At 47.0% G+C, this 144,179-nt stretch overlaps 3 protein-coding genes across 3 annotated transcripts; 1 reads left to right on the plus strand and 2 right to left on the minus strand.

The window, feature by feature from the left end:
• Nucleotides 1-6,590: 6,590 nt before the first annotated feature.
• Nucleotides 6,591-11,687, minus strand: MRPS7 (mitochondrial ribosomal protein S7). The gene is made up of 5 exons (XM_044295991.1): nucleotides 11,530-11,687; nucleotides 9,345-9,536; nucleotides 8,343-8,406; nucleotides 7,028-7,195; nucleotides 6,591-6,940 (listed from the first exon to the last, which is right to left on the minus strand). The coding sequence occupies exons 1-5, from the start codon at nucleotides 11,583-11,585 to the stop codon at nucleotides 6,719-6,721; spliced, it is 702 nt and encodes a 233-aa protein (XP_044151926.1). The 5' UTR covers nucleotides 11,586-11,687; the 3' UTR covers nucleotides 6,591-6,718.
• Nucleotides 11,600-39,881, plus strand: GGA3 (golgi associated, gamma adaptin ear containing, ARF binding protein 3). The gene is made up of 17 exons (XM_044295990.1): nucleotides 11,600-11,745; nucleotides 13,107-13,191; nucleotides 15,641-15,716; nucleotides 16,886-16,984; nucleotides 17,106-17,229; nucleotides 18,062-18,165; nucleotides 18,248-18,328; nucleotides 19,317-19,454; nucleotides 20,395-20,476; nucleotides 22,136-22,252; nucleotides 25,249-25,503; nucleotides 25,766-25,833; nucleotides 26,463-26,713; nucleotides 26,824-27,032; nucleotides 27,544-27,713; nucleotides 27,941-28,051; nucleotides 37,564-39,881. Exons 1-17 carry the CDS (start codon nucleotides 11,706-11,708, stop codon nucleotides 37,672-37,674), a joined length of 2,121 nt encoding a protein of 706 aa, XP_044151925.1. The 5' UTR covers nucleotides 11,600-11,705; the 3' UTR covers nucleotides 37,675-39,881.
• Nucleotides 39,882-58,445: 18,564 nt separating this feature from the next.
• On the minus strand, nucleotides 58,446-95,877 carry NUP85 (nucleoporin 85). Its single transcript, XM_044298363.1, has 19 exons — nucleotides 95,625-95,877; nucleotides 94,821-94,914; nucleotides 91,918-92,080; nucleotides 87,646-87,716; nucleotides 84,593-84,636; nucleotides 80,787-80,856; nucleotides 79,954-80,075; nucleotides 74,473-74,607; nucleotides 74,146-74,259; nucleotides 72,394-72,525; nucleotides 71,870-71,976; nucleotides 71,694-71,777; nucleotides 70,486-70,551; nucleotides 70,209-70,360; nucleotides 69,336-69,453; nucleotides 60,666-60,766; nucleotides 60,423-60,574; nucleotides 58,703-58,807; nucleotides 58,446-58,611 (listed from the first exon to the last, which is right to left on the minus strand). Exons 1-19 carry the CDS (start codon nucleotides 95,655-95,657, stop codon nucleotides 58,513-58,515), a joined length of 1,962 nt encoding a protein of 653 aa, XP_044154298.1. The 5' UTR covers nucleotides 95,658-95,877; the 3' UTR covers nucleotides 58,446-58,512.
• Between the last annotated feature and the right edge of the window lie 48,302 nt (nucleotides 95,878-144,179).

The raw sequence follows: 144,179 nt of genomic DNA on the forward strand, positions 1-144,179 counted from the left end.
TAAAAAGGGGTATTCCAGTAAGAAAAAGTTATGTCCTATCCAATGGAGGTAAACCAAGAGCAGGACCACAGCGTTCAAGATGAAAAACCATGGCAGACATTACAACAGTTTTGGCTGTGGGATAGGTGGCGGATTTGAACGCGGTCAAACTCTGTCAATGTGAACCTACACTTGGATAGTCTGACCACTGGGACTTCCACCACTCACAAGAACAGGGGATCTGCTTCCCCCAGTATAAATGGAGTGGTGGTCAAGCATGCACACTCCTGCTCCATTCAAACTCTATAGACCTGCTGAAGATAGCAGAATGTGAATGGAGTGGCAGCTGTTGGATCCAGACATGGGATCCTGCTCTTGTTAGCTGTGGGGGTCCCAGCAGTCAGACACTGGAAAGAGCTATACTACAAGTTCCTCTAGAACAGGCATGGCCAACCTGCGGCTCTCCAGCTGTTGTAAAACTACAATTCCCACCATGCCCTGCTGTAGGCTGATAGCTGTTAGCAGTCTGGGTATGCTGGGAGTTGTAGTTTTGCAACATCTGGAGAGCCTCAGGTTGGCCATCCCTGCTCTAGAAGGAAGTCCCAGACAAACCAGTCAAGTTTCACCTATAAATACAATTTTCTCGCCCATTTTCCTTGGGGGACACAGACCTTGGTATAGCTCAGCTCCCTAGGAGGCGTGACACTAAGTAAAACTGTTAAGCCCCTCCTCCATCAGCTATACCCTCAGCCTGGAGATAGAGGCTACCAGTTTTAGCTTAGTGTCCAAGGAGGCAAGACACCCCCTGCTACTGCAGGGCTGTTTTCTCCTTGTTTTAATTTTTTCTCTAATTTTGTTATTTTATTTTTGTTTTTTCCTAGGGATACCAGAGACGCATTGGACCTCTCTGTTCTCCCGGGGTTGAGCTGCACCAGTGCCAACGTATTTGCGCTGCTGCCTCCCCCACTGAAGCAATAGGAGGATCTGGGCAGCACCGGCTCCCCTACATCCCGCCAGCTAGGGGGTCGCCCGCACGCCAAGCCCCTCTTCCAGCTTCCTGCCACTGCGGTGCCAGGGGCTGAAGGGGCGACCCTGCTGGAAGGAAATGAGGGTGAAGACAGGTAAGATGGCTTTTCCAGCCCATTCCCTGTCCCTGTTGCACTGGGTTCGGGGGGGGGCACCCGTGGTCGGCCGTTTCCTGCGCTTCTCAGAGCGCTCTGTGGGATCTCCCCATCTGCCTGCTTTTCATGTACCTCCCGATCTTACACATCCCGCCGCCGCCCGCTGCTTAACAGATAGCCCCTGCTTCTTACTACCTCCCCGCCGCCGCCCGCTCCGTACCGTGATCGAGGGGGCGGGGCTTAGGCCCGGCATCGGCGGTTCGGTTCGGCGGGACGGGGGTCAGGTGACCACCTTACCTTCCGACGTCCGGTTATACCGCCGCGCTTTTGGGGCCTGCGGGCCCTTCTTTGACAACATATGCCTGGGAATCTCGGGCAGCACGGGGTGCGGGTGTTTTTTCGCGCGCGCGCGCGTCATGGGGGCGGAGTTTCGTTATGAAACATTCAAGCGTGGAGGGGGCGGAGCTTGTTCCCGCGTCTCTGCTCAAGCTTGCCGCGCTTCCTCACTCCGGACTGAAGTGGAGACACCGGTGCATCGCTGGGGACGCACGCTGGTTTTCTGGCTGCCTCGCGGCTGCTGATCTGGACCTTCGCTCCTAGGGATCTGACCTGACGTTCTTCTGAGGCACTGGTAGGGCTGTTAACCCTCTCCTAACCCCACTGGTCATAGCCGCTGCAATCCCTTGTCCCTGTATCAAGGTACGACCACTTGTCAGCATGTCTGATCCCACGGGTGCCCCCAAACCCTGGTACCACGCCTGTACCGCCTGCAAGGCACTTTTTCCAAGTGGGCAATCTGAGCCGCATTGCCTTGCATGTCAGGCCCCGGTGCAGGGCCCGCTTTCTGCTGTGCCCCCTGTTGTTTCTGAACCCCCTGACTGGGCTAGGTCTCTGTCTCTGGCGGTGGAGAGCCTTACACACGTGGTGGGCCGTCTCGTGGATAGACCGCCTCTCCCGCAGACTGCCGAAATCCCTGTCGCACCTGCTGGGAATGCCGTTTCTGCCGCCCCCACTGATTCCCTGCCTCCCAGTGAATCTTCCAGGGCCCGGCGTACTCAGAAACGTTCAAGGGTTGAGCGCACATCTTCTCCTGATGTTTCGCTCTCTCCGCCATGCGTGCGAGCTCAGTCAAGCCTATCCTCTCAAAGGGATACGCCTTCTGAGGGAGAACTGGCGGATTCGGATGTGGACATGGACTCAGAGCTTCCGTCAAAATTGTCATCCGCGGTGGGGCATCTTATCACTAGTATCCGCGATACCTTTCAGATACACGATGACCCCCCCAGCTCTGAACAGGCCGGCGTGTCCTTTCTCCGACCCAGACAGGCCTCCAAGGTCTTTCCCATACATGCAGATTTTTCTTCTGTGGTATCCAAGGCTTGGACTCGGCCAAACGTCCGCTTTGTTACACCAAAAAAGCTGGACATTTGTTATCCCTTTCCGGCGGAGTCTGTGACCACCTGGACATCTCCGCCCAAGGTGGATCCTCCTGTGGCTCGCCTGTCCAAAAGCACTGCTATTCCTGTACAGGACGGATCTTCCCTCCAGTCCGCTGAGGACCGTCGGACGGAATCCCTTTCCAAGGCAATATTTTCTGCCTCTGGTTCAGCCCTTAGACCGGTTTTTGCCTCCGCCTGGGTTGGCAAAGCGGTCTCTGAATGGGGTTTGCAGCTGGAGCAGGAGTTGGGGTCGGACGTTCCTGTTCAGGACCTCCGTTCCTTAGCCCAGCTAATTATCCAGGCTGGAAAATTTATTTGTGAGGCCTCCCTGGATGCGGGGGCCCTCATTGCCCGTTCCTCTGCCCTGGCGGTTTCTGTCAGGAGGGAACTCTGGCTGAAGGTTTGGGCGGCGGACGCCGCTTCCAAACGCTCCTTGGCCGGTCTACCGTTCACGGGTTCCCGCTTGTTCGGGACCCGCCTGGACGAGCTTATATCAGAGGCCACGGGTGGGAAAAGTACTCTCCTTCCCCAGTCCAGGCCAAAGGGCGCCCCACGGGGTCGCGCGGGTTCGTCCCGTTTTCGGTCCTTTCATAAGCCCTCCGGATCTAGACCCGGGGCCGGTTCTTCTTCCTCTGGCCCAACCCAGGATAGACGCAAGAAGCCGTTTTTTCGGGCGCAACCTACCTGGCGCAAGACCCAGCCTGCACGGGCTACCACAGGCCAGCAGCCCTCTGCCTGAAGGTGCGCCCCCACCCACCCGGGTGGGGGGCCACCTTCTCCTTTTCAGGAACGTTTGGCGGAACCACATCTCAGATGCATGGGCGCTCGAGATTGTATCTTGCGGGTACAAGATCGAATTTGCGGCCATTCCGCCAGACCGTTTCTTCCGGTCCCGTCCTCCGCGGGACCCCGTACGAGCGGCCTCTTTCTTCGCGGCCGTTCGCTCACTCATGGACAAGGGTGTCATCGCCCCGGTGCCTCCGACGGAAAGGTTCAGGGGGTTCTACTCGAACCTCTTCGTGATCCCCAAAAAGGAAGGCTCGGTGCGACCGATCTTGGACCTGAAGCGCCTGAACCGCTTCCTCCGCCTGCAGAGATTCCGGATGGAGTCTCTCCGGTCCGCAGTGGCCTCCCTGGAAAAGGGGGATTTCATGGCCTCCATCGACGTTCAGGATGCATACCTCCACGTTCCGGTTGCTCCATGTCATCACCGCTTCCTACGCTTCGCGGTGGGGGACGATCACTTCCAGTTCGTTGCCCTTCCCTTTGGTCTAGCAACGGCTCCTCGGGTGTTCACCAAGGTCCTGGCCCCTGTCTTGGCCCTTCTACGTTCAAGAAGTGTTTTTCTTCTTCCGTACTTGGACGACATCTTGGTCAAGGCACCCTCCCTTTCACAGGCATCCGGCAGTGTGGATCTCACTCTGGAGACCCTGACGCGGTTTGGTTGGATTATCAACCACCCCAAGTCTTCCCTTACCCCCTCCAGACGGCTGATCTTCCTGGGGATGCTCCTGGATACGGAACTGGCAGAGGTCCGTCTTCCGTCGGACAAGCGTCTGGCCCTTCGCGGGTCGGTTCGCAGCCTTCTCCGTCATCACCGGTCTTCCCTCAGATCCGGCATGCGGTTGCTGGGGAAGATGGTTGCCTGTTTCGAGGCAGTGCCGTTCGCACAATTCCATTCCCGCACCTTTCAGAGGGCGATTCTGTCGGCCTGGGACAAATCACCGAGGAGTCTGGACAGGACCTTCCTTCTGCCTCCCCTGGCTCGGGCTTCCCTCAACTGGTGGTTGCATCTCCCTCTGAGGGGGAGGTCCTTCCTTCCACTGAACTGGCTGGTGATTACCACCGACGCCAGCTTACGGGGGTGGGGGGGGGTTTTCCCTCCCCGATCCGTCCAGGGCGTTTGGTCTCTATCGGAGTCCAGACTTCCGATCAACATTCTGGAGCTGAGGGCAGTTCTTTTGTCCCTCAGACACTGGACCCATCTACTGAGGGGCCGCCCTGTTCGGATCCAATCGGACAATGCCACGGCGGTGGCGTACATAAACCATCAGGGAGGCACCCGCAGCGCTGCGGCGATGCAAGAGGTGTCCCTCATTCTCCTCTGGGCGGAGACGCACGTGCCAGCCTTGTCTGCGATTTACATCCCGGGGGTAGACAACTGGGCGGCAGATTTCCTCAGCCGGTCCACCATCGATCCGGGAGAATGGTCCCTGCACCCAGAGGTGTTCGAGGCCCTTTGTCTTCGCTGGGGTCGCCCCGACGTGGACCTCATGGCCTCCAAATTCAACCGCAAGGTTCCCCTATACGTATCCAGGGCACGGGACCCGGAGGCTTACGGCGCCGACGCGCTTGTCCTTCCGTGGTGCCAATTCTCCCTTCTGTACATCTTTCCTCCTCTTCCCCTCCTGCCACGGGTTCATCGGAGGATCGCGGCAGAGGGCGTTCCCGCGATTCTGATCGCCCCGGATTGGCCCCGTCGGTCCTGGTACGCCGACCTAATGTTGCTGTTGGCAGACGTTCCGTGGCCACTGCCCTCCAGGGAGGACCTTCTCTCTCAAGGTCCGATCTTCCACGAGCATTTAGGCTCGCTACGTTTGACGGCGTGGCTGTTGAGACCGCCGTCTTAACGCGACGGGGTTTCTCCGCGGACGTTGTCCGCACCATGATCCGTGCTCGTAAACCCGTATCTTCGAGGATCTACTATCGGGTTGGAGGTCCTATCTGGGGTTCTGTGAGTCCCGGAGCGTCCCACCTCTCCGGTTTTCTCTTCCCACGATCCTGTCCTTCCTCCAGTCGGGCCTGGACCTGGGGCTGGGCCTCAGTTCTCTGAAGGGACAGATTTCGGCGCTGTCTATTCTTCTCCAGCGTCCCCTGGCCCCTCTGGGGCCGATTAAGACCTTTTTGCAAGGGGTGGCTCACTCTGTTCCACCGTATCGCCCTCCGGTTCCTTCCTGGGACCTGAATGTGGTGCTCTCGGCGCTTCAATCTGCCCCCTTCGAGCCCTTGCGGGAGGTCTCCCTTCGCCTTCTGTCCTGCAAGGTCATCTTTCTTGTGGCCATCACGTCTCTCCGGCGGGTGTCTGAGTTGGCGGCTCTTTCTTGTTCCGAACCTTTCCTGATCTTCCACCAGGATAAGGTTGTGCTCCGACCAGTCCCGGCTTTCCTGCCAAAGGTGGTCTCCGCCTTTCACATCAATGAGGACATCGTCCTTCCGTCGCTCTGTCCCTCTCCTTCCCACTCCAGAGAACGGGAACTGCACCGTCTGGATGTGGTCAGGGCATTGAGGATTTACTTGGAGGTCACCGGATCCTTCCGGCGCACGGATTCCCTGTTTGTGGTCCCGGAGGGTTCGCGCAAGGGTTTGGCGGTCTCCAAGGTGGCCATTGCCCGGTTCATTAAACTGGCGGTGTCTGAGGCTTATCGAGCCAAGGGTAGGGCTCCGCCTTTCGGCGTCACTGCTCATTCCACCAGAGCAGTCGGGGCTTCCTGGGCGCAGAGGCATCGAGCCTCGGCTGAGCAGTTGTGCAAAGCGGCCACTTGGTCCTCTTTGCACACTTTCACCAGATTCTATAGGGTGCATACGCACGCGTCGGCGGATGCTGCTTTGGGCCGCCTGGTCTTGCAGGCTGCGGTTTCCTGATGCTCCGGTGGTCCGCCTTGGGTTATGGTCCCTCCCTTCTTGGACTGCTCTTGAACGTCCCAAGGTCTGTGTCCCCCAAGGAAAATGGGCGAGAAAAGGAGATTTTTGTATAACTTACCAGTTAAATCTCTTTCTCGCTCTTCCTTGGGGGACACAGCACCCACCCTTCTGTGTTTGGTTCTAGGGTTTTGGCTGGCGCCCCGTTGGGTTGTTGGCTGTTGTTTGCATTGTTGGTTGTTTCCTTTCACTACTTGGACACGCAACTGGTAGCCTCTATCTCCAGGCTGAGGGTATAGCTGATGGAGGAGGGGCTTAACAGTTTTACTTAGTGTCACGCCTCCTAGGGAGCTGAGCTATACCAAGGTCTGTGTCCCCCAAGGAAGAGCGAGAAAGAGATTTAACTGGTAAGTTATACAAAAATCTCCTTTTACCTCTTTAATAATGAAAACATATTTACACTGCACACTTCAATGACTATTTATATACATCAAGCTCCTCCTGGAGTATCAGTCCTCTGCTGTCATACAGGTTCCATGTCTACCACCACCGGAAGTGAGCAAAGGCTCGGTTTGCCTCTGCCATTTTATGGAGGTCATGCTTCCTTTTAACAATATTGCCCTCCCCACGCCAGGCTTCCAGCAGTATATCTGCAAGCCTGTCATACATAAAGGTGCGGCGAGCTTTCTTCTCTCTGCCTTCAGTGATGATCCACTTCATTGCCATAAATCGACGCTTTTGGTCAGTGAGCGGTACGGGGACCTGCACCAAAAAGAAAAGAAAAGAATTTACTATAAAATAAAGAGCATCATACACAGCCCTCATCCCTAGGTTCACATCTTTTAATACCTGATAGGATTTCCCTCCCTTCAGGATACTCGTGAGGCCAATGATGGGTGTGCACTGCTCCACAGCCTGATTGAATATGACGTAAGGGTTGCACTGGATGTTCTCCCTCTCCTCTGGGCTGGCCTTGTAATACTTCTCCAACTGTATTCTCTTTATTTTCTCCAATGTCTGTAACAAATATGCAAAAGTAAGAAAACCTTATTTTATTGAGTCAGCAACAAAGGGGATTTCAGAAATTCATCAGACTCTGAAAAGTCAATCTATATGGATAACAGATATTAAAGGGGGCTCCGAACCTAAAGGGAATCTCACTAGTGACCTCCCTATCCAACTGTTTGCATAGACATATAGCTGTGGTTCACATGATTAAGGCCCCCTGCACACAAACGTGTGCGTCCCGTTGCCGTATTGCGGACCCGCAATACACAGGTGCCGTTCCGTGGGCATTCCGCATCACGGATGCGGACCCATTCACTTGAATGGGTCCGCAAATCCGGAGATGCGGAATGGTACGGAACGGAACCCTACGGAGTGCTTCCGTGGGGTTTCGTCCCGTACTTCCGTTCCTCAAAAAGATAGAACATGTCGTATCTTTTTGCGGAACGGACAGATTGCGGACCCATTCAAGTAAATGGGTCCGCGATCTACTGCGGCTGTCCCACGGACTGTGCTCGTGCATTACGGCCCGCATTTTGAGGGCCGCACACGTTCGTGTGCAGGGGGCCTAAAACAATTTTTCTTTTGCTGGTTGGAGACTCCGTTCCCGGGTTATGATGCTTTTTTTCTTAATATGCAAATTTTGGTGCAATCACCGTTGCTCTCGGTACACCCAAGCTCCACTCCTTTCTGTGACCAGAACCTCCCTCGCTGCTTTGCCACTGTCTGGCCCTGTCTATCAAAGCACTAGGGACGGGCTGAACACAAATGAGTAAAGGTGGCTGCAACACGAGCAATGGTGACGAGCTCATGGCAACAAATCCCTTATTTGTATATTAAGAAAAAGTATAATTGGGAATGGAGCCTCCAACCAACAAAAGAAAAGCGGCATCAGGTGAACCACAGCTATGAGTCTATGCAAACAGCTTGATAGGGAGGTCGATGCTGACAAATCCTGTGCATGGGCCAGAATCTATCTGAAATGATTGATAGGTGTGGGTCCTGCATATGTGTGGAGAATGGGGGTCTCCTGACCAGGCTCAGAGTAATTGGAAAGGTTGCGCGGTGAATGTGCGCATGTTCTTTCCATACCACTCTATGGGAGTTCTGGAAACAGACCCGTTGTGTAATGTGTAGGAACACGCACAGTATCACTCACCTTGTTCATGATTTGTCGTGCCAAAATCTTCTCACCGCCCTTCATCATCATGTTGGTGAATTTACTGTCAACAACAGAGACAGTCACGTAAGAAAATACAGGATAGGGCTACATGCACACGACCGCGTTGTGTTTCGTGGTCCGCAAAACACGGATGCCGCCCGTACGTGTTCTGCAACTTGAGCAATAGAATGGGCCGCCCATTATAGAAATGCAGACAAGAATAGTACATGTTTTAGTTTTTTTGCGGGGCCACAGAACATCACACGCAGTGCCGTCCGTATCTTTTGTGGCCTCATTGAAGTGAAAGGGTCAGCATCTAAACTATAAAAAAACGCGGCTCAATTGCGCACCAAACAACGGTCGTGTGAATGAGGCCTAAAAAGGACAAATTGCAAACTGTTCGCCTTCTATAAGGGATTGCATTATAAGCAATTCTCCAATATACTTACATTACACCTATTAAAAAAAAAAAAAAAAGGGATCGGGCCTATTGGATTTTAGGATGCCTGATTCTTTATTCTCAAGAGTTGCAATACAGAAGCTTATTCCCCTCCCCCCAGCGAGAACACATGCACCTTAAAATTCAAATGACAAAATAATAGCTTAGACCAGGGGCCGGCACACCAGCTGGTGAAACTACAACTCTCAGCGTGCGCTGTTTACTTTAATGGACATTCCAAGAACAGCTGAGTAAATGCGTATGTTGGAAGTGGTAGTTTCACAACAGCTGGAGCGCCGGAGGTTGCCGATCCCTGGCTTTAGGGCTGTATTATACAGATTATCTGACCAATATCTGTCCAATCAGACCAATAGTTGGTGTGTATAACGAGATCTCTGTGTGTAAATGGCCATCTCACCAATGATTGGTCAGATAATCTGTCGGTGTAATACACCGGTGTAATAATGTCAGTCCCACTGACATTAGGAGAATGAAATATCCCAGTGAAGATAAAGCCCACGCATCATTTCTCCCAAGACACAAGCCCTACCGGTAAGTACCTTATGGCCGGGTCACTGAAGACGGAGCTGCTCACTCCGGGTGGACATGCCTTGATGGGCCTGACAGCCTTAAGTTCCCATTCCTCCCGCTCTTCTTTGCTGAGCTCCTCTATGGGAAGCCTATACTTCTCCTTATCAGGGACAGGGTCCAAGAACTGAGGGTTGTACCGGCTCCATCGCACCTGGATAAAACTAAACAGGCAAAGATCTCAATTGCTGCTATTTTTTGCCACTCCCATAGAAATGAATGGAGGGTGGTGCGCTATGTTTTAGAGATAGGTGCAGGTCACCTATCTGACATTGGTCCTTGCAATATGCCACCTCAGGTGAGACAACCCCCTTTTTAAGGGAATGTGCCATCAGAAATTTACCTGTTTAAATCACATTTAACAAATTGCTAAAGACTTTTTGATCTTTTTAACTTTCCATGTCAATATCTATATTTAATCAAAACCCATATAATCCCGCAGTTTTAGCCCCTGGCCACTAAGCCTAAGAATAGGCGCCACTTCATGGTCTGTACAGATCACTTTACTGCAGTTATCTGCTTATCTGTCATTCTAATCCTGCTCGTAATGATATCTCCTCTATGCATAGATAAGACAGGATCCACCATTCACAATAGCTGATTGTCAGAGCTTATCTATCCTTTCCTTGTCCAATGACCTCTGCACAGGTCACAGAGCATGCCCAGAAAACTGTCCCATAGAAGTCAGTGAGGTCCCCTCCAGACCACTGTGTCTATGTAGTATGTGGCCATAGAGCAATTTTCTTAATGCTGTTCAGAACAGCTCAGGCAAGACGGCCGTCCCCATAATCATGTTCGGGAAACAGAATAAATACATCTGTAATCAATTAGAAAAAAGGAGATGTGCCGCTATCTGGACCGGCAGATTACATTTTTGGGGACAATTCCTTTAATGCAAAAAACCCTGCTTTAATAAAAAGCCCTGGACACTGTTCACACTCGTGTTGTTTCCATTTATAACAAAAGGCTAATAATTTATAAATTGCTCCATAAAAATGTTCTCCAAATGTTTTAATTTTTTTATATTTAGTTCATTATTACCAACCTTATTACTTCTTAAAGATTTTTTTTTTAATTACATTTACATGGTGGGGGCTTCAAAGTGACATACAGTGGCAATGTGGCACCACTACATCGTGCCCAATATGAAGGTTGTGCTGCCAATCGACAGGCGGCCTTAAATCTGACCTCATGTAGCCAGAGACTAGGAGCCATCACATGCACCAAATCCATTGGTCAAGACTAGTGTTGAGCAAACTTGTGTTTTAAGTTCGGCGTCTAAAGTTCGGGTTATCGAAGAATCGCGTTATGGATTCCGCTACCACAGACTATAACGGAATTTAGAATCCAAAACGCGATTCTTCGATAACCCAAACTTTAGATGCAGAACTCAATTATCCCTTATTTACAGACTAGGGAATAAGAGTCTGATGGGTGGGGTGTGACTGCTGGGGGCCCCACCAATGCCAACAACAGGGGCCCCATGTGAATGGAGCAGCAGTCACATGCAGCTTCTGTTTAACTCTATGGGAAGGTCAGAGATAGCCAAACGCTTGCAGTCTATCCCCAGCAGTCCTATTGACAGGCAGTGTGAACGTGTGACCGCTACTCCAGTCAAATGGCGGAACCCGGGGCCACTGATCTTGTGATCAGCAGGGGCCCCACCAGTCAGACCACTTATGCTCCCACCAGATTTGCATTCTGGGTGGTCTTTTTGCCAAACCAACTGCCCAGGAAGCACTGAGCATGGACCCGTGCACAACACCGGCTGGGTGCCCTAGGGTTGCCTTGGCAACATGACCGCCAGAGTGCAGCTGCGCCCCTCCATGCTCGGTGTCAGGTGAGGCATCCCAGGACAACCCCTTTAAGGAAACCCCTGCCAGCTGCACCAGCCTCACTTTGCACTATTTCCCACAATTTATGGATGTTATGGAGCTACCCCCACGGGGTACATATTGGGCATCCAAATCACCATTGCACTTATGACTGACATGACACAGGAGAAGTGCACGTACACACTGCTGTCTCCTGCCCTTCAGCCAGTGTCCTCTGCCCGTCCACCCACTTCTTTCACCCACAGCCCTGGCCACGAAACCAGTCCCTGTTCTGCCCTCCTCCCTCACATCCACCACCCGGCTGGGCCTCTACAGCACCCACCTCGGTAAGCCGGCCTTTATCCGCTGCACGAGCAGCTTGCAGCTGGGAGCCGCCATCTTGGATGGAGCCGTCACGAGATCCCGGCCCCTTCCGCAGGCGGAATCTCGCGAGAACTGTGATCAGTACAGGGTCCCTGGAAGTCTCCGCGGGAGAGGGGCGGGGTCTCCGCTGGCATCATGGCGGACAGTGACGGGGAGACCCTGGAGTCCTGGCTGAGTGAGTGACAGACAAGCGACACCCGCCGGGTCACCACCTGTCAGCCTTCATAGCTGACGCGCCTTAGTCGCTGCATTCCCGCCGCGCACGCGCACTGGGTGGGGAGGGACCCTGCCGGGCGTGCCAGTGCAAGGGGGCGTCTCATCTACATGACCGGGTGACTGCAGCCTGGGACCGTGTTACACTGCATACACTGGCATCAGCCTGCCACATTACACATGCATGCTCCAACCATCCATCATGTGAAAATTAAAAGAACAAAACTGATACATTGTGTTGTGGGTGGTGCAGGACCTCAGGGGGTGGAGCATGACACTGGGGACCTTTCTTGGAATCCCATTCCGTGTCATGCTCCGCCCACTTGTGGCTGCACTACAGAACTACTCACCTTATCAGTGCGAGATGCTCCGGTCAGCTTTTGCCAGCGATGACCAGTTGCCAGGCCGGCATCACCGGGTGGTCAGCGGTCACCTGGCAACTTGAGGAACTGCCAGAGCATCTGCACTGGATTGGCTGGGGATTGAAGAGGGCAGAGTTTTTATAGAATTTTTTGTCATTGTGCCTTTTTTATTATAAAGAAAATGGACAGTCCCTTTAAAGGGCGTCTGTCCACAGACTTGTGCCTATAACACTATCTGACCTGTTGGCAGCTGAAGGCATCTGTGTTGGTCCCATGTTTATATGTGTCCGCATTGCTGAGAAAAATGATGGTTTAATATGTGCAAATGAGCCTCTAGGAGCAACGGGGGCGTTACCATTACAGGCCAGGCAGCCTAAACGTCATCAAAATGTTTTCAATTTTTTTTATTCTACTATATAAAAAATCTTTATATGTTCCAGTTTTTACATTGGGCACAAGATCAGTCAGAATAGGCAGAGGATTCCAGTTCTCTATAGGCCACTTGTCAGCTTTGCTGTACGTCCTGGGACAGAATGAGCAGAGTCATGTCATCATTAGAGGGGGGCCATAGAAATGATGCCTCTGCTGGAGGCCTGGATAAAGCAAGATCACAACACTGTATACTCAGATAAAGCTTTGTATACAGCTCCCTTGGTCTCTGGAGGATGGGGGCTGTACTCCATCATTTCCTGGAGGCTAAGGCTGGGGCTACACAGTAAAGCATTGTTAGATTTTTTTTTTTGTGATTCTTAGGTCATGGTTACTTGTGATTCTCGCTGCGGCCCTTTTCAGTTCAGTGGCTGCATTGCTCTGCAGAGAGCTCTAGTCGTGTGATGGATGTCATGGCCAAGATGGCCGTGTAGCCTTCATAAACAGGCCTGATGGCACTTGGTCAGCGCCTTTCAGCTGTGTATTTGCCTGTAAATGAATGGATCCCATAGATTTACTTTTCTTGCCGCAGATAAAGCCACAAATCCCTGTAACCGTCAGGAGGACTGGGAGTATATTATTAGCTTCTGCGACCAGATCAACAAGGAGCTCGAAGGGTAAGTCGGGGGGAAATGTTATTATTGGGAGCGTCATGTATAACTTGTTTTCTGAGACATTTGCAAAATGCTTAAAGGGGTGGTCTAGGATTAGAAAAACATGGCCAATGTCTCTCCTTCAGCTGGCTGTGATCTCAGCCAGCCTGGAGAAGGGGGAGCTGACAGCCTGCAGTATAGGAGAGAAATATGTAAAATAAATATATATATATATATATATATATATATATATATATATACAGTACAGACCAAAAGTTTGGACACACCTTCTCATTCAAAGAGTTTTCTTTATTTTCATGACTATGAAAATTGTAGATTCACACTAAAGGCATCAAAACTATGAAATAACACATGTGGAAAAAAGTGTGAAACAACTGAAAATATGTCATATTCTAGGTTCTTCAAAGTAGCCACCTTTTGCTTTGATTACTGCTTTGCACACTCTTGGCATTCTCTTGATGAGCTTCAAGAGGTAGTCACCTGAAATGGTTTTCACTTCACAGGTGTGCCCTGTCAGGTTTAATAAGTGGGATTTCTTGCCTTATAAATGGGGTTGAGACCATCAGTTGCGTTGAGGAGAAGTCAGGAGGATACACAGCTGATAGTCCTACTGAATAGACTGTTAGAATTTGTATTATGGCAAGAAAAAAAGCAGCTAAGTAAAGAAAAAACGAGTGGCCATCATTACTTTAAGAAATGGAGGTCAGTCAGTCCGAAAAATTGGGAAAACTTTGAAAGTAAGGGCTATTTGACCATGAAGGAGAGTGATGCTGTGCTGCGCCAGATGACCTGGCCTCCACAGTCACCGGATCTGAACCCAATCTAGATGGTTTGGGGTGAGCTGGACCGCAGAGTGAAGGCAAAAGGGCCAGCAAGTGCTAAGCATCTCTGGGAACTCCTTCAAGACTGTTGGAAGACCATTTCAGGGGACTACCTCTTGAAGCTCATCAAGAGAATGCCAAGAGTGTGCAAAGCAGTAATCAAAGCAAAAGGTGGCTACTTTGAAACACCTAGAATATGACATATTTTCAGTTGTTTCACACTTTTTTGTTATGTATATAATTCCACATGTGTTAATTCATAGTTTTGATGCCTTCAGTGTGAATCTACAATTTCCATAGTCATGAAAATAAAGAAAACTCTTTGAATGAGAAGGTGTGTCCAAACTTTTGGTCTGTACTGTATATATATATATATATATATATATATATATATAAAAATTTGTCAACATCATAATCGTACTGACCCAGATTGAAGTTATCATGTTATTTATACCACACAGTGAACACCCTAAAAATATATCTTACAAAATAATGTTCAATTTGCATTTTTTTTATCTTCCCCCCTAAAAATTAAATAATAAAAGTTATTTAATACACTACAACTTGTCTCACAAAATTCAAGGTCTGATAAAGCTAAACTGAATAAAAAATAAAGAAGTTAGGAACGCTGGAACACAGAAATGTTCTTGGTTCTTAAGGCTTAACTTAGTCATGTCACTAAGGGGTTAAAACGCACTTGTGCCCCCTGAGTTGTGCGCCAACTAGATTTACTCAGACATAAATTCAAAGTCTACAATAAAAAAAGTGATATTTTCGGGAGGGTTTTTCCAATATTAATGAGACTGTTGAGGGGTTAAAGGGGTTTTCCAGGAGTAGAATATTGATGACCTTTTCTCAGGATAGGTGTTTGGTATCTGATAGCATATACTGCTGAGGCCAGTGAGTGGCTGCTGCAGTCATGTGGGTATTCAGACACATCATTGCTGCCGCCAAGATGATGACATCACATCTGGAGCAGTGAGGAGGATCACAGTGCTGGCGCTGGAATGGAAGGAGTTCATTCTTCGGTTATCTTAACACTTTCCCTGCCTTTCACCATATTCATTTTTAAGGCCTCGTCCACAAATCTGTGTCAGTTACACGTCCGTGAAAAAAAGCGTACGTGTTTCATCAGTGAAGCTGTCCGTGTGTCCGTTTTTACCATCCGTGTGTCACCTGTAATTCACTGATGTTGCTCAGCTGAAAATAAATTTCCAAAGAATCACCTATGAGTCTTTAGTGAAAAACGGACGCACCATAGATACCATCCGTGGTGTGTCCGTGATTTTCACAGACCCATAGACTTCTATGGGCGTGCTTGGTCTGCATCATAGATCAAAGTAGTACATGTGTTCATGATTCTTTTTTTTTTACTGACCCACGGTCAGTAAAAAAATACTGAAATGTGAACAGACACATTTAAATCAATGGGTCCGTGCGCTGTCCGTGGAAAATGCGGACAGCACACGTCAGTGAAAAATGGAAATGTGGATGAGGCCTAACTCTGACAACCCAGTTAACCAGGGCAGTGTTTTGACTCCTGCCCCTGGGAATGTCCAGCCACGCATTAGCTGGTGCTTTCCTTCTTTCCTCACGGATGACGTCTCGTCATATTTCTGTTGTCTTCTCAGTCCACAGATCTCAGTCAGACTCTTGGCTCATAAGATCCAGTCCCCGCAGGAATGGGAAGCACTGCAGGCCCTCACCGTGAGTACCTCACCCTCCCTGGTCCCAGTCTTCTGGGGTGCAGCTTACCAGCAGATTCAAATTCTTCATCAGAAAAAGTGATGAACAAGACAAACATGTTTTCTCGTAATTATCTTGTAGGCGTGACCCGTGCAGAGGTCAGGAGGGAGTAGAAAAGCTATGATATCACCCATTGTGCATGTTGGATCCTGTGTTATCTATACAGATGTGTTGCTTGTCATTGTAATTCTGCCTGTGTTGATAATGAGATCACTGGTCAATGTGAAAATTGAAGGATTGTATACATTTTTTTTAAATATAGCGAGTGACGTGGAAAATGAAAAAAAAAAAAAAAACTTGACCAAAAATTCTCAATTCGTTTAACGTAAAAACGTGATGCAAAAAATAGGTCAATTTCTTATTAGTGTTGAGTCAAGCGAGCTTCAGATACTTCATCCAAAGTCGCCTCATTCAAAACTTTGGAATGATACTGTACGGAGATTCGCCTCTGTACAGTAGTAGAATGTATGGGCGCCGATGAGCTGGAGTCAGTTATTCGTGAACTTACGCGTGACTTCGTTGAATAACTTTGGTAGTTGATTTTTAAAGGGGAAAACCACTTTAAAACTTAAAACCGAACTCGGCTTCGGTTCCGAAGTACTGGTTGGAACCGAAGCCGAGTTCGGTTTCAAGTTTTAAACTGGTTTTCCCCTTTAAAAATCAACTACCAAAGTTCTTCAACAAAGTCACGCGCGACTTCGCCAATAACTAACTTCGGCTCATCGGAGCCCATACGTTCTACTACTGTACAGAGATGGATCTCTGTACAGTATTATTCCAAAGTTATGAACGAAGTGACTACGGATGAAGCATCCAAAGCTCGCGTCGCTCAACACTATTTCTGATGACACATTTCCTTTAAGAGTCTTAAAGGATAAAGAGGACAAATCAAAGGCAGCAGTCCTAGAGACAAGGACAAATGGGCAAGGCTGGCCATGCATGTTAGAGAAATGAAGGCCAAACCCATCTATTTTGGCAGGACCCGCGACCATCTCATGTGTATAGGAGCCTTCAGACTCTCCCCTGACCATAGGATCGAGCAGTTTCTAAAAGACAAAACTGCATGATAAAGTTGGCAGCACGACCTGGATGTGGGGTGCAGGGTGTTTACGGCTGTGCTCCCCTTACAGGTTTTGGAAGCCTGCATGAAGAACTGTGGGAGAAGGTTTCACAGCGAGGTTGGCAAATTTCGCTTTTTGAATGAGCTGATTAAGGTCGTATCTCCAAAGGTGAGTGTGAACCTGACTGCAGGAGGTCTGCGTGACATACGAGAGTGCAGTCATTGGTTGTCACTGATATAGTAAAATATATGTAATGTAGTCAGGATATCATCACCATTATTTTCCACAGTACCTGGGAGACAGGGTGTCCGAGAAGGTGAAGAGCAAGGTTGTAGGCCTGTTATACAGCTGGACGGTGGCTCTTCCCGAGGAGAGTAAAATAAAGGATGCGTACCAGATGCTGAAGAGACAAGGTACGGTTTCCTCTATACCAGTGGTGGCGAAGCTATGGCATGGGGTACTCAGAGCCCTCTCTGTGGGCACCCGCACCCTGGAAAAAGTCTATGGTGTACCAATATGCCTTAGACTTTTCCTGCCATTCATCAGAGCAGGGCGCACTATGAACAGCACAGGCAGCGTACTGAATGTAGGCAGGCTATTATAGTACATGGAAGATATACTATACTGGTATTCAGGTTAAATTGCCGTGTTGGCACTTTGCGATTAGTAAGTGGGTTTTGGGTTGCAGTTTGGGCACTCGGTCTCTAAAAAGGTTCACCATCGCTGTTCTATACCTTCTAAACGCTGGTCATCTACCCTTATTATAGGCTGCCAATATTTGGTCAGTGGGTGCCTGACCCGGGACCCCTGCCAATCATCAGCACATAGAGGCAACTGCACCTTTAGTAAATGGGACTGAGCTTACAATACCAGCCACAAGAGTCTGTACGGACGAGCGGCTGCCATTTACCAGTGTATGCCCCCACAGAGCCTAATAAAAGGGTAGAATTCTGTCAGTGATTTACTCAGGGGCGCTCCTCTGTGCTTCCCACTGGCACTGTCGCTGACATGTCATCTTGTTGTGAAAGAAATCAGTTCGTGTAGATCAGGAGTCGGCAACCTCCGGCACTCCAGGTGTTGTGAAACTACATCTCCCATCATGCACACTTGCTTGGCTGTTCTCTGAACGCCCACAGAAGTGAAAGGAGCATGTTGGGAGTTGTAGTTTCACAACAGCTGGAGTGCCGAAGGTTGCTGATCCCTGGTGTAGATTATCTGTAACCTCCCTGTAAATCTCTTCCCCAGGAATTGTGCTTGCTGATCCTGTGATCCCAGCGGATCGAACATTGATCCCGTCACCTCCAGTGCGACCCAAAAATCCAATTTTTGACGATGAAGAGAGATCTAAGGTAAGAAGAGGGTTGTGTGCCCGTGCTGGTTGGTCACACCCTCATTATATATTATGTCTTGTCTTCTCACATTATATTTCAGCTGTTAGCCCGACTGTTGAAAAGTAAGAACCCAGATGATCTCCAGGAAGCAAACCAGCTGATTAAATCCATGGTGAAGGAGGTGAGCGTGTCCCTATAGCACGTGAGATGCATGAGCACTTGTGGATATTGCCCTGATCGGTGGGGTCTCATCTGTGTGACCCCCGGCTGACCACTAGAATAAATCACAGCCGGGAAAGCATCTTATCCATTTGGAAGATGGCAGCTCTGCACAGCGTTTTCAGAGGCAACATGGCCATGGCCCATCATCTGGCCTCTGAAAGAAGCCTAGTGCACAGGAGACATCCCACCCCTACTTACCTTACACCGCTGCTGCTTCTTTTTAGAAATCAGTATCACAGTTGTCAGATCCCCCACCAGTCACACAGGCAAATACCATTGAAGACCTACCCTCAGTATAGGTCGTCAGTTTCAGATTGGTGGGGGTCCAGCATCCTCCACTGGTTAGCTGTTTTGGGCCCCCAAGGCGCTGGAAATTAGCAAGGAAAGCAGCAAAAGGCTCCGTGCAGTGTGTAGTTGTCAGCCCCAGTTTACTGAAGCTCAGCTCCTATGACTCTCTTATCGCTGCCATCTTGGTTCTATATGTCAAATTGCCACTGCCCTCGACAGGCAGCAACATGAAAGTCTCCATTCACTGACAGCAAAAAGAGCTATTAAAATCATGAGTAAATGAATAAAGTAGATTTGATCTTGAACCTTTCAGACCACTAGTTAGTAAAACAAGGGATGGAGCTCGGGTGTCTGGCAAAGCATGACCCCAGCAATAGACCATTATCATCCACGCCTCACTGCAATCCTATCTGTCTGGACCATGGATGATCAGAAAAGCCTTGAGGTCTTGATATGATACTCCTTTCTCAGAGCACTGGCTGAGGAAGGGGTTTGGATGTAGTGTATGGGTGGGATTACTCTTTTAGGTCAGCAGCTCGGAAGGCGTTTGGATCTAGTGTACGGGTGGGATCCATCCTGTAGATCAGCAGCACTCTCTTACAAGAGACTGGAGTCTCATCTTCTTTTCTCCTTGTGTCTTCCGATCCTATAATCCTCAGGACGAGGTGAGAATGCAGAGGGTGAGTAAGAGAGTCCACACCCTGGAAGAAGTGGAGAACAACGTGAAGCTGCTGCAGGAAATGCTGACGCACTACAGCAAAGACGAGTCCTCCGAGGGGGACAAGGAGCTTATGAAGGTACGATCAGAACACGTTGGTGATGGGGACAGGAGAGTGATCTTTTAGCCAGGTACCTTCACCGAGAGCTTATCTCCAGTGAGAAGAAAAGGCATCGGACATGTTGAAATCCAGTATACGACCCTTCTTTCCCCTTAAAATCTGCCGTGGGGGGGGGGAGGGGGGATGCTCCTGCCCTTTCATTCCATCTCAGCACCCAGACCTCTGTTCGATCCTGCTAGGTTTGGAAACAGTTGACTAAAAATGCCCCTTCTCACTGCAGTTGCACTGGTGAGGAATGGGAGACTTGGGACCCCCATACTAGTAATTGGTGAACACTTTATCACTATAAACTTTGCATAGGTATTAACTTTCCATTATGGGAAACCCCTTTCATGTAGCAGACCCCATACATGATATCAGTCTCAGTGGTACAAGATTGTGGCATAAAGAGGGACATGGGTCCATAGCCTTTTCATACTCCCAGTCTACAGCCCAGTCCACGCTGTAAGTGGCTGCTTATAGCCCAGGGCAATTGTACGTTTTCCAGCCTACGTAAATTGTGTCTGTCACCAGACAGAGCTCTTTATTTTAAGATTTCTGTAAGATTAGAGGGTATCCACTAAATGGCCCGATGATCCGCCAGTCAGCAGGGTGAAGTATTACCGTGGCACTTCTTACTGACTAGGGGGGTTTATTTGGGAGCACCTTCTGGCTTCTCAGACTTTTTCAGTTTTAAAGGGACTGCATTTATCAGCGCTGCAGCCTCTTCATTCTATGGATCGGGGTGGAGGGGGTGCAGAGGGCAGACGCCCACTGATCATAAAGTGGTGGCATATCCTAGTAGTATACCATCACTTTAAAAGATGGGAATACCCGTTCAATAGCAATATGCTTGTCAGTCTGTCTGAGGTCTGTTCTGTATGCACACAGTTGTATCTTAACGCTCTACTTTTTGTAGGAGTTGTTTGAAAGATGCGAGAGCAAGAGACTCACCCTGTTCAAAATGGCCAGCGAGACGGAGGATAATGACAGCAGCCTTGGTAGGAGATTAGAATCTCTGTATTGCTATTTTCTTTTCTTGTGTGGTGTCTTAAAGACAACCTGTCCCCTCTCCTGACGTGTCTGTTTTAGTAGCTATTGCATTCCCTGTGTAATAACAATCCTGTAGCATCTATTCTTATGACTCTATGTTGTGCCATCCCTTTATTATTCCTGCTAGAAGTTACGAATGAATTACTAGCAGTTTGCAATGAAGGTCCAGCTGGGTGTTACCAGTTGGGGGTGTGTCCCTGCACAATCTGACACTATCCAATCAGTGCCGCCAGTGTCAGACTGTGAAGTGACACATCCCCAACTGGTAACACCCATGTGGACCTTCAGTGCAAACCGCTATCAATTCACTGCTAATCACTTCTATAAAGAATAATGATAGAATGGCACAACAAAGAGTAATAACAACAGATGCTCCAGAATGGTTATTACATGGGGAATGCAAATATATACTTAAGAGACATGTCAGGAGAGGTGACAGCTCCTCTTTAAAGAGGACCTATTACTTCTGATATTTCTGTTTTACTAAATATTTCCATCCACCATGAAAAAATATATTCTGAAATGTCTTGTCGTAGGCCTCTGCATTGTACAGTTCCTCCTGAAAACGTATGAACAAATTGGTAACTAGATGTTCACATTCCCCTCGTCAGTGGGGTTCTTAAACACTGTGACCCTCTTGTCAGTGAGTAGACAGTGTCAGTGTGTTTTAGGAACACACCCTATTGAAAAGGGAAATAGTAAGGCCTCGTTCACACTTCAGTGTTTGGTCAGTGATTTCCATCAGTGATTTGTGAGCCAAAACCAGAAGTGGAGCCTCCACAGACATAAGGTATAAGGGAAAGATCTGCTCCTGTTCTGTGTTTAGAGTTGCACCTGGTTTTGGCTCACAAATCACTGATGGAAATCACTGACCAAACACTGAAGTGTGAACGAGGCCTAACACCCAGTTGTCAGTTTATTCAAACTTTTCCAGGAGGATTAACAGAGGTATTTTTCAGTGCAGAACACGGGTATATAACACGCCATCTTTTAAAGGTGTTGTCCAGGGTCAGAGCTGAACCCGCACGTATCCCCATCTTTACTTTATGCTCCGATGCGCTCCCTTGCCCTGCACTTTATTGCGCAGGGCAAGGTTTTTTTGTTTACGTTGGCACACTGCTAGGCGGAAGCTTACGCCTTGCCGGTGACGTCACCAGGCTCACTGCTAGGCGGAAGCCTCTGCATAGCAGTCCCCATGGAGAGCCCGGTACCTCACCGGATCTCCAAAAAATGCCTTTGTCCTGCGCAAATCAGCGCAGGGCAAAGGACAGCATTGGAGCATGAAATGGTCCAATGCTCATATCGCGGGCCGGAGGGGTGTAGATGGAGATATGTCTGGATTTAGCTCTGAACCCGGACAAATCCTTTAAGGATGTAGGTGTTATTTAGCTTTGGCAGACAATAATGAGTGTCATTCATAAAAACTATAGTAGACAGAAAGTGTCCATGTTGCCTGTTGCAGTTTTCGCCTGTGATGTTAATATGGAAGCCGGACTGTAATCGGTCATCATGCACATCGCCGGCACTTTGTGCACTGTGTGAGGTTATGCTGTAAAATAACCTTCTCATTTCAGTGACGTCTTTCTTGTCTTTTTTTATTTCTACAGTCGACATTCTCCAAGCCAGTGACAACCTGTCTCGTGCCATCAATATGTACAAGAAGCTTGTAGAAGGCCAAGACATTAATGGTGATCTGGACCTTCCAGAGATAACGAACAATAACGGTCAGTGCCATCTGATCACTAAGCTCCCTTATCTTTAAGGGTACATTTACACGTTCAGGATTTAAGTGCGGACAATCCGCACTGAAATCAGCAGGTATTCACAGGGAAATCCGTGCGGTCAATCCGCATCAATTGGTATGGATTTACGTGCGGATTTGCATGCAGATTTTACTCTCCCCATTGAAGTGAATGGAGAAAATCCGGTCAGGGAAAATAAAATAAATTGACATGCTGCGTAGGTCAAAATCCGCACTGAAAAAATCTGCATCATGTGCATGAGAATTTCAAATTCTCATAAAATACAATGTACATGACCTACAGTGTGGATTTCTCATCCGTATCATTGGGGGACACAGTCTTGACCTTGGGTATAGCTATTGCCACTAGGAGGCGACACTAAGCAAAAACAGTGTTAGCGCCTCCTCTCAGCTATATCCCTCCTGCAGGCACTGAGCTAATCAGTTTTAGCTTAGGGTCCGTAGGAGGCTGACCTCCCCGCTTTACAGGTCTGCAGATTTTTTGTTTTATCTTCTTTCCTTTTTTAGCAGGAGTTTCAGGCAGTCTGTAAAACTGCCTGCACTCCCACCCAGGAGGCGGAAGACCAGGGGGTCACCCAAACCCCCTGCTCCTTCCATGCTCCAGAAGAAAAGGAGGACCAGAGGTTCCGGTAAAAACCTCTGTCTCCCGCCAGCATTCGGGTCACCACAGCCATCCATTCCGCAACTCCCCTCTGTGTAGCGTCCCTCACCAAGGGGCTACACACCGAAGGAGCCAGGGGGGCAGAAAACGCCAGATAGGTGAGTATTTCCCCAAAAGCCTTCCTGTGGCTTACCGCTTCTGGCAGTTTGGTATGGTGTGTGGGGCCTTTGCCTTCGGGCATCCCTACTTCTTCCCCCATGGGGGGCAAGTTTCTCACAGCTGCAGTTCTTTGGCCCTTGAGATCCAGACACCATTCTTTTTCAGCTGAATTTGGTTTCCCTTGCTGCGGTTCGGACATTTCTGAAGGAGGTGGCACACACGCTACGCCCCCTTACCAACTTCCGTTGAATCCTTGGGACTTAATCTGGGGCTCAGCGTTCTACAGTTCTCTCCGTTTGAGCCTTTGCAGCAGGTGTCCCTTTGCTTCCTGTCTTACAAGGTGGCCTTTTTGGTGGCAGTCATTTCCATCCATAGGGTGTCGATACTAGCAGCTCTTTCATGTCGGTCGCCCTTCCTCATCCTCCATCTGGACACGGTAGTCCTTCTTCCAGTCTAGTCCTTCCTTCCGAAGGTCGTGTCCGCATTCCATCTAAATGTAGGGTTCATTCTCCCTTCCTTTTGTCCGGCCACGTCTCCTCCTTGGGAGCAGTCGTTCCACACTCTGGTTTTGGTTCGGGCCGTTCGCATCTGTCGGTCTCAGACGTCCTCTTTCATTATTCGACTTTCCGGTGGGACCGAGATGAGGGCTGGCTATGTCCAAAGTTTCCATTTTTTATGGATTTGTTTGGCCATGGTGGTAGCATACCGCATCAGTGGCCGGGCTCCACCCTTCCGGGTTACTGCTCATTTTACGGCACACTTTTCCAGGTTTTACAGAGTGCATACCTTTGCATCTTCTGACGCTTCTCTGGGGCGTAGAGTTTTGCAGAAAATGGTCCTCGGATTAGCCGGATGGCTTCTTCGTTTATGACCCATCCCGGGGACTGCTCTGGAACGTCCCAAGTTCAAGACTGTGTCCCCCCAATGATACAGATGAGAAAACTAGATTGTCTTACTTACCGTATTTTTTCCGCACGCAATCCTGATCATGTGCATTTACCCTAAAGGGTAAAAATGAAGTGGTGGGAGCACTGCTCAGAGTGATCTACCCCTTCAAGCTTGTGGAGTCAGGATCGGAAAAAAGGTTATTGCTGTATGGCATGATCACGTGGCATCTCATGGAAGTCACTTCATTGCATGAGAAAGATAAGCAGAAAGCACGGTGGGAACAGCAGAGGTTACAAAGGTAAGTATTGCACAGTTCTGTTAATTTTCACATTTTTGCTAAATATTATTAATAAACTTCCTCAAAAGTGGTTGTCTGAACTTTTTACAACAACTGTCCTTACTTCTGCCCTGTGGAAGAAAGATAGTTTGGTTAAGACTTACCCGTCCATCCCGCCACCGTCTCTGGTGTACTCACACAGGCTGCGGGCTCTTCCACTCTGGTCCCAGCCGGATATGTGCCCTTCTCTTTCTGTACTGCTCCATAATATTAAATGCAGCTGAACAGGAAGAGAAGGGAACACACATGGTCGAGACCCAAGAGGAAGTGCCCGCAGCTGGTGTGAGAGAACACACAGAATACAGCAGCATTGGCGGTGCCATGGAGGGGTGTAGGTATTAACAAAACTATCTTTCTTCCATCGAGCAGAAGAAAAGGACTGGGTTTTGTAAAAAGCCCGGAGAACCCCTTTAATGAAAGGTGTGAATTAGTGAAGACTGAGAGAACAGAAGGGGGTCCAACAGACAGCCTGGATGAACCCCCATTAGGTAGATGGAAGGTGGAACCAGCAAAAGCAGCTTCACATATTCATACTTATTTTATCCTTCATTCTCCTGACATCTGCCACGGGTGGAGAGTCAAGACACCCCATTATATTGGTTAGGCCTATGTTCATCTTATGCATATGACCTTTATATTGATGGCACATCCTCAAGATAGGGCATCAAAATCTCATTGGCGGGGGTCCATCACCCTACACCCACGCCGATCCGCTGTTCCTAAGTAGCTCTGGTGTTTGTGTCCGTTGTGTAGTGGACGAAGCCGGTTACTGCACTGAAGTGTATAGGAGTGGTAACTCTACACAATGGACGAGCCGTGTAGTTCCGGGCCCCAGAGCCACACTGATGAGATATTGATGTCTTATCCGGAGGATAGACCATCAGTATAACATTTTTGGATAACCCCCTTTACAAACTTTACTGGATATTTCTTGTCTTCTTGACTATTTATTATAATTTTTTTCTCCAACCAGAATTGACAGAGTCAAGCACCAGTCTACCCACTCTAATCGATCTGGCAGGATTTGAGTCTACAAGTCCACCTGAAGACCCAAAGCCACTTCCAAATGCGGCAGAGCAGCCACCTGCATTGATCCCCATCCTCCCTCCTCCTCCACTTGTACCCACACAGTCCAGACCTCCTCACCCTTCTCTGGATCACCTTCTTATTACCATGAACAGTGCGTCCAACTCCCTATGCTTACTCGATGAAGAGCTTCTACATCTAGGTAATACATTACTGCTGGAAATACCACTCTTGTGGATTACAAGTTGTCTTGTCCCCAGATTCTGATGCGAGTGGTGTTACTGTTATTATTATGGGATATAAATTAATCAGCTATTATAGAAGGGAATATTTTATACAGATATTTTCAGTTTTTTCTCTTGTGTGTGTGATGTACCAGCTAATAAAATCTACTTTATAATCCATGGTGAGGATTAAAAGAAAAAGCATTGGGTCTTCCTAACGTTCTTAATCTCTTTTGTAAGGTATTGATGATCCACCATCAAGTGCAGCAATAGAATCATCTTCCAGCTCCAAGTTGGACATATTCCAGGTATTTCCATTATTCTTGTAAAATCTTAAAGTTTTTAAAGATTATCGTGAAGGAAGCAGATGCTCTCAATAAGGGCTATTGCACACAAACATTTTTGGTCCGCATTTTTGCATGTCGGATGCGGACCCATTCACTTTAGTGGGGGTGCAAATGATGCGAACAGAACAGCGGTGGATATAGAGATCGCTTATTCCCGTAGAGAATTATTCCTGCTCAGCAGATTGTTGGTTACGCAGTACAATCTGCTGCTCTGGAATTATGATTTTTTTGGGGCCGGCAGAACAATCGATCTCCTGATGAAGAAGCATTTGCTTGTTTATCTGGTGATTGCCGACATCTTCCACACAAGCAAATTATTAGGAACGAGTGTTCATTGATAATCTGCCAGATCCTCTGTACAAGGACCCCAAGGTCACAAATGTGGACACATTTTAGCATCCGTATTACAGGATGACCCAGGGATCTATGAGGCTGTCAGTTCAGATCCCTTGATCTGCAGTCAGGCTGCGATTTGTGGCCATAATACAGACACTAAAATGCACTGACCACGACTGTCTGAATGAAGCCTGACTATATTTAGGGATGGTTTAACCTGAGCTCCGTCTGCTTTTTTTTTTTTTTTTTTTCAGGTGGACAGCAAAGAAATAGATTTTTTCACAAAGCCGTCACTTGATCCACTTACCTCAACCTCTACCCCATTATTGGCACAACCAGTAATACCCATGGGATCGGTTAATTCCTACTCCTCACCTACTACCTATACTACTGTATTTAGTACTACTACCACGATAGAAGTGCCCTCAACTGCCCCACTTATAGGGGGCATCAAACTACATGAGCTTGAAGTGCTTGGGCAGCAACTTTTGGAGGAAGCAAAGGGGTAAGGTTGGCAAGAAAGCATATCCATATAAAGGGTTATAGTATTTGCTGATTGGCAAATGAGCAAATGCCAAGATATCTAATCTTATTTCATTCTTATCTCCATTTTAGAGCATCAAGTAAGGCTTCAGCTTCTGCTACCGTTCCCAGCACAATACCGACAAATGCTGTTGGAGCTATGGTTTCTGCACCGTCACTTGGCTCCTTGCCTGTTGCTCCTAGTAGTCCACTCTTCCTATCGCATCAGCAGGAAAGTCCTCAGAAAGGCTCCTATATATCCCTCTCCAATGTGACTGTACCTTTGGAATCCATTAGACCCAGTAAGTTGTCTATTAACCAGTAAAGGCCTACTCCGGTCACATGCCAGTAAATGCAGTGTTACACATATCATTAGATGTGCCATGACATGATGGTTGGTGCTGATCCAACCTCTCAGACCACCACAGGGACACGTTGAAGCCAGTGGCTGGGAACGGCGCTGTGCTAGGAAAAGCTAAATTAGCGCTGAGGTCCCATCATCCTGGGGATCTCACAGAGTCTTGGGGTGGGGGGGAGGGGGGGGGGTTTGAAACCTAGCAAATCAATAATTGGTGGCATTTGCTCTCCCTTTTAAAGGGCTTGTCCCACCATAAGAACAGGATCGAGGTGCCGGAGTCCCCAGAGTGAATGGGGCAGCGGTCACGCATGTGACTTGCCGCACATGTGAATGGAGCTGTGACGTACATGCGTGACTGTCCCTTTTTTTCACTTTTGGCACTCACTGGTGACCACGCCTGCTGGTAAAGTATAAAGCTACGTGACAGACAGATGAGCTCTACCACTGTGTTTCAGGTTCCCTCCTCCCTCTCACTGCTTATGACAAGAATGGCTTTCGTATACTGCTGCACTTTGCTAAGGATTGTCCTCCAGATCGTCCCGATGTCCTGGTGGTCATCATCTCGATGATAAATACCGCCCCACTGCCAATCCGAAATATTCTCTTTCAGGCAGCGGTTCCGAAGGTGAGCAAACGCAGCTACATTGTGCACATAGAAAAAAATAGAGCAAGGTCAGAGAGCGACCAACACTGTCATTACCGTCATTCATGTACTTGTGTAATGCATCTATATTATTATAAAGTATTAAGATTGCAACACTGTTAAATGAAAGGTCGAAACCAGATTTCAGCGAATGAATTATAGGGAAAGGAGGGGTGTAATTAAAGAACTTCTTAAACTTTTGAACTTAGACAATGAAGGTGAAGTTGCAGCCGGCATCCGGGACAGACTTGGCAGCGTTTAATCCTATCCTGCCCCCAGCATCTATTACACAAGTCATGCTACTGGCAAACCCTCTGAAGGTAAGTGCATTATAAATAGAGCGTTTTTGTTTTTTTAAGGCTACTCTCACACTTGTGTTTTTTGCGGATCCTTCATGGATCTGCAAAAACGCTTCTGTTACAACCGCATGCACCTATCATGAACGGATACGGTTTTATTATCTTTAAAATAGCCATGACGGATCCGTCATGAACACCATTGAAAGGTATCACTAAGGGCTCACACGTCGGAGGATCTCAAAACCGGGCCAGAACGGTTCCGTTTTGCCCCCATTCATTGTCAATGGGGACAAAACTGATCAGGATGCATTCCATTCTGTTTTGCAGCGTTTTTTCACCAGACACAAAGCCGCTGCAAGCTGCGGTTGTGTGTCTGGTCTGCGAAATGGAACAAACCGTATCCGGCAACAAAATCAATGTAAGTTAATGATGACAGATCCTTTTTTTTTTTTTTTTTTTTTCACAGTGATTTTAGGGCCAGATCCAGTTTGTTCCTTTTTGATGTAACACAACTGCATCCTAACGCAATGGATGCATCCGGAACTGTTTTGGTCCAGTTTTGAGATACTCTGCCGGCAAGTGTGAAACAGGCCTTACCTGAGAGATTCTGTGCTTTTGTTTCAGTTTCCCGACAGGGCTCTGTTTACCCGGCTGCGGTGCTGATTTCACATTGACGACATCAGCCAATCACTGGCCTCTTCGGTTGCGATTGGCTGCAGCAGTCACATGTATTTGATGTAATATCACCGCTGCAGCTGGGTAAAAGGTGCTGTACCAGGAGAACCAGAGCAGCAGTGCTTGATCTGTGAGGTAAGTAACAATATATTCTTTATTACTGGTAGATTGCATGTGTTGTCCGGTTTCCTCTTGAAACCAGATTTACTCATCCATCTCATTGGGGGACACAGGCCTTGCCCATGGGTATAGCTGCTGCCGCTAGGAGGTGGACACTAAGCACACAAAGTGTAAGCTCCTCCCTCTTCAGCTATATCCCTTCCTGCAGGGACCAAGCTAATCAGTTTTAGCTTAGTGTCTGTAGGAGGCAGACCTTCCTGCGTTGCAAGTCTGCTGATTTACTAAATCTGTCTCTTTTTTTCTAGCGGGAAGATTTAGGCAGTCCGGGTAAAAATTGCCTGCACTCCCACCCAGGAGACGGGAGACCAGGGGGTCACCCAAACCCCCTGCTCATTCCCGCTCTCTAGAATAAAAGGAAGACCAGAGGTCCCTGTAAAAACCTGTCTCCCGCCAGCAATCGCATCACCACGGCCGCCCCAGCGAAAGTCCCCTCTGTTTACGATGTTACATCCCTCACCAAGGGGCCGCACACCAAAGGTAGTGATCCGGCTGGAGCCAGGCCAGGAGGGGCAGAAGACTTAGGACAGGTGAGTAGGAGACTGCCCACAGTGCCCCCCCTCCAGTACCCTCTCCTCCCCCCATGTGATGGTCCCCATGTGGTTGCCCTGTACTATGGGCGCTAATGGGAGCCCGGTAAATGTTTAAATGGTAACTGGTGCAGGGCTCAGGGGGCTGCTCCTGCTGTGTGGCCGCAGGAGTGGCGCTTCCTTGGTCCGGCGTTGTCGTCCTCATCGCCGCTTCCACAGGGCCGTTAGGGCCTCAATTTACCAATTACTGGGGCCATTATTAATTGAGGCCCCGGCTTCTGTGCGGCCTACTCCTGCAGGGGAGGCCTGAGAGTGAGGGGGCGTGGCCTTACAGGGCCTGAGATCCTGCATAATTTTTAGGGGTGGGGCTTGATTGCCCCACCCACGCGGCAGAGGAAGAGTGGGCTCCGCCCACTTCCAGGATTTAACGCACCTGGCGGGCCGCTGATGGTGTTGGCTGCTTGGACACAGGCTGGGTAAGTGTTGTTTGTCCCTTCTGGAAGGGCCTAACCTTCCCATTTGCCTCATTGGGGTGACAGGGTTGTCATTATTTCTGAACCCAGGTCCCAAAGTAGGCGGTCCCTTTGGTGCGTCATTTTGCCTGCGCATCATGTCGCTCAAAATTTCCATTCCCTCAGTCAGACTCCCTCTGCTTTGTGTGTGCTGCGCCGCCATCAAGTGGCTCGGCTCCAGACCCATTGCTTCCCGCTGCCCAACCTACAGAAGAACCGGAATGGGCGCGTTCCCTGTTTAGGGTGGTATATGATGTCTCCAATACCAACAAAGCTATTGTGGATATATTGGGGCATTTGTCGGCAGAAGATGGGAGACCGGGGGTCACCCAAAACCCATGCTCGTTCCCGCTCTCCGGAATAAAAGGAGAACCAGAGGTTCCCGTAAAAACCTCTGTCTCCCGCCAGCAATCGCATCACAATGGCCGCCCCAGCAAAAGTCCCTTCTGTTCCGGTGTAGTGTCCCTAAGGTGATGATCCGGCTGGAGCAGGGGGGCAGAAGCCTTCGAGGCAGTCCTCTGACCGGTCTGACTCTGGGGATCATGGTGCGCATGCCCATCGCAGCCCTCCCACAAAACGGGCCAGAACATCCCCCCAAAGGGTGTCTGTGTCTCCCGTTTCCTCGGACTCTCCTCCTCCTACTAGAGAGTCTCACTTCAACGTGTCCTCAGCTGAAGATGCATGTTCTCAGGAGAGAGGGTCAGATGAGGATGTTGTCTCAACGGAGGGTCGGTCGCCCAAACTATCCTCCATGGTGGACAATTTAATTACGGCAGTTATTCAGACGTTGCAGGTTGAGGATCCAGCTCTGTCATCTGCCAGCGCGGGTGTTTCTTTTGGGAAGTCCCGCCATTCGCAGAAGTGTTTCCCCAGCCACCAGGAGTTTTCCTCTCTCTCCAAGGAGGGGAATTTACCTCATAAACATTGCATGTTGCCAATACACTAGTGGACCCGCCAGTTTCCCACTTGGCTAAACATACTACCTTGCCAATGGCGGATGAGTCTTCTTGTTCTGATATCAAAGATAAGAAGCTGGAAGCGTTTGCAAAATCTGCCTTTGAAGCAGTGAGCGCTGCAGCCAGTGTTTGCCTCTACATGGGTGAGCAAGGCTATGGGAGAGTGGGCAAGTAATTTACGTCAGGGTTTCGACTCGGGAGTCCCCTCGGGGGAACTTGCAGATGTGGCCCTGCAGCTCTCGCATGCCAGTGCATATATTTGTGAAGCATATTTGGACGCAGCCAGGTTTATGGCTTGCTCATCAGCCCTATTGGTGGCTATTCGCCGTACCCTATGGCTCTCATGCTGGACGGCAGATAATGCTTCAAAAGCGGACCCTGACGGCCCTCCCCTTTACCGGCGGCAGACGTTTCGGACGCTACAGGTGGTAAGAGCACCCATTTACCACAGAACAGGGGGCAGTCTAATAAGTTAAAAAAGCGGAATCCGGCCCCAAGGGAGCGTCCGATAAGTCGGCCGCAGGCCAGAAGCGCAAGCCTTCCTTTAAGCCGCGGCCTTCCTCGCATTCCTGTCAACAGGGCTCCAAGTTTTTTAAACCTAAGAGCTCCGCTGCATGACGGGCGGCTCCTGGCGCCCTCCGTTTGGTTGGGCGGGCCGGCTTCATGTGTTTCGGCCTGTTTGGCTGGCTCATGTCTGAGATGCATGGGTGAGGGAGGTCATTGCAGAGGGCTACAACTGGATTTCAAATCCTCTCCTCCGTCCCGTTTTTTTCAGTTGTCTCCTCCGGCCTCTCCCGCAGCCGCAGATTCTTTTTTTCTGGCAATTTGCACGCTGCTGCAACAAGGTGTGATTGTTCCGGTTCCTGCACAAGACCGTTTTCAGGGGTTTTACTCCAATCTCTTTGTGGTTCCCAAAAAAGAGAGGACAGTCCGTCCCGTTCTAGACCTCAAGGTGCTCAACCGTTTCCTCAGTCACTGAGGTCATTGCGTCCATGGAACTGGGGGTGTACCTGTCCTTGATAGACATCAAGGACGCTTATCTTCACCTGCCCATATGCATCAGTCATCAAAGGTTTCTCCGGTTCGCAGTGGGTCCATTTCACTACCAATTTGTAGCCCTCCTGTTCGGCCTGGCCACGGCTCCCAGGGTCTTTACGAAGGTTCTGGCGGCAGTCATGGCCCTGCTCCATGCCAGGAGGATCTTGGCAATCCCTTACTTAGACGACATCCTGATGAAGGGTCCGTCGATCCAAGGGACTTCAGACAGCCTGAGCATAGTCCTGGAAACCCTGGATCGCTTCGGATGGATCGTGAACAGACAGAAGTCTTGTCTTTATCCATCGCAGCGATTGACTTATCTGGGCATGGTACTGGACACTTGTCAGGCCAAGGTGCTCTTGCCTCCGGAAAAACTATCCGCTCTCCATCTTCAGATTCGCTCATTGTTGCGGCCAGCTCCGGTTCCCACTAGTCGCTGCATGTGGGCTCTGAGGCACATGGTTTCTGCCTTCGAAGCAGTTCCCTATGCTTAGTTCCATACTAGAGCGCTTCAGCGAGCCATTCTGTCCAGCTGGGATCGCTCCACAGACTCTCCTTGGATCGACCAATGTGTCTCCTTGCCCCAGTGCGCCGTGCCCTCAGATGATAGATGGCCTCTACGATGTTGACATCAGGGCGTTCGTTTTTTTCTCTGCGTTGGAGGGTGTTAACAACGGACACAAGCCTAAGGGGTTGGAGGGGAGTGTTGGAAAAACTCTCTGTCCAGTGGGTATGGTCACGCGAGGAGCGCTCCCTTCCAATCAATGTTCTGGAGTTGAGGGCGATTCAGCTCTCCCTGCAACACTGGGCCGACCATCTCAGGGGTTGTCCGGTGCGGGTGCAGTCCGACAACTCCATGGCGGTGGCATACATCAATCACCAGGGCAGCACCCGGGTCCTGATAGTCATGGAGGAGACGGCACTGATTTTCAGCTGGGTGGAGAAACAGGTTTCGGTGCTATCGGCAGTTTACATTCCAGACGTGGACAACTGGATCGCGGACTTTATCAGCCGGGAGCGTCTCGATCCCGGCGAGTGGGCTCTTCACCCGCAGGTCTTTTAGGATATCTGCGAGAGGTGCGGTCAGCCAGATGTGGCTTTTATAGCCTCATGCTTCAACAACAAGGTCGAGGACTTCGTCGCACAGTCCAGGGACCCCAGGTCCCTGGCATGCGATGCACTGGTGATCCTGTGGAGTCGGTTCACGTTTCCTTACGTGTCCCCGCCTCTTCCGCGACTTCTCAGGAAGATCAGGCCCAAGGGACTGCCCGTCATTCTCTTGGCCCCAGAGTGGCCACGCAGGGTGTGGCACGCATCCCTAGTCGCACTTCTCGCCGATGAACCTTGGCGTCTTCCTCTTCGGAAGAACTTGCTGTCGCAGGGGCAGATCTTACACCCGAATTTAGGGTCGCTACATTTTTTTTTTCTGTATTCTCTTTTTATTGTAATAAACAAAGGAAATACAGCATAATCTTACGATACATGAGATGTACAGTGTGCATACATTCCGACATATGAATATTGAGTATGATACATTTCAGGAAGAGTGTTTAACACGTCTTGAGTGCCGTATTCCAAAAACAAAGGGAAACAAACATTGGTTGTGAACCAATATAAACAATAAGAAATAAAAGGAATACAAAATTGGAGTCTGTATTTAGATCTCTAGATTTTGAAGTTTTGCTATTGACAGGCGGATAAACAATTTGTGTCCTACATATGATTTGTGTGGCCTAAATTTAATCCCTGGATCCCATCTCCTATGGAACACCTCTATACCCTGCGCCTATCACTTGAACCGCTATGTGTCTACTACTTGTTCTCCTGAATGTTTTTGCGATTCTCTTCATGGAAGCCAAACTTTAAGGTGTCCCAATCTATTCTTATTTTCCCATCCTGCCAATTCCTCCATTCTGTTTTAACTGTCTACCCACATTTCCAAAGTAGGAGATGAGGTATCTCTACATTTAGTAGGGATGAGGATTTTAGCTGCTTCTATCATATCAGTAGGTAGGTCCGGCTTGGAAGGCCTAAAGGTCTGAAGCGGCAGCCATAGAAGTATTAGTTCTGGGGTAAGGGTGACAGCGAACAGATGGCATTTATGGATTTTTCAACATCTTTCCATAATTGGTGGAGGGCATGTCCACCAAATATGGAGCATAGAGCCTTTCTCTTTTAGACACCAATTGAGTGAAGAAAAACGTGTGTTTTATACAATCTGGTGACTGTCTTATAAGAGTTTTCCTGAAAGCGATTACACCTAGAAAAGCCATTAGCGTTAGATAAAATATAGTTAGATTCCACCTCAGTAAAACTCTTCCCCAGTTCTTTCTCTCATTGTAACAGATAATGTGGTTTAGAGACACTTTGCGTGTTCAACATGTTCGTGTAAACCACAGAGAGTGCCTTTTTTTGAAGAGCAGGTAACAACGTTAAGTTTTCTAGCCAAGACGGGTCTGGCAAGGGCATAGATATTGTTTTCCATAATCTATTACATGTGTGTGTAAAGTCCAAACATTGAATGGGGGTCGGACATCCTAACCGTAGTTTATTAAAAATGTCCTGTAGAGACGTGGTGCGGCCCGGCTTGATAAATTCTCCCATCCTTCCTTTACTAAGTTTGTGCCACTAGGGTCGCTACATTTAACAGCATGGCGGTTGAAGCCGCCATGCTGAAGGCTCTGGGTTTTTCTAAAGCAGTGGTCCAGACTATGATTCGTGCCAGGAAGCCGTCGTCTTCCAGAATCTACCACCTACTTTAGTTGCAAGCGGAGACAGCTGTCTCCCGTTCATTTTTCTTTGCCGTGAATTTTGGCTTTCCTGAAGTCGGGCATGGACTTAGGGCTAGCTCTCAGCTCCCTCAAAGGGCAAGTGTCTGCTCTCTCCATTCTTTTTCAGCGAAATTTAGCTTCGCTTTTGGAGGTTCAGACTTTTCTGCAGGGGGTTGCGCATGCTGCGCCCCCCTTCCGTCCTCCATTGGATCCTTGGGATCTTAATCTAGTGCTCAACGCTCTGCAATCTTCTCCGTTTGAGCCTTTGCAGCAGGTGTCGCTGCGCTTCCTGTCTTATAAGGTGGCTTTTTTGGTTGCAATTACTTCTATCCGTAGAGTGTTGGAACTCGCGGCTCTGTCATGTCGGTCGCCTTTCCTGATGCTCCATCAGGATAAGGTGATCCTTCGCCCTGTGCAGTCCTTCTTGCTGAAGATGGTGTTGACATTCCATCTAAATGAGGAGGTTATTCTTCCTTAATTTTGTCCGGACCCGTCTCATCCTCGAGAACAGTCGATCCATACTTTGGATCTGATGCATGCAGCTATATAGTGTAGTGGTTAAATTTCTGCAGAACCTGTGAGTTCAAATCCCGTCACAAACTTTACTTTCAGGAGGACGGATTCCCTGTTCGTAATTCCAGAGGGGCCGAGACAAGGGCTGACAGCGTCAAAGACTTCCATTTCCCCGATGGATTTGTTTGGCTATTGTGGAAGCGTACCGTGTTAAGGATCGGATCCCCACCCTTCCGGGTGACTGCTCATTCGGCTCGGGCAGTGGGAGCCTCTTGGGAAGTGCATCACGGGGCTTCGGACCTTTAGGTGTGCAGGGCGGCCATCTGGTCGCCTTTGCATATTTTTAAGTTTAACAGGGTGCACACCTTTGCATCTTCTGACGCTTCTTTGGGGCGTAGAGTTTTGCAGACAGTGGTTCTCTGATTGGCAGGGGGGTTGAAGTTAAGCCCACCAGAGACTGCTCTGGAATGTCCCATGGTCAATGCCTGTGTGCCCCAATGAGACGGATGAGAAAACTAGATTTTTGTACTTACCGTAAAATCTGTTTCTATTCCGTTCATTGGGGGACACGGCTCCCACCCAGTTTTTTGTTTATGGGCCTCTGTGGTTCTGGGTTTGCACATAATGTGATTTTCTTATGTCTGGCGTCTCTTACTGCTTTTGCAGTAAACTGATTAGCTTGGTCCCTGCAGGAAGGGATATAGCTGAAGAGGGAGGAGCTTACACCTTTGTGCTTAGTGTCCGCCTCCTAGCGGCAACAGCTATACCCAAGGTCAAGGCCTGTGTCCCCCAATGAACGGAAGAGAAACAGATTTTACGGTAAATACAAAAATCTAGTTTTTCATTGTTTTCTTGAAGGGGTTCTCATTATGTCTTTATCATGTAGACAAACTTTCTACAAGACACTTACTAATGTATTGTGATTGTCCATATGGCCTCCTTTGCTGGCTGGATTCATTTTTCCATCACATTATACACGGCTCGTTTCCAGGGGTTACGGTCACTGCTGCAGCGCAGATACGAGGTGACTGGGAGCTGCTGCACATGTGTGCCTATGTACACTTCCACTGTCCTGGCCAAAAGAGAGGCTGGCACTTTTTCCTGTAGTGTGCAAGCATGACCACCGCTGCTGGTTCGCAGGGTGGTCGTAACCCCTCGCAATCAACAGTGTATAATGTGATGAAAAAATAAAAAAATTAAAAAAAATGAAGCCAAAACCAGGAGTGGATCCTAAGCACAGAAAAATATAATGCAGAATACTTGTGTTAATGAGGCTTTACAGTTATCAAAAGGAGGTACATAATAGTGTCCATTATATCAGTAGTAATAAGTCAGAACAACTGGACTCCTTGTATTTTCACTTGAATACATTTTGCTAATCATCTGACTGGCTTTCACAATTAGAGCGACTTGTACAAGAAATCTCCAGTATTAAATAATGGTAACTCATGCTTTAGTCAGATCATCTGTTTATCATAATCAACATGAGGTAAGATGTTGATTGCAATTTGCATGACTGAAGCTATAAGGTGTGATTAAACTGCCTTGGGAGAGGTGTTAAAGCAGCCTTGTAAGTGGCAGACAATAGATGTCGCACTCCTCCACCTGTGTCCAATAGCGTCCATTGTTTTGTACTTATATACGGAACAAGGTTCATTTCTTCTTTTCTCTCCTTATTTAATATATACGGAACAAGGTCCCTTAGGATTTGTGGATTTAACTTGTGGGGTTTTCCAGGATTTCCTCGATTTTTAGTTAGCCCTACCATGTTTGACCTAATACAGGAATCAAACTCACTTGGTCTCTGTCTCTCCAGTCCTGTGTGCAGTTGGAGATCTGGTCCCAGGCTTTTTGCAGCCAGGCTTCAGATGGGGTCATATGCACCACTGCAGGCAACGACTGGCCTCAACATTATCATATGCCCAAGTGGCATAAATAACATGATATTGTAATATTTATATTTCAAACAATGCAAAGTGAACCTGAGATTGTTTGTAGGCAGGGTGTATGTAATAGGAGTCTAAACATGGCTTTTAAATTGATAGCCTATCCTTAAGAGTAGTGTGACTGGTGGATTTCCAGCCAATCAACAGAGTGAAGGAACCATGGCACTTTCATCATTTATCTAAATGCAGCATAGGCATAAGTGTCCCATGCCTGGTACTGCATCTCATATATGTGCCACTCAGTGAAGAAGCTGCAACATGACCAGAATTCTGATGACTGTGAAGGACACTGTGGTCAGATATAAACCTTTCATCTTGTATGTGGAGGACACTGTGGTCAGATATAAACCTTTCATTTTGTATGTGAAGGACACTGGTCAGATAGAAACATTTCATCTTGTGTGTCTTCCTGCAGGATAAAGTGCGGCTTAGGTATAAACTGTCCTTTGCACTCGGAGAGGAATCCAGCACTGAGGTGGGGGAAGTGGACCAGTTCCCGGACACTGATCGATGGGGAAAACTATGACCCGAGATTTCTATTTTCTAATTCAGACTGTGATACTTAATGTGCGGTGACCTTGCTTCTGAGTTCTGGCGGTTTACAGAACCCATAGGCACTGGCAGTGGAATAACTAGACTCGGAGGCAGCAAGTAACAGGGACCCTCTCAGCACTTTACTCTCATCACCCATTAGGGCCCTTCTTGCTGCTCTCGTCATTACACTGACGCCCGGTATAAACTCTTAGTTATAGACTTGGGATCAGACTTTCAGATGGACCGGTTATTTCTGTATACAGTATTATGCTTATTTATTATAGAAACAAGGCTGCATCATTAAATGTCAAAATCCAATTTAGACCCGCCTCTCCTACATTAATAGATCATAGTACATCTTCAAAAACATACAACACGAACAGCCATAGAAACAAGCTAATGATTGGCTTTAGCTTAAAGTGTTCCTATATTTTTGGAAGTCCTGAAATGGTTTCTTTAAAGGCTAGGGGCACCTTCGGGGCAAGTTTTTTTACGATTGCATTTTACTTATTTTGGGCTAAAAATCATTTTTTTTCATTCGGTCTTTATTGAAAAATTTTCAGAAGTTTATGTGATACATGCAGTTAAAATAAATCAGTCTGTTTCTAGACTGTCCCTCCTAAGTTCTGTCAGCTGATGTGAAGCCTTATCTCTGATCTCCTGAACTCATAAACACTCATTATAGCTAAGCTCCTATTAAACTTATAAGAATGACTTAAATGAATGTATATATCACCTATCAAAACAACAAGGCACGCTGCCACAACCCAAGATATATTTATTGAATTCTCAATTAAAATACATGAAATCAAGGGGAAGTACATGCACTGAAATGACAAACATCAAGGTGGTACAGGTATCAAATAAAATGACTGCACAAGAATTACCATTATAGTACATTATAGTGAGTCATGGGGCTAGAAAGTCATAGTAAAAATACTAAGTGCATGCAGTAATTGTGCAAAAATGCATACCATCTAACCGCTATTGCATATAGAAAAAAAATGTAATACAGCAAGTGGCACATACATAAAGAATCATTACCATGGTGAAAAACCAAAGGATTGCATAGAACACTGGTCAAAGAAGTTTAATGAATTGTATAACTGAGTAACAATAGCAATAGACACATACCTACCACACTTGGAATAATTTCAGTGTATGTCCTCGCCCTTGATTTTATGCAATTTATGTATTTAAATTGAGACTTCAATAAATATAATTATATTTTATGTTGTGCTACTGTGCCTTGTCTTTTTCATAGGTGATACCTAAGATAAAAGAGGCCAGCGTTAAAACTAAAAACTCCGCTGGAAGGAGATCTGACAGATTTATTAAGAGACGCATGCCTGTTAATAAATTTGTTGCATTTTTCTGCTGTACCTGCACCAGAAACCAGAATCTACTGCAGGCAGGAGCTGGCGTAGATCCCTTGTGTAATGTGCAGCAGATTTCTGGAGCACATGTTAAATGAGACAGGGTATGGAGGTCCCGCTCACTTTTTGGAAAAGTGGCGAGGGTGTCGGAAAAAGCAAAAAAGTCACAAACTGGCTCTTGTGACAAAATTTGCAACTTTTCTACGACAGAATACTGGTGTAGACCAATAGTAAATGACCCCCAATGTCTTAAGATAATGTTCACCACTCCACCTGTCTCATATCTGGGGAGACTGCTTCTTTTCTATGTTAAAGACCGATAAAGCACTGACCAAAATTCTGTTGTAGTCAGCACTCCATATAAGAAATGTGTCAGGGTGAGGTCACAAATGCAGATTTAAACTCCTTTGTAAGTAGTGGATTTTCTTCCTTGGGACCTAGAAGTCTATTTTATGAAGGCAATTTAGAGACCAGGAGACATCTGTCACATTTGTTTCAACACCCATTTCTCAAGAGAGAAACCAGTCCCCCTGTGCTGTGCCATAAAGGAATAAAACATCGAGGTCGTCTTTTAGGAAAAGGAAATGCAATCTTGTATTTTACTAACTCCTTTTTATCCGGACAATTCTACTGTAGAGGATCAAGCAGATGGACGTCTCCAAGTCTTCTCAAGGCTCCCGACTGTGAATTCTGGAAGTCCAACCATTGTAAGACTGAAAAGTACTGTAATGTTTGTTGTGTGAACATGTCACCAAGTACAGATCTAAAGTGTGACTGTTGGTTTAACTTTAGCATGTTTAATAAAGCCTTTGTCTTGTTTGTTCTCCAGTTTTCATTTCTATTGGTTGTATTGTTATAAAGGGACTGGTCACTGTAGAGGTGTACAAAGTTTTCACTCACTGGGGCAAAACTAATCCAACTAAGGCTTTATTCACACAGTCAGTGTTCGATCAGGGATTTTCAGCCAAAACCAAGGGGAGGGAACAAAAACAGAACGAATCCAAGGGTGGTCATAAGGCTCTGCTCAGAAATGCGGGGGAAGGACACCCCAAGAACCCTTAAAAGAGACAGGAACAACCATTCCCAGGAAGGGCAGCCTGAGAGCGGCTGAATACACAGAGGCTCTGGCTGGGCAGAAGAAAGAACAGCCCAGAGAATATAAGTCACGGCTTAGGAGACTTCAGAAGAAGTGGAGAGCACACAGAATTTCCACAAGATGGACAAGAATGAAGGCAAGTCAATCACCAGAACAAATGGAGCGACTGCGGAAGACACAGGAGAGAGAAACAAAGCCTCAGCCCAGAAGACTTCTAAGGAAGGTGATACCCAAGGATCAGAACCCCAGAAAAAAAAAACTAGAGAGTCATCAACAGTCACAACATGGCCTGAGAAGGAAAAATGGTGTCTGGATATCAAGGGCCAGAGAACTGCAGATGTGACAAGCTTGGCCCCCATGGGGGAAGAAGTAGGGGTGCCAGAAACAAAAAACCCAACTCCATACCAGGCTGCAGAAGAGAGGAACACTCCAGTGGAACCATGGCGAGCAAGTCAGTGCTAGAGAACCTGGATGTCAGGCATGACAATGGCCTACAAGAAAAAATTATTAAGGAAGTGAAGAAACCCAATGGGAACAAGGCAGTGGAACCGACCCAAAACCCACAAAAAAAATTGTGAGTAACCTGGTAGGAAAATAGTGTCCTCCGGGATCAAAAACGTCCCCTTCAGACCTACAGCCAAGGGGTTTGCTTCATAAGAGTGTTCCCCAAGGAGAATTACAATGTGGTAAGCAGAGGCACGTAGAGGACCTTAAATTCCATAACAAGAGAGGAGAGAATCTGTGTGATACTCCATTGAAGGCTGCCTGAACTGGCAGACCTAACCAGCAGATGAAGAAAAAAACACCTAGGCCAAAGGGACAAAAATATGTAGGTTGTGTAAACCCATCGGACACTATCGACCGCCACTGCAGAACAACGCCGCCTAAAGAAGAGGAGAGTGGGGTTATCAGAGGAATGCACAAAACGACCAGACAAGAACCAGAGATGGTATAAATACTGTGCCAGGAAGGGAAGGAATGTGGACGCCGAACGCCACAAAGTCCCAGAAAAAAAACGGTAACAGAACCAATACCACCCAAGCAAGCACTCCACAGCAAAAAGGGGGCATACGAGAACCCAATGGCTATAGAAACTGGCCGAGCAGGCAGAAACAGTATCTGGGGGAAGTACAATTACTCGCCCTGCAGAAGGGGAGAAGTAGAAGAGGCTGGTGCGGCTTAGTAGAGAACCAGCACTTATGGGTGACAACAAGGACAGTACGACCGCTCTACCCGGGGAGAGGAGCAATGCAGACAACTCACATATGCAAACTGAATAAGTGCATACCCAAACTCCACAAGGAGGTAACGCTGATGCTGTCCCCGTAGCAGATTGCAGAGGCAATGCACTACATGTGAAGGGAGCAAATCGCTAAGCCAGCGCTATAGAAATCGGTAGGTTATACCAGGTACAGAAAACCATACTAATGCCCATCGGAAGTGAGCAAACTCATCAGCTGCAGCATGTTATGGTATGGCAGTTGACTAGCGCCATAAGGAATTAATGTACCTGTCAGCCAGCGCATCATGAACACCATACATACAATGCCTGGTGCATCTATCGCAACCAATGATGGCAGAATATGAGCACAGTGCCATCTGTGGGAGAAGGAAATGTAGGCACAATCACAACTACAACTCGTGAGAAGGTTGCACCCCTAGAAGGAGGAATGCTTTGTAGATACTGCACAAAATTCTAGGGCCGATACTCCACATGGAGGAAGGGAATGCGGTAAAAACTAGATGCAGTGCCCCCCGCCATTGCGTCATGTAAGCCAGAAAGCAGTGACTGTCGCCATTTGAAGGATGAACACAAACACTCCCCCTGGGAAGGGGTCACACAGTAGTAGCCACTAACAGGAGTAGCCATAATATCTATGAGTGCAAAGACTGCCTCATTGGGGGGGGGGGGGGGGGGCATACCAGTAACTATGGCCTCTAAGGCCAGAGGAGAGACTCCACCAGAAAATGAGGTCAAACAGCAGTAGCCACCATGAACTGGTGCTAGCGCAATACTCCACCTGAGAAGGAAGAAAAACTGGCAATCAGTGCAGATGTTCCACCTACTGAAGGAGTGTGGACACTGAGTGTGCCAATAACAATCAACAAAATAAGTATGTTCCTCACAGGGACTTAAAGGCACGAGGAAAGGTATGTGGTGTGCCAACACCCAGTTAAAAAATTCCAAGGACTTTTATATCTTGTTCATTAGTGGGTTTCAAACCCTAGGATACTGCATGAGAGCCAGACACCCCATCAGTGAGCCATAGGTGTACCTAGAAGACAGAGGCTGCCACGTAGGCGCCCAACATCAATCCATACAGTCACTACCTGAGGAAGGGGATAGAGTTAAGTAGTCACAGTATCCAGTAGTAGTGCCAAAAGACCACCTATGAAGGGGGGATAAGGCGATTGTAGGTACCGTGTCTAGCAAATAGGCCTCCCATGGAACGGGGTGCAATGCGACAAGGAAGAAGTTAGAGTAGATGCGGTAGTCAATGTTCAAGCCATTACTCCACCTGAGAAAGACGGATATTGCAATAGCATGGACAGTTTCCAGTGGTAGTGGAATTACTCCATCTACGGAAAGAGGGGAACCCGACAAGATGTACTGGGTCCACTGGTAGTGCAAGTACTACTGGTTGTGCAACTACTCCACCAATGGAAGGAGGGTAAGGCTAGAGGATCTAGAGTATGCAATTGTGTTGTAACTAATCCACCTATAGAAAGGGGAAATCAGACAGGACGGATGATATCCAGTATTGCTCCACCTGTGGAGGGGGTAATGCGACAGGACATATGGTATCCGGTGGAAATGCAATTACTCCGCCTAGGAAGGAGGGTGATGGAATGGTCTATATTAATGCTACAGAATGTACAGTGCAAATACTCCTACTACGGAAGGAGGGCAATGCTACCGGAAGTACAGGATCCAGTGGTAGTGCAACTACTCCACCTATGGAAGGAGGGTAATGTGTCACGGTTGTGTCATGGTCTGGTGGTAGTGTTGTTTTAGCATGTGTGGTCACTACCCCTTTTAGTCTGGTGTTCCTTCCCATTTTGGTGTGTACGGGGTTAAGGTGTGTGCAAGAAGGAGCTGGGTGTGGCCTCATGGCTCTTCCTATGTTGGAGTTGTGAGCGTGAGGTCAGTTGTATGTCTGGCTTTGAATTAGTAGGAGCTTTGCTCCTCTCTGGATGTGTCACCTATCCGTGTGGGCCTCCTTGTGGAACATCAAAATCTTTAGCGATGTCTCCCTTTGTTCTCCTCCTTGTTCCCTACCTTACCTGTTGTTATGTTTGGTGTGGGTTTGTTTTGGGGATTTGTTATTTCTAGTTTTGTGTTGTATGTCTGGTATGTTTGGTGTAATGCCCGCTATGGTTGCTAGACCTCCCCTTGTTTGTCTGTGCCTCCGGAAGGGGGGTCTCAGGGTTCCCCGGAGGAGGGGGGGGGGGGACCACTCGTCAGTGTGCAGCTCTGCTGGGGCCGCCATTCATCCTATCCGCATGGGGGTCCAGGCAGTTTCTGTTTTGCTGGATTCCGTGTTTGTGTTTTGTGCTGTGTCCTGTGAGATGAACGTGTTCCAGTACATCTGCATGGGGTCCAGTCGTCATGGTTGCAGCGGCAGGTAAGTGTGTGTTGTTCGGGGCTCTTACCTGCCGATCCAGTAGCTGTACACTGTCTGTCCCTTCCCTGGCAGCTAGGCCAGTGAGAATCCTGTTACTCCGTGTCTGGGATGAACAGGTCGTCTCATCCCCTTTATCTATTTGAGGGACTTTCAGGGCGACTCAGGGTCCTAGGTCTCCTGGGTATGAGCCATCCTACCATCCAGGTCCGCTCCTATGGTGAGGAGTTAGGGCGAGGATCAGAGATGCAATAGGAGTTGACCAGCCCCCTTATCCCAGCCTCTGGCCTAGTTGCTTGTCCGTCTGCTTTACGTTGTACGGTGGGGGGTTTCCCCCCACTTCCCACCCTGACATAATACTACAGGACGTACAGTACCCAGTGGTAGTGCCATTACTCTGTCTATGAAAGGAGGATAATGCTACAGGCTGTACAGTATCCAGTGATAGTGCAAGTACACCGCCTAAGGAAGAAGGGTAATGCTACAGGCTGTACAGTATCCAGTGGTAGTGCCATTACTCTGTCTATGAAAGGAGGGTAATGCTACAGGATGTACAGGGTCCACTGGTAAATGCACACATTCCGACGAAGGAAGGAAGGTAATGTGGGGCGAAGACATGGGCACAAAATTTTCGCGCTCTGAAAGTACAGTTCCCGCCTCCCTCAAACACTCTGGAAGATGCGGCCTAGTAGGCCGCAGAGTTGGGGCCTCCTGTGCAGGCAGGGCCGACCGGAAGAACTTCTAGTTGGAACGGCAATGCAGGGAGGAAGCGGGAGTGCCAACGAGGAACAAAGGAGGCCGGGAACAGGCGTACCGATGCCCAGAGTCACCAGCTACAGGTTTTTAGAAAACGTATATCTCTTTGTTCAGTTAGAGCTCACCGGAGAAGGGGGGGGGGGGGAGCTCAGGCACAGGGGGGCCAGCAGGGGGAGGTAGGTAATATACTTACCCAGACGGTTTCTGCCCACCCTGATTCCAGCAGTTTACCCTTCCTCAGTGTGCTGCCCCTTGGGGAGAGTGGCTACACCGCCTACTATAACCAAGTCCCCCGAACATACCAGAGGACATAACTGGAGAACGGAGCGGCGCCCAGGGATAATAGTAAGTGCAGTGAGATCCCTGGGCGCCGCTGTATATGTCATAGGGGTAGGCGATATAGGCAATATGCGATATGAATTTGGGCCACGATATGGATTTTCGCCATATCGCCTATATCGCCGGACCGCGATATGATCGCGCGCACCATGTTCTCCTGAGCCGGCCGGCACAGCGGAGGGAGGAGGGAATCCCTCCCCACTTTGCGCGGCTGCCGCTGAACACCAATGAGGACAGAGGAGGAGGGGAGGGACTGTGGCCACTGCGCTACCAATGAATGTGCCGGCCATATCCCTCAGGGTCCCCCTCCTCCCCCCCATCATTGGTGGCAGTTTGCAGTTCCGATCGGAGCCCCAGCAGTGTAATGCTGGGGCTCCGATCGGTTACCATGGCAGCCAGGACGCTATTCAAGCCCTGGCTGCCATGGTATGTTAGTGAGCAGAGAGCAGCGCATTATACTCACGTGCGCTGTGGCCGCCGGTCGCTCCTTCTTCTGTCTGTGCGGCGGATAGCTAATGCTTACAGCATTAGCAATGCGCCGCACAGACCTATGAGAAGAAGGAGCGACCGGCGGCCACAGCGCACGTGAGTATAATGCGCTGCTCTCTGCTCACTAACATACCATGGCAGCCAGGACTTCAGCAGCGTGACTCCTGGCTGCCATGGTAACCGATCGGAACTGCAAACTGCCACCAATGATTAATACTAGGGAGGGAGGGGGGGTTTGCGTTACCAGAGGGGGCAGATCAGAGGCTGGGGAAGGGGGGCAGATCAGAGGTTAGGGAGAAGAACAGAGGCTGGGGAAGGGGGGCAGATCAGAGGCTGGGGAGAAGATCAGAGGCTGGGGAAGGGGGGCAGATCAGAGGCTGGGGGGGGCAGATCAGAGGCTGGGGGGGCAGATCAGAGGCTGGGGGAGCACATGAGAGGCTGGCGCCATGGTCAGCTCCCTGCTGTTGTGTGCACTATGCACAGGGCAGCAGGGAGAGTGTAAAGTCCTATTCAGCCTAATAGAGCTCTATTAGGGTGAATATGACAAGGGTTCTAGCCCTTAAGGAGGCCAATAGTTAATAAATAAAAAGTAAAAAATAAATAAAATTTAAACACCCCCCCCCCAATATAGAAAACAATATATCGCAATATATATCGCATATCGCACATGCTTAAAATTATATCGCAATATAGATTTTAGGCCATATCGCCCACCCCTAATATGTCATGATACTTAGTTCACAATATTTGGACCGATGAAAGGTCCTCTTTAAGAGAAAAGAAGAAGGGGGACATAGAGCTGCAGGTTGAGTACATCTTCTTGTTAGTGTTATTTATTTTTCTTCTTATCTCCTTTTCCTTCTTAACCAATGAAATAAGGACACAAGCTCCAGAGGGAGACACCATCCCCCGTGAAGAAGTATATACTGTTTCACACATTGTAATAAACAGAGAGACGTTCTTTGACCTGCCTTTGTGTCAGTGTATGTCTCTGCCACGCTTAGATATTAACCCCTTGGGGGTACCTTGACTTGGAGCACCAGAGTGTATCTTAAATGATTTAATTAAAAGTAACTTCAACAGTTGGCGCCCAACGTGGGGCCCCAGGTGAAGGGAGCATTGACAGCTGACACACAGGGGCCCCCAGAACTTGGCAAACGGCAAGAGAGGGGAGAACGGAGGCCTCAAAGAAAGGTGAGAAAACTCTTGATCTTACCTGCCTCTCTGCTATTCAGTTCATCACGCCCTGGTGGCTTAGTCTGCTGTACGATGGAACCCATGTGAGTATAGTAGTCGGCTGAAAGCTTGGGGTTCATAGAACCATAGTCTGAATTGATAGATCACTCTGGTGTGGATATGTGTTTATGTGTACATGTGATTGTCTGAGGAGTGAATTGAGCACGGACGGTAAGACCACAAACGAAGGGAAGAGACAGTAACTTCCTGGTGTGAAAGAGGGCGCTGTAGGACAAAGTAAATTCCACCTGATCTGATCAGAAGGAGGTGCGGAGGAAGGTCCAGAGGTGTGGAGGTGAATTGTCGCCTGATCAGAAATAGGAGTGGCTATTTGACTTTATCAGAAAGAGGTGCGGAAGAAGGTACAGAGGTGAATTGCCGCCTGATCTGATAAGGAATAGGTGCGGGGAAGTCCTGGCTGACTAATCAGACGTGATAGTCAGATTGAGCCAACCAGAGGGGAGGGTGAATCCTTTGCCTGCGGAGGAAAGGGTTAAAGGTTATAAAGGTAAAGATATGTTGAGTGCCCTTCTACATATGGTGTCACATCGAAACATAGGATTTGTTTTTTAAATCAGGTAATTTTTATTAGAGATTTTCCAAAACAATAGATATTGTGATATCCAAAAATCTCCCCTCCCCCCCCAACATAACCCCTTGAGGCAAGAGCCGTAGAATAAAGTCCCCGTAATAAAGTCCGGCATATTGACAAAGTAATGGCACAAAGCTCGATGCAAGAAGGAATAGTAACACATACTTGAACGACGAAGTACATCAATCAGTTAGATACCAACACATATACAGAATATTAAGTATTCACATTTCAGATATCTCCTAAGGCATCCAGTTCAGGTAGACAATCCCAGCATATTTCTTTGTTCCACTTTCTGCAACCTCATCCACATCCCCATTCACTCACTCAATCATTCATTCCCTTACACTTTAATATTATAATGTTGAATCCAGAGCACCCATATTTTTTCAAATTTTGAGACTATTTCTTTTTTGGTAGACATATTGTTCAAGGCGTACCAGCATATGCACTTTATTCTCCAATTCATACACTGATGGCGGCTGTCTATCCAACCAGTGAAATGCTATCACTTTTCTTGCCTGGTATAGTACCCGAAGGACGGCCAGTCGCTTCTCAGGCGACAAGTCTGGTATTTCCACACACCCCAATCTACAAGTCACAATCTTTATATCAAGCCTAAACTTCAAAGACAGTCCTCACTATCTCCTCTACTCCCATCCAATACCTCCTCAGTCTGGGACAGTTCCACATTAAATGTATGAGGTCTGCATTCGCCACATCACACCTCGGACAGCAATCATCTGTTCTATACCCTATTTTCTTCAATAGGACCGGTGTTTTATATACACGGTGCAATAACAGGAGTTGAGACACCCTGTGAGCCTCGCTTACCGCTACTTGAGTAAAGTCTTCTAGGACAGTGTGCCACTGCTCCTCCGTTAAATCAGGAGCATCCTTCCTCCACTTCTCATATAGTGTGAACTCCTGCTTTTTAAACTGTGCTTCCATAAGGCAGGCATAGTTTAACGATATCACTCCCGCTGTGCCCCCACTGGACTTCACCAAGTCTATTACTGAGCGTTTCTGTGCAGGACGTATTGCAGCCACCTGACCTTGAGCTCGTAAAGCATGTCTAAGTTGCAAGTATAGATAGAATTGGGACTTCTGAAACCCAAATTCCTGTTGTAACTGAGAGTACTCTTTAAGGACATTATTATCAAACAGCTGACTCATATATTTAAGCCCAGTTACTTCCCACACCTGATTAAACTAAATTTGAAAGGCAACACCGTCAAAAAAATTGATTTCAAATCCCAGAAGAGGTGCTTAGTGAAGGGGCTGTCAGGCCACTAGACAAAATTATGTATATATATCCACGGCACACAAGTATTTTTGCTTGATAGAATAGAATTTATTGATTGCCAACACCAACTAAAAAATTCATTTCGTGGAAAGCAGGGCCAACGTTTCGGTCCGCTCAGGACCTTGATCACGGCCTATAACAGTACAAATAAATATATAATATCAGTTGGATTTTAGTCACACTCAATACACCAGATCTAAATAAATAAAAAGATATGCAAACAGTCTATATAATAGTATAATAGTATAGCTAGTAACAATCAATACTCGATCGCCATGGCAGAACCGATCTGACTGGTAGTCAAGTGAAAAAAGAAGAAAGAAAGAAAAAAGAACCAAACGATGGAATCTGATCAGATATGGGTCTTATCCCTATAAAACTTAATAGAAGTTTGATCAAATAGAGAGCTATATAGAAATCTATGCACTAAGTAGCATCGCTATTATAGGAATGCCACATAGGTGATCAGATATCCAATATACAATTATACTCAATATGGACAAAAATAAGATATCTAACAGCCATATCTTATAATGTAAAACACTCCAAGTTTACAATAGTCTGAACAATTAGCGACATCTATTATAAGTAAGTCAATAGGAACTGTTCCAACATCGGATATATAGCATAATTAACATAGTCGAGAACACTGAGGTAGTGACTAAGCCTGCCTCCCCCCCCACGCATACCGTTTATTACTACTTATCATTCGTTTGTACCTAAGATACATCAAATTATTCGAAAACACTGGCCTCTTTTAAACAAATTCTATCCTGATGTTCCTGAATTTTCACACCCTATGAGAATGTGCTACAAACGACCACGCAATCTGAGGGATTCTCTGGTACACGCCGACATAGGCTCGTATAAACCTAAATTTATTCAGTCTACATTAGCCCCTTCTAAGAATGGCACATTCCCTTGTTTGAACTGTGCCCAATGTACTCATGTTAAAAAAGGAAATACCTTTTCACATCCCCACTCTGGGAAAATGTATAACATTAGGGGCTACTACACTTGTGCATCATCTTACGTAGTTTATATGATTAAATGCCCTTGCGGCCAAGCCTATATTGGGGAAACTTCTCAATGTATCCGGGACAGGATCAGTAAGCACAAGTCTGACATTAGATGCAAGAAAGCAGAACTTCCGATACCACATCATTTTTTGCAGATGCAACATAGGGTTAGCCAGTTACAGTTTCAAGTTATAGATCACGCCCCTATGCCTAGACGAGGGGGTAACTGCAAGCTTTTACTACAAAAAAGAGAGTCCTTCTGGATCTATGAGCTCAAAACAATATCACCACAAGGGCTTAATCGGGAATTTGATCTATTATTATGATCATGATATATCAAAAGGATGGGGGACTATAAAAATGGTCTTGTTCTTCCTTTATATGTTTCTTGTCAAATTGAATTATTTCCATGATATTCATATGTAACATTTCTTATTTCTTTTTCTTTTTATCTAGACGCGCTGATACATAGGTCTAGGTATGCTTCAATTTCGTTGTCTGTCTCTTTTATGCTAATACATACTAACCTAGTTAAACTTAAATTTTGTGACGAATTTAGGTACCTAACACGACATATGATGACCCATACTCTGAAACGGCATATAAGGACTTATCTCGGGAGTATGTGCGCATATGGTATATAAAGATTCAACTTGAGAGCGCCTCTACTATGTGATGACCGACGCTATGAAACGGGTGCATCTGGCACCTAGAGAGCCATCTCCTGAGTGCCTCCTTTATAAGCTATAGGAGATCATGATACTATGATGTGTTTACTAACTTCTGTATAAATCTCTGTATAAATGTTTAACATATGTCCATACTTATCCTATTTACTTGAATAATCCCGTTCCTGTGTGGGACAGGGTGCTGCTCTAATTGACACAGAGGGGAGCGAGCGCATAAAATATTCGCTTCTGCGCTCACGCGTGCGCAGTTCTGATGTGGAGCGGCTTGCGTTCCATTTAGTACCAGGCACATACTAGTGACGTCAGACGCCGACAGGCACGAGGGAAACCTCCTATAACTAGCGCTCCATGGCCATTCTCCCCTATACCACCAACGAGTAAGCACTACCTCTCCCGCACTAGGTATGTTTATGTTAATTATGCTATATACCCGATGTTGGAACAGTTCCAATTGACTTACTTATAATAGATGTCGCTAATTGTTCATACTATTGTAAACTTGGAGTGTTTTACATTATAAGATATGGCTGTTAGATATCTTATTTTTGTCCATATTCAGCATAATTGTATATTGGATATCTGATCACCTATGTGGCATTCCTATAATAGCGATGCTACTTAGTGCATAGATTTCTATATAGCCCTCTATTTGATCAAACTTCTATTAAGTTTTATAGGGATAAGACCCATAGCTGATCAGATTCCATCGTTTGGTTCTTTTTTCTTTCTTTTTTCACTTGACTACCAGTCAGATCGGTTCTGCCATGGCAATCGAGTATTGATTGTTACTAGCTATACTATTTTATAGACTGCATATCTTTATTTATTTAGATCTGGTGTATTGAGTGTGACTAAAATCCAACTAATATTATATATTTATTTGTACTGTTAGAGGCCTTGATCATGGTCCCGAGCGGACCGAAACGTTGGCCCTGCTTTCCACGATATGAATTTTTTAGTTGGTGTTGGCAATCAATAAATTCTATTCTATCAAGCAAAAATACTTGAGTGTGCCGTGGATATATATACATAACTTCCCACACCTGAACTCCACTGACTTTGTTCACCTCCGTATACATAAAATTCGGCCAAATAGGAGTAAGATCAGAATATCCCTGTATATCCATAACTTCCCTGGCTTTCCACCGGGTGTATAAGCTTAGATATAATGGTGTTCAGACGATTAGCCAAGACTTTAGCAAGAATCTTAATGTCTACCTGGAGTAGTGAAATAGGCCTATAAGACTCAGCTTCCAAAATATCTTTGCCCGGCTTCGGAAGGACCACAATCGTCGCCTCAGTCATGCTGGGGGCACTTTTTTCTGTGTCTTTGCCTCCTTAAAAACCTCTAACAACTGAGGCAGCATCACTGAGGCAAACCGTTTGTAAATCTCCGCCGGTAACCCATCACTACCTGGGGCTTTATTGTTAGACATACTCGATAGCGCTGTCTCCATCTCAGTGACTGTTATAGGGGAGTCTAGCTTAGCACGCTGTTCAGTAGTGAGTATCGGCAGGTGCAAACCCGCAAGAAAGGAATCTATTTCTTCGTCCGAAGCAGTTAGTCGGGAGGCATACAGATTTGAGTAAAACCCCATCATAATCTCCAATATCTGTTCCGGAGCACTACACTGAACCCCAGATGCATCCCTGAGAGCCGCTATATAACTGGAGGAACGCTGTGCCCTAGACACCATGGCCAACATTCTTCCTGTCTTCTCTCCCTCTTCATAATAGACTTGTTTTTGGAAAAATTGTTTATTCCTGGCGTTAAGCAATAGCCTATCATTTAACTCCTTTTGTGCCCCTTCCCATATCACTCTGTGCCTATCAATAGGCTGTTCCACATAATTAGCTTCAGCCACTTCCACTGCCCGCGTTAAAGCCTGTACCCTAGCTCTAGTTTCACTTTTTTTTCCTATTCACCTGTGCTATAAGTAACCCTCGCATGAAGGCTTTCATGGTATCCCAAACTATTAACCGTGAAGCTGCGGGCAAGTTGATCCGAAAAAACTCTTCCGGTTGCCCCTTGATACTATCCACATCCGGTAAAAAAAGATAACCAAAAAGGATTAAATGTCCACGTCTTGCCTTTGCCTACTCTAAGGGGCCTAAAGGCAGCGGACACCAATAATGGCGAATAATCCGTCAGCCGTCTAGGAAGATATGTAGTTTCTTGTACTAATCAACCCATTTCCTTATTCACTAGTGCTAAGTCAATTCTGGATAGCGAGCTAAATGAACTAGAGCAACATGAGTATTGTTTCACTTGCAGGTTTCTCTCCCTCCATATGTCTATGAGAGACAACTCCTGTAAGAGCCTTCCGAACGGAGTATAATCTCCCGATGGATCCCTCACAGTCATCCTCATCCTATCCAAGCTAGGGCGTATCACATTATTGAAATCCCCAAGTATGAGAGCTGGCACCCTAGGGAAGTCCGCCATGAAGGATAGAATCTTCCTAACCACCAGTGGAGAATACGGTAGTGGGATGTACACTCCACATATAACACAAAACTGATTATAAAGAGTACCATAGAGGCACACAACACCAGTCATCATCCACCTTGCTGGAGAGACAGCAAAACTGGATGTTTTTATGTATTAAAATACTGACCCCCCTAGCATATGTAGAATACGTGGAGTGAAACCCCCACCCCCACCCACGATAGTCTGAGTAAGTGCACCTGCTCCGGCAACAAATGAGTCTCCTGAAGGCAGCATATGAGAGGATGTAACGGTCGAATACTTTCCAGAATCACTCTCCTTTTGGCTGTTTCCTTGATCCCTCGCAAATTCCAGCTAAGGAATTTAATGCAATTAGCCATTAGTAACGGGAGAACATCTTCTACACAGTATTTGAGCACTACCTAGTACACTAACCATCTTTCCCCCTCGCCTTCAGGCTCAGAGTCGCCCCCTTGGTCCAGGGACGCAGGGTCTTGAGTCTCCGGACGCCACTTGTTGCTGGAAGCCTGTGAGGAGCGAGCAAACTGGCATAGTTTCGCTGCCGCTTCCTTCTGCATCTCAGTAGCGCGGTCCCGCCGCTTCGGCGTACCCACTCCAGCGCCATCTTGGGAGTCCTTGTCCGCACCTCTGCCGTCTCTTTCTTGACATGGCCACCTATTAAACTTGCTGGAGACTCGAGTCGTGTACAAGCTGACTATCTCCGACTGCTCAGGCCGCATATAGTCGCAGAATCTAGGGTTTTACAGGACAAATAGCCGGGTCAAAGCGGGAGCTCTCTCAGCGTGTGACCGCTCACATGCCTGCCTAGCTAGCCACGCCCCCCCCAACTCTAATACCAAAACATAGGAATTTGAATATATAGCGATTTATTGAACACAATCTAAAAGACAACTGAGGTGGTAAAAAACAGCAAAAGTAAAACACAATAAAAGGCGTATCATAAAGGCATAAAATAAAACATAAAATGGCAATCAAAACAAGCAATATAGATATGTTAAGATGGTGGGAGGGGGGAGTTTTAATTAAAATGTCCAGTACCACAAAAAAAACGCAGGTCAACGCTATAGGCAGATTAGGGCCCTAAATCTGCAGTTGTGGGGACTTTCGATATTTTCCTAATATATATCGTATAGTCCTAGGCCGTCTATATTAAAACCATTTTGTGGCTTCCCACATTTTGGAATGGTATTAAAATCGGCACAACAGCAATGTTCGACAAATAAATGATAGGAATCTTTATGTATAGAAGCTTGTTTGCGGCCTTCTGCTGATAAGCACTGTAGCAGTGGTCAAATAATCCGCTATAGGGTATGGCGTGTCGTTACTTTCGAACGCGGATTCAATAGTTAACCCAGGCACTGTAGTAATCGAGTCACGCACATTCGATGGATATGTTTCAGGTGCAGCAAGATTGGATGCTTGCCTCTTCCTCGATCCTGTAGGCGTTCCTCTTCAAGTATTGTGTCTTTCGGGTAATTGAAGTCCGTGCTCTTTAATCTTTTTTCTTCTTCCAATAAGCAAAGTCCAGTAAGTGTGGATTATGGTTATGTCCCCACTATGCAAGTCAATAGATCGAAAACCATTTGGTGCTCAATCTAAAAGACTGGTTGTGATCATTGATGGATGAATGGGAGCAGATTGTTTGTGGATTTTTCTCCTGGATTCCCTCACTATAAGAGGAAGTGGCATCCTGCAGCATATTCTGATAGTAGGGAGAAGTTGGTGGCTGGAGCTTTTTAGATGGGGATGATGTTGCAGAGGTGAGGGACTTCTTCCCCCTGTATTTATGAGGTGTGCTGGGAAGCGAGCGGTGTCTGGCTGTTTCTCCTTTGCCGCATGGTGTAAGAAGCAGGCACCATCTTGGATACCTCCAGCAGCCCTGCTGAATGCCTCGATCTTGCTCGGCGCTTCCTCCTTTTTCTTGGTGCAGGCCATGTTTGTAAGGGGTGAAATGATGGTCTAGGGCCAGTGATAGCTAACCTTGGCACTCCAGCTGTGGTAAAACTACAACTCCCAAGATGCCCTCCTTGCTTGGCTGCTCTCAGAACTCTATAGAAATAAATGGAGCATGCTGGGAGTTGTAGTTTCACCACAGCTGGAGTGCCAAGGTTAGCCATCACTGGTCTAGGGGGTTTCCCACAACCTTTGGTTGATGCTGGGGTCGCTGAGTTTGCTGTGGGCAGCAGTGTTAATTTTGCAGGCTCCGGAGCTAGCGCGTCCTGCGTCCGCTCAGCTCCTTTTTCGGCCACGCCCCCAGGTCATCAGTATCTGATTTCAACTGTTTTAGAGAAACGTCAATACAGTTAAATTCGGGAGGGCACCTGCAGCTGCTGGCCATGTGCGTAAGAGAGAATCAGATCGATTTATGCCTGGGAGATCCACATCGGATAATATCCGAAGGGTACAGGTGAGCGCGCAGGTAGGTTTAGCTAAACACCAGAGGTGGGCGATGGCCTCACTTGACGCGGCCAAGGCCTTCGACTCTATTGAATGGCCATATCTCCTTACCACTCTAGAGCAATTTGGGTTTGGCCCTAATTTCATTAAATGGATTTCCATATTATATAAAGAGCCGAAGTCCAATATCTTAGTGAATGGATTATCCTCCAGTAGCTTTCAGCTAGGTAGAGGCACACGGCAGGGCTGCCCACTCTCCCCTCTGCTCTTCGCATTGGCCATAGAGCCTCTGGCTATACGCATTAGAGAAGATGCAGTATTTAAGGGAATGAGTCTGGGTCAGGGGGAAGATAGGGTAGGCTTGTACGCAGACGACATGGTACTCTTCATGTCTGATGTAGATACCACCCTCCCTAGAGCGGTAGCGCTGATTGACGGGTTCAGTCGCTTTTCCAGCCTCCTAATTAACTGGTCTAAGTCCATTCTTTTCCCATTGTATGACATGGAGTGTGAGCAGATTCTTAATGGTGACCTACCTATAGTGACCAGCTTCAAGTATTTGGGGATCACTATCTCAAAGGATGCGAGGTCCTTCCATGTCTCCAACATTGAACCTCTGCTGGAATTCTGTAGGGAAAAGTTTAGGGTTTGGGGTGCTCTGCCACTATCAGTAGCTGGCCGTATCAACCTGGTCAAGTTGGTGGTTCTGCCCAAACTCTTGTATGTTATGGAGCATGCACCGTTTATTATCCCAAAAAAGGTTTTTCTCCAGTACAAATCTATGATGGCACCTTTTTTGTGGTGGTCTAATAGACACAAGCTATCAGTAGATACGTTGTGCCGACAGAGGGGTTGTGGGGGTATGTCCTTGCCGGATCTATATATATATATATATTATTTGGCAGGTCAGCTACGATATCTGAAAGCCTGGTTACATATAGATGTCCAATCGCCCAGGTCGGAGTACCTTTTAGCCGAGTTTCTGAATATTAAATTACTGTGGCCTGTTCTGGAGAAGCCGAGCCTGTTTCCTAGACAACTGCTGCCAATCCATAGACTAGGTGTTCAGGTGTGGAAAGCATGTAAATCCCTTCATGACTATTCGGATAATATACCAGAAGTCCCTCTTTGGGATAACCCCATGTTCCCTTCTTTAACATGACTCCCCGGAATTCAGTTCTGGAAATCGCATAATGTGCGTCTGCTGGGGTATGTGTATGAGGGTGGTAGTTTTTGTACCTATGACACGTTATGTAGTAGACATGATTTACCCAGGAGTTCATTCCATAAGTTCCTGCAGATACGCCATGCTTTACAGACACATTTTGGTGCGTCTCAGACCCAGATATCTAAATTTCCTATGATAGGGGTGATCTGATCTCAGGGCCCCAAAGGATTTATTTCAGGGTTATATACTCACCTGCTGAATGCTAAGTGTAAACTAGCCCCATTGCAGGTCATACCAAAATGGCAAACTTTTGATACCTGACCTCGCTGATGAGGACATTGAAGATTTATTAGAATCCCCTGTGTTGGTATCTCCGCCCATTAATAATAAGTTCATACAGCTATGTATAATACACCAAGGGCACTTATCTCCTCTGCGTCTATGTAAAATGGGAGTACTTACACACTCGTGCTGTCATAGGTGCGCCATGGACGGTGCTGATTTTTGGCACCTGATATGGTCGTGCTCACATATTCAGAGGTTTTGGACGAAGGTTACTGACTTTTTAACTATTATTTTGGGACGTCCTGTACCTTTGGGTCCCAAAATATGTCTCTTTGGGATTTTGGATGAGGAGGTGTGGGGGCATTATGAGAGAATATTTTTGAGAGAAACTATTCTTGGCACAAAAAGCTGTAGCGATTCGGTGGATGGGGGAGAGAGGCCCTACATTGAATCAGTGGAAAGATTTAGTGAATGCCGTATGAAAATATCGTATATAAAAACAGGGGATGCACCTCGAAATTTACTAAAGTATGGGAAAGATGGTGTTCCTCGCCACAATCGCTGTATTCTAGACAGGATCTTTCTAATGCACTAGCTGATGTATCGAGAAGACTGTAAAATTCTGTCTTTATCTGAACGCTCTGTCTGTAATCATAATTATGCATATAGAACTGTGTCTATGGTGATACAACTGACCATCTTGACATGTACAGACTATGTTTGTGATATCTGTATAGTGCATACCGTTGTGTATTTTTATGCTCAATAAAAAGAATATAAAAAAAAAAAAAAAAAAAGAGAATCAGATCATTATGTACCTGGCTGGCAGCATTGAGAAGGGCTTGGGTGGCCCTTCTAGGCATCGGCCCACAGGGTCTTTGGCCAATCCGCCCCTGCAGATACTGATGACCTATCCGGCACTTGGAAAACCCCTTTAAAAGGGAACCTGTCATCTGGATTTTGGATATAGAAAAAAATATTTTTGCTTGATTTCAGTTACGATGCATATAACTGAATAAAGGGGATAATATTGGAGAAACTCTCTGTTGGGAATCTTTATATTCCCTAGTTTGATATCAAGCCTATAAGTTTTAATGCAATACTACCCCATATCTGAGATCTGTCATTTTCTTGATTGATTTTCGCATAATCCATTGATTGTATATCTCTCAATTTTAAAGCCGTATTGCATAATATTCTTGTGCTGGTTGAGTAGCGTTTTGTTGGCACCATATAGTGGTGAATTCTGGGTACTGCATATCATTGTATATTATTGAAATTTACGTTGATTAATTTTTTATTGTATTTTAAACTATTGTATAATAAACCATTTATATTTTTGCATAGATGCTTGTACCCCGTTTTACTGATTGCACAAAATAATTAGGTTCTCGATTGAACTCTTTTTGGAGATGTTTGTGTTCACCTCGCGGGTCAATATCGTTTGTATAATTTTTCTTTTAATCCGTTATTTTTTTATATTTATTTATATACAAAAGAATTTGCTTTATATACCCAACATGGTGGTGGATATGCGATTTACCCACGTGACCATTGACCACTTTCCCAGCTCCCTTCACTTCTGCGCAGGCGCATACATAGGAGATTTTGCTGCCTCTATCTATGTACGCATTGAGCATGCTCAGACGTAGGCATAGCTGGGAAACAACCAAAAAAGCACACGACTGCCACCATCTTCATTCCTATGGATGCATCCGACTATTACACAGGAAGTAGGGTGCCTTGAAATAAGGGCCTGGGACAGGCCCTGGGAGGTAAAGTGTTTCCTAGAATAGAACACAATCATTTATGGTACATTGTAAGTTTTACCAAAAGATGACCAACCCCCATTTAAAAACAAATATGATGCCGGCAGTCTCCATGTGTTATTATTTCATTGCATCAGAGGCTCAACCAGAAAATAAGAAAAGAAAAATATGTTTATTTCCAGACCAAAGATAATTACACGTGTGACCATGTTCTCCCTATTTACACTTGAACAGTTCCTTCTTTAACAATGGCGCGGGCCAGGTTTCGTGCAAGAGCCAGCCTGAGCATCTCCATCTTTGTGTTTTCAATGCTTCTGTCCTATAAAAGAAGACACCACAAGCCAAATATTTATTACTCATTGTTTGCTGCTGTGCATTTTATATGTTGCCACAAACTGAGCTGGAATTACCTGGGATATCCGACTCTCCTCCGACTGGATCTGTTCCACCTCTGCTGCAGTCCTGTCCTCCAAACAGCTCATTAGCTGATAGGTCTGCTCAGCAGAGAAGATCACCTATAAAGGAACAGTCTTGTTAGGGGACCTATATTTTCTACAAAAAAAAAAAAAAAGAAAAAAGCAGCCAGCTGCCACATTGTGAGAAAGTAGCCAGGAATTTGCAACCTTTATATATGAAATTAACATTTTTGGCTAGAAGTCAGACCCAAATTTAACATGTGCAGAGTTCAAACGTGCCATTATGATACAACCCCCTTCTCAAAGGCTATCAACACCTTCAGGGCAATTTTTTAGGATTGCGTTTTACGCTAAAAATAATTTATTTTCAGTTGGCTTTTTATTAAAAATGTGACCTCAAACACATTATAGATCAATTCTTATGAAACTGATAAGAATATGGCTTAAATAAGTGTTTATGAAGCCAGAGATAAGAGCTGCACATGAGCCATCAGCTGAAGGGATTCAAAGAAAAAGTCACAGCTTGCAAACAGACTGATCTGTAACCTTTGTATTTGAGAAACAGCTGAACAATTTTAATGAAGACCAACTGAAAAAAATAAAATAAATAAAATACTTTATTGTAAAATGCAGTAAAAAAAACCGAAGGTGTACATACCCTTTAAATGTGACAAGCAGAGAACATATATAACTGGTAACAGGAGGTGATAACATTTAGAAATTCTACTGTATCCCTCCCCATGGGGTCACTGGAAGTGCCTGTCCACACACAGAACCAGGAAGTGTACACTAGCATGACGTCCTGACGGCATATGAGTGCTGCACCAATATATTGCACCCAGTGCTTGAAAGTGTCTATTTAAAAGGTAAGATTTTTTTTTTTTTACGATACCAAGCTCTGGGTCTGGCAAACTTTTAAAGACTTGATGCATTTCATAAATCCTTGTCCATTGAAAGGTTTATAGAGATATCCCCATTAAAGACATTTTTGGCGTATGCTGCTGGATTTGCCATAAATATTTGATCAGTGGATGTCCCACTTCTAGGTTTTGGGCTTTACAGAAACAGCAAAGCAGTGTGCACCTCCCAAAATCTATGAAATACCCTTCTTTTTATTGCAGCCCTTAGGAATGGACTAGAGTGGTCGTGCCCCCCTAGTTTAAAAAAAAAAAAATCGAATACATCTAAGGCTACTTTCACACTGGCGTTTCTGGGTCCGCTTGTGAGATCCGTTTCAGGGCTCTCACAAGCGGCCCAAAACGGATCAGTTCAGCCCCAATGCATTCTGAATAGATAAGGATCCGTTCAGAATGCATCAGTTTGGCTCTGTTCCGCTTTTGATGCGGACACCAAAACGATGCTTGCACTTTGGTGTCCACCTGACAAAACTGAGCCAAACGGATCCGTCCTGACTTACAATGTAAGTCAATGGAGGACAGATCCGTTTTCACTGACACAATATGGTGCAACTGAAAATGGATCCGTCCCCCATTGACTTTCAATGGATCCGTTTTGACTTAGACTTTATTTTTAAAGAATAATGCAAACGGATCCGTTCTGAACGGATACAAGCGTTTGCATTATCAGTGCGGATCCGTCTGTGCAGATACAAGATCCGCACCGAACGCCGGTGTGAAAGCAGCCTAAAATGCAAGCTTATAACCAAGTAATGATTCAGGTCTTACATATGGCTTCAGCACTCCCAATCAGTTACCTGTTGCTGTTCCAGCAGAGGCAGCGCATCCAGCAGTAAAGTGAGCCAAAAGGAGCAAGGAGCAATGCGAGCCGTCATGAGAGAAAGCAGTAAGCAGGCAGCTTCTTCAAACTGCTGGTCATTGTACATTCTGTGAAACTCTCTGTATTTTCCTGTAATAAAGATCCACAGGAGTTAGATCAGGTCTACAAGAGCAATGAAGGGTTAAACACTTGTGCAGAACTGCAGCCTCCACCCACTCACCTAGGAATGTCAGACGATCGCTCAGCAACATGGCAGAACCCAGGTTATCAATCAAATCCAAATCAGAAAATCTTCCTCGCTCACAGTAATCCTTCAGGAACCTTAAAAAAAAAAAAAAAAAAAAAAAAAAGTTTTAAATGTTTGGTCTCATCACATCTCAGGATGCACGTGGACTGCAACAGGACAGAAGATCACCTAGAACCCTTACCAATCTGAAAAATGTGGGGAGGGGGGTACAAAGTCTCGGATTCATGCACGGTCACTATTAGGGATGAGCGAATCGACTTCGGATGAAACATCCGAAGTTGATTCGCATAATACTTTGCTAGCGCTCCGTACAGTATTAGAATGTATTACTTCGCATCATAACTTTATAAATTCATTTCTACTGTAAAAATTGGATTTTTTGTACTCACCGTAAAATCCTTTTCTCGTAGTAGGCATTGGGGGACACAGCACCATGGGTATATGTCCAACTACCACTAGGAGGCACTAGACACAAAAAGTGTTGGCTCCTCCCAGGTGGGCTATACCCTCTCCACAGGCACGAGGCTATTCAGTTTGTACCAAAAGCAGTAGGAGAGAGAAGAAAAGCAAGGAACCAACAACTCCCGTACCGGGAAAGATCAAGAGACCAGCCCGGAGAAGCGGAAGAAAAAACATAGGGTGGGATCTGTGTCCCCCAATGCCTACTACGAGAAAAGGATTTTACGGTGAGTACAAAAAATCCAATTTTCTCGTGCATGGCATTGGGGGACACAGCACCATGGGACGTCCCAAAGCAGTCCCTGAGGGAGGGAAAAGAAGAGACGCTGCCACCGGTTGGGCATACAGGTGCAGGAGAACCATGTGACCCAACGGGAAAAAACACGAGATGGGCAAGAGGTTCCATAACAAGGAAGAAACCTCAGAAGAAGCAGGGAAGACTGCCAGCACCCCAGGACAAATGACTGGAAGAAAATCCCAAATGCAAGAAGGTGGCAAAAGGAAACAGAGCGCAGCCAAGGGCTGGAGAAAAAATTAGGACAGCACCGTGTGGTGAAACTACCCAACGCTCTACATTGTCTCAGACCCAAAAAACCTGTGGCCATCCCCTGAAAGGCCAGGGGAGAAACGAAACAGGGAAGCACTGAAAACCAAACGAGTGGGGGAAGCCATAGCAAGGCTCACATGTGAAGGGAGGGGACTCCCCTCACCGCAAGGCCAGGAAAGAAGCTAAGCGCCCCATGTAGGTGAAAAGGTGTAGGTGAAAACCCAAGGCTGCTAGAGGAAACCGCCAACCCTGGAGAAGGAGGGGGTTGTAGGTAAAAAACCAGGAAAAGAACGATAGCTCCTGCGTCCCCAAAAACAGGAGACGAGGCACAAGCCTCCGAAAACAAGATATCACCGTGAAGCGTAAGACCAGAGGAAACTCTGGGCATGTGAAGTATCATGGAAAAAAGAAGCCAAATACAGGCCAGGCAACCTCGGCAGGACACACTGGACTGAGAGACATGGGAGTAGAAGGAGAGCACTCCAAAAAACCTAAAGAGGAAAGGTCCTACAACAGGAGGAGGTCCCTCCCGAAGGAGACCATACGGTGGAACTGCAAACCGCAGCACTAAACCACTCAATACCAGGTACTTGACGTGGGAGGATGGAAAAAAAAGAGACAAATCCAAAGAGGACCTCAAATGAACAGGGACTCCCGAAAGGAGTACCCAGTATGGGCTCACAAGGAACCAGGAGCTGAACCACCAGAAGACAACGCAAGCCAGAATATCCAGGAAAGGCGAAAAGAAACCACCATAGGGGAAGGGGCATTGGCCATGGACAACTAGCCGTACCAAGAATATTGACCAGCAAACCTTAAACATTGTCCCAGAGAGGGCAAGTACAGCAGCTCGGGATGTACCACAAAACGACAGACATCCATATGCATAAGGAATGCAGAAGTCGCCATGAAAAAACCGGGGTAGCCTACATAGAAATGTAGAAACCAGCTGCGACCGGCATACAGAAAACTTCCAGGGGGGAGAAAGTACCAGACAGGTGCAGACGACGGCAAGGTCCAAGAGGACTGCCCCTTCGCCATGTAGCACAACTAAGCAGAAAATACAAGGGAATACCGAAAACACCTGGACCCAGAAGGAACTACGGGGCCCTGTCCGATACCAGAGCAATCAGCTGAAAATTCAGACAGGTGTGTGTGGCGCTCAGAGGTCCTGTCCTTGACCCGTCAGGGAGGACGTCCAGCAATGATAAAAACCGTGGACCCAGAAGGATTCCGTGTGGCGGACATCCAACGATGACAGAAAACCGCAACCGCGGCCGATGCCACCAGCTACGTGTCCAAACAAGGTAGAAGATCCAGTGGAGATCCTTGTACTTCACCAGGAATGGGCCGCTCAGCAATTAGGAAACAACGCGAGAACTCCCCTATAACATGGGGTAACGCGGAGCACAGCATACCGTAGTACCGTAAAGAGAAGGCAAGAGCAACTACAGCACAAAGGCCAACAACCACCTGGCCACGGAGTAGGGAGCGTGGTTGAATGAGGACCACCCGCCGGATCAGACAGATCGGTCATATACTGGAGCTACCAGAAGTAGCAGTAGACCGATAAGGTGGGGGTTGGGCTGGCCCACACCTGCCAGACATGGTAACCATGCACATGCTGAACGAAGGGGGCCTGGTGCAGACAGTGCCTTGAGAGGTACAAGGAGACCAATGAGCGCGACAGTAAAGGAGTGGCAGATGTATGGAAGAACCAAATGGATGGAACCAACAACCGCAGCACAGATTAGAACTCGTGGGCAGAAAACACCCAGTAATACAGAAACTGTCTGAGCTACAGACCGCACCACAGGGCCCAGCACTTGGGGTACTACAAACACACGCCTAAAATATGGGTAAAGTGGCTGCATGTTGCCAACTAAGGAGAGTGGAAACATAGCCACAGCATCTGGGAATGAGACAGCATTCGGAGGGTACAGGTACACAACCTGTAAAGTAGAAATATGGCTGTGTTAGAGGAACTACATTTAAGATCGAAGCAATGTGGCCGCATGGTGCACCCTAGACCCAGAGAGGTGCAACAGCAACCGCGTTAAGAATGGAACCCAGTAGGGCCGCACGGTACCACAAAGAACAAGACAGGTGCACACCACAATCAGGTAGGTGCAATGGCAACAGAAACAGGGCCGCATAGTACACCCTAGAAGCCAGACAGGTTGAACGGCTGCAGCATCGGAGACGGTTCAGGGACTCTACCCATGAAGGGAGTAAGATGGCCGTTTGGTGCACACTATGATGAGGTAGGTGCAATGGCCACGGCAATTGGAGGAGGCCTCAATATCTCGTCCTGTAAGGAAAGAAAATGCCACATGGAACACCATAAAGCCGGACAGGAGGAACGGCTACCGCATCCGGAGATGGCTCAGGTACTCCACCTGTTAAGGGATCAAGGTGGCAGGGAACAGACAGGTAACTGAACCGGACAGGGGCAATTCTAAGGCAATTGAAAGTGGCCTCTACATTCCGCCCGTAGGGAGAAATGTTGCCGCATGGAACACAACAGAGCCCGCCAGGGGTATCGGCTACAGCACCGGAGATGGCGTAGGTACTCTACCTGTGAAGGGAGCAAATTGGCTGGGAACAGACAGGCGCAATTGCAGCGGCAATCAAAGGCAGCCTGTATCTCTCCCAGGAAGGGAGAAATAGTGTCGCATGGAACACCATAGCGCCAGCCAGGGGAATCGGCTACAGCATCAGGAGATGGTGTAGGTACTCTACCTATGACAGGAGCAAAGTGGCTGGGAACAGACAGGTGCAATTGCAACGGCAATTGAAGCGGCCTGTATATCTCACCCGGAAGGGAGAAATAGTGCTGTATGGAACACCATAGAGCCAGCCAGGAGTAATGGCTTCTGTAGGTACACTACCTAAGCAAAGGGGCAAGGCGGCTGTACAATTGCTCTGAACTCACCAACCTACAGGAGGCGATAGCCGAGCTAACCGCTTGCCCAGAACAGGAACTCCCAGTAATGAGGTAGAGTGGCGAACACCAACACCAGGATGGGGACCCCACGGAAACACTCTCAAATGTGTAGGGGATAACCCCTGGTATAGGGGAACCAGGAAGGCTTGTCAGGGACAGCCTATGGCAGTGGTGCAGGAACCCCCCTGTTAAGGAGAAGGCGTACGTATCAGACACCGGGTAGGTGACTCAGTATGCTAAACACGGGGACGGCTGCCTTACCTGTGCGGTTGAATACCTGTGCGGTCAGGGGAGCACCATCCGAAAATCCACTAGAGGTGATACCAACCCTGTTTAGGTAGGAGAGGTTCCTCTGTGCACGTAGTCTTGACCTCCCAGAGTGCTTCTATATGGAGGAAGACCGCCTGATGCTCTGTTCCGAGGGAATCGGTGCAGAGGTGTCCCCAGAGGCAACGGATGGGGTGACAGGAAGGATTCGTCACCAGCCTCAGGCCTGTCCTGGGGGGGATCCGAGGATGCCGAGGAGGGGTGGGACCCCGTTGAGACCACCCGAGGGTGTACTGTGAGCTACCCCTCGCCGAACCCGGGTGCAGGTACCCCTAACTGAGTATGCCCCATCTGCAGGGAGGACCCTGGAGGGCAGAGGTGGCCGCAATTTGGGTTGGTAGCGTGCCAGCGACACTGCTAGGGAGAGTCGGCCAAGGTTCCCATGGCATTGACACGGAGGGACCCATTCATGGGGAACCTACACAAAAAGATTGTTCAGGGAAAACAATGGGATCTGGGAAGAGGTACTGCACACCAGCAGGGACAGGCTGACCACATGGCAGCCATTGTAGACAGCGGACGCACGTGAAAACACGTGGCGACCGAGGAGCTGTTGGGGGAAGAGATGCTCAAAAAGCAGCCAGCAGAGGCTGTCTATCCTGACCCGGACGCAGTGGTCCCCCAAAGAGGTGCAGCAGCAGCAGCTTGTTCCCTAAAAAGAGGTGGTCAGTAGGGCTGCAGGGGACATGAAGCAATCGAGGGGTTAACCACCCCCTCCAACAGAAAAAACACGTTAGCCCAGGAAAGGGAGAGGAGATAGCTCCTCCCGAGGGCCGGGCGGGGCTCAGAAAAGCCCGGGAAGCAAGGGGGAGGGGCCGGGAAGATTGCGGCCTAGCAGGCCCAAAAGCCGGGGCCTCGATTTATGATGCGGCCGGGAATGGAGCAAGGGGAGCGGGGGAAACCGCGGCCGACAGAGGGCCCACCGGACCATAAAAATAGGTGAGTAGGGTAGGGGGGGAGAAGCGACACCTGGGGATAGGCAGATCAGGGCAAACGGAGCACCTGGGAGCCGGGGACAGGCCATAGAAGATGAGGCCTAGTCCCGGCAGAAGCCGGGGACTAAAGTAGCGGGGAAGCCAGGGAGAGACTGTGTGGCCAGGGAGGAGAGAAAAGACTAACCGAGGGGGAAAAAGAAGGGAGGAAAAACCATGAATATAAACCCCCCCAGGAGGGGGGGGGGGGGGGGGGGTTGGCTAGGAGGAAAGAAGAGGCTCCCCAGGACCCCCAGCTAAGGTGGATCCCATCCCCCTGGCCACAGAAGGGAACCTAACCCTGGGGCAGGGACACAGGGACAGGGGAGTATACTCACCATCCGTTGTCTTCGGGCGCAGCACGGTCACCCCTTCGGCAGACTCAACACGGGAACCGTGGGAATGCCGGCAAGCCACTGCGGATGCAGTCCGTGGGGACTGGGTGACCGGCGATGGTACCGAAGTACGCGCCCGCAGGGGGGGCAACTAAAGTGGAACACGATGGAGCCCCAGCCTGCAGCAGGTATAACGGTGGAAAAAACCGACCTGCGGAAGAGAGAAAAAAAGAAAAAGAATAAAAATAAACAGCAGAACCTGCAAAAAAAGCAGGACAGGTCTGCCTCCTACGGACACTAGACTAAAACTGAATAGCCTCGTGCCTGTGGAGAGGGTATAGCCCACCTGGGAGGAGCCAACACTTTTTGTGTCTAGTGCCTCCTAGTGGTAGTTGGACATATACCCATGGTGCTGTGTCCCCCAATGCCATGCACGAGAAAAAATCAATTTCCAGATCTCTGGTTCGGTTCCAAGGTACCACTATCCATGGACCCCTCCACTGCTATAGCTGTTCTGGACTCCCTTGGGGTGGAATATCTGTATGTGTCACTGTGGATTTGTGATGGATTCTGACATGTATTTCACCATATGCAATGCAAAGGGCGAGGTCGCCAACAAAAATTGTCATGCTGCGGATTTAAAAGCCACTCTGTGCGTCAATTTCGGCAGTGTATGGATGAGATGTCTACACTTTGTTCTCCTGCATAACATGACATCATGTAGAGCAGGGATCAGCAACCTTCGGCACTCCAGCTGCTGTGAAACTACAACTCCCAGCATGCAAACATGCTTGGCTGTACTTCTAAGGGCTCATTCACATGGTCTTTTTCGGTGTTTGGCGGGCCGTTTTTCCCGGATCCGTGTTTTTTTGTCCCGTAGTGTTGCCGGTTCCGTTCCATTTTTCAGTATGGCATATACAGTATACAGTAATTACATAGAAAAAACTGGGCTGGGCATAACATTTTTAATAGATGGTTCCGCAAAAACGGAACAGATACGGAAGACATACAGAGTACATTCTGTATGTGTTTTTTTTTTTTTTTTAAAACATTTGTGTGAACGAGCCTTAACTCCCACAGCAGTGAATGAAGCATTCTGAGAGTTGTTGCTTCTGAACAGCTGGAGGTTGCTGATCCCTGATACAGAGGGATGCCATGCTGGGTGGCAAACTGCTGAGGCAACTATACACCTGATGTCAGATTGTGCAGGAGAATTACATTATAAGGACACATTAAACACCGCTGAAAAAGTGATAAATGATAAACCAGCGGGGGTCCAACTACAGTCAGATCCCCATTTCTTCCAGCATCAAGACCGCAGCAAACAGGAGTTTGAATAGACAAGCAGTTGAGCCTGAGCCCTGCAGCATCATTTAAAATTCATGCCACAGATAGACCTAGCCAAGCACAGTACTTGCCAGTGCTACAGGCTTTGAATGAAGCAGCAGGTTGCATACACAGCCGCTGGCCTAGTCATGCTTCTCCTAAGGCACCTTGCACACAGCCAATCCCCCCCCCCCCAAGTAGCATCTATTTTTTTTAAACAAATGCCACTTGGATACAGGGGCGGATTTGCCTTAGACTATAAGGGAAATTTCCCAGTGGGCCAAACCCAGGGGGCCACCTGATCCCTCCTCTTGGCCATCAGCCAGGTAAGTAATGATCTGTCGCTCCCAGAGTTAATGAACGCAGGGGGCGTCAAGTAGTTATCTACCTGGATGGCGACCACAGGTTCCTGAATTCAACTGTACTGACATCCTGAGTAGGAGGAGAGAACTTGGCATCTGGCTTTGGCCACCACAGAGGGGGGACTGTGGTTTTTAATGGTGCTGGGGCAGTTTATTGTGTTGCACTGAGGTATTTGACTCTGCTGGGGCGGTATTTTGTGCGGCAATACGGTATTGCTGTCCCTACCTACTTGCGTTGGTCCTGCCCAGTGTCAATTTGAATTCGCCTATAACATGAAGGGGGACACTTGAATTTTTTTTCTCCCAGGGCGACTAAGTTCCCAGTCCGCAACTACCTGGATATCAATAGAACCAATGCATTTCAATGGTATAATGTACACTACAGGTATTTTAACCGATCAGTGTATCCGTTCCCATATTTTTAGCACATGTCCTATTCATATAGACCAAAAACAGACCAGTGGGAAACTGAATACACTTGGATGCAAAAAAAAATAAAAAAAAATAATAAAAATAATAATGGATAGGGATCAAAAACTGAAAGATTCACCTGATTAACGAATATTTAGCTTGATCTTAGGGTGATCGGCTGGCAGATTGTTGGAAAACGAGCATTCGTAGGAACAATCTGCCCGATTATTGCCCCGTCTAAATCCACCTTTAGGCTACATTCACACAACAGTGAAAAAAATATGGCTATGAAAAACGGACAGTCTTTCATAGCCATTTTTCAACCAGTTTTAATGGCCGTTTTGCATTTGGCCTCCAGCAGTAATAATGTCCCCCACAGTCACCACCATACTGGTCCTCAATTGTGATAAGTTTTATTTTATTTAAGCCGAGAAAAAACAAACAAAAAAAACATCCACTTGCATGGGAGGCAGTCACCCTTCTCTTGATGTTAACCGGACCTGCGCTCAACTGTGATGATGTCATCATGCTTGAGCACAGGTCCCTCAGCATCACGAGAGAAGCGACTGCCTCTGAGTGCAAGTGGATGAGGTGAATAAATCTTTTTAACCCCTAAAAGGCCATTTTGCGCTAGTTTATCCATTTTAAATGGCTGATAGACTGGTGCACCCCTACCTAACAGCCATTAAGAACGCTCCAATTTATTTCAATGGGGTCCGTCTGGCCATAAAAATGGGCAAAAATTGAACATGTTCTATTTTTTGACGGCTGCTATTCAGTGGCCGTTAAAAAAAAAAAAAAAAAAAAAAAAAAGACGCTGGGGGAAGAACAGAAGCAATAAATCAGTCTTCGGATTCCCTGTGATATATCATTTATCACTTACCCAGTGGACAGGTGATAAACGCTTCAGGCTGGAACGTCCACTTAATCCTGCTAGAAGAATTTAGTGTGCACTTACCGATCAGATATGAGTGTGGCAAATCCTGCATCTTTGGCTCGAATGCTCCATGACAGTGCTGACCCCAACCGTCTATTCCGCATGGCTTGCATCGCCATAGTCTTGCAGATACTGCGGACTGGAAATAAAGAATAAATTGTTCACCCTATAAAAACGCTTACGTTTTGTCCCCATTCATGGTCTTTATTTTTATATCAGTTTATATACATATCACATGAATATCATCAAGGACTCGTTTTTTGTATAGTCGGACATGAGTATATCAACTTACAAAAACATTAGTGTACGCAGACACCCATGACAATTTATGGTAAATCAAGATCCATATGAATATTACAGCATTTAAGTAATTGAACATTGTACCTTAAATAAAATAACGCAGTAACACCATTCCCCCCCCCCCCCCCACCCTAACCCAACTTTAGCAGAGAGACATCCGCATCTGTGTGTTTAATAGTTATAAAATTGGACGCCAACCCATTCATTGTCAATGGGGACAAAACATCACTGAGCAGAACGGAATGCTCCAAAATGCTTGTTTTCCGTCCTGGGATGCGGAGCAAGATGGATCCGTCATGACCCACAATGCAAGTCAATTGGGATGGATCCATGTTCTCTGACAATATAAAACGGATCCGTCCCTCACTGACTTTCAATGGAGTTCATGACGGATCTGTCTTGGCTATGTTGAAGATAATACAACCGGATCCGTTCATAACGGATGCAGATGGTTGTATTATCAGTAACGGAAGTGTTTTTGCTGAACCCTCCTAGATCCAGCAAAAACACTAATGTGAAAGTAGCCTAAAACAAAAAAAACGATGGCTGAAATGCTCCATAAATGACATTTCTTCGATACTTTCTTGCACACACCTTGCTCAGTCATCTGCCGCTGCTCACAGATGCGCAATGCTTTCAAAGCTTTCTTCTCAGTGCTCAGAGGAATCCTCTCCATGTGAAGCTCAAGATAAACTCGACCCAGTTCTGGACAGTGATCTAGGTAGTCGACTCCAAGCTGCCAAAGACTGCAAAGGAAATTACCTCCATCAATAAAAAGAAAAACCTCACATGAAAAGCGATGAACTGAACAGAAAGCTACAAGTAAACGAAGCAAGGGATCAGAATCAGAATTTTTTTTGATATATCATACCTATGATGGGAGAAGAGACCAGATGCATACTCCAGCAGTAAATGTTCTCTCATGTTAGACCCAAAGCTACAAGAATAGAGAAGAATAGATGTTCAACACTTAAACAAATCTTGGAAATAGGTCTTATGTGAATTATTTTTTTTTTTATATCAGATCATTTTTAATTTATAAATCACTTTATATACAAAATATGATTTTGAAAGTATTTCAATACAAAGACATCCGGTAAAAAATTTGCCAGGACTCGTATACAAAAATATCCAATTCCCTCAATCGTTGGAGAACTCGTTTGGATCCAATGCAAGGCTAATATAGTTTCCTAGGTACATACAGTAGCCTCCCTATTGCTACCCTAGCAGCCTCATCTGCTCCAACTTCCGTAACATATCCTAAAATGCATATTTTAGGGTCCCAATTGACCCATACCGAGAAGACTCTCTGTATTATGCCCACCCAAAACGCATCCAGCCTTTGACATCGCCATATCATGTGTAATAAAGCCGCCGGTTCCATCAGGCACCGGGGGTATTTTGCATCTGGTCTGACACCAATGGCGATGTAAAAATACAGGTGTTTAGTACACTCTATGTATAACGAATAGTTGGGACAATTTTCCATTTTCACTCAGCGATGTCTGCGGTACCGCCTCAACAATGTCCCATTGCTCTTGCGATATCTCCCCTAGGTCCCTTTCCTATGCTCGCATTCAAGACAGTAGATGCGAATCTAGAAATGTATCCAACATTGAGATTAACCCCTTCTCATCTCCTCCTTAATGCCCAGGACTTAATTGATGGCCTGTGCTAAGGTCAATATATCTGCACTGGGGGGGTACACTAAACCTGAAACAGCAACGGTAAACAGATGACTGGCCCCCGCCATCTTCTACTGCAGAGGAGGAGGCTCCTGCTACTGCCAGACACAGAATAATGAGGAGGAGAGGGACAACAAGATGTATATGTATTTCTCAGTTTTAAAGGAGTTATCTAGGAGGCTGCAACGCTGCAGTACCAGGAATGCTCTGTCCACCAACACTCATATCGATGAGCTCTTCTAATTGCAAGTCATCAATCAAGCGTCCTTGGACACTCCTTTTAGCATTGAGTCTTGTGAACAGTTTCTGAAATTAATCCCATTATACCAAACACTAAAATAAAATCGGACATGTAATTATTCTTCTCCATGCCAAATCCCTCATTTTAGCTTACTACATGTTGTGGGATTGAAAGAGCTGACAGTGATCCAGCAGGTCGGTCAGATGAGCCACAAACCACCAGTTATTTGTCACAATGCTGCAAAACAAGAAGAAAAAAAAAATAAGAGAAATGGACGTTCGCTGATCTATAGATTTACATTAAAAGACGAAATGTGGTTTGGTTGGTACCTGAATTCCTTTATGACCTGATGAATATCAAGCTCAAAAGCTGCAAGCAGAACATTGTCCAGGGGCTCAGAACTGCTGTCTCCGGCATTGAAGATGTCAAGACAAGACTGAGGTAGGATAGAACAGAGGGGGCAATCGTAAGAAGGAAAAAAATATATATATAATTTTCATTAGAACAGACACTCAATGGTCTTTACAAGTGGTGGCCTACCCTCAGGACTGGCCATAGTCTGATCGGTGGTGGTCTACACAGCCAAGTCCATTGTGGAGTGGAAGGAGCTGGTTACTACAGTGCTGCTCACACTGAAGTCAATACAAGCAGCACTGCATTTACCAGCAACTTCTACTGCTGTGTAGTTCCAGCCAGAGCCAATGCAGAACACCGCATCGGTGGGGGTATGGGGTATTGGACCCCCAACTGATCAAATAGTCAAGGCCAATCCTGAGGATAAGCCAACACTGGGAAACCTCTTTAAAGTCCAATATAACATCTCTTATTACGTCATCTTGCGGCTGCATCTAACCTGAGCATAGGAGTGGATTTCTGCCAAGGTCACCGTAGGATGTGTAAAAAGCAGCTGTGAAACCAGGAAATGATACCAAGTGCCCATCAGATCTTGCTTCTCCAGCAAAGTATCCTCAGCTCCCAGTAAAACCTATTAGTGAAGAAGATCAGTAACCTGGTGATCTTAAGACACAAGCAATTGTCCCATGGGACACAGCAGAATATAATAAAAGTAGAAAGTGCCCCCTTTACACACCCCCAAAAAAAAAGAAAAAAACTAAACTATGCTTTAAGCTTTTACATCAGTGCAAACAGATCCAGTAGTTACCCCAGCAGGACATGGCACATGATGGCTCCGGTGATCAACCCACCCTCATGTGATTGCAGCAGAGAAGAGAAGTAAGACCATAGGGGCCGTCTCCCCAAGTCCCCCTACACAGCACAACCAGTCCACTGCCCTCCATATAATCTAACCAATACATTAGCTGCATTTTTCCTGGAGAACAGCTCATATTTTATTACAGCATACACTGCTTTCTATCATACGATATCAGACATGATAAACTTCTAGGTTGGAGCATAATAAAGTACAGGTTGTGCTCCAGGAAAGAAAGAAATGCTCATGTAGATGATATACACAATACTGCAGATGCTGTGACACCATACTGCAAAATGCAATGTAGTGCAGGGTGGCTGTTTTTTTATTTTTAAAGTTAGGGCCCATTCACTTGGGCCAAACCGAAGGGCAGTGACCGGGAACTAACTGTTCATTCTTGACCACTGCCAACTCATTAGCTTGCAGCAATCAGCGCCTCTGTATGGAGAGGAACCATCCCCATACAGCTTCAGTGTTTGTCGGCAGCACGTTCCTCTATGTTAAACAGGAATGTGCCACATACATGATCAGATCACATGACAAACAAGCGTTTTGTGTTTGTTGGTGATCTGCGGCAAATTTACACAAGCCAATTATTGTGAACAAGAGCTCATACATATTATAGATGGCCCAATAATCACCACACGTAAATCGCCCTTAAAAGGGGGTTTTCCAGGCCTTTAATACTGATGACCTATCTTCAGGATATTCTATTAAAATCAGATCGATGGAGGACAGACTCCCAGCACCACTGCCTATCAGCTGTTTGAGGAGACAATGGCGCTTAAGAGAACACTGCAGCCTCCATGCAGTTTAGCAAGAACAGCGCCATCCATTTGACATCGGCTGTGCTTGGTATTGCAGCTCAACCCCACTTGTTTGAATGGGACTGAGCTGCATCTAGGCCATGTGACCGACAAACGCAATGTCACTGGCCTGGGAATATGCCATAGTTCTCAAGGGAGCACCACAGTCTCTTCAAACAGCTAATTGGTGGAGAAGACAGACTCCCACCGCTCAGAAATTAATGACCTATCCTGAGGATAGGCCATCAATACCAAAATCTCAACAAAAAAAAACTTTTAAAAGTATACCACCTAGCAGATGACGTCTCCCCCAAAAGGCATGTCCTTTAACTTGAGACAATAAAAAGATGCCCTAAAAAAAAAAACAAGCCAGATGGGCACCAGTAAATGCCCTCTCTGAGTGTTAAATTGAAGGAGACACTTAGCTGAGATTATGTAGCCACATCCACGACACTAAGGTGCCGAGGCTACGGCCACAAAGTTCACTTGTCCAAACTGAATGTCTTAGAACAGGGTCTGGGGTAACCGGAATCCCTTTGGGACACTACAACCCTAAATTAAACCATTTATTAAAGTGGGGGCCACACACCTTACAGATGGATTCCATCTGAGGACTGGAGGAGAAGGTCCCACACTGCAGATGACGTTCACATTCCTCCCGCCAGTGCTGCCATTTTAATTCAAACTCTGTCAGTGTCTGAGACTATAAAGGAGAAAACAAAAATCTGATTATCCGAAACGTTTAAATGAAAATATGAGATAATGGAGCAGGAAGGTCTCGTTTGTAAATGACTCATGCAATATATAAAGAATGGCAAAATGTGTGAATTGTATTCCAATGAATACAGATTCCTGCCAGCCACGGGTTCTGGCAAACAGAACTGAGTGCACCCTTCACCTGATCACGGTTACATACATTGAACTTAGGCATTTTCCTCAGGAGATCATCTAGGACTCGGCACATGCTCCGGGTGCTTGCAGAAACAGCTGCTTCTTTGGCCAGCATTTGCCTGGCTTCATCCATACGAGCCTGGAGGACATACCCAGTAATCTGCAGATGGCACACAACAAGGAAGGGTTATACACACCCCTCAGGTACGGAAAGAAGGCCTATAGCAGACCAGAGAGACATACACATACACACAGCTTTACATAAAATCAGCATCACACTGTCCCCAATGGGGCCCCTATCAGTATGTCTTTGGAGATATATATAAACACCATTTGCTTTTTTATCTGGAGTGCTGTCCGATTTTTGTTTTTTCTACATGGGGTAAGCAGTAATACCCCTGGACCTAGCACCCGTTAGTATTTGTCTTCCAGTGCCGCCATCATATATACATACATATATAGTCTAACAAGGTCCTGTAGGGCCACCCATAACTTCTCCAGGGGCCCTCTATTACTCCCACTAACCACCTTCCCCCTTAAACGGGTTGTCTCACTTGGCACAATGCTACTTATGTTAAATATAATGCTATAATGAAGAACTTACTAATTTAGTTCATGTTGCAATACTGTCTCCTCTCCTGGTTTATTGACATCTTGTAGTCCCTTAGAGATTGCTCGTTGTCAGAGGTTATGGCCACCGCTGCAATCCAGCAGCGGCAGCCGCGTCTGCTCACTGGGCAGTAAAGTGCCGGCCTGTTTGATGGTGGGAGTGTGCATGTGCCTTGCCGCACTAGCTCACTCCCATCCCAGCCACCTCGTATACGGCGTCTTGAGCTGTTCCCAGCCATGGCAGTAGCCTGGGAGCAGCTGGAGAGAAGAAAAGGAATCCACAAGAGAAGAAATCACACCTAGTTGAAGCCATGTGAAGCCTCAGGAGCACGCGCACACAGGCAAGGGGCGGGATTACATTATCCCAGCGCAGCGTCCCTGCGCAATCATTCAAAGCAAGAAGCACCACGCCCTGCAGTTCAGAGTGCGCGCCTAGGGAGCTGCCTTGACGAGCAGAAAAATCAGGAGGGGAGACAACCCCTTTAAGCTTTAACCAGTATCTCCTTGGTTGCCACTAACGACCCTCCAACCGGCACTACACCCACACTAACAGGTAGTCGATATGAAACAAACCAGCAACCACAAGATCCATTCCCTCAAGGTGCTGGTGTAATGCCAAGGGCAATCCTGGTTCTCTATCAGCTACATCCTATGGGTGAAATATGTAGAAATCAACATCTACATATGCAATAAAAAGCTATCGGGCTCCAAATATACAATACTAATATATAGCAATCTTTATTAAATAATTAATGTTAAAAAATAAATTGTTCTAAAGAAAAAAATAAAAAAAATAAAAGCCAAGATGGATATTGATACAGCGAACATTGCAAGGGGCGTTATCCCCAATATAGTGATCCACGTCTACAAAATATACAATGGAAATAAATGGTACTACTGAACATACCCTTACCAAGAAAATTAGATATAAAATCTCCAACAATCACCTATAGATCATACCAGAACATCAATATGTTCAGTTGTTTAATAGCAAAATTGCCCCATAGGCCCACAGGTATGTCGAATAAGGAGATTTTTGTATAATTTAATAACATTTTCTTTGGGGGACACAGGAGACCTTGGGACGTTCGAGAGCAGTCCAAGAAAGGGGGGGGGGGAAACCACAGCTCCAAGGCAAAGCACCCGAAGACATCAAGGAACCGCCGCCTGCAAAACCAGGCGGCCCAAGCAGCATCCGCCGAAGCCCGAGCATGCACCCTGTAGAACATGGTAAGGCATGCAAGGAAGACCGTGACCGCCTTGCACAATTGCATGGCCGAAGGCCAATGCCTCCGGCCCAGGAGGCACCGACCGCTCTGGTGAAATGAACGGTGACACCAAAGGCAGATCCCTGCCTTTGGTGCGGTAAGCTCAGTAATAGCCATTCTGATGAAGCGGAGGAAAGCCACCCTGTGGGCCGTCAAACCGTTGCGCGGCCCTCCTAGAAACACAAGAGACCGAACGTTGACAAGAGTCGGAGATCTCCAAGTAAAACTGCAAGACCCAAACAACGTCCAACCGTGTCCATTCCCGGGGATGGGAAGGGGAGGACAATAGCCCCGCTGAAATTAAGGCAGATACCACCTTCAGAAGGAAGGAAGGGACGGGATGGAGAACAGCCCTGTCCTGGGAAAGGACAGGAGGCTTGGAACAAGAAGGGCCGCCATTCAGACACCAGTCAGAGACATGATGGCAACAGAAACACAACTGTACAGGACAGAAGAAGGAGTAGGGAGAACTTCTGTAACGGCTCCAAGGGAAAGATTGGAGCGCCGAGAGCTCAGTATGTAGTTCCCAGGGCGGTCCCGGGAAACGGTACAGAGGAACCAAAGAGACACTCCATGGAAGAAGGTCTTGACAGGCCCAGGAGGGCCTGGAAGAGGAAGGACAGCGCCGACACTTGACACTTCAAGTAACAGAGTCCCAGTCCCAGTCCCAGGTCCAGGCCGGACTGAGAAAGACAGAACCATGGGGAGAGAAAGGCAGAGTGGGGGAATGCCCAGCTTCCCACAGAACCCCAGGTAAGAACCCCAAGTCCGACAACAGATCCTGGACGAAGCACGGCCGGGAGCGAACACTAGCGTGGCCGCTGGAATCGCCTGGGCGAGCGGGAGAAAACCCAATGTGATCAGGCACAGACCAGTAACACGGGCAGAAGGGTCTGCAAAACTGGTCCCATCGCCGCCGAGCAACGTCGTCCCGTATCCACCCGGAGTGGGGGAGCAGAAGGAGAAGACGGAAGGAACTGAAAAGGTCCGCCCAGCATCAGACAGATGCCAGGATAAGACAGGCTAAAGTCCATGTCGATGAAGCCACCACAGGAAGGTGTTCTACAGTCCCGGTGTGGGAGATCTAAGGACAATCTCGACCGAAGGGTAGTCCTCCCAAGTTACGAGAAGGTAAGTCCACAGCAGGACCATTGCCTAGAATGGAAAAACGCAATCTGCACCCAGCGGGAGGACAGAACGCGGTAGACCCGGTAAATAGGCACACAGCTGGAAAAGGAAAAAAGTAAAAATCAAAAATTAAACGACAAGGAGAAAACAGCCCTGCAGAGCAGGGAGTGTCTTGCCTCCTTGGACACTAAGCAAAAAACTGGCAGTCTCTCTCTCCGGGCTGAGGGTATAGCTGTGGAGGAGGGGCTTAACAGTTTTCACTTAGTGTCACGCCTCCTGGGGAGCTGAGCTATACCCAATGACTCCTGTGTCCCCCAAGGAAAATGGGCGAGAAAAACACAATATTGCATTGGCAGTGTCACAGATATCTGAAATATCACAAATATCAGCTACCATGCAACTGCACTAGTATAAAAAGTATATAATCCGCCAAGCAGCAGTGTACCAAAAGTTTCTATATAATACGCCAAAGGTAGAACATGCTTATCCTAACCAGACGTACCCTGTGACATTGTTCACTTTGGATCAGGAATGCCGCCCCGCGCACAAATACCTCAACGCACGCTTCACCCTCAAGGCTTCGTCAGGAGCCTCCATATTGTTTGAGGGGTTGCAATCTCTTGATTTTCACATTTCCCACTTAATAGGCTCTGGCTACATTTAGCACTGAAACCCCCGATAGTAAGGCTTCAAGATCAAGGCCTCCCCCATTTTACCAAGCCTCAATCTATGGAGGCTTAGTGGTGTAAAGGAAAACTGCTTAGTTGTCCATAGTAACCAATCAGATTCCAGCCTTCATTTTCCAAATGAGCTCTGAAAAATGAATGGTGGAATCCGATTGGTTGCTAGGGGCAACTAAGCCAGTTCCACGTTACTCCACTTTTGATGAATCTCCCTCTGTGTTGCAATCACCTTCAACTTTGTTTTTGGAATTTTTCCTCTAACAAGCGCGCTTCAGCAGATGTCTGCATTTATATTGTGTATAGATAGTTTTTTGTTGGTTTTGGTGCAAATTTGACAAAATTGTAACAAAAACAGATCTGTGAAAAATGGATAGCCCACAGATGGCTGCTATGTGCAATCCGTGTTTTTTCCATTGAATTGGGGAATCTGATCTGCAACAGAACCCGCGGTGAGATTCTCGGATCTGGCACTCAAATTCATTTAAAACATGGTTGTGTGAATCAACCAAATTACTGGTAGTAGCAGTAATAGTACTTTACACTGCAATTTATGGCTCCTCGTGATTTGCAATGCTTCAAAAACTATCCAAAAGATGGAAAATTGTGCTGGTCGTATACAGATTTTTGGCTACGCTGCTCATGATTGTCACAATTGACAGTTCACCTATATCTCTTAATAAACGCTGTACCCCTTTCTGTGTCTGTTATATATTCACAGCAGTAGTGGTGGGTTCACACTAGCATTAGGAATTCCGTTATGGCTTTCCGTTATAACATGGTTATAACGGAAAATAACGGAATGCCCAGACAGAATGCAAAACAGAAGCCTTTAAAAGGCTTTCCGCCCCAATAGAAGTCTATGGGAAAGCATAATGGATCAGTCTGGGACCCGTTATGCAAGACTGAAAAAGTCCTGTCAACAGGACTTTGTTTTCAGTCTTGCATAACGGGACCCAGAAGGATCCGTTTTGATTCCCATAGCCTTCTACTAGGACGGAGCAAAACGGAATGCCTTTTAAAGGCTTCCATTTTGCATTCCGTCATAATACAAGTCTATGGGCAAAAGAACGGATCCATCGTTCCGTCTTATGGATTCCGTTATTTTCCGCTATAACCAAGTTATAACGTAAAGCCATAACTGACTCCCCAACGCTAGTGTGAACGCACCCTAACGAGTATGTGTGAGCAATCCATTGAATGTGCTAATTTTTTTTATTGCTCTTTCCACCTGCCAGGGAATTTTAACCTCCCTTTAGTGGCTTGTTCACACAGCGCAGTTTAAGGCTTTTTCTTACAGCAGAAACTAGGAGAGGTTTTCAACTGTCCCATTTTTTATTTTTTTTATCCAACCTAATAACGGAGAAGTGAAGGACAACACATGCACAGCCGCCCTCTATTCATTCCTATGGGAGTGCCGAAGGCGCACTCAGCTATTTTAAGATGTTCCATAAAAATGAATGAGAAACGCGTTATGCAAGCGCAGCCACTGCTCTACTCACTTCTATAGCGCTAATTTTCAACGATCCCATAGAAATGAATGGAGAGCATGCCATGCCTACGTGGTCCACTCTACTTCAAATTGGTGGCTCTGTTCTAGCGATAGGTGCGGGTCTAAGAGGTCCTAATGATGTGCCCCCCAAAGTATGAGATGGGCCAACCCGTTTAAAGGGTTGGCGTTAAAATAAAAAATAAAAAAAAATAAAAAAAAATTATATGCTGGTCATAATAAATGTCCTATATGGTATCTGACAACACAAAACATTTTGAAAAATACCTTACCAACCATAGATACTTCTTATTAGATTGCGTCTCACTTACCACATCCCAGAATCGCTCATGCTGCAGGGGGTTTTCACTCTGTAGGACGTCTTCAGCTGCACTGTCTATGTCGCTTGAATGCAAACGTACCCAGTCAAGGAGGAGTACCAGGAGGGAACCAGCTGAAAGGGTCATTCATAAGTTTACCTCAGCAGGTAAGTAGCTCACATATACATGTAACATTACTTGTAAATGGTCCAGTGAAAGAATTAGTTCAATCCTGGTTAATCTGGAGCCCTTCCTTATTGTGATATGACTGCCCCGTGCATCAAGGCTACCTAGACATCCGGACGACTAGTTACCCCACTATTAAATCTGCTCTTGCTTTACATTAAAGTGTACCTCCAAATCATACAGAGAAACGATTATAGAGAAGGGGTGAACACCGTGGTCATATTTATACATACCTCGTACGGCAGATCCTGCTTCTACATGGCAGTGGTCCATACGAAAGGTTGGTTAGGCTACAGGATGCCTTGGCAATGGACTGGCACTCTGAAATCGTGTCAAGGGTACCATAAATAACCAGCGGGTATTTTGGCCTTTGCAGCAGTGTGTCAGGTGCAATATACAGCTGTCACACTGCAAATTGTGTGACCACAGCTCTTGTGCCAGTACCATCCCCATACCATACATGTATGGCACTATGCACTAACTACACACTGCCAGGGCTGTAACTGTACAGCATTTTGTGCCAAGAGGTTAAAAAAATAGTTAAGCCCGGCGCCTATTAACTAAAGTGGCATTCAGCGCCAAACAGAACCATTAGTCTTGGAGGATCCAGTACGTCAGTGCATTACAGACTGTACAAAATTATATCCAAAAAGGCTCACCCGTGGCAGCTTCAATGAAAAGTATTTCACAAAGGTTCCAACACAGCTCCATGGCAGACAGGATAGAGAGCTAGAGCCACAAGAGACAATGTAATTAGATGACACGTCATAACGGGACAGCAACCTCCGGCAATACAGCTGCTATGAAACTACAACTCCCAGCATGCTCCTTCAACTTCTATAGGAGTTGTAAGAACAGCCAGGCAATAGTGCATGCTGGGAGGCGTAGACCCAGAACGGCTAGAGATCCGGAGGTTGCTGATCCTTGTCCTACAACATTCCAGGAACCATTCTGGGTTCGGTTACATAAGAGTGGTTGGTATCAATCACAAATGTCAGGATTTGTCTAAAATAGACTAAACACAGTTGATTCTAAAAGGGAGGCAGTGCATGCCATAAACGTCTGCTAGATGCAGGACCTGCTTCTGGGGACTGCACCAATTTCAAAAACAAGGATCCTCTGATCCCGCATCCTGCCAAGTGTTGCTACCAAACATGCGCAGCTCTCTTCATTCACTTCTTTTGGAGTTCTGAACACCGCTAAGTAAGCGTGCACGACTGTATTCAGAACTCCTATAGATGCGAATGGCCACCGGGCAGGAATGGAGAAGGGGTTCAGGAGACTTAGATTCTGGACGGGAGAAGCAAGATTCAGAATCATATCATAGAAAGTTCTGTATCCCCAACCTTCGCCTTTCCATCATCACATACAGGGATATAGAAGAAATATTGGGGACATTTATCAACGTCATTATGCCACAATAATGGCGTGTAAAAAAAATTGTATTGTTAAAAAATTTCTAAGTGTGAAAGTAGCTGCAGACGGATCCGTCCAGACTTTACATTGAAAGTCAATGGGGGACGGATCCGTTTGAAAATTGAGCCATATTGTGTCAAATTCAAACGGATCCGTCCCCATTGACTTACATTGTAAGTCTGGACGGATCCGCTTGCCTCCGCACGGCCAGGTGGACACCCGAACGCTGCAAGCAGCGTTCAGGTGTCCGCCTGCTGAGCGGAGGCTGAACGCCGCCAGACTGATTCATTCTGAGCGGATCCGCGTCCACTCAGAATGCATTAGGGCTGGACGGATGCGTTCGGGGCCGCTTGTGAGCCCCTTTAAACGGAGCTCACAAGCGGACACCCGAACGCTAGTGTGGAAGTAGCCTAATCCGTATCATTGGGGGAGGACAGGCTTGACCTTGGGTATAGCTGTTGCCACTAGGAGGCGACACTAAGCACAAAGGTGTGAGCTCCTCCCTCCAGCTATACCGCTCCTACAGGGACTAAACTAAATCAGTTTTAGCTTAGTGTCCGTAGGAGGCAGACCTCCCTGCTTTGCAGGTCTGCAGATTTTTTTCCTTTTATTTCAGCGGGATTACAGGCAGTCCTAGCTACCTGCACATTCACCCAGGAAACGGGAGACTAGGGGGTCCCCAAGCCCGCTGCTCCTTCCCGGTCTCCAGAAGACAAGGAGGACCAAAGGTTCCTAAAGCCTCTGCATCCCGCCAGACTTCGGGTCACCACAGCCGCCCACGACAAGTCTCCTCTGTTCCGTGGTAGCAGCCCTCCCCAAGGGGCCGCACACTGAAGGTGGTGACCTGGCTGGAACCAGGGGGGCAGAACACACCAGAAAGGTAAGTATTCCTGGCACCAAACCGCCCCCCCCCCCCCCACTTCCCCTTCTCAGGGTACTTGCCAATTTCTGGGCCCGGCACCACCAGTTGCCAATTGTGGGCGATTAGTCTCTCTGGTTCATTGGACGGACCGTGTCCGGGGGTATCCAGTTCGGGTTTAATCCGACAGCTGCACGGCAGTCGCATATCTAAACCACCAGGGTGGCACTCGGAGCCCTGCAGCCATGTCGGAAGCAGCGCTCATCCTCTCCTGGGGGGAGAGCCATGTCCTAGCTCTGTCGGCAGCTCATATCCCCGGCGTCGACAACTGGATTGCTGACTTTCTCAACCGAGAGAGACTCGATCCCAGCGAATGGGCTCTGCATCCACAGGTCTTTCTCGCGATATGAGAGCGGTGGGGGTCGGCCGGATGTGGATCTCATGGCCTCCTGCTTCAACTGCTCCTCTTCTGCTCATTCCGCGTCTTCTACGGAAAATCAGGTCCGAAGGTCTGCCTTACATTCTCGTGGCCCCGGACTGGCCAAGCACATCTAGTCTCCCTCCTCGCCGACGAACCTTGGCGTCTTCCCTTTCAGGAGGACCTCTAGTCCAGTGTTTCCCAACCAGTGTGCCTCCAGCTGTTGCAAAACTACAACTCCCAGCATGCCTGGACAGCCTTTGGCTGTGCGGGCATGCTGGGAGTTCTAGTTTTGCTACAGCTGGAGGCACACTGGTTGGGAAACACTGGACTAGTCACAGGGACCGATCTTCTACCCGAATTTAGGGTCACTACATTTAACGGCATGGCTGTTGAAGCCGCCGTACTAGGGGCTCGGGGTTTCTCGGATGCGGTTGTCCATACCATGACCTGGAAGTCGTACTTTAGTTGGTGCGAGTGCCACCAGTTGTCTCCTATTCGGTTCTTGTTGCCGTGACTCTTGTCTTTCCTGCAGTCGGGCATGGACTTGGGGCTGGCTCTCAGTTCCCTCATAGGGAAAGTTTCATCCCTTTCTATTCTTTTTCAGCGGAATTTGGCTTCACTTTCTGCGGTTCGGAGCTTTCTGCAATGTGTGGCGAATGCTGCGCCCCCTTACCGACCTCTGTTGAATCCTTGGGACCTTAATCTGCTGCTCAGCGCTCTCCAGTCCTCTCCGTTTGAGCCTTTGCAGCAGGTGTCCCTTCGCTTCCTGTCCTACAAGGTGGCAATCTCTTCCATCCGTAGGGTGTCGGAACTAGCGGCTCTTTCCTGTCAGTCACCCTTCCTTATCCTCCATCAGGACAAGGTAGTCCTTCATCCGTTCCAGTCCTTCCTTCCGAAGGTCGTGTCGGCATTCCACCTCAATGAAGAGATCATTCTCCCTTCGTTTTGTCCTGTTTTTCCTTTTGCTTCTCCTACTGCTTTTTCACAAACTGTTTTGGCTTAGTCCCTGTAGGTGGGGTATAGCTGAAGAGGGAGGAGATTACACTTTGTGTGCTTTAGTATCGCCTGTGTCCCCCAATGAACGGAAGAAACAGATTTTACGGTAAGTACAAAAATCTAGTTTTCTCATCCGTCTCATTGGGGGATACAGGCTTGACCATGGGACGTTACAGAGCAGTCCCAAGGGTGAGCCAGAACAAAGAAACCCTCCATAGTGTGGAATGACTGCTCACAAGGATGAGACGGGCAGGACAAAAGAAAGGTAGAATGATCTCTTCATTCAGATAGAATGCAAACACAACCTTTGGAAGGAAGGACTGAACCGGGCGAAAGACTTTTTTTGTCCTGAGGAAGGATCAGAAAAGGCGGCCCGATAAGAAAGAGCGGCGAGTTCTGATACTCACCCGTCTGGAGACTTCTGCCCACTTCTGTGCACTTTTCCCGAAGTGTTGATGAAAGGGATGGGGCTTCACACTGCCAGACAGGGTTTTCATAATGTTCACCAGAAACTAACGAAAGTTATAGCTGCATGCAGCTGGCATAGACTTCCATTTCTGGCACAGGGCAGAGATGCGCCTAATTTATTAAGAGGTATCTGCCATTGAATAAATTAGGCACATCTCACACTAGAGCATGGACATCAAGCCTGGCGTACAGGTATGCCAGTCTTGATAAACGTCCCTCATTGAGTCCACTTTAGGGACTGGTACGATGAATCAAGAACTAACATTTTTTTACAGCACTGTTAAAAAAAAATTGCATTGCCCTACCTGCTCAGAGTATTTGGCGCTTTGAGTCGCATCTCGTGTGGAACCTGAAATAATAATAAAAATATATATATATATATATTACATATGATAGCAGCTTTGAGCAGCGCTACGGCAGTAAAGTAGCAAGAAAGCAAAAAAAATTTAATCAAATGGGAAAATAAGAGATATGGCAGAATGTGAAAAATGCCTAAAAAAAGTAGGGGGAATTAGAGGAGTTGTAAAATGCTCCAGATTTATAGCATGCGCCATCATTTTTGCATGAAACACTGGTGTAATGTAAGCCAGCCAAGGAGAGGTGTAAAAAAAGAGAAAATAAAATGTCTAGCAAGATGTGCCAAATTTTATATACGGCACCATGGTAAATAACCGCATAGCCAATCAGAGCGGTCACTCATCTCAGTCGGTGATTGGCTAAGTGGTCACATACAGGGAGTAAACAGTTGAAAAGGGATATGGTAAAACACTGCACTCGGCAATCTCTGTCCTTCCCATATTGATCAAACCCCCTTTCTTGTAATCATTTGGGGGCTCAGTGGTTAGATTAGGGTGCTATGATTTATAGCCAGGGCCGGCCTTTGGGGTGTGCGAGCTGTGCGGCCGCACAGGGCGCCATGGCAACAGGGGCCAGACTGTGCCGACAGCGAGGAGGCTCTTTGGCCACAAACACTGTAACGACATGCAGGACGGCGGCGGCCTTCTCTCACCTCCCGGCAGTGCACTTACTACTTTATAGACGCCCTGCCTGTGTCACAACTTCCACGCTTCTCATTTACGAGATTCTAATCCGACGAATCCCAGGCATAGTTATCTGTATTGCCGTCCTCAGGAGAGGGAGAGATGTCTGCTGGGATTCGAACCCACGACCTTCTGTATCAGAGGCAAAGCGCTTACCCACACAGCTATAAGAGCTGCATAGCCACTGACTGAAAAAATATGAGACTTCTACTATAGACTCTGCCCCTGCACACTCAGCCTGCTATAGGGCAGCCTGTATTCTGTAAATGGCCGGCAGGACGGCTCTGCCAGCTGCTCTGCTATTACTCCTCCACCCTTATTATACAAAAAAATTGCTTAGAATGCAATCCCCTAATCTGTAGTTAGATCCCATGGCGAGGATCCTGCGGCCTCCCCTATACACAGCGTTTAGCCTATAGCCGCACTGTTTGGCCCGATTAATTATTACTGGTTCTAGTCTTCACTGGTGTGTCGGCGGTTAAAAGGGTTTCTACCACCTCATTTGGACCTAATTAGCTCTCAGACACTAGCGATCTGCTAGTGTCTGATCTACCCAACAATGCTATTCCAAGACCTGTTACACAAAAAAAAAAAAAAAAACTACTTTTATTGCTATGCAAATGAGCCTCTAGGTGCTATGGGGGCGTCTTTTCAGCACCTAGAGGCTCCGTCTACTCACCCTGTATTCCGCCCCGCTCGTCCGTCAAGCCCGCCCATCTCCTTTAGATTGCCAGCCTCCATCTCATAGATTGCCAGCCTCCATCTCATTAATTCGCCGAATTCTCGCGCCTGCGCCGTGTGAGTCTGTATTCAGCGCAGGCGCAGTGACTGTCTGAACGCTCCCTGCATCGGCATCTTCACTGCGCCGATTACGTCAGAGTGCTCCGAGGAACAGACGGCGCAGTGGAGAGCGTTCAGACAGTCACTGCGCCTGCGCTGAATACAGATGCACACGGTGCAGGCACGAGAATTTGGCGAATAAATGAGATGGAGGCTGGCAATCTAAAGGAGATGGGCGGGCTTGACGGACGAGCGGGGCGGAATACAGCCCCATAGCACCTAGAGGCTCATTTGCATAGCAATAAAAGTTGTTTTTTTTGTGTAACGGCTGCACACAAAAGGTCTGAGAATAGCATTGTTGGGTAGAGCAGACACTAGCAGATCGCTAGTGTCTGACAGCTAATTAGGTCCAAATGAGGTGGTAGAAACCCTTTAAGGGGTTAAACTGCACTTTCATAATCCTTAGGGGGGGGGGGGGGGGGTTCTTGCTGCATTGGCCAAACTCGCTATCTGTACGGAGACCTCATAAATATAAACAGTCCATTACTCACATTGATTGTTTGTCAGTGACACCTGTGTTTCAGGGTCAAAATCCTGGACTGTGGCAGCAGCACGACTTCTCTCATCGGGATCTCCTCTCTGCACTACCTCCCCGCCTCTCCGGCTCAGCTGGCAGCTGCCGTCACCCGATACAAAGTTCATTGTTAAAAACAGCAGCGCACCCCCGATCTCTTCACCACTCACTGAGGACATCAGGGCTGCGCTGCTGAACGCTGCCAATAGATCACAAAGCCCCTGCTCCTCCACAAATTTTCCTCAATTCTCTCCCCCGAAGAAAGATGAAAAGCGCATGCGCGGCTCTGTAGCAGACGTGCGCGCTCTCGTGGGAATGACCGGCTGCCTGGGTGAAAAGTAAGTGCGGTCTGCGCAAGGGCGGCCCATAGATGCGGCCGTATCTATGGGTTGCCAAGTGTAAACAATGGATAGGTGGGAAGGCAATTTAGCTAAATGGGTGCAATATAAATAATAGAAGCAATTTAGAAAAATGAAGTATGGGACCAGTGTAAACATTTGAAACCTGATCATGAAGATGAGAATACCCCTTTAAGGGGGGGCAGGAGACTGGCTATGATTGTACTTGTTTGCACTTGCACTTAAATTATCTGTAATAAAAAAAACTGTTATGGGGGGGGGGGGGGGGGGGCACAAGATTAGCTCGCACAGGGCGCCTGGACACCTAAGGCCAGCCCTGTTTATAGCATATGTATACAGAACACGGGAAGTGGATATACGTGTCTCTCTCTATTAAAGGTTATGGTTGAGCACGCTGGCTAATACTGCACTTATCAGTATAGACTGCAGCATTTACTTATGCCATAAAAAACTAACAAAAAAACAAAAACAAACGGAGGGTGCAATGAGAATGACACCTTTCACTGGTCTACTCTTTTCACTGACTACTATATTTTATGGCCTAGGTGGAAGCAATACTTTCATTTTAAAACTGTGTGACAAAGAAGGAGAGTTTTGACTCTTACTTGCCACTTTGTGCATTTCCTGCATACAGGCCTGGAGAACTGAGCGATAGCGTTTACTGACGTGGACCAAGCTGTTAAAGTGAAAAACAAGCAATATTAACACAAAGACAGCAAATCACATGTACGTTTCTCTATATATGCACTTGTACACCAAAGTCCCTGACTCGGGCACGGCGACTTTTGCTACAACACACAAATGCAAACTTGCTGGATGACTTGTGACCGTCACCTCACCCTGCTTGGATGCACAGTGCACTAGTATTACAATGTTGCAAGTTGCAACCTCCGGCTGCGTGCACATGTGTCACCACCAAGGTGGCCTTATAGCCCCAGCCAGAAAAAGGATATTCTCAACCTACTGAGAATATCCTGACAATAATGAACGTGCATGTGCCTAAACGTATGTTCGCTCACTTACAGTACCAGTGATTGCACCATGTAAGTGGAGAGCTGATCAAGCACCTAAAGACTTACTATGGCCAATGTCCTGGAGCGCCATTGATCGCGCACACGGCAGCATAGATTACAAGGATGCTGTGGATGTCAGGCCGCCGCGGTACTATTATCCTGCACTCATATGATCTTATGAGGGCAGGACAATAGCCTCGCAGGCAGCCAGACGTGCACAGCATCATTGTAATCTATGCTGCTGTGCGCTCCCGTGCGCTCACGGACCGAATGTCTCGGAGGGCATACAGTCGTGTGCAAGAGGCCTAAGGGGGCTAATAGTTAACCCTTTTATGACAAGGCCCAAAAAAGGCCTTAACGTTCAGGCAACTTTTTGTGATTTAGTGCACCTGGTGGTTTAATGACAGTAGCTTTTTTATTTGTTTGACTACCAAAATTACTTTTTTTTTACTTGACACTTAGGACTTTTTATTAGAATGTTTTTTAGAGTTTTTTTTTCTTTTTCTCGGTTTAATTTGGATGAAAACTGATTATTATTAAAAAGTAGTTTTTTTATTACAGCTTTTTATTTCTTAAATATTAAAACTGACACAAAAATGTATTATTGCAATAGGTTCCCTATTTTGTGACGATCGTTTTCATATATAACATGTATAGGTTTGAGAGAACTGGGCAACTATGGTGACTGTTTTGGTTCGGGACTGCAGGCCATAGACTTCCATTATGACGGAATGAATAACGTAATGCCTCTAAAAGCATAGAAATGTGTTCTGGTTCTTGGTAACGGAATAAGCCATCATATGGCTATGTGAACGAAAAAAATATTTTAAAAAAAGTTATCGCTATTGGAACGTAGGGACGAAAAATAAAATAAAAAAATAAAATGGGCCTGATACTTAACCACTTCATTACTGGAGTATTTATCCCCCTTCCTTGCCAGAGGGTACCACAGTTTACATGTATTTGATATTATTTTTCTTGGGACACCTTAGACCTTTCTTTAGTGCCATTAGATGATGGATATAATATAACAAAAATTATATAATTTTTTTTTCCTTTCTTATAAAAAATGTAATGTATCTACTGGCTGGGCCCGCCGCAAGACTTCAAAAGACTGGAGCGCACTTTGGCAGACTATTTTTCTATTGCTGGCTCTATAACACCGTACTGCCATAAAACTCTTGTACAGCGCCAAAATGCAACAAGCTCCTTTGAAGTGACTTTTTTTTATGTTATTCATCTTGGGGAAAAATTTTTTATTTAGTTTTTTTTTTTTTTAAAGTGAATTAAGCCCTTTCTGCCACAGTCAAGGCAGAAAGAGGTTAAAGGGCTTCCACAAAAGTCTTTTTATTTTTTGGGCTAGTTACATTCCTTATAGCGCGATATATGAGAATATAATGTGGTCACTTACTTTCATGTGGCCGTTTCTTGAGAAAACGAAGTTTTATAATATGCAAATCCGGTCTCTACCAGCAAGTAGGGCGTCTACTTGCTGGTAGCCGCCGCAGAAAACCGCCCCCTCGTCGTGTTGATCGACAGGGCCAGCCGTGATCTCCTCCTCCTGCCGGCCCTGTCAGTATTTCAAAAATCGCGCGCCTCTGTTCATTCGGCGCAGGCGCTCTGAGATGAGGAGGCTCGTCTCCTCAGCACTCCCTCAGTGCGCCTGCGCCGATGACGTCTTCTCTTTCGGTGATGTCATCGGCGCAGGCGCACTGAGGGAGTTCTGAGGAGACGAGCCTTCTCATCTCAGGAGCGCCTGCGCCGAATGAACAGAGGCGCGCGATTTTTGAAATACTGACAGGGCCGGCCGGAGGAGGAGATCGCGGCTGGCCCTGTCAATCAACACGACGAGGGGGCGGTTTTCTGCGGCGGCTACCAGCAAGTAGACGCCCTACTTGCTGGTAGAGACCGGATTTGCATATTATAAAACTTCGTTTTCTCAAGAAACGGCCTCATGAAAGTAAGTGACAACATTATATTCTCATATATCGCGCTATAAGGAATGTAACTAGCCCAAAAAATAAATAAATAAATAAAAAGACTTTTGTGGGGTGACATAAGCCCTTTAATTCCCAGCCTGCAGGCTGACATTTCATTTGAAAGCCAGCAGGTGGCGCTCTTACATAAGAAAAAGCACTCCCTGCCGGCTTTCAGCTTCTTCAATGTAATAGACGCTAGAGGCAGAGTGCTACAAGCGTCCATTACTGCCTGACCGCTCCCCCTGGCCACTGCACACCTCCCTCTGACTGCAGCTGTCTAATGACAGCGAGGTCACAGCGATCTACGGCGGCACCGGCTACTCACGATGTAACCCGACGCTTTTATACGTCGGGTTACAGATAAGAGCCTACCGCCGTGACGTAGAAAGTCGTGCGGCGGTAGGTAAGGGGTTAAATTAAATGGCTTGAATGAAATATGTAAAAGGAACATATAGCATTCTATCCATCATCCACTGAATTTCACGCAAAAAAAACTAAAAAACAAGACTTTTCTTCCTCCACATCTAGCGGATACATGACGGAGCGGACACTAACTACGCATAATGGAGGCTCTACAGCCCCTAATCATTCATTCAAACAAATGGGGCAAAAACAGACATGTTTTTTTTCAATTTGTCTAGTCTTTTAACAGAATAGAAAACCAGAAAGGACCGCGGGAGTTTGTAATCTGATATAACACGCACAAAGGAGGTGTCGAGCAGTTTGAGCACTTGATGCACTGACACTTTGTAAAATCTATTTCCATCAGTCCGTAGGAGCTTTTTAGACAGATGCTGTTCTGTTCTTATAAAACATTCCCTTTAACAGCAATCCCCTTAAAAATTAATATTAATAGAGGTGTCCTTTCGGGTGAAAGCCTTAAAGGGGTTATCCAGTCCTTTAACAGATGGCCTGTCCTCAGGCCATTAAAGGGGTTGTCCGCTTTTGCTATATTGATAAACTATCCTCAGAATCGGTGGGCCTCCGACCCCTGGTGATCAGATGTTTGAAGAAAACGTAGTGCTCAGACGAGCGTGGTCGTCTCTTCTCTGTTTACCTGCTCGCCGTCGACATTGAAGTGGATGCGATGCAGGAGCTGTAATTACACCGCTCATCGCTGCGATGTCGATGGCTAGCAGGTAAACAGAAGAGAACACATCGCTCGTACAAGCGCTACATTCTCTTCATACAGATGATCGGTGGCGGTGTCCCCACAGATCTGATATTGATGGCCTACCCCGAGGCTAGTTCATCAACATAGCAAAAGTGGACAACTCCTTTAATATCCGATCATCGGAGGTCTGACACCCTGCCCTACATAGCTCTGTCCATTGTGTAGTGGACAGCGCTGGTTACTGCTCCCATTCACTTAAAAGGGAAATAGGCGTCAGAGGTATTCCCAAACAGCTGATTGGTATCGGACCCCCACCGTTTAGATATTAATGGTGTATTCTGAGGGTAGGCCATCAATGTTAAAGGACTGGAGAACCCCTTTAATTTCCTATTAAGCGGCAGAGTTATCTTTGCCTCTTGCCCAAGGACACTATAAAAGTGAGAGAAAAAAATGGCTCAGACATTGTTATTTCCCAGAGGTGTCTGAACGGGGGCTATTCACATTAGATGAACTGCCTGAAGTTGGCCCACATCTAATGTGCATGTGGGTGTCCCGCAAGACATCGGGGGAAAGAAGGGATGGGAACAGTGGAATTCAACATGCCTGTTCCCCATTGGGAATACAGCATATGCGTCTTCACGTGAATAGGAAGGAATAGCGGTGGTCAGAATGAGCGATTGGCCGACAGCTATTAGACGGACACATCTATAAAAACCCACGTGTCAATATAAATGATCCCCAGCAGCCATCGCGCTTCTATTTATCACATACTGTGCTTTACGTGTCCTGCTGGACGCTGCTTCTTCTTCGCTCTTTTGCAGTTCCACAAAAATTCCATGCGACTCATTGAAAAGCTTCCTCAGCGCTGGCGAGTAGAGATCGTCATCAATGCGCAGGAAGGATACGCGGCCTGCGGTTGCCAGATGTGCATTGTCTGCAGAGAGAAGCAGTGGTATTACTCCCAGCTCTAGCTCGTCTATGGGGCACAGGCCGGAAAGAGGTTGCAGGAATGCGATTTCTGGGAGCTGCCTCTTCCAGGGGCTTGAGATAACTGGAGAGGGTACCACAGGGAATTGTATGGCATATCCTGGACTATAGGCTATATTCACACGGCTGTATACACTCTGCGGTCCGCAAACCGCAGATCCGCAAAAAATGAATATCGGCTGTGTGTATCCCACACGTTTCATGGGCCCTATTAAAGAAATGCCTATTTTTGTCTGCGAATTGGACAAGAATAGAACGGACGCGCCGATATGGACTGCACACAGAGGACATCAGTGCGCTGTATGCATTTTTTGCGACCCCATAGAAATGAACAGATCCGCAAAAAACGAAGCTCTGACTAGAAATAGTCAAGTGAATGTAGCCTTAAAGCCTCTTGCACACAAACTTATTTTTTTCCTGTTTCCATTCGGTGTTTGCGGTCCGCATGCAGAACCATTCATTTCAATGGTTCCACAAAAAAAAAAAAAAATATATATATAATGTACTCCGTATGCATTCCGTTTCCGCATATCTGTTCCGCTAATTGATAGAGCTTGTCCTATTATTGCCCGCAAATAACGATCTGTGGCTCCATTCAAGTCAATGGGCCCACAAAAAATATGGAATGCATATGGAACACACCCGTATGTCATCCGTTTTTTGCGGATCCATGTCCACTTTGCACACGTGTTTACGGTTTGAAAACATTACAGATTTTATGTTTCCGTTTGCGATTCGCAAAAAACGGATCGCATACGGAAACCATACAGAGAATTGTTTGCGGAACTACGGAACAGAATCACAACTGAAACAAAAAACTGAACAACGGATGTGTGAAAAACAGACCGCAAAATACAGAAAAAGACATACGGTCGTGTGCAAGAGGCCTAAAGGGGATATATCATGTAGAGGAAGTTTATACAAGGCACTTACTAAGGTATTGTGATGGTCCATATTGCCTCCTTTGCTGGGTGGATTCATTTTTCCATCACATTATACGCTGCTCGTTTCCATGGTTACAACCACCCTGCAATCCATCAGCTGTAGTCGTGCTTGCACACTATAAGAAAAAGCGCTGGCCTCTCTGGTGGCTGGAACTGTGGAAGCGCACATAGGCTAGAGCTTTTCCTATAGTGTGCAAGCACGACCACCTCTGATGGACTGCAGGGTGGTCGTAACCATAGAAACGAGCAGCATATAACGTGATGGAATAATGAAACCAGCCAGCAAAGGAAGCAATATGGACAATCACAATACATTAGTAAGTGCCTTGTAGTAACTTCCTCTACATGATAAATGCTATTTGCAGAAGTGACAAACCCGCTTTAATGTGGTATTCTAGGTATTTCAAGTTATCCTCTATCCACAGAGTGGATGGGTATGGGTCCCCCACTGACCACAAGAATGGATGCCCACAGTACCACAAGAGGACCCCCCCCGAAGTGAATCGAGCAGCAGGTCGAGCATGCCCATTGCTACTAAATTCATCTCTACGAGACTGCCAGAGAGAGGCGAGTACAAGCGCTAGGCTGTTATCGGCAGTCCCATAGAGATGAATGGTGTGGCAGTGGGCATGCTCCACCCACTGCTCTATTCATTTCTTGAACCCTCGTTCTCGTGATCGTCGGGGGTGGCAGCAGTCAGACCCCCACATCTCTAATAGTTATGCCCTAGAAAAAAAAACTTGAAAATTACAGGAATTCCCTTTTAAATCAGCTACCTATGCCTTTCCATAGTATCTCCCTTGGGGCTCATGCTCACTAATGTATTTTATTTCAGTGTCCGTTCCGGGGTTTTTTTTTTGCGGACTTTATGCAGAACCATTCTTTTCAATGGGTACAAAGAAAAAAAAAAAAAGAAAAAGAAAAAAAAATGTATTTTTCATGTGCATTCCGTATGTCCGTTCCGCAAAAAAATAGAACATGTCCTATTAGGCTAAACGCACACGATCAGGATTGCGCACGGATTTGCGTGCAGAAAATCTGCACCGTAGGTCATGTACATTGTATTCTATGAGAATTTGAAATTCTCAATGGACACGATGCAGATTTTTTCTGTGCAGATTTTAAAATCCGCAGCATGTCAATTTATTTTATTTTTCCTGACCGGATTTTCTTCATTCACTTAGTAAAATCGGCACGGATTTGCCTGCGAACACCTGCGGATTTTCTGCACATGAATCCTGAACGTGTGCATGTACCCTTAGGCCTCTTGCACACGACCGTATGGCTTTTTCAGTATTTTGCGGTCCGCAAAAAACAGATCCACAAAAAAATACGGATGACGTCTGTGTGCTTTACGCTTTTGAGGAACGGAACAGCTGGCCCCTGATAGAACAGTCCTATCCTTGTCCGTAATGCGGACAATAATAGGACATGTCTTTGAACAGAACGAAAAAATGATAATACGGAAACGGAAGGCTTAAAAAAAAAAACCGAACGTGTGCAAGAGGCCTTAATGCCTGCATTATGGACAAGGATAGAACCGCTCTATTAGGGGCCAGCTGTTACGTAAAATAAGGACGTCATCCGTATTTTGCGCACCGTCAAATACATACGGTTGTGTGCATGAGCCTTTAATGTGACTACACAGTTGCGCTCACAACAAGGCTTGCGGTGATGCAATTCCCGGTCTTATTATTTGGGGAGGAAAACTGGACAGATCCTTCAAGGAACAAAGCGACATACCTGTGTTTGGGTAGCGGGTCTCATACAGCAGCAGCTCTCCCGGTCCCCAATCAAACCCAATGTGTGTGTTCTGTCGACCAAGTCCTTGAACAATCTAGGGGATACAGAAAAATTTGAAAAATTAAAATTAAATAGCACCTGTCAGCAGGAAGAACCCTATCAGCCCAGGCATATTACCTGGTAGGGTTGACCCTGCTTATTACAGTCATACCTGCATGACAAAAATGTATTGCTCAGTTCCACAGAAAACTGACTTTAATATGTCAACTAGGGCTTTGTTGCGCAGAAGGGTGGGCCCTCAGCATCTCTGCCTTCTGCGCCCCCTCACCTTGACTGACAGAGCCAGGCATCAGCGTCCTCTTGTCTGGCCCATATTTGTGGCAAATTATTTTGGCGCATGCGCAGTAAGTATCTGTTAAAGGGGTTGTCCCAGGATAGGGGATAAGCGTTTGATCGGCGAAGGTCCGACTGCTGGGGTGCCTAACAACACCCAAAAAAATAAAAATGCCTGCATCTGCCACGGATCTAGGACACTGTCCTTGATGCCCATAGCCACCAATCAAAACTCAGCTTTCATTTCCCACCCTGTTTGAAAATGAGAGCTGCATTGTGATTGGCTGCTGCGGACAGTTTCATGAATCACAGAGAGATGAATGGAGATCTCCGTGAATTAGTGGCAGCCATGACATGGGCATATTACAGAAGCATACACACAGCGTGTCGGGGATGATGGGGGTGGTAGTACACGCGGCTCACAGGACGCTGACATTCCTATACACGCGGCCGCCATGTGCTCAGGGTTACCGTCTCAGCCGGCTGCTCGTCCAGCTCCTCCATTATTCTCGCTCACTTCCAGCTTCCCGCTTGATGTCAGACCAGAGGAAGGCCCCCGGGGTGTCCTCCTCACTGCCTGCGCCGGCGCTGACAGGAAGCCCGCACTGGGTGCGCATCCGAGACTGCTGCCAGTGTCTCAGTGTCCGGAGCTCAGATTCCCGATTTTTTTTTTTTTTTTAAGTGTTTTTCATTGGCGTCTTATTCTCTAAGGAGAGCGTAGTCGCGCTAGTGTAAAGTAGAACTGGCTTAAGTTGCCCATAGCAGCTAATCAGATTCCACCTTTCATTTTTCAGAGCTTCTTTGGAAAATGAAAGGAGGAATCTGATTGGTTGCTATGGACAACTAAACCAGTTTCCCTTTACACCCGTTTTGATAAGTTCATTATGTTCCCATGGAGCGCTGACACAGGCAGGGCTCCAGAAGAACACAGCTATGACAGACCTTGAATCCTCCAGAAGGCCCAAGGCTGTTATGATTGGCGCAGGGGGGCTGCTCTGTGCCAGGGAGCACAGCTCTCAGATGCAGTGGTCAATTGTGAGGTGTCAAAAGTCTGTGATCAGCGTTATCACCGATCTGACACTTTGCCTCTGGGTGTCTGTTGTCTAAAAGAGCAGGCACCAGATGGCTATAGTGCACGAGGCTGAAGTTGGTTTCTTATTCGGCAGTTTCTTATACATTACTATGACAAATAAACCTTTTTTTCTCTTATTCCTCTGCAGTAAATCTGTTTTTTTCTACATAAATGTTAAATATTATTTGTGAACAATCAGATTAATAAAAAAATCTATATTATTTGTGTTTTTACTAAAAAAAAACGATAGTGAAAAATGGATGAAAAAATATGCATTTTGAATAAGTAACTGAGGAATTTAAGGGGTTAAACGCTGTTCCACCCACTGATCTAAGGGTGGAAATAGAAAGAGTAAGGACCTCTCCATAACACCCAACTGTACCCAGCCTGGCCCAAACTGTGGATTGGCAAGAAAACAGGTGCCAACCTTGCCAACTATATACATTTTCTACATTTTGAATAAGTAACTGAGGAATTTAAGGGGTTAAATGCTGTTGGGCCACTGATATAAGGGTAGAAATACAAAGAGTAAGGACCCCTCCATAATACCCAACTGTACCCAGCCTGGCCCAAACTGTGGATTGACAAGAAAACAGGTGCCAACCTTGCCAACTATATAAATTTTCAGCATTTTGAATAAGTAACTGAGGAATTTAAGGGGTTAAACGCCATTGGGCCACTGATCTAAGGGTAGAAATATAAAGAGTAAGGACCCCTCCATAACACCCAACTGTACCCAGCCTGGCCCAAACTGTGGATTGGCAAGAAAACAGGTGCCAACCTTGCCAACTATATACATTTTCAGCATTTTGAATAAGTAACTGAGGAATTTAAGGGGTTAAATGCCGTTGGGTCACTGATCTAAGGGTGGAAATTTAAAGAGTAAGGACCCCTCCATAATACCCAACTGTACCCAGCCTGGCCCAAACTGTGGATTGGCAAGAAAACAGGTGCCAACCTTGCCAACTATATACATTTTCAGCATTTTGAATAAGTAACTGAGGAATTTGAGGGGTTAAACCCCGTTGGGCCATTGATCTAAGGGTGGAAATATAAAGAGTAAGGACCCCTCTATAATACCCAACTGTATCCAGCCTGGCCCAAACTGTGGATTGGCATTAAAATAGGTGCCAACCTTGCCAACTATATACATTTTCAGCATTTTGAATAAGTAACTGAGGAATTTAAGGGGTTAAATGCTGTTGGGCAACTGATCTAAGGGTAGAAATACAAAGAGTAAGGACCCCTCCATAATACCCATTTGTATCCAGCCTGGCCCAAACTGTGGATTGGCAAGAAAACAGGTGCCAACCTTGCCAACTATATACATTTTCAGCATTTTGAATAAGTAACTGAGGAATATAAGGGGTTAAACGCTGTTGGGCCACTAATCTAAGGGTGTAAATAGAGTAAGGGCTCCTCCATAATACCCAAATGTACCCAGCCTGGCCCAAACTGTGGATTGGCAGGAAAACAGGTGCCAACCATGCCAACTATATACATTTTCTACATTTTGAATAAGCAACTGAGGAATTTAAGGGGTTAAATGCTGTTGGGCCACTGATCTAAGGGTAGAAATACAAAGAGTAAGGACCCCTCCATAACACCCAACTGTACCCAGCCTGGCCCATACTGTGGATTGGCAAGAAAACAGGTGCCAACCTTGCCAACTATATACATTTTCAGCATTTTGAATAAGTAACTGAGGAATTTAAGGGGTTAAATGCCGTTGGGCCACTGATCTAAAGGTGGAAATTTAAAGAGTAAAGACCCCTCCATAATACCCAACTGTACCCAGCCTGGCCCAAACTGTGGATTGGCAAGAAAACAGGTGCCAACCTTGCCAACTATATACATTTTCAGCATTTTGAATAAGTAACTGAGGAATTTAAGGGGTTAAACGCCGTTGGGCCACTGATCTAAGGGTGGAAATATAAAGAGTAAGGACCCCTCCATAATACCCAACTGTACCCAGCCTGGCCCAAACTGTGGATTGGCAAGAAAACAGGTGCCAACCTTGCCAACTATATACATTTTCAGCATTTTGAATAAGTAACTGAGGAATATAAGGGGTTAAACGCTGTTGGGCCACTAATCTAAGGGTGGAAATATAAAGAGTAAGGACCCCTCTATAATACCCAACTGTACCCAGCCTGGCCCAAACTGTGGATTAAAACAAGACCTATATTATTCTTCTAATTTGTTTCCTAACGTGAGTTACCAAATGGGCTTTAACCCCTTAAAATCACCAAAATGCTGAAAATGTATATAGTTGTCAAGGTTAGCACCTGTTTTCCTGCCAATCCACAGTTTGGGCCAGGCTGGGTACAGTTGGGTGTTATGGAGGGGTCCTTACTCTGTATATTTCCACCCTTAGATTAGTGGCCCAACAGCGTTTAACCCCTTAAAATCACCAGTTACTTATTCAAAATGCTGAAAATGTATATAGTTGGTGTAACGGATCTCCTAGCACCCCGACCGGGTACCTCCGTCGATAGATGCTCCTAGTGCTTTCCGAGGACTCCAAGCACTCCACTTGACACCGTACGCCCTGCAGACCCCACGAACCGCCGCAGCTTGGTTGGGGTCTCACCGTCCTCCACCCACGCTGGACCTACGACAAGGCTCCAGGCTCCAGTGGGTGAACCTCTCCTACAGCCAAAGAGCAGGAACAGCTCTTACAAGAGCTAGTAGTTATGCCAGGGGAGTATAGCAAATCTTCAGCGTATAGCAATCCCCCAGTTTGATCAGTTATCCAAACACCAGTCTCAGCATGATGAAGGAGAAAACAGGAACACTTTATTAAGGGCTACCCGCCCGTATTTATGCAGGTCCCCATCTGGTGGCCACGCCCTTAGGGGACCAGAATGGAGACTGCGACACAGTACAGATATGCAGAAATTCAGGATACACAGACACAACATATCCCCACAATGCATCATGGTTTCCTCCTCTCTGCCTGGCGACACCCGAGGAGCAATCCAATTATGTCTCAGGACAAAGGGAAAACACCAATACACACGTGGAGACAACAGGACAGGAATCACCACCCAAACACACAATGGCACACCCTCCCAGCAAACACAGACATTTAACATATCCCCAGATAGCTCAAGTCTGAGTGCATATCATTAGGTGAATGGCACTCAGAATACACAAATACAATAATATTAGCTATCTGGGTGCCCTCACATAACATACAATTTAACCGAACGCATAATAACATAAAACACAATTCCAAAGACAGATTTAAGCTGTGCGGCCGGTCTGTCTTCTTTAAAGTTAGTATGGGCCATAATCCTGAGGCAAGAGGCTAGCAACCAGCCCCCTCCAAAACACCGTGGCGAGGTTGGTTTCGTCACACATCTCCCCCTTCCAGGGAAGACTAACCAGATACCTGACCTCACGGTCAGTGGCGTAGCGTGGGTTGCCAGCACCCGGGGCAAGCCAAAAATTGCGCCCCCCCCCCGCGCCTACCCCAGGCACGCCACTTTTAACAGATACTATAGTAGATCACTAGCAGTCCTATGTAACACCTCAGATAACACAGAGATAACTCTCTGAGTACAGATAATGTAGTAGATGGGTGTGAGGCCCCAGAATTCAGAACACTACAGTGTGACCTGAAGTCTGGGGCCGAATGCGGCAGGGTGGGCCAAATTCTCAATCTTCTCCCTCAACCCTACCGTGAAACAGATATGTGGATGGACATTATTATTACAGTAGAATACCGCACCATACCTGTTACATCCAGTGACATCTCCTGTGATGTAGACTCTCCTCGACGTCTTCATTCAGAGATAAGACCACCATGATAACTTCTTTCAGCCGCTTCTCGTCTCTGCAGAGTTTCACCGAAAAAAATTTAGGTTCCTCACTTTACTATCATGCTCTCCTTCCTGGTGTCTCAACACTGTCATCCTGCTGCCCCCCAATACTGAGCTAGAGCCAGACAGATAGTCCCCCATTCCCCATAATATTATTCCCCCTGTATATTATAATGGCCCCCTCTTTATTATTAATGTACTGGCCCCCTCTTTAATAACAAAGAGGGGGCCAGTACATTAATAATAAAGAGGGGCCATTACATTAATAATAAAGAGGGGGCCATTACATTAATAACAAAGAGGGGGCCATTACATTAATAACAAAGAGGGGGCCATTACATTAATAATAAAGAGGGGGCCATTACATTAATAATAAAGAGGGGCCATTACATTAATAACAAAGAGGGGGCCAGTACATTAATAACAAAGAGGGGGCCAATACATTAATAATAAAGAGGGGGCCATTACATTAATAACAAAGAGGGGGTCATTATATTAATAATAAAGAGGGGGCCATTATATTATTAATAAAGAGGGGCCATTACATGAATAACAAAGAGGGGGTCATTATATTAATAATAAAGAGGGGCCATTATATTAATAAAAAAGAGGGGGTCATTACATTAATAACAAAGAGGGGCTCATTACATTAATAACAAAGAGGGGCCATTACATTAATAACAAAGAGGGGGTCATTACATTAATAACAAAGAGGGGGTCATTACATTAATAATAAAGAGGGGCCATTACATTAATAACAAAGAGGGGGTCATTACATTAATAACAAAGAGGGGGTCATTATATTAATAATAAAGAGGGGGCCATTACATTAATAATAAAGAGGGGCCATTATATTAATAACAAAGAGGGGGCCATTACATTAATAATAAAGAGGGGCCATTATATTAATAACAAAGAGGGGGCCGTTACATTAATAACAAAGAGGGGGCCGTTACATTAATAAAAAGAGGGGGCCATTACATTAATAACAAAGAGGGGGCCATTACATTAATAATAAAGAGGGGGTCATTATATTAATAACAAAGAGGGGGCCATTACATTAATAACAAAGAGGGGGCCATTACATTAATAATAAAGAGGGGGTCATTATATTAATAATAAAGAGGGGGCCATTATATTATTAATAAAGAGGGGCCATTACATTAATAAAAAGAGGGGGCCATTACATTAATAACAAAGAGGGGGTCATTATATTAATAATAAAGAGGGGGCCATTATATTAATAATAAAGAGGGGGGTCATTACATTAATAACAAAGAGGGGGTCATTACATTAATAACAAAGAGGGGGTCATTACATTAATAACAAAGAGGGGCTCATTACATTAATAACAAAGAGGGGCTCATTACATTAATAACAAAGAGGGGGTCATTACATTAATAACAAAGAGGGGGTCATTACATTAATAACAAAGAGGGGCTCATTACATTAATAACAAAGAGGGGCCATTACATTAATAACAAAGAGGGGGTCATTACATTAATAACAAAGAGGGGGTCATTACATTAATAATAAAGAGGGGGCCATTACATTAATAAAGAGGGGGTCATTACATTAATAACAAAGAGGGGGCCATTACATTAATAACAAAGAGGGGGTCATTACATTAATAACAAAGAGGGGGTCATTACATTAATAATAAAGAGGGGGTCATTACATTAATAATAAAGAGGGGGTCATTACATTAATAATGAAGAGGGGGTCATTACATTAATAGTAATGTACTGGCCCCCTCTTTATTATTAATATAATGCCCCCCTTTTTATTAATATAATGCCCCCCTTTTTATTAATAATGTACTGGCCCCCTCTTTGCTAATGTAATGTCCCCCTCTTTGTTATTAATGTACTGGCACCCTCTTTGCTAATATAATGTCCCCCTCTTATTACTATGCCAATGCCATAGCCTTTCTGCTCCAGTCCTCTCCCACCCCCCATACTGCCCCCAGAGCCTCTGCACTGCAATTAGGAAAGGTAATATAAAAAAAAAATACTTACCCATCTCCATCCCTGCTTGTTCCCGCCGCAGGCAGTCACGAACGCCTCACTGTGCCTTCCTGCGCCGCGTCATCGCGTCATCTCGCGAGACCCGACGCAGGAGGTCACAGTGAGATTATCGTGACCGAGTCCTGCATCGCTCTACTGCCTTATAGGCTTCAGGCCACTAGGCCTGAAGCCTATGGGGCATAACGGAGGGGACGGGAGCCATAGGCTCCCGTAGCCCTCATTGAAATTTCGGCTGCCTGGCGCCCCCTGCAATTTGGCGCCCGGGGCAACGGCCCCTCCGGCCCCCCCCACGCTACGCCCCTGCTCACGGTCAGTACCTGAGTTAGTCTGGCAGTCCAACCACAACCCCATACTGGACCTGTTGAATTTTGGGGCCTGGCTCTGTTCCGTATGTCCCCAGCTGTTGAGTGGGCATCTGCGACTCCTTGCTGCCTTGTGGTTCTCCAGCTTGGAGCTGTAGGTACTTGGTGGGCAGAGGCCGACTGCGCTCTGCCCAGATGCCAGCTCTTCCGCTGGGGTCGCTTGTGGGGAGTCCGGCTCTGAAGAAGAGGATAGGGGAGGGCAGAGGCCGACTGCGCTCTGCCCAGATGCCAGCACTTCCGCTGGGGTAGCCTGTGGGATGTCCGGCTCTGGAGAAGAGGATAGAGGAGGGCAGAGGCCGACTGCGCTCTGCCCTGATGCCAGCTCTTCCGCTGGGAAGAAATCAGTGGGTAGCGCAGGCTCATCCCCTGCCCCCAGAACTCTGTTGGGAAGTAGCTGGGAAGGGGAGGGCTCGCTTACCTCCTCCTCCTGGTATCCCTGCGGAGATGGATGGGGATCTGGACCGTTTGTCCAGCATCCCTGTAGGACTGGCACCGAGCCCGCGGTCTCATCTGCGCCCATGCAGAGGGGCTTGTGTTCCCCTTTTCCCGGTATCTCCGGCTGCTGGTGGAAGGTGAGGCTGGTTGCCTCTCCTCCCCAGGACTCTGGTTGCTGTAAGGCAGAGGGACCCCGCATCTCCTCCCCCTGGAACTCAGGTTTCCGCTGGGGAGAGAGACCGGTTGTCTCCTCTCCCTGTGATATGCACTGCCGCTGGAGATCTGGGCAGGCGGCCCAGCATCCCTGTAGGGCCAGTAGAGAGACCTCGGTCCCATCTCCACCTGCCATCTGTGGGTCCTCCCAGGACCAGTCTGTGAGGTCCCTCAACATTTGCGAGTCAGGGTCACCTGCGTCCACACCTGGCAACTCCGGCTGCTGCTGAGGGTCTGGGCCAGCATCCCAGCATCCCGGTGGAGAGCCCTCGGTCCCTTCTCCACCTGCCTGTTGTGGTTCCTCACAGGACCAGTCTATGAGGACCCCTACCTCTGTAGCTGGTACTGAAGCAGGGGATACTTCAGTCGGGTCTTCCCAGCTGTAGGGTTGTAGGTCTGGGACTGCCACCCAGCTCTCTGGCAGTGTATATTGGGACCGAATTGAGCTGAAGAAGTATTGGTAGTCCTGCTCCAGCTCCCACTCCTTTGTGACTAGAGATGCCAGGTCTTGTCTCACCTCTCTCGCTGTAGCCCAATCATGCATAGCCTCTCTGTAGTCATAGATATCCCAGAACCGGGACTCTCCAGCATCTCCGAACTCCGGTTCTGCGAAGGCCTCAAACAACAGGCCAGGGCCATCATAATCCTCACCCTCGGGTCTGTCGTGCTCAGCCATCCAGGGAGAGTGCCGAATCACATACCACCAGAGTGCCTGGTAGGCGTCATCTAGCCAAAGCTCCTTCCATACCAGGCTCTCCAGTTCTGTCACCCACTCATTCAGGGGCTCCTCTCCCAGAAGGGGCATTCGCAGGGCCACTCGCATCCGCAACTGCTGCTCCTCACTGGGGAGACACTCGCCCCGCCGACGCTGTACATCTTCCAGGGCCTCGTGCCAGACGCCTTTCCGGACTGCATCCCTCCAGTCCGGGTCATCATCCTCCTCGTAGTGGAACGCTGTTCGAAGACTAGCCGATTCCATCCTGCTGTAGCCAGGGGCGCTGTACGGATACTAGCGTTGCCCTCAATATACTCCACGAACGGTGTCTCCGAGCTGCTTCTCCTCACACTAGGACGCCATCCCACTGCTTGCCACCAATGTAACGGATCTCCTAGCACCCCGACCGGGTACCTCCGTCGATAGAAGCTCCTAGTGCTTTCCGAGGACTCCAAGCACTCCACTTGACACCGTACGCCCTGCAGACCCCACGAACCGCCGCAGCTTGGTTGGGGTCTCACCGTCCTCCACCCACGCTGGACCTACGACAAGGCTCCAGGCTCCAGTGGGTGAACCTCTCCTACAGCCAGAGAGCAGGAACAGCTCTTACAAGAGCTAGTAGTTATGCCAGGGGAGTATAGCAAATCTTCAGCGTATAGCAATCCCCCAGTTTGATCAGTTATCCAAACACCAGTCTCAGCATGATGAAGGATAAAACAGGAACACTTTATTAAGGGCTACCCGCCCGTATTTATGCAGGTCCCCATCTGGTGGCCACGCCCTTAGGGGACCAGAATGGAGACTGCGACACAGTACAGATATGCAGAAATTCAGGATACACAGACACAACATATCCCCACAATGCATCATGGTTTCCTCCTCTCTGCCTGGCGACACCCAAGGAGCAATCCAATTATGTCTCAGGACAAAGGGAAAACACCAATACACACGTGGAGACAACAGGACAGGAATCACCACCCAAACACACAATGGCACACCCTCCCAGCAAACACAGACATTTAACATATCCCCAGATAGCTCAAGTCTGAGTGCATATCATTAGGTGAATGGCACTCAGAATACACAAATACAATAATATTAGCTATCTGGGTGCCCTCACATAACATACAATTTAACCGAACGCATAATAACATAAAACACAATTCCAAAGACAGATTTAAGCTGTGCGGCCGGTCTGTCTTCTTTAAAGTTAGTATGGGCCATAATCCTGAGGCAAGAGGCTAGCAACCAGCCCCCTCCAAAACACCGTGGCGAGGTTGGTTTCGTCACAGTTGGCAAGGTTGGCACCTGTTTTAATGCCAATCCACAGTTTGGGCCAGGCTGGATACAGTTGGGCATTATAGAGGGGTTCTTACTCTTTATATTTCCACCCTTAGATTAGTGGCCCAATGGCGTTTAACCCCTTAAATTCCTCAGTTACTTATTCAAAATACTGAAAATGTATATAGTTGGCAAGGTTGGCACCTGCTTTCCTGCCAATCCACAGTTTGGGCCAGGCTGGGTACAGTTGGGTGTTATGGAGGGGTCCTTACTCTTTATATTTCCACCCTTAGATTAGTGGCCCAACGACGTTTAACCCCTTAAATTCCTCAGTTACTTATTCAAAATACTGAAAATGTATATAGTTGGCAAGGTTGGCACCCGTTTTCCTGCCAATCCACAGTTTGGGCCAGGCTGGATACAGTTGGGTGTTATGGAGGGGTCCTTACTCTTTATATTTTAACCCTTTGATTAGTGGCCCAACGGTGTTTAACCCCTTAAATTCCTCAGTTACTTATTCAAAATGCTGAAAATGTATATAGTTGGCAAGGTTGGCACCTGTTTTCCTGCCAATCCACAGTTTGGGCCAGGCTGGGTACAGTTGGGTGTTATGGAGGGGTCCTTACTCTGTATATTTCCACCCTTAGATTAGTGGCCCAACAGCGTTTAACCCCTTAAAATCACCAGTTACTTATTCAAAATGCTGAAAATGTATATAGTTGGCAAGGTTGGCACCTGTTTTAATGCCAATCCACAGTTTGGGCCAGGCTGGATACAGTTGGGTATTATAGAGGGGTCCTTACTCTTTATATTTCCACCCTTAGATTAGTGGCTTAATGGCGTTTAACCCCTTAAATTCCTCAGTTACTTATTCAAAGTACTGAAAATGTATATAGTTGGCAAGGTTGGCACCTGTTTTCCTGCCAATCCACAGTTTGGGCCAGGCTGGGTACAGTTGGGTGTTATGGAGGGGTCCTTACTCTTTATATTTCCACCCTTAGATTAGTGGCCCAATGACGTTTAACCCCTTAAATTCCTCAGTTACTTATTCAAAATACTGAAAATGTATATAGTTGGCAAGGTTGGCACCTGTTTTCCTGCCAATCCACAGTTTGGGCCAGGCTGGATACAGTTGGGTGTTATGGAGGGGTCCTTACTCTTTATATTTTAACCCTTTGATTAGTGGCCCAACGGCGTTTAACCCCTTAAATTCCTCAGTTACTTATTCAAAATACTGAAAATGTATATAGTTGGCAAGGTTGGCACCTGCTTTCCTGCCAATCCACAGTTTGGGCCAGGCTGGGTACAGTTGGGTGTTATGGAGGGGTCCTTACTCTTTATATTTCCACCCTTAGATTAGTGGCCCAACGACGTTTAACCCCTTAAATTCCTCAGTTACTTATTCAAAATACTGAAAATGTATATAGTTGGCAAGGTTGGCACCCGTTTTCCTGCCAATCCACAGTTTGGGCCAGGCTGGATACAGTTGGGTGTTATGGAGGGGTCCTTACTCTTTATATTTTAACCCTTTGATTAGTGGCCCAACGGCGTTTAACCCCTTAAATTCCTCAGTTACTTATTCAAAATGCTGAAAATGTATATAGTTGGCAAGGTTGGCACCTGTTTTCCTGCCAATCCACAGTTTGGGCCAGGCTGGGTACAGTTGGGTGTTATGGAGGGGTCCTTACTCTGTATATTTCCACCCTTAGATTAGTGGCCCAACAGCAGTTTAACCCCTTAAAATCACCAGTTACTTATTCAAAATGCTGAAAATGTATATAGTTGGCAAGGTTGGCACCTGTTTTAATGCCAATCCACAGTTTGGGCCAGGCTGGATACAGTTGGGTATTATAGAGGGGTCCTTACTCTTTATATTTCCACCCTTAGATTAGTGGCTTAATGGCGTTTAACCCCTTAAATTCCTCAGTTACTTATTCAAAGTACTGAAAATGTATATAGTTGGCAAGGTTGGCACCTGTTTTCCTGCCAATCCACAGTTTGGGCCAGGCTGGGTACAGTTGGGTGTTATGGAGGGGTCCTTACTCTTTATATTTCCACCCTTAGATTAGTGGCCCAACGACGTTTAACCCCTTAAATTCCTCAGTTACTTATTCAAAATACTGAAAATGTATATAGTTGGCAAGGTTGGCACCTGTTTTCCTGCCAATCCACAGTTTGGGCCAGGCTGGATACAGTTGGGTATTATGGAGGGGTCCTTACTCTTTATATTTTAACCCTTTGATTAGTGGCCCAACGGCGTTTAAACCCTTAAATTCCTCAGTTACTTATTCAAAATGCTGAAAATGTATATAGTTGGCAAGGTTGGCACCTGTTTTCCTGCCAATCCACAGTTTGGGCCAGGCTGGGTACAGTTGGGTGTTATGGAGGGGTCCTTACTCTGTATATTTTCACCCTTAGATTAGTGGCCCAACAGCGTTTAACCCCTTAAAATCACCAGTTACTTATTCAAAATGCTGAAAATGTATATAGTTGGCAAGGTTGGCACCTGTTTTAATGCCAATCCACAGTTTGGGCCAGGCTGGATACAGTTGGGTATTATAGAGGGGTCCTTACTCTTTATATTTCCACCCTTAGATTAGTGGCTTAACGGCGTTTAACCCCTTAAATTCCTCAGTTACTTATTCAAAGTACTGAAAATGTATATAGTTGGCAAGGTTGGCACCTGTTTTCCTGCCAATCCACAGTTTGGGCCAGGCTGGATACAGTTGGGTGTTATGGAGGGGCCCTTACTCTTTATATTTTAACCCTTTGATTACTGGCCCAACGGCGTTTAACCCCTTATATTCCTCAGTTACTTATTCAAAATGCATATTTTTTCATCCATTTTTCACTATCGTTTTTTTCAGTAAAAACACCAATAATGTAGATTTTTTTTTTATTAATCTGATTGTTCACAAATAATATTTAACATTTATGTAGAAAAAAACAGATTTACTGCAGAGGAATAAGAGGAAAAAAGGTTTATTTGTCATAGTAATGTATAAGAAACTGCCGAATAAGAAACCAACTTCAGTGAATAAGAAACTGGACGAATAAGAAACCAACTTCCGCTGTACCGATCTCGGCCATTTAACCTCTTAGGCCCCTTTCACACGAGCGAATATTCCGCGCAGGTGCAATGTGTGATGCGAACCCATTTCGTCCGCACGGAATCCGGACCCATTCATTTCAATGAGGCCGTGTACATGTGCGTTGTTGGTTTTTGTTGAGGGAAGTGTTAGATTTAAATATATATATATATATTAGCCCTTTGACATGGGCCTGTCCAGGTGGTGTATGTGTATACATAGAGATGTATGCCCCCTTGTCAGCATACATGCCTATGTATATAATATATACCGTATATATATATATATATATATATATATATGCAGGTGGGCTTATTACTGCCCATTTATGCCCCAAAATTATATGGGATATATACATGCATGTAGATGTGCCCCAAACATCTACACGGATGTATATACCTAAATGTGGCCAAATGATGCGCCCCCCCAGCCTAATCATCCAGTATTGTCCAGCAGGAGGGAAGTGACACCAGATGGCCGGACATAATTGTCCAGCCTCTGTCACTCCAAAGGGTTCAATAGATCCTTTTGTCTTTTGTTAAACATCTTCAGTCGGCCGGGCTGGAGATGTTTAACATAACAGAGATAGGTCTCATGCACATGACCGTATTTTGTTTCCTTGTCCATTCCGTTTTTTTTTTCTGATAGGATGCGGACCCATTCATTTCAATGGGTCCGCAAAAAAATGTGCTGTCCGCATCAGTATGTCCGTTCCGTAGCTCCGGAAAAAAAATAGTGCATGTCCTATTTTTTTCTAGTTTGTGGACAAGGATAGGCATTATTACAATGGATCCGCAAAAATAACGGATCTGCAAAGAAAAACGGATGCCATACAGACGTCATCCGTTTTTCTTTGCGGATCCGCAATTTGCAGACTGCAAAACACATACTGTCGTGTGAATGAGGCCATAGGGGAACAAAAGTTCCCCTCGCTCTGTTTGCTGCATACCTCCAGTGCTGTAATTACGGCACCTGGGGTATGCAGACACCTCACAGGCGGAGGATCAAAGAGATCCCCACCTGGAAGCGCGCTGCTCAGTCCCAGAAGGCGCGTTCAGGGATGCGCGGGCTGGCGCAGTGACGTCATATTGCCGTGCCAGCCCACAAGTCCTTGCCAGCGGCGTGCGCGCACTCCGCAGCACGAGCTGCATGGGAGCGAGCACCGCCGGATTTAAATAATCCGGCGGGACTGCACTCTTCAGTTGAGCCGTGTAGCCCGATACAAGAGAGGATCATCCCCGAGAGAGACGAGCATATACAAGCAGGAATCAACCCCTGGGCAACGAGCATATTGGGCTAAGTATCACTATACCACCAACGATATAATTAACCCCTTTTCCTCCTTATACCACCAACGCTGCATTTACCCCAGCTCTGCCTTCCTATACCACTAACGATTAACCCCTGCTTTATAACCCCATATATCCTATATCCCCTGTCCAGCCATACTAGTAACCCCTGCTTTATAACCCCATATATCCCTGCTCCTATATCCCCTACCCAGCTATACTTTTCCCCATTTCATTAACCATTTGCAGGTGTTTAACGCCTTGTTACCCCATAGGTACAATATAGTGCCAAGAGGGTGGGCTGCTGCTATATACGCATGTACTCCCCTTCGCGATTTTGGATTCTATTAAAAGGAAACTCTTGGAGAAAGCTCAGTTTCAATGGGCAGTAGATGGCATAACATACTTGGGTATCACATTAACGTCTCGACTGCAAAACTTAGTGATACGTAATTTTACTACCCTGAGAACGGAATTGTTAGAGGACTAAACTGAGTACTCTCGGCACTTTATGTCCTGCATAGCCAGAATTAACGTGGTCAAAATTATATTACCTAAAATTCTTTATAAGTTTAGATGTTTACCACTTATTATTCCCTCTAAAACACTACGCTTATTACAGACAGACCTTCTAAAATTTATATGGAGCAATAAATCTCCTAGAGTGGACCGGCAGGCCTTGTACCCAAATTTAAAAGATGGGGGATTAGGTGTCCCAGACCTATTACGGTATTATAAAGCAAACCTCATTGAGTAAACTAAAGGTGGCTAAAGTTGGAGTCCACTTATACAAAAAAGGGTTCTCTCCCAGGATTCCTTGCTGTTCATTCCTTGGTAGCACCAAAGGTTTCACCCTCCCTCTTAAAGGGAGTCTGTCACCACATCAGGGGCGTAACTAGAAGTGACTGGGCCCCACAGCAAATATTTGTAAGGGCCCCCCTCAGCGCGCTTCGCACCTCCCTCCTCCTGTGTAAACCCCACTCCTTTGGCACAGTGTAGCGGTATACTGTATATTGTGGGGCACAGTGTAGCGGTATACTGTATATTGTGTGGCACAGTGTAGAGGTATACTGTATATTGTGTGGCACAGTGTAGAGGTATACTGTATATTGTGTGGCACAGTGTAGCGGTATACTGTATATTGTGGGGCACAGTGTAGAGGTATACTGTATATTGTGGGGCACAATATAGAGGTATAATGTACATTGTGGGGCACAGTGTAGCGGTATACTGTATATTGTGTGGCACAGTAGCAGTATACTGTATATTGTGAGGCACAGTGTAGAGGTATACTGTATATTGTGGGACACAGTGTAGAGTTATACTGTACATTGTGTGGCACAGTGTAGAGGTATACTGTATATTGTGTGGCACAGTGTAGAGGTATACTGTATATTGTGGGGCACAGTGTAGAGGTATACTGTATATTGTGGGGCACAGTGTAGAGGTATACTGTACATTGTGGGGCACAGTGTAGAGGTATACTGTATATTGTGAGGCACAGTGTAGAGGTATACTGTATATTGTGGGGCACAGTGTAGAGGTATACTGTACATTGTGGGGCACAGTGTAGAGGTATACTGTATATTGTGGGGCACAGTGTAGAGGTATACTGTATATTGTGCAGCACAGTGTAGAGGTATACTGTATATTGTGTGGCACAGTGTAGAGGTGTACTGTATATTGTGGGGCACAGTGTAGAGGTATACTGTATATTGTGCAGCACAGTGTAGAGGTATACTGTATATTGTGGGGCACAGTGTAGAGGTGTACTGTATATTGTGGGGCACAGTGTAGCGGTATACTGTATATTGTGTGGCACAGTAGCAGTATACTGTATATTGTGGGCACAGTGTAGAGGTATAATGTATATTGTGGGGCACAGTGTAGAGGTATACTGTATATTGTGGGGCACAGTGTAGCGGTATATTGTATATTGTGTGGCACAGTGTAGAGGTATACTGTATATTGTGTGGCACAGTGTAGAGGTATACTGTATATTGTGGGGCACAGTGTAGCGGTATATTGTATATTGTGGGGCACAGTGTAGCGGTATACTGTATATTGTGTGGCACAGTGGCAGTATACTGTATATTGTGGGGCACAGTGTAGAGGTATACTGTATATTGTGTGGCACAGTGTAGTGGTATACTGTATATTGTGGGGCACAATATAGAGGTATACTGTATATTGTGAGGCACAGTATAGAGGTATACTGTATATTGTGGGGCACAGTGTAGCAGTATACTGTATATTGTGAGGCACAGTGTAGAGGTATAATGTATATTGTGGGGCACAGTATAGAGGTATACTAAACATTGTGGGGCACAGTATAGAGGTATACTGTACATTGTGGGGCACAGTATAGAGGTATACTGTACATTGTGAGGCACAGTATAGAGGTATACTGTATATTGTGTGGCACAGTGTAGCGGTATACTGTATATTGTGGGGCACAGTGTAGGCTATATGTGCATAACATAAACATACTCCACATGAACACTTACAGTTACATGGCTTGGCCCTTGGGGGTCTCGGACGCCACTTCCACACTTTGGCCGGGGGCTCGGCGGAGCTGATGTTGTGTTTTATCCTAATGAGAAAGATTTTATAATAAGGATTTGGAGAAGGGGCAGAGGGATAGCAGAGCAGGGAGAGGCTGGTGCTGCTACTAGGGGGTCATACCATGGGGGGTAATAAAGCCCACCATTATGCCCCCCCCCCAGTAGTAATAATTCTCCTTATAATGTGACAGTGCAAAAAATACCCCCTTGTAATGCCCCCAGTTGAGCTAATGTCCCCATAGTGCCCCCATAATGTGCCAGTATAAAATACCCCTATATAGTGCCCCCAGTAAATTCCCCCATAGTGCTCCTCTCCCCCCTTCCTGCTAGTGCCCCCCAAAATGTACCAGTATAAAATGCCCCATATATAGTGCCCCAGTAGATGCCCCTCAGTGTCCGGCCTCTGATAGGCTGCCGGCCTAGTGTCCCCCATAATGCCCCCCAATAATGTGCCAGTAAGTGCCCCCCATCATGTGCCAGTATCAAGTGCCTCTCCCCCCCCCCACATGTCCCAGTATCATAGTGCCATCTCCCCCCATGTGCCAGTATCAAGTGCCTCTCTCCTTCCCACCCCCATGTGCCAGTATCAAGTGCCTCTCTCTTCCCCCCATGTGCCAGTATCATAGTGCCATCTCCCCCGCAAAAAAGTGCCAGTATTAAGTGCCTCTCCCCCCCATGTGCCAGTATCATAGTGCCAACCCCCCCCCACACATGCCAGTATCAAGTGCCTCTCTCCTCCCCCCATGTCCCAGTATCATAGTGCCTCTCTCCCTCCCCTCTCCCCATGTGCCAGTATCAGGTGCCTCCCCCCCCCCATGTGCCAGTATCAAGTGCCAACCCCCCCTCTCCCCTCCAGGTGCCAGTATCAGGTGCCTCCCCCCCCCCCATGTCCCAGTATCATAGTGCCATCTCCCCCCACCACCACCACCACAAAAAAAGTGCCAGTATCAAGTGCCTCTCTCCCTCCCCCCCCCCCAATGCCAGTATCAGGTGCCTCTCTCCCTCCCCCCCCCCCCATGCCAGTATCAGGTGCCAACCCCACTCCCCCCATGTGCCAGTATCAGGTGCCTCTTCCCCCCCCCCATGTGCCAGTATCAGGTGCCAACCCCCCTCCCCCCCCAGGTGCCAGTATCAGGTGCCAACCCCCCTCCCCCATGTGCCAGTATCAGGTGCCTTCCGCTCCCCCATGGCAGTAACAGTCGGGTATTAAAAAAAAAATAATAAACACTTCTACTTACCTCCATGTCAGCGATGCGATGCGATGCAGCCTCTTCCTGTGTCCCGCCTTGTATGTCCTTATTTGGACTCAGTGCTTGTATTTCAGAAAAGAGTCTGCTGGGATTCGAACCCACGACCTTCTGCTTCAGAGGCAGAGCAGCTAACCACTAGACCATACAAGCTGCCTTGAGGCTGACTGAAAAAATATGAGACTTCTACTGTTATAGCTGGCTAAGTGTACATCTATACACATGGCAGCTGCTCATATATAGAGATGTAGCAGAGCTGAATGTGCTGAGACAGCTGTCATATACAGATATAGCAGTATCTCAGATATATCTCTATATGACAGCTGTTCCAGCACACTCAGCTCTGCTATATCTCTATATATGATAGCTGCCCCAGCAAACCCAGCTCTGCTACATCTATGCATATGACAGCTGCCCAAACACACCCAGCACTGCTATACCTCTATATGACAGCTGTTCCAGCACACTCAGCCCTGCTACATCTATACACATGACAGCTGCCCCAGCAAACCCAGCTCTGCTACATCTATACACATGACAGCTGCCCAAACACACCCAGCACTGCTATATCTCTATATGACAGCTGCCCCAGCACACTCAGCCCTGCTATATCTCTATATATGATAGCTGCTCCAGCACAACCAGCCCTGCTACATCTATATATCTCTAAGTATTGCTATACAGTAGATAGATATATAGAGATATAGCAGAGCTGAGTGTGCTGGGGCAGCTGTCATGTGTATAGATGTAGCAGAGCTGGCTGTGTTTCGGCAGCTGTCATGTGTATAGATGTAGTAGAGCTGGGTTTGCTGGGGCAGTTGTCATATATAGAGATATAGTAGAGCTGAGTGTGCTGGTGCAGCTGTCATGTGTATATATGTAGCAGAGCTGGGTGTGTTTAGGCATCTGTCATGTGTATAGATGTAGTAGAGCTGGGTTTGCTGGGGCAGCTGTCATATATAGAGATATAGCAGAGCTGAGTGTGCTGGGACAGCTGTCATATAGATATATAGCAGTGCTGGTGTGTTGGGGGCAGCTGTCATGTGTAATGATGTAGCAGAGCTGGCTGTGTTTCGGCAGCTGTCATGTGTATAGATGTAGTAGAGCTGGGTTTGCTGGGGCAGCTGTCATATATAGAGATATAGCAGAGCTGAGTGTGCTGGGACAGCTGTCATATAGAGATATAGCAGTGCCTGGTGTGTTGGGGGCAGCTGTCATGTGTATAGATGTAGCAGAGCTGGCTGTGTTTTGGCAGCTGTCATGTGTATAGATGTAGCAGAGCTGGCTGTGTTTTGGCAGCTGTCATGTGTATAGATGTAGCAGAGCTGGCTGTGTTTTGGCAGCTGTCATGTGTATAGATGAAGTAGAGCTGGGTTTGCTGGGGCAGCTGTCATATATAGAGATATAGCAGAGCTGAGTGTGCAGGGACAGCTGTCATATACAGATATAGCAGTGCTAGGTGTGTTTGGGCAGCTGTCATGTGTATAGATGTATTTTTTTTGTTTTTTCCCAGTCAGTTGTAATGCAGCCTTTATGGCTGTGAGGGTAAATGCTTTGCCACTGATAGATTGGAGGTTGTGGGTTTGAATCCCAGACCAGGAGACTTTAGCAGACAGTAAAATTAGATCACACTAGTGGCGGCTGTGAAGGGCCCCTGAACACGATATTTAACTAACTTGAAAATAAACTGTCACACACGCTGCTGGGGCGCCGGGCCCCGAAGCAGCTGCTTCCCCGGTAGTTACGCCACTGCACCACATTTTAGCATGTTAGACCGTTAAAATAGGGTTATGTGATCCAGCCAGAACATAAAAAAGGTACCTTTGTGGTAGAAAACGGACTTTTCTTTTTGCCGAAAATGAAGTTATAAGATTATGTTCTGAGCCCTCTCAAGTGCCCAGGGCGGTCTCTCAATCCTCGGAGCCCCAGGCAGGCACCTCCTAAACGGCTCATAACCCCGCCCTCCGTGTGCCTCTGCCCGCCCGTTTACTCCCCTCCCCTGTCCTTTTCCACTGCGGCTGTGCGGCCCAAATCGTAGCGGGCGCATGCGCAGTAGGTATTGCGATTCCCTGCCAGGAGCGGGCATCGCATTGCGCATGCGCCCGCTACGATTTGGACCGCACAGCCACAGTGGAAAAGGACAGGGGAGGGGAGTAAACGGGCGGGCAGAGGCGCAGGGAGGGCGGGGTTATGAGCCGTTTAGGAGGTGCCTGCCTGGGGCTCCGAGGATTGAGAGACCGCCCTGGGCACTTGAGAGGGCTCAGAACATAATCTTATAACTTCATTTTCGGCAAAAAGAAAAGTCCGTTTTCTACCACAAAGGTACCGTTTTTATGTTCTGGCTGGATCACATAACCCTATTTTAACGGTCTAACATGCTAAAATGTGGTGACAGACTCCCTTTAACTATGCGAGCCACAGTATTGATCTGGTGCCATTGTATAAAAAAAGGGAAGCTCTTCTCTCCTACGAGATCCGAAATCCCGTTAGTTGCACTTACATATGGAATCCCGGGCCTCTCGCTGGACAAATGGGAGAAGGCTGGTATACTATGTTTAGAGCAAATATACGATGACTCTAGTATAAAAACATTTGAAACTTTGCACCAGAATATGGTATTCCTAACTCCTGTTTTTATCAATACCTTCAAATTAGACATATGTTGAGCAAGAAGAGGTCATCTTTTGGTCAACTGTCTAGGAGCACCCCTTTTAGTAGTTATTTCAACAACCGAAAGTGTCAAGTTAAAGGACTTTCTATGGCATACTAAGCCTTGGGCCCTGCTTTAGAAACCAAATTGAGCTTTATTGAGAAGTGGGAGGAAGAATTTGGGGGTTCCTGGACAGTTGAGGAATGGAAGGATGCCTTTCATTGGATGATAGCTAACTCCAAGTGTATAAACCACATGGAACAAAATAGGAAAATACAGCTTAGATGGTATCTAACTCCAGCTTGTATAGCCCACATAGACCCTAACTATAGCCCAAGCTGCTGAAGGGCTTGTGGGGAAAGAGGAACCTTAATGCATATGTGGTAGTCATGCCCTATAATTCTCTCTTTTTGGGAAAAAATCTTTAATCTTCTTTTTTCTTTTCAATTATCTTTTTATTAAGTTTTATAAAAAAGATATTTACCAGATGTAGCAGGTCATCAAACAATAGTAAGCATACATGGTATATGACTCGGTTGTGTTAGAAGTGGGAACTTGCAAAGTCCCCTCCAGGAATTAGTTTATACCAGTGATGCCCAACCTGCGGCCCCCCAGCTGTTGTAAAACTACAACTCCCACCATGCCCTGCTGTAGGCTGATAGCTGTAGGCTGTCCAGGCATGCTTGGAGTCAGGGGCGTAGCTAGAAATGACTGGGCCCCATAGCAAAAAAAATTTATGGGCCCCTCTCCCAGATCTCCCACCCCCACATACCTCTCAGACCTCCCACCCCTTTCAGAGCTCCCACCCAAACACCCCTCCAGTACCTCACACCCCAACATCCCCACACCCCTCCAAGACCTCCCACCCCCACACCCATCCTAAATCTCCCACCGCAAGTCCCCAGATATAATGGTCCAGACACCAAGTGTCCTGCTCCCCCCTTAATTTAATGGTTTAGACCTTGGAGATCCTGCGGCTCCCCCCCTCAATAAATTGGTCCAGACCTCCAGGGTCCTGCTCCCCCCTAAATATAATGGTCCAGACCTCCAGGGTCCTGCTCCCACTCCTCCCCAGATATAATGGTCCAGTGTCCTGTTCCCCCCTATATATTGGTCCAGACCATACCTCCAGGTCCTGCTCCCCCATTCTCCTTAAATGTACTGGTCCAGACCACCAGAGTCCTGCTCCCCCCTTCTCCTTAAATGTACTGGTCCAGATCTCCAGGGTCCTGCTCCCCCCTCCTCCATAGATATAATTGTCCAGGACTCCAGAGTAAGTTTTACCAGTCCCAGAGTCAGCCAGCCCTCACCTCACAGCCACTTGAACGTCTGCGCGCCCACACTCCAGCAGCGCTGCCAGGCCCAGCAGCACACAGCTTAGCTGTACGCTCTGCCTCTTCCACTTCCGGCCAGTAGGCCTGCCACCCAGACTGGGAGCGGGACCACTCCCTCTCCTCACTGCAGGTACGCCTCTCTGCCTCCGGTTGCCCCCTATCGCACTGCCCACAGCCTACAGGCCCTGCAGATAGCACTTTCTCTGTTTGTCCTGGAGGGGCCTGCGACCCCTGTAGCTACGCCACATGAATTGAAAAGATAATAATCTTCAGCAGGCAGCCCGGGCCCCCAGTGGCGTAGGGCCCCATAGCCATTGCTATGGCTGCTATGGTGATCCCTACGCCCATGCTTGGAGTTGTAGTTTTGCAACAGCTAGGGGGCCGCAGGTTGGGCATCCCTGGTTTATACCAATAAGCACTTCATACAATGATTGATCAACCTGAGATTAACTGAGGTTAAAATTCCTACAACTGGTGTAAATAACAGAATGAGGGAAGGGAGAGGGGGGGGGGGGGGGAGGGTATGATGGACATATATAGATCAATTTTAATGGCTAGCTGTATTGGTTATAGGTGAGGTGGTTTTCCAGATCCTTTGGAACTTGAGGTGCGTCCTGGATTCCCAAGCGGACAGCACATCCATGTGGTATATATGGTCCACCTTAGGTAGCCATTGTGTGAGTGAAGGGGCATTTGGCTGATTCCAATATTGTGGGATTAAGGATTTGGCCGCTGAGGTTAAGTAAAGAATACGTTTCCGAAGGGGGCGTGGCCTAACTGTCATGGGAGTGAGGACGCATCTGGCATCAGCTCCTCCAGCATCCGATGTATATCCTGGCCATCCATGCTGATTTTGACTTTGAAGCATGGGAACTCAGCTAAACAAGTGGAACAGTGCTGCCTGGGGTCCATATCCCTATCCTCGGAGGTCTATTAACTCTGTAAGGCCTTTTACCTGCCTCCGACCAGCATATCCTGGCGCCATCTTGTATTCCGGCGATGTTGGCTGTCAGCGCTTGTCTCCTGCCTGGTGCCTGCGGACCTCTGACTGCTGGTGAGGGGGTAGTTCGGTTGCCCCGGCCCTCTCCCTGTGGTGCCCCTGAGACTTGAATCGGCAGCTTGCCAGTGATCGCGGCCGCGCTGGTGTGCGGACTGCTTCTAAATCAGGACCTGCGTGTACTGGAGCGGTGAGCAGCGGATGCTGCCCCGCTTGTTCCTGGATTGAAGGAGGGCTCGTGGATCGGTGGGGCTGACCGGCGGCTCTGTTATTAATAGCTTCAATCCCTACCCGAAACTACTTTGATCTGCCTACATATCTTTGTCTGGCGACACCAGTGTGTGAAGGAAAGACTGTCAACATATCCTTAGCAGGTACTGGGGAAGATTGTGGGCTTGCTGTATCTCATAGACTGTGCTGTTTCTTAATGCTCAAGCCCTTGGGATCGACAGGGTCCCTTTTACACTGTACACTGCTCTTTGTGGGGAGATTGGTCTGTCTGACCTAAAGACCGCTTGCTCTAACTGGGTCTGGGGGGTGTCAACCCTCTTCTGCCTCCCTATCTCAAGCCGTATATACATGGGCTGCAAGAGGGGAGTTACTGGTGGACCTCTACCTCCTAAATTAATGGTGGATGTCATGAGTCAATGTCATGGAACCATGAACCAGACGTACAACAAGAGATGAGTGGAAATAAGAAGGCTTTATTGAAAATAAAGCTGTAAGGCAAAAGTCCAAACGGATGGCTAAACCGAAGCAGGGTCTTGCGAAACCAGAGATCAGGAACCAGAAGGGTAGTCAGATGAAGCCAGGATCAGGAACCAACAGGGTAGTCAGACGAAGCCAGGATCAGGAATCAGCAGGGTAGTCAGACGAAGCCAGGATCAGGAACCAGAAGCAGCAGCAGTCTTAGAAGCATGTGAGCACAGGAGGACCAAGCAGGGAACTGAAGCCACAGACCTCCTATATATATGAGCTAGGCATCCAGCTCCTCCCAGTGGGAAGGAGGAGCCGCAGGGTGGGAGGCTACAAGAAACCCAGAAACCAAGATGGCCGCCAGCACATGTCAAACGAAGGAGAACAGCAAGGAGGTAAGACCATGACAGTACCTCCCCCTCAAGGGCCCCTCCTCCGCGGAGTAAGGAACGGTTTCTGAGGGAAGCGTGCGTGGAAGGCTCGGAGCAAGGCAGGAGCATGGACATCTGCGGAGGGAACCCAGGAACGTTCCTCTGGACCATAACCACGCCAATGGACCAAAAACTGCACCCGGCCGCGGACCAGGCGTGAGTCCAGGATATTGCTCACCTCATACTCCTCACGATTGCCCACTTGGACCGGACGAGGCCGAGGAATCGAGGAAGTGAAACGATTACACACCAGTGGCTTCAAGAGGGAGACATGAAACACGTTGGAGATCCGCATGCCAGGAGGAAGCGCAAGGGCATAGGCTACCGGGTTTACCCTGCGAAGCACTCGGAAGGGACCAACAAAGCGAGGCGCCAGCTTGGGAGTGGGCACTCGAAGGTTGAGGTTGCGGGTGGACAACCATACGCGGTCTCCGACCTGGTAGGAAGGAGCGGGCGCTCGTCTGCGATCAGCCTGGAGTCTCTGGCGCTGCACAGAGACCTCAAGGGACCTCTGGATCTGTACCCAAGAAGCACGTAGGACGGAAAGGTGATCCTCCACAGCCGGAATATCCTGGGGAGAGAATACCTCCGGTAACACGGCAGGTTGGAACCCATAATTGGCCATGAAGGGAGACGTCCCAGAGGAAGAGTTCACCGCCGTGTTCCTGGCAAACTCAGCCCAAGGCAGGAGGTCAACCCAATTGTCTTGGTGATCGGAGACATAGCAATGAAGGAATTGCTCCAAGGCCTGATTGGATCGTTCTGCGGCCCCATTGGACTGAGGGTGGTAGGCCGATGAGAAAGAGAGATGAATCCCCAACTGGGAGCAAAAGGCGCGCCAGAACCTGGACACAAACTGACTCCCCCGATCCGACACAATCTCCTTGGGCAAACCGTGCAACCGGAAGACCTCCCTGGCAAAAATCGAGGCCAACTCTTGTGCAGAGGGTAACTTCTTGAGAGGTACACAGTGGCACATTTTGGAAAACCGATCCACTATCATGAGAATGACCGTATGGCCTCGGGATGCAGGGAGGTCCACAATGAAATCCATCCCCAGGTGTGACCATGGACGCTCCCCGGTGGCTATGGGTTGCAAAAGGCCCAACGGAAGGTGCCGAGGGGACTTACTCTGGGCACAAACGGAGCATGCCGCTACATATGCGGCGATGTCGGAACGTAGAGAAGGCCACCAGAACAGACGTGAAACAGCCCAGGACAGCTGATTCTTTCCAGGATGCCCCGCGGCCTTGGAGTTATGGTAGGTTCGCAACAACCGAGTGCGCAACTCCTCAGGCACAAAACACCTGCCGTTGGGTCTCCCAGAGGGAGCACCAGATTGAGCCGCCAAAATCTGCTCACACAGGGGAGAGGTCAGGCTGGTGCGAATGGCGGCCAGGATCTGATTCGGAGGTATGACCGAAGTCAGAATCGACTCCTCCCCGGACAGCTCGGAGTACTGCCGTGATAAGGCATCCGCTCTGATGTTCTTGGAACCGGGTAGGTAGGAGACCACGTAATTAAAACGTGACAAGAACAGAGCCCATCTGGCCTGACGTGGTGTCAATCTCTTGGCCTCAGAGAGGTAGGTCAGATTCTTGTGGTCCGTCAGGATGAGAACCGGAACCACCGAGCCCTCGAGCAAGTGCCTCCATTCTTTAAGGGCCTGCACGATGGCCAATAACTCCCTGTCACCAATCTGATAGTTGCACTCCGCGGAAGACAGTTTCCGGGAGTAAAACCCACAAGGAAGCAGAGGACCCTCTGGTGTTCTACGCTGAGACAGGAGGGCGCCTACTCCCGTCTCAGACGCGTCCACCTCGAGGACAAACGGCAACCCAGGGTTGGGATGCGACAGAATCGGAGCCGACACAAAGGCGGACTTTAGAGCCCCAAAAGCTCGGATGGCCTCGGGCGGCCAGACCTGGGGATTACTGCCCTTCCTGGTCAGATCCGTGAGAGGCTTGGCTAGCATGGAAAAGTCCCTGATGAACTTCTGATAATAATTGGCGAAGCCCAAAAAGCGCTGCAGGGCACGAAGACCACTGGGCTGGGGCCACTGTAAGACAGCCGAAACCTTCTCAGGATCCATGGAGAACCCCTCAGCGGAAATGATGTAACCTAAGAAGGTTACCTGGGATCGGTGAAATTCGCATTTCTCAAGCTTACCGAACAGCTTGTTCTCTCGTAACCGTTGCAACACTCGTCTGACATCCAGAATGTGGGCCTCCATGGATTCAGAATATACCAAGATGTCATCCAAATAGACCACCACACACTGCTGCAACAGGTCACGGAAAACATCGTTGATGAATTCCTGGAAGACTGCGGGCGCATTGCACAACCCAAAGGGCATAACCAAGGATTCATAATGACCGGTCCTGGTGTTAAACGCGGTCTTCCACTCATCGCCCGCCTTGATCCTTACCAGGTTATATGCCGCCCTCAGGTCGAGTTTGTTTGAAATCTCTTTTTATTGATCAGAGAAACAAAGATCATCAGACAATATAAGCGCAATAAAGCGAGCATCACATCACAATCATATTTAAGTACAGAGCATCAAAGGCATTGCCTAACAATACAAGCTAGGATGCGATCACCGCTTGTCTAGGGCTAAAGGGCCCCTGAAGCGATCGATCTTACAAAACAAACATACATCAGTAACGTTAGGGAAAAAACAGGGCCCAAACGTTGTGTCAACCCTAGGCATTGTGAAAGTTGCTCACATCAGTATTAGTGAAGGCATGACCATTTATAATGTCAAAGTTAAAGATATGGTACAAACATATACTGGCTGAGTGTCTCCAAGGTAGGTTACTATAACGGGCTAGACAGAGATCGGGCAGAAGGTGATCAAGAAAGTGGCCATCTGTTACAGATCATCTTCAGAGTCCCATAGCTGGGAGTTGAGGAGATCGGTTCTATATTTTAACCAAGGTTGCCATAGCTGCAGAAACCTGTCTCTGCTATGGTACGTCCACCCTATCAATTCCTCCATCTGGCACATCTGATGGACCCTGTCCCGCCACATCCCCAATGATGGTGGATCAGTTGATCTCCACTTTACTGGGATCAAAAGCTTCGCGGCCATGATCAGATGCGTAGCCAGGTTGTTTTTCCCCGGACGAAAGTCTAGGGTAGGCAACCAGAGTAAGATCAGCTGGGCTGAGAGTTTTAGCGTCGTCGTGCAGATTACATTAATGGCGGATTCAACACCGTCCCAAAAAGGCTTGATGGCCGGACAGGTCCACCAGATGTGGGATAGAGAGCCAGTGCCGGCATTACACCTCCAGCAAAGATTTGAAGAAAGAATCCCAATTTTGAAAAGGTATTCGGGCGTTCTATACCACCTCAGCGCCGTCTTGACAGAGTTCTCCTGAACCTTTATACATTTAGAGAAGCCATGCGAAGCGTTTTGAATCCATCTAATATCAGCGTCGTCAAACTCAATTTGGAGTTCTTTACCCCATTCTGCTACCCATGGCGGTACATTAGAATCTCTCGCGAGTAAAATCTGTCTATAGATGAGAGTGGTGCATTTATGGGGCAAACTAGGTAATAATACGTAATTCTCTAACCACGACGGGTCTGGGGTCGAGAAGAACCTAGAGGACAAAAACTGCCTGCAAGTACTTTGCAGGTCGAGTTTGGTAAAGACCGTGGCCCCTTTGAGGCGATCGAACAGCTCGGAAATCAAGGGTATCGGGTAAGCGTTCTTGATCGTGATGCGATTGAGACCCCTGTAATCGATGCAAGGCCTCAACTCACCGCCCTTCTTTTTCACAAAGAAAAATCCAGCCCCTGCCGGGGACGAGGATTTGCGAATGTGTCCGCGTGAAAGCGCCTCCCTCATGTACTCCTCCATGGCCTCATTCTCCGCTACCGACAGTGGATAGACTTTGCCACGAGGAGGAACGGCACCAGATTGTAACTCTATGGCACAATCGTATGGGCGGTGCGGAGGTAGGGCAACCGCACGCACCTTATCGAATACATCCCGGTACTCCTCGTATTCAGGAGGCAACAGAGAGTCCGAGGAAGTACACAGCAACTTGACAGGCCCATGGATGCAACTAGCCCCACACTGCGGTGACCACGAGAGGATCTCGACCGATTTCCAATCGAAAGTCGGATTATGCTTCTGGAGCCAGGGGTACCCCAAGACCACCGAGTAGTGTGGAGACGAAATAACCTGGAGACAGACCGACTCTCTGTGAACGGCACCAATGGTCCATCCCCACTGGAAGGGTCTCATGAGTCACGTGTGGCGGCAGAAGGGGTCTGCCGTCTATCGCCTCAAGAGCCAGTGGGGAACCTCGAGGCTGCAGAGGAATGGAATTGGCGGCAGCGAACACACTATCAATGAACAAACCACCAGCACCAGAGTCCACCAACGCCTGGGTCGTCACCGAGCCCCCGACCCAGGAGAGGACAACAGTAATCAGTGGTTTGTCAACACGGGAAACCGGGGACGAGGAGACTCCACCCAAGATCTGCCCCCGACAGGATCTCAGGTGCGAGCGTTTCCCGGACGGTTCGGGCATGCCAACCGAAAATGCCCACCGAGACCACAGTACATGCATCGGCCCTCGCGTCTCCGGAGTACCCTCTCCCCCTCGGACAGGCGAGCAAACCCCAGCTGCATGGGTTCACCCCCAGACAAGTCATCCCCAGGAGGCGTGGGAGGAGAGGGAGGCACGGGTGGGACAGCAAACGTAGGCGCCAATCTGTTAGAAGGCCTCCGCAGGCTCTCCTGAAAGGAAGGTCTCTCCCTGAGTCTGGTGTCAATCAAAATCAGGAAAGAAATAAGAGACTCGAGCTCCACAGGTAGGTCCTTAGCTGCAACCTCATCCTTCAAGGCATCCGAGAGACCATGAGAGAAAGCAGCGACCAGAGCCTCATTATTCCAGCCCACCTCTGCTGCCAGGGTACGAAACTCAATGGCGTATTCAGCTACGGATCGTGAACCCTGTCTGATGGACATAAGGAGCTTCGCAGCAGAGGCAGCACGAGCCGGCACATCGAATACCTTCCGAAGAGAAGCAACAAAACCGGAAAACTCGGCAACCACCGGATTGTTGTTCTCCCAAAAAGGGCTGGCCCAGGCCAAGGCCTTGTCCGAGAGCAGCGAGATCAAGAAGCCCACCTTTGATCTCTCAGTAGGAAAGGCATGTGGCAACAACTCGAAGTAAATGCCCACCTGGTTAAGGAAACCTCGGCACTGAGTTGGCTCTCCCCCAAAGCGCTGTGGAAGGGGGGCAGAACCGGTCATACCCCGAAACACCGCAGGCGCAGCAACAGGTGTCGGGGTAGACTCTGGCGCAACAACCGGAGCGGCAGTAGGAGCGGGCCCAGGAGCGACAACCGACCCATCGGCAACGGAAGCTAAATGAGCCGTGCGTTCAAGCAGGGTTTGCAACGCCACAGCGAACCGACCCAACAGGTGATCCTGCTGATCAAGTCTGGCAACCAGCGTAGGTAGCGAGGATGGCCCTGTACCGTCAGAATTCATGGCTTGGTCCTAATGTCATGGAACCATGAACCAGACGTACAACAAGAGATGAGTGGAAATAAGAAGGCTTTATTGAAAATAAAGCTGTAAGGCAAAAGTCCAAACGGATGGCTAAACCGAAGCAGGGTCTTGCGAAACCAGAGATCAGGAACCAGAAGGGTAGTCAGATGAAGCCAGGATCAGGAACCAACAGGGTAGTCAGACGAAGCCAGGATCAGGAATCAGCAGGGTAGTCAGACGAAGCCAGGATCAGGAACCAGAAGCAGCAGCAGTCTTAGAAGCATGTGAGCACAGGAGGACCAAGCAGGGAACTGAAGCCACAGACCTCCTATATATATGAGCTAGGCATCCAGCTCCTCCCAGTGGGAAGGAGGAGCCGCAGGGTGGGAGGCTACAAGAAACCCAGAAACCAAGATGGCCGCCAGCACATGTCAAACGAAGGAGAACAGCAAGGAGGTAAGACCATGACAGTCAAACGGAAGACAAGGGGTTTAATAACCCGCCTGAGCAAGAGGCGATCGATTTGAGTAAAATAATGTCAGCTATCACACAGTGTCAGTCCACTCTCACAGTTAAAAGAGATTACCTACAGTCTGAACTTACCTGCCTTAGGCATGATATTGATAAAATCCTGGACAGAACCACTGAAGTGGAACGGAGATTGGGTGAAGTGGAGGATGTGGCCCACCTGGGAGAGAATCACGTCAGAGCCCTACAGCAGCAGGTGAAGGCCTTGCAAGCTAAAGTGGATGACGCCGAGAACCGTAATAGGCAAAATAACATACGTATTATGGACCTACCTGAGAGAGCTGAGGGCCAGTCGCCGGAGATCTTTGCAGAGCAGCTCATCAAAAAATGTCTGGATCCCATAGATCTTTCCACCACTTTTGTTGTTGAGAGAGCGCACAGAATACCTACCAAACCCTTGCCGCCGGGTGCTCGGGTGCACCCCTTCATTGAAAGTTTTGAATTATCAGGACCGTGATACTATTCTGGCGGCGGCCCGTCAGATACAGATATCAGATTTGAAAACTCCAGTATCTCGTTCTACCCAGACTTTTCCTCGGAGGTCCAAAACTTGCGTCGCCAGTTTTCTGCGGTGAGAGCCAGCCTGAGGGAAAAGGGCCTCCGTTATGCTATGCTGTATCCGGCTCGCTTAAGGATCCAGGATGGCGACTCTGAGTTTCCAGGACTTCCTAGGCTTCAATACCATAGTGCACTTCACGGATGTCCAAATTATCTGTGGGAGCTGAAGATAGTCTGAACGTCTTCACTTACCGTAGATTTACATGTTCTCAGGTTAAATTGGGGACTGTTTAGTTTACATTTACTGGGGCTCTCCGATTTAGCAAAGAATTGCTAGTCTTAAGTTTGGGATGATAGGCTCAGATAGGTTGGGGTGGTCTGGGCAGGGTGGGGGGTTATGCCTAACATTGCTACTGTTATGGGTTACTAAATGTTATGTATGTTTGTCTTTTGTCTTGTGGTGTATGTGGCTGAGTGGATGTTCTGGGAGTTTTGTGACTTATGTGGTTGGACCTATTACATGATGGCGTGCTGTAACTTTATCTCCTGGAATGTCAGGGGACTTAACGACAAAGTGAAAAGATCTCTTGTTTTCAATAATTTGAAGAAATTTTCCCCAGATATGGTGCTACTCCAGGAGACTCACTTGAGAGGCCAAAAGTTGTTAGCATTGAAGCACCTATGGGTGGGTTCATCATTCCATGCTATATACAGTAATTACTCTAGGGGAGTCTCTATCCTGGTATCTAAATCAATACCATTTAAACTCCACTCGGTGCAGACCGATTTGTCTGGGCGGTATGTTATTATACACGCTGCTATGCGGGGAAGAGACTACATAGTGGTGGGCCTATACATCCCCCCCTTCAGAGAGGAGTACTAGATGATATTATGGGGAAGGTTTCGACTTTGCCGACTGATCCTCTAATCATGATGGGTGACTATAATGTGGTTTGATTCCAATTGCAGATAGACTCCGCCCGCAGGCCTCGTATAATAGGTCACTTGCCAACTGGCCCGATGCACATGCTCTGTTGGAGGGTTGGAGGTTTCTTCACCCAAATGATCGTCAATATTCTTTTCACTCAGCTTAGACTTGGTCTTTGTGAACAGGGAGTTATTTCCATGGCTGTCTAAGGTGGAATATCTTCTGCGGGGTATCTCTGACCATGCCCTGAGGCTAGTGATTTTGGCCATGCCACTGGCACCCCACGGACAGGCAGTGGCGTCTCAATGCTAGATGGCTGGAGGTGTTACCGGTGGCCTGTGCAGCTCTTGAGGGAGCAACTGACTACTGGGCATCAAATGAGTGGTCAACTAATCCTGCTGTTGAATGGGGGGCCTTTAAGCGGTGCAGCGCTGCACATTTATACACGCCATTGCCTCACATAGGAAAGAATTAGTGAGTAGAGTACTAGGACCAAACTAGAAGTAGAGATAGCTAACAAAGAACATAAGTGCACTCAGAGTTCTAGACCAGAGACCAGAGGTGAGTGGGAAGAGGCCCAGAGGAGATATCATCTTCATCTGTTACCATAACTTCTTCTGAGTATATTCTATCAGAAACAAGTGGTGTTCTCAGAAGGGGACAAAAATGGGAGGGCTTTGGCCTTATTTAGCAAAAACAGAAAATCCTCAGACAGTGGTCTCCCTTATTGCTAATGCGGAAGGAACCCAGTTTTCCCAACCAGGGGATATTTGTACTCAATTTGCCTGTTTTTATTCTGACTTGTATACCCCTAAAACACCCTATGCAGCTAGTGATATTCAGGGGTGTTTGAAGAACATCCAGTTTATGCCACTTTCACACTCGGACAGATCTCTTCTGGATGCTCCCGTTGAGGTGGGGAAGGTTAGGGCAGCAATAGAAAGCATGATGGTGGGGAAATCTCCTGGTCCGGATGGTTTGCCGTTAGAATGTATAAGACGGATATAGACAAAGTGGGCGGTTGTTAAAACTCTTTAACTACGCCTTTGAGTGCAATAGATTGCCCCCAACATTCATGGAGGTGACTATTGTGGTAATCCACAAACCAGGGAAACCTCCGGACCAGTGCAGCTCCTATAGACCAATCTCCTTTTTAAACGTAGATGCAAAAATCCTAGCTCAACTTCTCGCTAGACACCTCAGAGATGTAATTTTGTCAGATTGATCCTGATCAATCTGGTTTCATGCCGGGTAAGACCCACTGATATTAATCTTAGAAGATAATTTACCAACTTACAGGTCCCACATGATAACGCAGGTTACTGAGTGATCACGTCTCTCGATAATGAAAAGGCATTTGACTCGGTTGAATGGAATTTTATGTGGGAGACATTACGTTGTCTGGGCTTCCCCCAATCCTTCATAAGGTGGGTACAGTTACTATACCAAGCTACCATGGCAAGGGTTAGGGTAAATGGATACCTGTCGCGTCCTTTTGCCCTTCATAGAGGTACTAGATAGCGGTGTCCCTTATCACCTATGTTATTTGCCCTAGTAATGGAACCCCGTACCCAATTAGTCAATAGATCGGGTTTGATTGAGGGATGGTCTATAGCTGGAATACAGGAAAAGATTTTGCTTTACGCTGATGATCTGCTAGTGTATTTAGCCGATGCAGGTCCCTCCCTGGAGGCTCTTTTGGATACCATAGATGGCTTTGGGACATACTCAGGCCTCAGAGTCAATTGGAGTTGTTAAAGGGGATATAAATTATTGATATTTATGCAAATCTCACTAATTAATATTCATAAATAGGCGTGAGTCGTCTAGCGATGCCTCCGCCAATTTATACCAATTAAACAATCACTACTGATTACCTTACTCTACTCTGAACTGCCTACGTCTATTACAATAAGAGACCACACACGGTTAAATCAAAGGTATTTATTAAAACACTATACGTTATAGTCTGATATCAATATATAGTCTGATAACAATATTCTATCACAACACACTAATGCGGTATTAACTACACTAGACACAATCCCACTATAATACTCACCCCCACAATCTAACTATACCTAACACTTACATACACGTTAACAGCAGCCCACCCAATCCTGTCAATATACTCTCCCTACGGGGAATAACAAGGGGTTAATACAGACACTGCTGCTGGGGTATCTACAATGTTGGGGGAACACAGGGGAATTAGGGTTTAGGGGTATAAATGCAGGGGAAGGTAAGGGTTAATATGGCAGGGGATCGTTGGTGGTATAGGGCAGGGGAATATCGTTGGTGGTATAGGGAGGGTTAATAGTATAGGGAGGGTTAATAATATAGGGCAGGGGAATAATGATATAGGGCAGGGTGATCGTTGGTGGTATAGGGAGGGTTAATAACAAGGGTTAATCGTTGGTGGTATAGGGAGGATTCAGGGGATGCTTGTTTGTCCAGGGGATGATCCTCTCTGCTCCTGGTGGTCCGACCTGACTACTGAGCGCCGCCGCCGGCCTGAACACGTGGGCCGGCCCGGTGATATGACGTCACCGCGCTGGCCCGCGCATCCCGTAGCGCACTTCCAGGCGGGGGGATCCTTTGATCCTCCTGCCTGTGGAGCGGATGCACACCTCCAGTGCCGGAGGTCAGCCACTCACAGGGGCATGGGAACTCTTTGTTCCCATGTCCCCGTTAGGCACCCAATCTCTGGCGCTGCCGGAGATGGTGACAAAGGGCAGAGGATCTTATTGATCCTCTGTCCTTTGAAGAGGCCGACGCTGGACCTAATCATCCAGCTGTCTCCTCCACCCCCTCAGCAGGCGCATTCCCAAGGGGGGGGGGGGGCAGGGGAGATGGGCCATAATTCCTTTGGGCATATATGCTTATAGATGCTTGGGGCACATCTACAAACTCTTTGAATCTGTACTGTATATCCATAGATGTTTGGGACACATCCATAGACATACATGTACCCATACCAATAAAACCCACCCATATAATATACTGTATATACATAGAGATGTATGCTGCCAAGGGGGCATACATACATCTCCATGTATACATACACATCCTACCTGGACGGGCCCATAAAAAGGGCCTATATATATGCATAAATGTCAGGGCATATATACATATATATTTGAATATGACACTTCCCTCAACAGGAGTAAATCTAGTCTCTGTTTAATAGATGAGATGGATCCCTCAGATATAACCCCCCTGTCACGTTTGAAAGTAGTTGAATGTTTTGTCTATTTGGGGATCAAGGTGCACAGAGATCCCAAACAGTTCTATCGGCTCAATGTAGTCCCCACTATGGAATATATTACTCGTAAACTGGAGGCTTGGGAAAATTTGCCACTGACATTGATAGGTAGAACAAATATGATAAAAATGGTTTTATTGCCGAAACTTCTATATTTATACAGAGCAGCTCCTACAAAGATCCCCCATAGCCATTTCGATTCCCTGAATAAGATTTTGTCCCCTTTTCTGTGGAAACACCAGTCCCCTCGCATTGCTAGGAAATCTCTGAAAGCCCTATATAATCAGGAAGGTTAAGGACTACTAGACTTGTATTTGTACTATATTGCTGCCCAGTTAGTGTATGCCTCCTGGTGGATTAGGGCAGATGCTAATAATCCTGCAGTGGTATTAGAAGCGGCTCTGGTGGGCTCTTATGAGGCATTGGCTAACTTGGTATATCTGTCACAACCAGACAGCTGAGAAGCTCTGACAGAAGGCTTTCAGAACCTCCTCCTTGAGTTTTCTTTGTTGTGGTATTCAGTTCCTCATCTCGTTAGCCTCTTTCAGCTGTCATGTAGTTGGACTGATTGCATCCCTGTAAATTCCGCCCCATAATGCATTACTGGGCGGCTTATACTTCTTCCTGGAGTGTGTGTGCATGCTGATCCTATTTCCCAGTCTGCTACTAAGTTAAGTGCTGTACATTTATCTGTTATTTTCTGTTTGCTGGATCCCAGGTGACCCTGACTCCCTCCGTGTCTGGTGTAGGGAGCCGGTGGTCGTGTCTCCTCACTATTGTAGGGTGTTCAGGTGTTATATAGTCGAGGTACGTGGATATGCAACCATCCACCTTTGGGATTTTTGCATAGGCTGAGCAGCCAGGGAAAGTGCCAGGTTTTGTGCAGGGGTCTCCCTTTTGGTTCCTTTGCTTTGGATCCAGTGAGTCATATATGCATGTTGCATTGTCTTGTTTCCTGTATACCGCCCGTGACATTATAAGCCGCCAAAACCGTCTCAAGCATGGATCCGGTTTCACTTTTGGCTGAACGCTTCCAGGGTCTTTCATTGGAGGTAGCTGATCTCCGTAAGACTTTTTCTCAGCTTCAAGTGACCGGTTCAGCTTGCGTTCATGGAGTTTGTTCTGAGCCTCAGATCTCGCTCCCGGATACGTTCTCCGGGGGTAGTGAGAATTTTGTGCGTTTTAGAGAGGCTTGCAAACTCCATTTTCGCCTTCTTCCCCATTCCTCTGGTGATGAGGAACGGAGGGTGGGGATCATTATATCGCTGCTCAGGGGTAACGCTCAGTCCTGGGCCTTTTCGCTGCCGGAGGGGGCACGGCCTCTCCGTTCAGTGGATGAATTATTTTTAGCCCTGGGTCAGATATATGATGATCCGGATCGTATTGCTCTGGCTAAGTCTAGACTACGTCTATTATGCCAGGGTAAACAATCCGCAGAGATATACTGCTCAGAATTTCGGAGATGGGCAGCTGATACTGGTTGGAATGATGCTGCACTCCGAAGTCAATTTTGCCATGGTCTTTCAGAGGGATTAAAAGATGCATTTGCCTTTCATGAAAGGCCTATTTCCTTGGACTCTGCTATGTCTCAGGCCGTTCGTATTGACAGGCGTCTTAGAGAGAGAGAAGAGATCTCTCCTTCCTGTCATACTCAGTCCCAGGACAGTGCAGCGGTCCCATTCTGTGCGAAGGGGTCTCAGTCGCTGTCAGCCCCTTCTGAGCAGGAGCCCATGCAGCTGGGGTTGATTGCTTCTGACAATAGAAGATTCAGCCCGCATGGGAGGGTTTGTTTTTGTTGTGGAGGTATAAATCATTTGGCAAATGTTTGTCCCTCTAGGAGATTCAGGCAGTTCTCTGGGAGTAATAAAGAAACAAAGAGGAAAAAATCTTTTAAAAATGTTCCGTCTGTTACTATTGGCAGGGTTGAGGCGGAAATTGAAGGTTTTCCGTTTGCTTGTAGTTCCCGTTTTCTCCTGCCTGCTAGGGTGGCGCTAGAGAGCAAGAGCATTTTTTGTGAGATTTTTGTGGATAGTGGAGCAGCTGTCAATCTCATTGATATCAATTTGCAATAACTCATGGTTTCCAGGTGTGCACTTTGGGAAAGGATATTCCTGTTTTTGCTATTGATTCCACTCCACATAGTTCACAATATCCGTTTAATTGTGAGTGATGCTCATGTTGAGGATGTGTCATGTTTCGTCCTTAGCGGTTTGCCTACTCCTCTAGTGTTGGGGCTACCCTGGCTCACTAAACATAACCCCACCATTGATTGGCAAGCGAGGCAAATAAATGGTTGGAGTGACTTTTGCAGAGAGAATTGCCTTACGACATCTGTTTCTGAGGTTTCTACTAAGACTGTACCATCTTTTCTCTCTGAATTTTCGGATGTCTTCTATGAGAGTGGAGTTCAGGATTTGCCCCTGCACAGGGAGTATGATTGCCCTATTAATCTCATCCCAGGCGCCAAGCTGCCTAAATCTCGTTTATACAATCTTTCCCAACCTGAAAGGATCGCTATGCGTGCTTATATCTCTGAGAGTCTGAGAAAAGGACACATACGACCCTCGAAGTCACCTGTTGCCGCAGTTTTTTTCTTTGTTAAGAAAAAAGATGGTTCTTTAAGACCTTGTCTGGATTTCAGGGAGCTGAACAGTATCACTATTCGTGACCCTTATCCGCTTCCTCTGATCCCGGACCTGTTTAACCAGGTTGTTGGGGCTAAAGTCTTTTCCAAATTAGATCTAAGAGGGGCATACAACCTGGTCAGGGTCAGAGAAGGAGACAAATGGAAGACGGCCTTCAATACCCCTGAGGGCCATTTTGAGAATTTGGTTATGCCTTTTGGTTTGATGAATGCCCCAGCGGTTTTTCAGCATTTTGTGAACAGCATTTTTTATCATTTGATGGGAAAATTTGTATTAGTGTATTTGGATGACATTTTGATTTTTTTCTCCTGATTTCAAAACTCATAAGGAACATTTACGTCAGGTCTTGCTCATCCTGCGGGAGAATAAATTATATGCGAAACTGGAAAAATGTGTGTTTGCGGTTCCAGAAATTCAATTTCTGGGGTTTCTTCTCTCCGCTTCTGGTTTTCGCATGGACCCCGAGAAGGTCCGCGCTGTGCTTGAGTGGGAGCTTCCTGAGAATCAGAAGGCGCTGATGCGTTTTTTGGGCTTTGCCAATTATTACAGGAGGTTTATTTTGAATTATTCCTCTATTGTTAAACCACTCACTGATATGACCAGAAAGGGGGTCGATTTTTCTTCTTGGTCGGTAGAGGCGCGTAAGGCTTTTTCTAATATCAAGGAGAGTTTTGCTTCCGCTCCCATCTTGGTGCAACCTGATATTTCTTTACCTTTCATAGTTGAGGTTGATGCTTCTGAGGTGGGTGTGGGGGCGGTCTTGTCTCAGGGTTCCTCTCCTGCCAAATGGCGACTGTGTGCCTTTTTCTCGAAAAAACTCTCCTCCGCAGAGAGAAAATACGATGTGGGAGATAGGGAATTGTTGGCCATCAAGTTGGCTTTTGAGGAATGGCGCCATTGGCTAGAGGGAGCCAGACACCCTATTACCGTATTTACTGATCATAAAAATCTGGCCTACTTGGAGTCAGCCAAGCGTCTGAACCCGAGACAGGCCAGATGGTCTTTGTTCTTTTCTAGGTTTAATTTTGTTGTCACGTTCCACCCTGGGGTTAAGAATGTGAAGGCAGATGCCCTGTCACGTTGTTTTCCGGGAGGCGGGAATTTTGAAGACCCGGGTCCCATTTTGGCTGAAGGTGTGGTGGTCTCTGCTCTTTTTTCTGAATTGGAGGCAGAGGTGCAGGCAGCCCAGTCAGAGGCTCCTGATCTTTGTCCTCCTGGGAGGTTGTTTGTGCCTCTCGCTTTAAGACACAAGATTTTCAAGGAACACCACGATACGGTCCTTGCTGGGCACCCGGGGGCAAGAGCCACACTGGATCTCATCGCTCGGAGATTCTGGTGGCCTGCCCTTCGTAAGTCGGTTGAGGGTTTTGTGGCAGCCTGCGAGACTTGCGCTCGTGCCAAAGTCCCTCATTCACGGCCATCAGGTCCTCTCCTTCCCTTACCCATTCCTTCCCGTCCTTGGACACATCTGTCCATGGACTTCATAACGGACCTGCCTCGTTCCTCGGGGAAGACTGTGATTCTGGTGGTGGTGGACCGTTTTAGCAAAATGGTGCATTTCATCCCTTTTCCTGGTTTGCCCAATGCTAAGACGCTGGCGCAGGCATTTATTGATCACATTGTCAAATTGCACGGTGTTTCTTCAAACATAGTCTCTGATAGGGGCACGCAGTTTGTTTCCAGATTCTGGAAGGCTTTCTATTCTCGCTTGGGGGTTCGGTTGTCATTCTCTTCTGCTTTCCACCCGCAGTCAAATGGCCAGACAGAGCGCGTCAATCAGAATCTGGAGACATATCTGCGCTGTTTTGTGGCGGAGAATCAGGAGGATTGGTGTTGTTTTTTGTCCCTTGCTGAGTTTGCTTTAAATAACCGTCGTCAGGAGTCCTCTGATAAGTCACCATTTTTTGGTGCATATGGGTTTCATCCGCAGTTTGGGACTTTCTCGGGAGAGGGGTCTTCTGGTTTACCTGACGAGGACAGATTCTCCTCGTCTTTGTCATCTATTTGGCAAAAGATTCAGGATAATCTAAAGAGCATGAGTGAGAGATATAAGCGTGTGGCAGATAAGAGACGTGTGCTTGGTCCGGACCTGAATGTTGGTGATCTGGTGTGGTTGTCTACCAAGAATATCAAATTGAAGGTTCCCTCCTGGAAGTTGGGTCCTAGGTTTATTGGGCCTTACAAAATCCTGTCTGTCATCAATCCTGTTGCCTTCCGTCTTGATCTTCCTCAGACTTGGAAGATCCATAATGTTTTTCATAAGTCCTTATTGAAACATTATGTTCAACCCATTGTACCCTCGCCTTTGCCTCCTCCTCCAATTATGGTTGATGGGAATCTTGAATTTCAGGTCTCTAGGATTGTGGATTCTCGTCTTGTCCGCGGTTCTCTCCAGTACCTTGTTCATTGGGAGGGTTATGGTCCTGAGGAGAGGATGTGGGTCCCAGTGATGGACATTAAGGCCTCTCGTCTCATCAGGGCTTTCCATAGGTCTCATCCTGAGAAGGTGGGCTCTGAGTGTCCGGAGTCCACTCGTAGAGGGAGGGGTACTGTCACAACCAGACAGCTGAGAAGCTCTGACAGAAGCCTTTCAGAACCTCCTCGAGTTTTCTTTGTTGTGGTATTCAGTTCCTCATCTCGTTAGCCTCTCTCAGCTGTCATGTAGTTGGACTGATTGCATCCCTTTAAATTCCGCCCCATAATGCATTACTGGGCGGCTTATACTTCTTCCTGGAGTGTGTGTGCATGCTGATCCTATTTCCCAGTCTGCTACTAAGTTAAGTGCTGTACATTTATCTGTTATTTTCTGTTTGCTGGATCCCAGGTGACCCTGACTCCCTCCGTGTCTGGTGTAGGGAGCCGGTGGTCGTGTCCCCTCACTATTGTAGGGTGTTCAGGTGTTATATAGTCGAGGTACGTGGATATGCAACCATCCACCTTTGGGATTTTTGCATAGGCTGAGCAGCCAGGGAAAGTGCCAGGTTTTGTGCAGGGGTCTCCCTTTTGGTTCCTTAGCTTTGGATCCAGTGAGTCATATATGCATGTTGCATTGTCTTGTTTCCTGTACACCGTTCGTGACAATATCGGGGGGGGGGGGGGGGAGGGTGACCTCAGCCTTGCATTACACTGAAGCGATGGCGGCAGTGGTGATGGCTTGGAAGCAGTTTGTGGCGACGCACATGGAGAGTAAGGGGAGTGATGCTTGGTCCCTGTATGTACCATTGTGGCGCAACAAGCAGTTGCAGGAACTGTGTCATTTACCGGACTATGAATTTGAGCCCCAAAGGGGTGTGAAGTACCTCACTCAATTGTATGTAGATGGGGTCTTCTGCTCATTTGAGAGTCTTCGCAGAGAATACAATTTACCCCGTACATGTTTCTATCGGTACCTCCAGCTGAGGCACGCCTGGGAGGCCCAATTTAAAGCTTTATCTCTGTGTTTGAAGTGTGGCCCCATTGAGTCTGTGGCTCGGTTGAAAAAACCATACAAACCAATTTTGTCATTTTATGTTGAAATTATGAAAATGTAGGACTCTCCGCTCCGTCGCTTAGAGGGTTGAGATCCAAGATCTGGAGGCGTCTCACCTGGAGGAACTGAGCTCTGTTTGGAAGAACCCGGTAATAAGCTCTCGTGACCAGCTCATTCAACTTAAGTGGATACACAGGGTTTATCTCATTCCAGTGTGTCTGCATCATATGCGTAAGCTCCCAGACCCTTCTTGTACCAGGTGTGGAGAGCCAAGAGGTTTTTGTATCATATGGTATGGACTTGTCCTGTCATGCGGGGGTACTGGAGTAAAATTTGTGGTTTTATCTCCTCAAAGCTGGGGCTCCCGGGGATACTCTCTCCTACTGTCCTTTTGATGGGTTTGGTGACAGAAATAGTTTCTACCAAATATAGAAGGAAGTTGCTCTGTCTACTTTTGTTCTATGGGAGGAAAACAATCCTTTTGAATTGGAAACCACCAAAGAACCCCACACTTGGGTCCTGGATCCAACTAATAAACGCTGACCTGCAGTTGTACAAACTTACTTATGCAGCGAGAGGGACTCCTGATAGGTTTGATCAGATTTGGGGCTTGTGGTTAAGTGCGCAGGGTACTATCTGATTGTAGGTGCAGGGCTCTGGGACACCAGGATGTATGTGTGTGTGTGTGTGTGTGAATGGGTGTCTCGTCCTGGACTCGTAAATATGCCATGATGTAACACGGGACTGCCTACTTGTCTAGCAATATATTGTCATTGATTTATTCTGATGTACATCCTGGTTAGGGATCCTTGTATGAGTACAGGATTGCGGACTTGTTTCCTCTTCCTCTTCCTGGATGGTATGTCTTGTAATCTAATGTTCAATAACACTGAGACCAGAGAGAGGGTGTTGTGTAATGAACATATGTTTTTAATTGAGCTCAAAACCTCTGTCTAGAACGGCTGTAGGAGTGGACAAGTCCACCACATGTGGAAATAGGTGCCCTGTGATTGGGAGCATTTCCAGCAGATATCTGAACCCAGACACCTCGTTTGTTTAAGTCGTACCAGAGTGAGGTACCATCTCATGAGAATTTTGAATGAATTCTCCTGTAGTCTGGTATATCTGGAAATGCCATGTGAGAAGCGATACATTTGCTTAAAGTCTGATTATAACATTTTGTGTCTAAATCTTTGCCCCAGTCCAGGGTATATCCTCTGTCAAGAGGGTATTTGAGCTGTTGTAGAAGGTTTTATGTCTGTGAAAGTAAGTGATTTGGAAGATGTGTGGATGCCATTTATTTTTCAAATGGCATGAGGTCTCTTTCTAGATTTGGGTTCTTCAGGTACTGCCGCAACAAGATCTAATGTGTTCTTTCTGCAACGAGTGTAAGGAAGTGGCATCTAGTGGGTCAACCTTTTCCTCTTTGTCTAAGTATGAGACTATTTGGATTTGTAATAATTCTGCTGTCTTTAGTGGTGTGTTTAAGTATTTTGGATGGTATAATTCAGGTATGTCTGTGATTGATATTAATGGAGAGAGGGCTGGGCTGAGCTTATGTTTGAGTGTAAGCCAGACTTTTAGCGTATATTTGTTGACTAGATTTGTTGTATTGTGAATCGTCTTTTCCCTAGATCAATGCACGCAGCTGGATGTTCGTTAAGTGCTCTTCTAGTGATACCCATAGTTTTGAGCAATCTTTCCTCATCCAGCATATCGGTCTAGTGAGATGTACAGCTTCATAATAAAGCCTTGAATCTGGGAGAGCCATGCCGCCGCGTGATTTGTGCTGTGTGAGAAGAGAGTGACTAAGGTGCGGTCTCTTACCCCTCCAAAGATATTTGTGATTTTCTGAATAGATGAAAAGAAAGTGAGTGGCAGAGGAATTAGGGAGGGTGTGAAACAAATAGAGTAATTTGGGTAAAAGAATTGCTTTGATAAGGTTTTTTCTACCCATCCAAGAAAGGAAAGGTAAAGACCACAAATCCAATGTCATCTGAAATGTGTTGAGGATGGGGGTGTATAAGTCTTTCCAAGTTGAGCTTAATTTGAGTCCTAAGTAAGTGATGTGAGATGTTGGCCATTGAAAGGGGAAGTTTGACTGTAAGAACTCTTGCTCCTTCGCATTAATGTTCTTCCCCAGAGCTTCTGATTTGGAAGCATTTACTTTGAAGTTGGAAATCTGCCCATATTTCTCAAATATGAATTGGAGGGCAGGGAAGGCACTTACAGGGTTGGTTGATATTATCAGAATGTCATCTGCGTATGCGCTACTTTGTGGGAAGTTTTTCCACTTGTGAAACCTTCTATGTCTGGGTGTTCTTTTATAGTTTGTAACAGAGGTTCAAGGAATAGTACGAATAAAATTTGGGAGAGGGGGCAACCCTGTCTTGTTCTATTTCTGATTTGAAATGGGGATGTTTAGGTATTATTGATGCAAAGTCTGGCTGATGGAGATTGATACATGGCAAAAATTGCCTCTATAAAAGGGGGGGGGGGGATCCCAAAGTGGTTTAGTACTTGCCACATACGGTATACGTCCAGTCCACCTTGTCAAAGGCTTTCTCGGCATCTGTTCCCAAAAGGGCCAAAGACAGCTTCTTTTGAGAGGCTATCTGCAACATGGATAGTATTCTCATTCTGTTATCCTTTCCTTCTCTGCCCGCCACAAACCCTACCTGATCGTTGGCAATTAACTTTGGCACCACAGGCCGCATTCTGCCCGCCAGCAGACTCGCATACAATTTCAGATCCGTATTTAGCAGAGAGATCATCCTGTAGCTACCACAATTTGTAGGGTCTTTCCCTTCTTTTTGAATTAGCGTGATATACGCTTCTAATGATTGTTTCGGAATAGGGGTACCTGACAGGTAGGCGTAAAAAAGTTTCAGCCATTCTGCGAAAGTTTTATAATATGAGCAAGGGAAACCGTCCGGGCCAGGGGCAGGTCTTTAATCTTCTTTCATCAGTTGCGAGTTTCCCAATTCCTCTCACCCCTTTACTAGCTGTGAAGGGGAAATTGCCAATTACTCCAAAGCTAACGGATTTGATCCCATTAGTGAACCAATATATGCAACATGAATATATATATATATATGGGTTCTTATATGGAGCGCTCACAAACACTTAAAAGATGGGAAATATGGAATTCTTCCTCGTTTGCATCTAAACTCTCATCGATGGCTTTGTAGTGATCGGTAATATATTAAAAGCAGTGGGGAGAAGCGGTGAATGAATGGCTATATAATGACAAGACAAGACTTATATACAGTATATATTTGGGTTATAATGCTACTCATACTTTGGTTTTGAGTGGCTAAGATATATTACGCCTCATGGAGGGATCACAAGATCTGAATTTGTTAAAATTACTGTCTTATCTTATTGACTATGTAAGAATGTTATGTATGTCATAGATGTCAGATACATGTACTATTATTGTCATTGACTTCTATAAGTGACGTCTTTAATGATTACTGTTTTTCCTTTACTTGCATTGCATTTACTTGCATGCATATTGGGCAGACTAGATGGGCCAAATGGTTCTTATCTGCCGACACATTCTATGTTTCTATGCAGGTCGGGGCCTAGTGAAGGCCCCAGACCTGCCTCCAGCGTAGTCCAACACATTGCGCTTCTCTGGCGCAGCCTTCTGGTGAATGTCAGTATGGCAATGACAGTATAATACATTGCACTGTAAGAAAATGGTTAAAAAAAAAGAAAAAAAAAGGTTTTTACTAAATACAACTAGGGTGGCCACTGGCTTCACCCAAGAAAACCGGACCTCACCAGCCATGCCCCCAGACTGATAAACCACGCCCACCTCCATGAGACCACGTCCCCATCTCCGTGAAGCCACACCCCCATCACCGGCGGGGGCTAAAAACAGGAGGAAGGCCCTTCATAGTAGTTATTAACCCCTTCCATCAGTCTATGAATGGCTACTGGCGCTGCTGATTTTGAAAAGGATTAATAATTACTTTGGGAGCTGAAATGGGGAATAATAACTACTGTGATGTGAGGAGGTTAAAGGGGTCAATAAATACTGCGAATGGGGGACTGCTGAGGGGTTAATAATCACTGTGAATGGGGGACTGTTGAAAGGGGTTAATTCACATACCAGTAGTTATTATTCCCCCCTTTGGGCTCCCAAAGTAGTTATTAACCCTTTTCAAAATCAGCAGCGCCAGTAGCCATTCTCAGACTTTCGTATAACTTATTTTCCCCCCTTTAAGCAGTTATTACAGTCCCCACCATTCACGACCTACGACTACCTCCTCAGCGCAGCTCCTCTGTGAGTCTGTTCCTTTACTTCCCGCCGCACCTGCAAACCAGAATTGACTGGCGCAAATATGCAGGCATCACTGCCGGACGTGTGATCCGATGATCATGTGAGTGATTCTTAAAGTGCCCCGTACAGTCTCGCCGATAACCACAAAAAAGGAGGACTTCTGTCTGTCCTTGTGCCAGACAGAGGACCAGGAGTCTAGAAACCGGACTGTCCGGCCTAAAACCGGATGTCTGGCCACCCTTAATACAACAAATTCCAAATTAAAGAAAGATATACCTTTTTCCACTGAACAAAAATTGCTTTTCAATGGAAAAAATTGCTAAAATAAAATCTCCTCCACATATTTGGTATCAAGGTATCCGTAACAAACAGCACTACATAATTATCATATAATTTGTCCTGTAAGGTGAACACTGTAAAAAAAATAAAAAAGAATTGCTGCTTTTTGACTATTTGCCACACAAAAAGCAATCAAAAAGTGTTATGTACTCCAAAATGATACCAATGAAAACTACAAGTTGTCCCGCAAAAATCAAGCCCTCACACAATTTTTATTGTGCAAAAGTAGTAAAAAAACAAAACAAAAAAAGCTATGTATTTGGTATTGCTGTAGTCGTACTGACCCATAGAATGAAGTTACCATTATATTCATGCCCAAAAATGAACACTACAAAATTTGTAACGTAAAAACTCAGTGGCAGTATTGCTGTTTTTAACTACCTAGAAAGAGTTAATACAAGTTAATTTGTACCTCAAAACTGCACTATTAACAACTACAACTTGTCCCGCAAAAACATCCTCCCATATGGCTACATAGATTGAAAAATAAAAAAGTTATAGCTCTTGGAAGGCAAAAAAATGAAAAGAAAATCGCTTGGTCATTGAAGCCCAAAACAGGCTGGTCACTAAGGGGTTAAAGTGTCCCTACACTTAAAAAATAAACTTTTGTTGTTATAGTGGCATATGAAAGGCTTTAATTGGTGGGGGTCCGAGTGCTGAGATCCCCACTGATGGCTGGAATGAGGAGAAAGAAGCGCTCGCACAGCGTGCTCACTGGAGGAGACAGAATGGAGACTTTCTATTGAGCTTAGGGGAGATTTAGCAAACTGAGGTAAAGTAGAACTGGCTTAAGTTGCCCATAGTAACCAATCAGATTCCACTTTTCATTTTTCCAAAGGAGCTCTGAAAAATAAAAGGTAGAATCTGATTGGTTACTATGGGCAACTAAGCCAGTTCAACTTTACTTCAGTTTGATCAATCTCCCCCCTTGTCTTTAGCAGTGAGGAGAAGTAAGCTTTCTGTTTGAGCCCCTCTCTCTCCTCGTTCAAGCGACTGTGGGATCACAGCACTCAGACCCACAACAATCAAAAGCTTTCGCAAGTCACTATGACATATAAAAAAAAAAATATTATTTTTTTTTTGACACATGGACACTTTAAATTGTACATGTCTCGGGTGGATGAAATCTTCAGGACGGTCTTGGCCAAATGGAGAAGAAAAAGAAAGTGAAGGACTCCAGGGAGGACATCATTCAGTTACATGCTCAGCACAGTGCCTGTGTAGAACTGGCATCTACCGCTATATGGTCACTGTATGGTAGTAATAATGGTCTTTTTATACAGTAGTTGTTTTCATTTAGCAACAGTATTTTTTAGTTCTCATAGGCTGTTTGTTTCTTTTGCAGACCCATAGAAATGAATGAATCTGTGTGCAATTCGCAAAAAATGCAGATCAGACATGGATACGAAATACGGTCGTGTGCATGAACCCTTATTTTGTGTTTGATATATATATATATATATATATATATACATACACATACACAGTGGATATAAAATTTCAGGTTTCTGTGCTGTAAATAAATTAGACAAAGATAAATAATTTCAGAACTTTTTCCACCTTTAGGCCTCATGCACACGACTGTGGTGTGTTTTGCGGTCCACAAATCTAGGATCCGCAAAACACGGATGGCGTCCGTGCGCGTTCCGCAATTTGCGGAACGGCACGGACAGCCTTCAATATAAATGCATATTCTTGTCCGCAAAACAGGGCGGCGCAGGAGCGGGATTTACGTGACGATAAGGAGAACTCGACAGTCAATCAACGGGACCCGGGCATGCCAAAGGGTGAGTAGACCGAGCCTCTAGGTGCTGAAGCAATGCCCCAGTAGCACCTAGAGGCTCATTAGCATATTGTAAACGTCTTTATTTTAAGAGAACGACGGCAGGCAGGGAGTTATAAAGCATACTGTTATGTACTGCTGACATTAGCACATCGCTTATGTCAGTCAGCTACATAATGTTATTTCTCATGACATAAACCCTTTAAATAGGAGTCAGCATACACCTGACGTCATTTAAAGTGCCCCTGATTAACCCCAAATAAAGTTCAGCTGCTCTAGTTGGTCTTTCCTGAAATTGTCTTAGTCGCATCCCACAGCAAAAGCCATGGTCCACAGAGAGCTTCCAAAGCATCAGAGGGATCTCATTGTTAAAAAGTATCAGTCAGGAGAAGGGTACAAAAGGATTTCCAAGGCATTAGATATACCATGGAACACAGTGAAGACAGTCATCATCAAGTGGAGACAATATGGCACAACAGTGACATTGAACCTATATATAGCCCAAAATAAAGTCCAGGGCCCACCCCTGACTATAGCATGAAAACCAACCAGAAGGAGTGGGTCAATAAAGTACAAAAACACTTATAATACTGAAATAATCAAAAAATAGCATAATTTTATTAGAAAATCACAACAAGACATGATTGATACAAATCACAAGATACATTTAACACAGGTCACAATACATAAAAGTATTAAAAACCAAGAGGACCGATGGTGGACTGCTGGTATATATTTATAAAGTGCAAGTGCAATAATCCTGATTGGTCATCAGTAGAAAGGTGTATTACACCAAACCACTACGGCTCCAAACTACATAATAAGACCCATATGCATATATTATACAACAGATACCAAAATTTGGGGGTGAAAATACACACCACAAAGGCTAGCTGAGGCAATAGGGCAACTAGAGATATAATAGGCACAAGAAAATACTGACCAACCAACTTAGTATACCACGCAGGAACACCACCGGTCCGCTCCCCAACGCACGTTTCGCGTTTAGCTTTTTCAAGGGGTACTGGCTAATGTGGTGAGAATGGTCTCTTAAATAGGTGGAGCAGCTATGCCATATTTGCTGATAGGTTAACATTAATTAACTTGCTAATATTATTGGCTGGCCTGTCATCCATCCATTTTGACTCACCTGGATTATATCAAGTGGTGAGTGCTCGTTATATGGCGCCCGACACTCTGCCATGAAAGTCACGCTCGAAGCCACGCCCAGCCAGTCCGGAGGAGGAGAGTCACGCAATTACTGCGCGACGATCATCATCCAGGAGCGGCGGGCGGGGCCAACAGTGACATTACCAAGAACTGACGTCCCTCCAAAATTGATGAAAAGACGAGAAGAAAACTGGTCTGGGAGGCTACCAAGAGGCCTACAGCAACATTAAAGGAGCTGCAGGAATATCTGGCAAGTACTGGCTGTGTGGTACATGTGACAACAATCGCCTGTATTCTTCATATGTCTGGGCTATGGGGTAGAGTGGAAAGACTAAAGCCTTTTCTTACAAAGAAAAACATCCAAGCCAG

The sequence above is a fragment of the Bufo gargarizans genome, chromosome 6 (assembly GCF_014858855.1).
Source record: "Bufo gargarizans isolate SCDJY-AF-19 chromosome 6, ASM1485885v1, whole genome shotgun sequence".
Lineage (NCBI taxonomy): Eukaryota > Metazoa > Chordata > Amphibia > Anura > Bufonidae > Bufo > Bufo gargarizans.

Coding starts and splice junctions, on each gene's coding strand:
- GGA3 (XM_044295990.1), top strand. CDS start 11,706: ATGGCGGACAGTGACGGGGAGACCCTGGAGTCCTGGCTGA. Junction 11,746..13,106: donor GACCCTGGAGTCCTGGCTGA/GTGAGTGACAGA, acceptor TTCTTGCCGCAG/ATAAAGCCACAAATCCCTGT. Junction 28,052..37,563: donor TACTGGCAAACCCTCTGAAG/GTAAGTGCATTA, acceptor GTCTTCCTGCAG/GATAAAGTGCGGCTTAGGTA.
- MRPS7 (XM_044295991.1), bottom strand. CDS start 11,585: ATGGCGGCTCCCAGCTGCAAGCTGCTCGTGCAGCGGATAAAGGCCGGC. Junction 9,537..11,529: donor ATAAAGGCCGGCTTACCGAG/GTGGGTGCTGTA, acceptor TTGCCTGTTTAG/TTTTATCCAGGTGCGATGGA. Junction 6,941..7,027: donor AGGGAGGGAAATCCTATCAG/GTATTAAAAGAT, acceptor TTTTTGGTGCAG/GTCCCCGTACCGCTCACTGA.
- NUP85 (XM_044298363.1), bottom strand. CDS start 95,657: ATGGAGGAGCTGGACGAGCAGCCGGCTGAGACG. Junction 92,081..94,820: donor GACCCGCTACCCAAACACAG/GTATGTCGCTTT, acceptor TTCTCTCTGCAG/ACAATGCACATCTGGCAACC. Junction 72,526..74,145: donor AGATGGAATCCATCTGTAAG/GTGTGTGGCCCC, acceptor CTTCACTAATAG/GTTTTACTGGGAGCTGAGGA.